Below are 144,179 nucleotides of genomic sequence, written 5' to 3' on the forward strand. Positions count from 1 at the left end.
ACCTTCCACATTCAGATGTACATCTGAAAACAGAGAGCTGTTTTATGCCCACAGTTTGCAATCCCAGTAAGTAATGTATCATATGTTCAGGCTAGATGCAAATCTCCTTCATGGGATCAGGGTAACTAAGTTCAATGGGACATTTTACTAAGAAAGTATGCACTGGATTGTAACCATACTGACGCAACTGATCACACGTGCATTACTTGACGTCTCATCACTTGATTTGACAATATACTCAGTCTTGCATATGGATTATCTCCATGGAAAACTATTGTGTTTGAGGTGACATCAGGTCATATGAAAGTTCTACTTGTGAGGATTCATCTATGATGGTTTGCATCCATGTAAAAATCATGGTGTTGTGAAAAACCAGAGGGCTTCAAAACCTTTCCAGATCATAAAAATTACCTGGGTTGAAAATACAAGATACTCTTAAATCAGAAGCCATACGGTAGGTAAAAGTGTTGTTGCTCCCCGAATTAAAGTCAGTGACAAGAACCGGCTTGACTGCATGTATGAACCAACATGAATGAAAACGATCGGCGCATCATCTCCTATGACGTCTATTTTCCTGAAATCCTCAAGTCTTCACATTGTGTTGGTTACTGCCAAGAACCCCATTTTTAACTGCTAAAAAACACTGTAAAAGAAGTCCATTAAGTAGAATGCAAGCATTAATGGGACTTATTATATATGCTATAAGTCAAATTATTTTAAAGTGACTGATTTGGAAGTTAGGCAGAATTATTGGTCCTCAGTTATTTCTGGCGTTAGGCAGAATTATTGGTCCTCAGTTGTTAATTTCTTATTATAATAATAATAAAGAAGAGGCAGGTCGGAGGCTATGAGAACAGTCCCTTGAACATCTCAGTTGCTCTTTTCTGCACTTTCCCCAAATTCTACAATATCCTTTTTTTTAGGGATGGAAACCAGAACCGTACACAGTATTATATGCAGAACTTGGTCGTATACATTTTCTCCCGTGTTGAGGAGGGTGTGAGATATTAGACATTAGACATCGTCAGACCAGGAAACATTAAACCCGCCTCTCTTATCTTATTACTCTCCCAATTTCTCCTGGGTCACAGCAGACTTCAGGAGAGCCCAGCTATTTCCTCTTCCAGAAAGCCACGTGGAGTTCCTGTTATCCGGAAGGAGAGCGACAAAGGTGGGGAGAGAGCGTCACGCGACACAGGTGGGTGCGTGGGTGGGTGGCGGCCTGTCTCACTCTCCCCCCGCCCTGGCCGTACGAGCCCAGCTTTCTTCTCCCTAACGAAGGAATCTTTCAAACTTGCTTGCTCCGACGCACTGGCAGAGCGAGCGACGAGGTGCCCAATCAGAGGTAGCTCTGGAACGGGGGCGGGACGTCTCTAGGTCTTCGGTGGCGTGGCGGAAAGAAGAGCGCGAGACCGGAGAGCGGGGTTGGTTGAGCGGTCAGGAAGGAGGAAGCGGCTATGGCGGTAGGGAAGCGCCGCCTCGGATCCCCCCGCCGCCGCCGCTCCTTTTCCTGCTAGCGAAAGAAGCCGGTTGAGTTCGGGGCCGGGAATGGCGGCCCACACGCGGCTGCGGCCGCTTCCCTTTCTGCTCCTGGTCTTCTTGGCCGCGCCCTTCGCCGCCCCCGAGCAGGAGGCCGGCCAGGACCGAGAGCCGCTGCCACAACAGGAGCAACAGAAGCCGCCGCCGCCACAGCAGCCTGCGGTGCAGGGGCCGGAGCTTGCCCGGGCCGAGGTGAGGGACGCGGAGGCCGTGCGTTGCCCTTGAACGCCACTGAAATAGGCTGAAGGTGGGGGACACGCTCCACTGTGGACGGCACCAGCCCCTCCCAGCCTGGTGCTCGTTAGTTGTTGGACTACAACTCCCATCATGATCGGAGCCAATGGTTAGGGACCATCACACCTGGCGGGCACCAGGTTGGGGAGGCTGTACCCAGTCTTTCCCAACCTGGTGCCCTCCAGAACTCCTGCCCCAGTTATCCCTTACCATTCGCCACGCTGGCTAGGGCTGATGGGAGTTGTAGTAGAGAACATCTCGAGGGTACCAGGTTGGAAAAGGCTACTATTCCATCTTCCACAAACTTCCCCAGTCCACATTTACAAGACATTCGTCGCCCGCATGCAGTTCTGCAAAATAACTTCCCTAGGGCATATGGTCTAAGGTGATTGCAATAGTGATGCAGTTGCAGCAAACACACCTACCCGAATGTTCTCCTGAATTAAAGACCCCTCTGGTCGCCCTCTGACTAAACAAGTTCCTCATTCAATCTGTGCTGAGGCTCCTGAGGACAATACAGGGAAAGATATTCAGCATTTGTTATATGAACGAACCTTGACGATATAGCTCCTGATGAAGGACCTAAGGGCCTGAAACGTCGAGCTAATGTAGGCGTCAATTTGTCTTTTTTAAATCTACGCATTATTCTATAATTTTTACTGAGGAGATTACTATTAAATATTTCAATTTTCATTCAACACCAGAGTATACATCTCTCCTTTTTTTCAACTATACAAAACTGTGGCTGCCTTCCAGTTCACACTTGCTCATCTATTCCAGTATAAGAAAGGTGCAAATGGGTTGCCCCATCATGTACTTTACTTTCTTAGTCCATCACTATGTCTTCATTGAAAGAAAGTACAGGCCTCCTGTATCTTTAGCAGCTGTGTGTCTGTTACTCAGACAATGTAACTTCTTCACTTGCAGAATTTCTGCTTGTCATTCAGTTGTGAAAAACACAGGAATAAAATCTGGCCACCTTGATAGAAGGCTTGCCTGCTGCACTCTGAAGAAACTAGTTCTCTTTTTCTCTCTCCCCCACTCCTTTGATTGCTTCATCTTGACATAGGGGGAGGGAAGACATAATTTTGAATTTTGCTTTCCGCTGATGAGAATCTTTTCCATAGGTTGGAGAGGGTGTGGTTCATTTTGTCTTTCTCCTTCAGTGCTCACTCAACCAGTTATGCCGCCCAGTTCTTAACTCCTTTTAGTTAAGAACATGGGTATATAAGGGTAAGTGGGTGTTTAAAAGTTTTTCACACTTTGTGTGTGGTGCAAAACCACCACTGTAGCCACAGCAAACAATTGCTGCCTAAAATGTGATGTGGCTTTTAAAATATAATTGGCAGAGCTCCACTTGTATGATTGAATTAGATATATAGCACAACTTGGCATTCCGGAGACTAATGTTCTAAAATGATGATGATGAGCCAGTCAAGATGTCCCAGGCCATAAAACATCCCTTTCATTGTTCATCAGCTCATTGGTCAGTTGATGGATAGTCTGATAAACACCTATAAAAGTTTTCCTAAATGCAGCTACTGTAACCTTACCTTGAAATTTTAATTTTTTGTGTCATTCAGTTTTAGTGAATTGATAACCTTGCCATAATTCCTCTATCATGCTATAGCTGTTCAGGAGGTCTTGTGATGCAATTCAGACTTATTGTAACACTGAAAATATCATTAATTGTAGTCGCACATTCCATTAATCAAAGGTTTCATTCATGCTTCTAACACAGAAAGGATATGAGAAAGCAAGGCCTCAAGCCTTGATATACATGCTCTGTATGTAGGCCTCTGTATGTAGTTTGGCTCTTGCAAGTGAATTGCATGATGGGATTAGAAAGATGTATGTGCATGAATGTGTGGTAATGCTGAAACTGCTTAATTGGAAGGAAATGCTCTGTTGGAATTTCTAACTGTCAAGTCCTTTGGATATAGTACAAGACAAATAAGCTAGCTTGATAAGGAGGACTGACCATCCAGGTCAATCTGACATTGCTAGAAGTGTTATGTGCCATCTATTGATAAGTTATAATGAAGATTTATTTTATTGTTCTTTGTTTTGCTTTAGAATTTTGCCAACTGCTGATTGGTTATGATGCTACTGTGTATAAATATACCTGCTTTTCACACTGCCAGGGGAGAAGTTCTTTGTTTGGACTTTCTCCATACAGCTGTGTTACGCTCAATAAAACAGTTGCTTTACAACCAAAGTGGATTTTTATCCTTGACATATAACTTCCCTCAAACTAAAAATAACCCTGTTTTATTCTTCAGGTGAAGATAGTGTGCTTAAGAGAAACCAATAATGTAAAAGTTAAAATTGCTAAGGCAATGTAAGAATGACCAACATTAAATTTAATACTGATTTTCAAATAACAGAAGATGTCATAAAAAGAAACTGAGATCCTATGGCCCCAAATCTGTTTCCCCTTAAAACAAAGGTGATTTAAACATGCAAACATGAAATAATTAATCAGTTTGGGAAATACAGAAATTGGTATAAGAATTATCTATCAACAAAAACTAGTTTTTCATGTTGCTCTTGATTCTCCCTCTTTACTGATGGTTGAGAAATCAGTTACAAAAGGGCTGGCAAGGTGAAACATGTTCTACATACTACCTGAATGCAAACTTGAAGTTTTAAAATGGAAAGACTTATGACTTATTGTAAGTTTTACTGCATATATTAAGAGTAAAAATCTTAACTGTCTTAATTTATCAAGAGCTCTCTTGATCTTTTCTCCTACTGAGTTAGAATTTACTTTTCAATGTGTATTTCTCTTCAGGTAACCCGAAATGAGTGGAAACACTCATTCCACAAACAAGCATTTCTGGTTTGGGGGGGGGGGGGGGGCTTCCTCTAGGAAGCGCTAAATTTCCATTGCATAAGCAGCGGGTCCGGCTGGCACAACAGAATCGACAGGGTGGAAAAGAATTGGTGGGGATGTAACCATCCCATTGGGTATTACTCTATGTTTCAGCAATATGATAAAGCTCAGTAACACGACTGTTGGATTCAGAGGATCAGAGTGGATGATGGATGGTACTTGCCCTGCTCTTAGTTTTAGTGGAATTGGACACTTCTGTTTGTGGCATCCCAGATCACTAAACGAATGACTGGCTTAAGACCTAGGTATCTCCCACATCAACCTGCCCATTCATAGAGGTCATCTGCCATTGCTCTCCTCTGAGTGCCACTTCAGCCAGAGGTGAAGTGGGTGACAATCACAGAGGGGATTTTTTTTATTATTATAGTGTCCCTCTGTGAAACTCCCTCTGCAAGGAGGCTTGCCTGGCACCTACGCAGCTACCTTTTCCGCAAAGGGTTTCTTATTCTCCAGGCTTCTAAAATGTTTTTAATTTAAAACTTTTAATCTATTGATCCAGATTTTTTGCTGCCTTCAAATACTACTTTCAGTATTTTTTTATTGACTGTCACTGATTTTGCTGTATACCTCTCTAGAATTTTATAATTAAGTCTGCTTTTGAAATTCTTAAAATAGAGTGACAAATCTGGGATTGCCAAGGTGATCCAAAGCTTACATATGAAAATAATGTGATGTAGAGGTATGGAGAAATCTATCCAGGGTAATAGAAACTTGGCTTTGTAATGGGACAGGTGGCAGCTAAAGGATAACCTCTCCTGGAGAAAAAGGCTATTAGTGGCTAGTAGTCCTGATGGTATATGCTACCTCCAGCATCAGTATCTGAGGCAGTATGCTTATGTTCACCTGTTGCTAGGGAACATGGGTGGAAGAGTGCTGTTGCACTCATGTCCTTGTGGGTTTCTTATGGGCAGCTGGTTGGCCACTCTGTGAACAGAGTTCTGGTCTAGATAGACCCTTGGTCTAATCCAGCTTGACTCTCTTGGTATCCTTATGTAAAATGCTACCCAAATGTAATGTGAAAATCAGCAGAGTGCAGGTGATCAAAGTCTGAAGAGCAAAATACCTTCATATTTGCTGGGTTGCCTTCAAAGATAAATCATGACTGTGTATAAAGCATTAAATATTAACTATTATGCCAGGACAGGGGAAAATATGCTGAAGTGATCAGAGGTCTTGAGGTCAGATTTGAAGTAACATTTGTGTAGCAGAATACAAAAAGTATTGTGAGAAGTGCCCCTGTACTGCTCATCTAAAATTAGCCAATGTCTCGATAGGTGAACAGAGTTGTGCTGTAGCCTAACACACTATCCACTGAATCACATTGTTCTTTTCTTATTTGTTGGTGCTTATCTGGGATTTAGAGATGTTATTCCCCCTTTCCCATTTACAAGTTGGAAAATCTGGAAATTAGTCCCACTTCAATCATTTGAATGCCATCATTTAAAACTCTTGTTTAGCTTCTAAACAACCCAGTGGTCCAGGTTCAGATGTCACATTTCATAGCCTATGAAGGAGACTATCATAGCTTGTAGAGTAAATGTGGAAGAGGCAAAGCAGACAGCACACCCGCTCTTTCCCACTTATACATGACAACTCATTGGTTTTTAAACTGATGGGTTGTTACACATGATCCAAGTCAGTGTATTGTTAAGATGAATATTTTACTTGGAGAGCTGGACAAGTTTCGACTTAGCCCCGAGGACCACCAAGTGACTTTAACCATTCAGTGGCTGCCTAACCTACCTGACACACAGTCATTGTGAAGCTAAAATGGGATGAGCCCATGTCTGCTATCCTGAGCAATTTGGAAAAGGGTTGGGATACATACAAATGCATTGAAAAGACTAATTCTTCAACTTAGCCTTTTAAAAATACACAGGTTAATAATAAATAAATGTGACTTAACACTTAAACTAGCAAGGAGAGATGTGAAACAATAGAGTATTCTGATGTAAGGAAAAGCGAACTTACAAAGCTTCTGTCTGTTCCATCTCTTATAGATTGCATCTGCAATGAAGAAAGTACAATGCTTCCTTGCCAGAAAACATAAATTTAGAGAAAAGCATTTCATAGTCCTTAACTGCTTGAATTGGTACATCGTTGAGACAGAGAATACTAGAGCCTATTAAATACTAACACACGTAGGCAGAGCAATCCTGACTCTGTGTTTGGAGAACTCTGATGTCAGAGCCTTTGAGGCATCCAAGGCTCTGTTAGTGTGAGAGACTCTCCTCGGAGTCTTTTTACTTCCTTATCAGCCTTTCTGTTTTTTAAAACTACTTTCCTCCCGTTGCTAATAATAAGAGGGAAATTATTTACCCCTGGAATGGTGTGACTTTTTACCCATACGGGGGGCATGCCTCTCCCCCAGTGGCAGGGATCTGAAAAATCCTATCCCCCCCCCCCCTGTATGCTTTCCGAGGGTCCGTAGGATTGCAGTATTGCGGCATGAAGAATGTTAGCCTTCAGGTTGACACAGAGACTGACCTGGTTTGCATCTAACAGCAATTCATGGGTTGTTTTAACTCAGGACACACCTGGCCGAGTGAGTACACTGCCTCTCATATGCTCGCTGTTTCTGCTCTGCTTCCTGTTTATCAAACAATCCAGGAATACCCTGTTTCTAGGTTGTTGATGCAATGTCCAAATCCAGTACCTTAGGTCGTTGAGGGACAAAAAGCCCAGAATTTGAGTCCATGGTTTGTTGTTGGGTTAAAACTCAGGATTGTTTCTTCCTCAACAATGCAGAGTTCTGGGTTCAGACGTTGCATCAGGATGCAAAGCAGAAGAGGCGAGTGCATGGGTGGCAGCTGCTTGCTCCAGCTCAGCCCTGGCGATTCATGGATTAAACAACTCATGAATTACTATTTTGTGTGGACTGGTCTTCTGTTGCTGATGCAACAAACATGGCTGTTCTTCTGATTCATAATTGTAGTTCTGTAACACATCTCTCAGCTAAAGAAGTTGACTGACATCAGCCTCTTAGCATGAAACATTTTTTTCAAAAATTAAAGTTTCTCTTTGTTGCATTATCGAGTGGCTTTACCCTAGGGAAGGGACAAACAATTGGCTTTTTAAAAATCTTCCACTTGTAAAGAAGCTGACATTTTAAATGAAGCTTCATTCTGAATCAGCATAATGAAGGCCTAGAATGTCTTATATTTGTATCCAGATATCTCAAGCAAACAGGCTAATGAACTATATTTGAGTAGCAAAATTGAAAAACTTGTCAGAATTCTGGGAAGCATGGACAGCTGGGATCTGATATTTCTTTACACTGGGAATCTGAAAACTATTTGTTTAATATAATATGTGCAGAAAAGTTCCATAATCAAGTAGCTGGATATAATATGTTAATATCCATGGAAATTTGATAATGAAATGTATAGACTTATGGATAGATTGAGTTGAAGGAGAGGAGAAGTTAAAATCTTTCTGTTTTTGTTTTTTCCAGAAAGGGCCTACTCCAGTTGTCCCGGTCCGTTCTGTCAGTGAAGAGTCTCCAGATAAGACTAACCTGGGATTTATCCATGCATTTGTGGCTGCCATATCAGTCATCATTGTCTCTGAACTTGGCGACAAGACTTTCTTCATTGCAGCCATCATGGCAATGCGTTACAACCGGTTAACAGTGCTGGCTGGTGCAATGCTTGCCTTGGGGCTGATGACCTGTTTATCAGGTTAGTGCTGTGGCTTCAGGGTCCTGAAATGACCTGCACTAAAGCTGCATTCCAAAAAGTGATACTTGCATGCGGAGAGAGCTGGACATAGCCAGAGCTTGCTCTTGGGGTTTCACCACTGCAAGACTCTGTGCTACTGAAGAATGACTTGTTCTTTCAGCAGCACTTCCTCCTCTTGATGCACATCAAAGTTGTGTAATTCTCTTACGTATATGCATAGGCTGCAATCCAAAGAAATGATAAATATTAACATAGGGCGGTATTCGTTGCTGCCTATTGACCAATGAGACTCAATGTTAGCACAGTGGGAGGTTAGTGCTACCTAAAGCCAAGTAGAAACAAACTGAAACAGAGCAGGTTGGTGCAGGTAGCAGAAGGAAGTTCCGCTGACCTGTTCCATTCAGGAAATGAACATTTCAGCTCATTTCTGGGGCTGCTCTAGACAGGGCTGTGGAGTCAACACATAAAACCTCCGACTCCTTTATTCATGGCACCTCCAACTCCTTTAATTATATATCGATATAGGAAATAAATTTCCTATATATTTCCTACATCGACTTTTTAGAACCCTAACCTGTTAAAGCCCGAGGCTATAGCTAAGACATTCTGGGGTTTTTTATTATTATTTATTAAAGAAGCCCAAAAATGAAAACAATGAGGTTATATTTGCACACGTTCTAATGAGACTCCCACACACACACTTGTAAGGAATCTTTAGACATTGGTCATAGAGCGTCTTTGGCTAAGTAAGGTGAGTCTTATCTAAATGAATTGCTTGACCTAGCCTTGTGATTGCTCTCAGCCTCATTCCTGTGTTTTTTCCCTCATCTCTGTTGGAGATGGAGGGGTGAAGACACCTTGACTGTTGGCTGCCTCAAAATGGAGTCTGTACTGCTCACTCACAAGAGAGCTACTTCGTAACAACTGTATTTTATTCAGTTAAAAGTGAAAGTTCATTTTTGTGCTTCCTTTCCTTCCTCTCCCCACTCCCTCCCTCATACACCCCAAACAACTCTTTCTTCCCCCACAAACAACCCAGCGGGGCCCAGCGCTTACTGCAACCAGCCAAGATTACCACTCCTTCTTGTGCTTGGAACTCACATGCTTGGAGCACCTGAGTCATGGTGACTCATCTGAGCCTGCCTGTGAAGGAGCAGCGGCACTCTGGAAAAGGCGGTACATTAATCCCTCTTTTTCTCTGCTGCTGCCGATCCGCTGAGTAGGCCTGAATTTCTCTGGCCAGCTGGACTGCGAATCTGGGATTTTTGTCCAACCAGCCAGAATATTTTGGAATTGGCTGGAATCCAGGACAATATTGGTTTTCAGGGACATATCGCAACTCTATATACAATTTAAATTTAGTCGAAGTCGGTACATTTTTACCAACTCCGACTCCAGTAATCCAAGAATTGCTTCCGACTCCACAACTCCGACTCCACAGCCCTGGCTCTAGAAAGGCTCACTTCCTGTTACACTAGCAGTGGCTCCTGTTAGTGCAATGCAAACAGCAAAGGCTCAGCTTATGCATTTAGTTTAACAAAACTCGACCAGTGTTCCTTAGTTACATGAATAAGGTCGGTTTTTAAGGGGTAGTTTCAACAGTAATGTTTAATAACCCATTTAATGTTTAATAAACAGTTTGGGCTTCAAAATAAGGTAGTCTATACATTGATAATTGTGAAAATAACCAACCTTTGTAATCTGACATACAAAATTTAGCTTGTTTTGAGTGTTAACATTGGTGTTCTATAATAAGCATGATATGCTGAAAGATTGCATCAAGTGCGTTTGGCTGTGTAACACAATGTAAGAATACAGAATATTTCATGAGGGATTGCTTGTACTATACCCGTTGATCAACTTAATTCTTCTCAAATATCCAAGGTAAAATTTTTCAATTGAACAAGAATGTGCAAACAAACCTAAACCTGGTGGGGGTGGGATCTGAAAATGTAAATAAAACAAAGTACTTCTTTAAAAAACCATTATATTCAATTAGGTATTGAGGAAAACTTTTCACCTCATCTAATGCTAAACCATGTTTTAGTTTATGTCCAAACAACTGAAATGGAAACTAAACTACAATATGAATCAGGAAGTCCCCAGTTCAAATCTTGTCTCTGCCATGAATTTATTAGGTGTCTTTAGACAAGCAACGCTCCCAGCCTCCCATTTACAAGATGTGGATAATATTGACCTACTTTACAGGGTTGTTGTAGAAGTACTACAAGATAATGTAGATGAAATGCTTTGAACATCCGGAAGAGCTATATAAATGACACATATTGTTACTATGAACTGACTCCTATATCAGTGAAATTTACTTTCTAAAAATCTCTGGCGTATGTGCACTAAATATCATGCTAACACAACCACAGCATGTTCATATATGTTTTTTGTGGGTGTGCTATACAGTCTAAAAGACACCATGGGTTAGTGATAGGTTAGCTCTTGTGTAACCAGAGATAAGAGGAAAATGTACAGCCACAATTCTACCCATTCAGTTTATATGAAATTAGCCTGCTCCCACCTTTCAATACTTTTAGATAATGGATGACGACATAGTAATGGATAACACAGACCTTAACCTGGGTGTCTTGACCTTTCTGGGTGTGTTAAGCTTGATGATATTCTTAAGATAGCTGTACTGTATTTGTGCATTTGGGGTTTATTTTCCTCTTGTTCCTCATTCCAAATAAAGTTTGGTTGGAGTTCATGGTGCTGCAAGACTTTTCTGCATTAGTACTGTTTAATTCTCAGGGTTTTCTACCATTCTGTGTAGGCTTCTAAATGCGATGAAATGTGATGCTAAGCAACAAAGGGCACACAGAAGGAAGTCCACAGGTGTGTTGTAGTGGCACCCCTCACCCCTTAGCATGCAAATTACAGTCACAAACTGCTGTGCACCGCAGTTTTGCACACACGCACCCTAGAAAAATTCCTGCAGGCACCCATGGCTTCAGGTTCATTCCCTGTCCTCTCTAGTTAAAGGGTCTCGGGTAGCAAGTTTGGGAAATACCTGTGCCTGAGGCCTTGGAGAGCCACTGCCACTCAGATAAGACCCTTACCGTGATACAATTTGGCAAGTGCCTGGGTTGAAAAAGTACATCGTGAGCACGAATAACGAAAGGTACAGTTGTTACCTTGCTAGATGGTGGGTCTGTTACAAACTTGATGTATTGCATCAAATCCAACAGAGAAAGGGCAAGTTAAGAGATCTAAAAGAAGGTATGTTATGGAAGTTGCCCATGCTGGGACAAGTTTGAGAGAGTTCCTAAATTCACAGCAAATCTTAATTCTTTGTTGTCCACCCTGCAAACTGAATTCCTTTAGGCAGAGGAAATAAGCAACATAACCTGAGGTGTTTGCTTTTCCATCCTTAGTTCTGTTTGGCTATGCTACCACAGTGATCCCCAGAGTGTACACCTACTATGTGTCGACGGCACTGTTTGCCATTTTTGGCATCCGAATGCTTCGGGAAGGCTTGAAGATGAGTGCAGATGAGGGTCAGGAAGAGCTAGAGGAGGTTCAAGCGGAACTCAAGAAGAAAGATGAAGAAGTAAGTTGAAATATGTAGAGAAAGTGAATATGCTGTAGAATACCTTAATGAAATTGGGAAGACAACAGAAAGCGACCGAGGTGCTTCGCTGCATTTGTACCTAGTTAAGAATTCATCAAGCGGTACTCAGTTGATAAGAACATGCTTCCACAGCTCTCATAGTAAAATATATCGTCTGCTGCTCCCCTATAGTTTTAACAATTCTCAGAATTGCTTCTGTTCTTCACTAACATGATTCCTTCTGAATTCACGAGTACAGATTAGAATCAGCATTCCACTTTAGCTCCCTTGTTAAAATCAGATTACTCATACTGTATATGCTTTACATACATTCTGTTTCCATGTCAAGGTGGGAGAAGAATTTTTTTAAGTCTTGGATAAGCAGGAACTGCCAATTGGTAATATGGTTAAGTCACTATGCTGTTCCAAGTGATTTTGGAAAAGTGGAAAAGCTGAACTAAATTTTTAGCCTTTGTGATAAATGCTGCCGACTGAGTGGTGTATAAAAAAATTAACTGTAATAGCTGTGTATATGAGGTATTTACTCCTGGGAGATATCAGAAAACAATGAAAACTAACATCTGCCTTTTGTTTCTAGCTCCAGAGAACAAAACTGTTAAATGGGCCCGGAGACGTGGAAATGGGAACAGGCCCCACAGTACCTCAGAGAAAATGGCTGCATTTTATTTCTCCCATTTTTGTGCAAGCTTTCACTTTAACTTTCCTAGCAGAATGGGGTGACCGCTCTCAGTTAACCACAATAGTTCTGGCAGCAAGAGAGGTGAGTGAAAGGTGTAAGAAATGTACATTATGAAAGAACAAAGAGAACACAATTCTCAAGATCTAATTAGATATAGAGGGCAGTATCCAGTGCGACACTATCGCCAGCGTAAACTACATTGTGCTGGTGGAAACAACCTCTAATACATTGCCAGTGGTGTTTGACATGACAAACCCGTCACAACACGTAGCAAATGCTATTGTTTGCGCTAGCAGAACATAATTTACGTTAGCAGTAATGTTGCATTGGATACTGCCGCGACTCTTCAATGTCATGATCTCATTGGGATACGACTATTAAACAACATAGTGTTTCTCTTCTCTTGGGTTCTTGTTTGCAGTGTCATTAAAAGTGGACTAAAACCATTTGGTCTTAGTCCATTTTTAAAGGTACACTTACAGTGCAAACTGACAGAGTTAGCACATGAGGCTAACCCATGTTTTATCTGATCCATGGTTAACCCATTGTTTGTTGCAGATGATCATACAAACCATGGTTTGTTTTCTCAATCTCTGTGTTGTTTGTTTCCCTCTTCGCCTGCATCCTCCCTGCATTTCAAAAGTCTTTGTGGTGGTATAGTACTGGCATATACAGGAGCTGTGGGTTTTTTTACTGCCCTTACCTGCCATCTCTGTAGCGTGGCAAAACAACACATGAACAACCCACAATTCTGAGTTCCCATGAAATGACAACCTATGGTTGTCATGTCATGGGAAATGACAACCATAGGTTGTCATTTCAACCTATGGTTTCAAACAAACCAGAGTTCACAACTCAACAATAAACCATATGTTCTCTTTCTGGGTTGTTTGTGGTTAACAAAACATGGTTTGTTAGTGCAACTAGGTTCATACATCATGGCAACCCAGAATTCAGCAACCCGTGTGTTAAATAAACCTTGAGTTATCATTATGTGTGAACGAGGTCACTCTTGTATGTAATGAAATTGCTCTGGGAAATTCCTTTTCTTGCTCTTTTCAGTTCTGTTGAGGAATAGTAGGAACTATAGTTGACGAATTGAATTGAGAGCTGCAGACTAAATAGGTTTCATATTGGTGCATTTCATATTTTCATTGTACTATTTTGTATGTTATCTTGTTAGATGTAATTCTGCTACAGTTTAAATACCCCATCTAAATCTCATTCATCTACTCCACCGTTGGTAATCCAGGTTCTGCTGCTACTTATTTCCAGTTCTACTCTTCCAATCTGGCTTTCTTACAGAACCCTTCGTAGCTTTAGATTCTGGTGCCAATGTATTTGGCAGCAGAGTGGAAAGAAATTATGTGATGGCAGAATCTTTCTGGTCCTTGTAGCCAGCAGCCAGGGAATGTCTTGTTTGTTGGCCATTGTTACACCTATGAAGAAAGAACAAGTAAATAGCTGGCGCAACAAGAGAGAAAGGGTCCGTGTTACGTAGAGCCATTTGGAAAGTATACAGTGACCCAAGTTTGCATGATCATGGAAAGAAAATAAGCCACCGTGGCTTGTTCTAGGTTTCAGAACGGTTTGTAAACCACCCCAGCCATCCACCCTCGCTAGGCTTAGACGGCACAACAACCTGTAGTTATGCTAATTTTGAGGCATGCATGAGGAGGGAAAATAAGCAACCATGGTTTATTTTCCTTCCGTGATTGTGCAGACCCGCCCATTGATGTTGGTTTAGTTTGTGGGTTTTATAGCTTGCTTTGTTGCAAATTGCTTTGAAAACTATTTTTTGTGAAAAAGCCCCTAACCTTACTAAGCAAAAGAAAATCAGTAGGGCAGTGGTTAGCTGAATTTGATTTATGACTGAAGGCAAGAATGCCTCACTGCTGTTCTTTGAATGAAGTGATGTTGCTGTGTGGATTTATTCAAGAGGCGGCACAATAATGTATCTTTTTGAATAAGTGCACTGACACTCCTACTGCTGATTACATTCATTGAAGCAGTTGCACCCAAGTCTGAATCACAGAAAGTCTCTTCCCAGGAGGCAAAGGAATACCACGGTGAAAGTATTCCCCTGGGATTTGCACTGTACCTTCACTTCATTAAACCAAAGAAATCATTGAACTAGATGTGGCTTCCAGACAGGTCAAGATCAAGGCACTGATAGGTCTGGGGCTAGTAGGCTGTTGTAAGTTCCCAAGGTCACCCCCAGCACTGCACTCTCAAACAAATCCTGTGTATTTGCACATGCACAGAGAAAACGATGTCCAGAGGTTTTCCTAAGGATAATTTGCAACTGCGCAGTGGGATGTGATCTTTCTGCTTCAACACAGCTGTGCATTTTCCTTGTGTACATGTACAGTCTGTTGCTTAGCACTTCATGCCATTTGGAAACCTATGCAGAGTTGGAGTAATTCAGAAAAGAAAGTATCTTAAGCCTGTGGAGAGTTTTGCTCATTGCTGATCTGACTTGTCTTTTCCTGCTTCTGGTTAGGCCTAGGGGTAAATCCAAAGGGGTAGCAAGGTTTAGTAAGCGCTCCCCCAGGATATTTCCCACTACCCAAGCTTTCTGGTCACAGATCCTATATAGCATGAATTAATTTTTAGCATGCCTACAGGTGCTTAAAGAAGCCTCTTTCACTTGTTCTCGGGAGCTGGGATGAGCCTGTGTAGGAGGCACAGGGCAGACAACTTCTGCAGTATTCTAAAGCACTGCTTACCAACCCTTAGGCTCAAATGTCTCATTTGCCCTGTGATAAAACCCATATTCATCACAGTAGAGCGCAACAAGGAATTTGCAATCATTTCCATGTTCCTCACTGCTTTCTTAGAATAAGCCAGATGTGTGCATTATATGGCCATGGTGGGGAAAGTGTGGCCTTCTGGAAAGTGTGGCCAACTTCCACCTGCCTTAGGCAATGGCAAGGGATGATGAGAATCGCAGTCCAACAACTGAAGTGCCACAGGTTGGCCACCACTGGTTTACGATGCTTCCATTCCTTCAACAAAGCTGAATATTTAAAATGTGTTGGAAAAGCACTCATTGTTTCTAGTTGTCTCTTTGCCATATCATTCATCTCTCCTGAAATGATCGTGCTGTTTTGCTTCATCCCAGGAAACAGCTGTTCAGTGGGATCACCCTGGTCTTTAACCCCAACTTTTGATGTGGCTGACAGTATTCTCTGCATGTAGTTTCATCTGTTCATCTCCTTTGAAAGCATTAATACCCCTTCCTTGAGAAACTGCTGTTAAGACCTATAGGTTTCAAACTGTACTGGAAGTTGACCTCGTGTATTTACACAGGATCCCTATGGTGTGGCAGTAGGTGGAACAGTTGGACATAGCTTGTGTACCGGTCTAGCAGTGATTGGAGGAAGAATGATAGCACAAAAAATCTCTGTTCGAACTGGTAAGTAAGCGCTTTGTGAGGATAGTGGCTTGTTTAATCCTTACAAACTGAGGTGGAAGGTGGGTTCAGTCTTGGAGGCTAGTTTGCAACTAAAAGCAACGTGTGTGTGTCTTGGGTAGATATAAAGTATGTAAGTGAGGTACTACGGTTAACTTCATGTGAGCTAGAAGTCAAAAACTACTGTTCACCTGTATGAACACTCAAAAAATGCACCAGCCACGTGCACGCTTGTACTCAAAGTCACCAAAAAGGACTGCATACTGCTAATAGTATAATTTTAATGTCTGTTTTTTTCCCCACCACCACCATAAAATGTTATTGTGAACTGAATTACTGGTACCTGAAGAAGGATTTCACACTAATAGTATATAGTTGCTTGAAATCAGATTCATGTGGCCACTTTCCTGTTTAACAGTTCCTCACACATTTGCAACAACTTCAGTTATGAAAGTTCAAGCACAGCCTCATGAAATAGAACCACATAAGCATTATCATGGTGCTAATGTTAATGTAGTAATTGGGCATTAGTTTAGTGCTAGGCTGTAAAATCAAAATGAGGTAGAGGCCCAAATTACTCATCTACCAGATCTACTTGAGGTCTGTACCTTAGTAATAGAATACATGCTTTGCTTGCAAAAGGTCCTTGGTCTAATCTTTGACATCTCTAGTGTAGTGCTGGGGAAAGAATCCTGTTTGAAATCCCAGAGAACTGCTGCAGCTTACTATGTTTCTGAACCTTTCACCAAAAATGCCAAATCCACGATCACCGAACGTCGGTTCCTAGTGTTGACTGCCCACTGCAATCATTGTATTTTCTAGGATATATTCCAGGAAGGGGGGGGGGGGAAAGTTGGCATGAAAGAGCTCCACTGTTAAATGTCGATTCCCCACCCCCCGCATGTCTGCCTGCCTCACCTCCGTAGCATAAGCCACGTTGAGTTGTCGAAAGCTCATGAAGTCAGTTCATGCAGTACTTGGGAGAGCAGGCATGCTAGCCCATTATCTGTGACATCTTGGCTCTGTTGAGTTGTGTGTACAAGGGCTGCGTTGGAGTCCCTTAGTTGAAGACAATTAAATGGAGAAGATCTTGTCAGGAAGCTGCAAGGGTTGGAAGCTGCTTAATGTGCTGCTTGATGCTTGAAGAAGGAATAGGGGCATAGAAGTTGTTCATAGGGGAAAATAGAGCCCTAAGATGCATTGTGAAATTTGTCCTTTACTTAGAATCTAAGCACCCTTTCTTTCTTTCCTCTTGCAGTGACAATCATAGGAGGCATCGTTTTCTTAGCATTTGCATTCTCTGCACTATTTATAAGCCCAGATGCTGGTTTTTAACGAGATGTCTTCCGCTTTCCTTGAAGCTGATAGGAGCAAGAGACCCACCCTTGTATTTCTGTATATAATGTACAGCTACTTGGTAAAACAAACACTGAAGATGGGATGCTGTAACTTTTATAGTAACATTTGGTTGGTATACTTTGTGGATGCAACCTGTGCTGGAGACTTCCATACTCTATATATTTGGGACATGAATAATGTACATTTTCTTACTGTAGCCGGTTCAGGTAAGCTGAGATCCACCTTCTGAAACTTCACAGGGTTTGCTACTTCGATCGCCACTAGCCATCACTTTAAAATCCCTTTTCTGGATGAATTACTGCTACCTGTGGCTAGCAGTTATGCCTTATTAAGTGTCTAGTACAAAGTATTGAGGAAAAACATTTGCCTCCAATCTTGTAGCCCAAGCACACTGTTCCACAATCAAAAATGACAACTGGGGAAATGGAGCTCTGCTCTTGTGGTGAACACACCTACTCAAGGATTTGTGAATACTTCGTTTGCAACTAACTGGTGGAGAAAATCAGGATACTTGGAATGAAATGTGCTTATTTGGAATCTCAATGTCTTCAGATACGCAATCCATCTAGATATCAACCAGATCAAATCCTTTTTTTTCTTTTCCTTTTTTGGTATTTATACTAAATATTTGCTGCATTTCCGGATTAAAATACTTACTAAAGTGTTCATTGTTTTCCTTTTAGTAACTAAAATGTAATATGGAAGAACATGAATAAACTAGGTGTCTCCTGTTATAGAAATGTAATTGCTTTGGCTGGTAGCTTAATTCAGAGGAAAATGTGTACTAAACTATACTGCTCAATATTTTTTTAGTGGATGCAATTGTTACTTTTGCGTTTCATCAGTGTCTCTCTTGGGTAAATATTTCTGTGGTTTCCTAAGGTTGCTACTACACCTATTTAAGTCATGAATTCAATACTGTAGTGAGCTAAACATGATGATGGTTCAGGAGTTCTATTCTATGCTTGAGACACCAGACTCCGCTATAGGAGGTATGTCTAAGTAGTGAGTAACTGCACTGGATTGAATGTTGGAACTGGTGCTTATATATAAGATATGGAAACTACAGCAACATTAGGAATCATACCACCTTTCCAAAAGTAGTCTTCACAGCCGTCAATGGAGGTTTAAGCACACACTTAACAACAGCTGGTTGAGTAAGCATACTAAGTAGCCAAAGAGGAAGAATTACTGTAAGTAATAATTCATCAGGATGGAAAGTTTACTTGAAAAATAAAGTCCTTTGTAAAGATGACTTGATTATTCTTGTTTCTCGGAACAAGTATAGGAATTCTAGGCTGGCAGCTGAAAGCTGCTAGATTTCAAATAATACAAGTTTTTGCTACCTTTATGACAGTCCCTCCTGAAAGTGATGCTGGTGTCATAGAGTCTATGTCTAATGTTATGCACTGGGGTTGCTTAGGGGTCAGTCCTGAGGCTGGGGGTGCATTCTATAGGGAGCCATCTCTGCACTCTAGAAGTACAGGCGTTGTTCCTGAATAAAGCTCTATTTTGAGATTAACAATTTTCTACATCATTATCTTTTTACTTGGAAAGGAAGATTAGGAAATAATCTTTCTCCAATGGCATTGTAAGACAGTTCTGGCATCTAGATGTGGTGGCTGATGAAGATGGATAGGGTCATGTCTCTTGAGGGCAGTAGCACATACTCTGTTACAGAACTGTGTATGATGTGTCAGACTAGGTTTGGACAATACGTTAGTCAATGATTAATTAGTCAGCCGTTGACTATTGTGTCATCTGGAGAGCCTTTTCCACACCATAGTTGGTTATTTACCAGAACTAACCAATGGTGTGCAGAGTTGACTATTTGCACAACCGTCGATTATTGTGTTGTGCTGCACTGGCAATTCACATGCCTACAGAACCGCAAGGCAAGCGGCAGAAACGCCTGCTTCTCTTGCCCAGCGGGGCTCCATAGTTGGGTGCCCCACGTGCTTCCTGGGATGCCACAATCAGCGGCTTCCTTCCCCAAGCCATCCTCCCGTTCCCATGCAAAGGATTTCTCCCCTAAAGCGATGTGGGAGATGCTTGCAGCTGCCTCACTATGCGCTTGCTTTAACCTCTGAAATCCTTGAGGATTAAAGCGATGCGAGAGATTCTTCCACCCCACCCTACCCCCGATATCCATTTGTGGCTATCAGGGTGGCGGGGTAGAAAGATCTCTTCTGCCCTGATATCCATTTGTGGCTAGTGGGGCAAGGTGGGCATGGATCTCTGCTGCAGCTTTGAAACCACAGAAAAGATTCTTGCCCTGCCACCCCCTGCCCCTTCTCCATAACTTTGTAGAGAACAGAATGGGTGGGTTTGGTGGGGGGGGGGAAGGATCTCCCCTGCATCTATCAAGAAAAATGATCAGTTTTTCAAGGCCAGCACCAGAGCACTTAAATACACTTTGGGCCAGGCTGATCTTTCCTTGCTGGTGTTCTTGCTTGAATAGCAATTCAGACAATCGGCTCTGGCCAATGGATGCATCTGGGGTTTTCCATCTGCAGTCAAATGCCAGTTGGAGCCCTGCAACTTTTCCTTCTTTGGCTGATGGCTGGACTAGGTTGGTCACCCCCCCTGGCTTGTTCTTATTCCTGGGAAGCAGGGGGTGCAGCCTCCAAGTGGACCTAGGCCCTTGGCTGCCAACAGAAGCCAAGCTGTGCTTCCCCTTTGCTCTTCAGTTCCAACAGCTCTCTGCCTCCTTTGTCAAGCCTGTTCTTCGTGGGCAGGCTGACTCTTTTGTCAATGAAATAAACATCAAGTCCCATGGAAGAAGTAAAAGTAAGAATGAATGAATTTTTCCTTTAGTTGTATCAGTGCAGCTTGAAATATATATAGTACCTTTTTAGATTACTTAAAAATGGATAGTAGCATATAACAAGTGGGGTCTGCAACAAAGTATTGCAGTGTGGAATACTCGTGTTGACTGTTCCTGACAGTGAGCCATGTCCTTCACTGCAGTACTCCATTCCATTTCCTCCTGCTGCTCATTTTCCCCCAATGGGCAATATTCCACAGCAATAGTCCTCAATGGGCTGAGGGTGGGGGCACTCCAAGCCAGCTGATACCTCCCTCTTAGGCATGCATAGCGCCTCTGGTTGCAGAAGTACCTGCACTCTCCTCTGAACACCAGACACAGAAGGGATTATTCCTATCAGGCAATAGGATTAATTTTGGTGACTTAATAAATTTTGGGAACAACATATGCAAATAGTTATTATAATTTTCCCAGTTTGCAGATGAGCAACTGAATGGTGTAATGTTCACTTAAGAGAAAGGCTCAGCTGTGATTTTAGCTGCTGCATAATAGTACACTAACTTTCACTATCTATTAGAGGATAGAATTTTGTTTAGTGGTTTAATCTAGAATTCTATTGAAGTTTATTGGGGGGGGGGGAATGAGAAGGTAAGGCACCGCAGGCAAGCTTTTCTGAAAGACTGTTTCCCTTACTCTACTGATTTTCACCCTGCAGTGTGGAATCACAGGCAAATTGGGTGTTTCGTAAGGTACATCCTTAATTTTCACAGAGAGACAATGAGATGCAATAGATCTGTGAGAGCTAAATGTATGCCTAAAACATCTAGCACCAGAGGGGGTAGAGATCCTAGAGATATGTGCAAAGGTTCCCTTGCATGATTCAGTGCAGAAAAATATAGGAGTGGAACAGTTTAAAAGCCGCTTACTAAGCAACGGCCCTGTTCAGAAGACACTTTAAACCACGGTGAATAAGGCACAAAGCCTTATTCACCATGGTTAAAGCCATGGTTTAACGTGTCTTATGAACAGGACCTGTATCATCCAATATATAACTCCTGTTGCAGAAGATCAAAAAATTAAGTTTGGTTCCTTCGCTATGGCTCTTAAAAACAAAACATGAGAATCAAAAAGAATGATTTTTGAGCAGCAAATAAATCAAGGGGAGTGTAAAATGCAATTTTAAAATGTCACGAACACCTCATGAACTTATTTGAACCTAGGAAAAGATTTATGTAAGGGCATTTCTAGTCAGGGTTTTGTGAACAATAGATACAGTGAATAGGAGACTGTGTTCTAATGTACTACTCCAAGCCCACTTGCATTAAGTGCTCCCCCCACCCAGCAAAATATCAGACCAAAAACCCAGTTCCTGTCTGCTACTGTTGCTGAGGGAAAGTAGCACCACACAGACCAATAAAAGGTCAAGATGTAAAAAGGTATTCGAGCCAGAAACATTACTAAGACCTTAATGCTAGAAGAAGCAGAAATTTCAAATGTTATATTTATTCAGTTAAAAACTGACACTTGGTAATGGTCACATGAATACTAGGGAACCATATCTACAGTTTCCTGATGTCAGATCATGAAATTCGCACAGGTTTTCTACATATACAAATCTAATGCCAAATTTTAAAAATGCAAAACCAAGACAATGTGAAATCAACACTGAAAAGTATCCAGTTAGACAATTTTAAAAATAAATACTTTTACCTTTAAGAATAAAAAAACACTTTCAAAGCAGCTGTATCTTTTAAGAATATACCCCTCCCCCCCCCCCCCCGCCAAAGTCTTCCATAAATTTTGATTGTCTACTAGTGCAGCACCTCTCGGTCAGAGCTGGGATCTGTATATCAGGCAACACAGTATTTTGTTCATACACAGTGTTTCATTTTGCATCTTTGTGTTACTGGTAGGTACAATATCTTGGAGTAATATAGCCTCTCATGCTGCTGGCAACACCCATGCGGATGAAAAAGCATGAAGCATAGCAACACAAACTGTAAAGTACTTGTTTATTAAAAGACAGGAATGTAGTGTTAAAAAAATATATATTGACAAACTACCCAGTTTCATAAACAACCAAATTAAATCTTTACGTTTCTCTCAAAGCTTCTCATTCACTGTGAGCTGTTCAACATTCAACTTCAGACAATTGTATACACCTCAGTTCATTCAAAAATGTCTCCCATTTCTTTTCACTAGGGGACAGAGAAGGAAAAAAAAAACCCCTTTTCCTCCCTTTTAAATCAAATCTCACCTCCAGACGTCTCTTCCCATCACATACCATATTTCAGCAATAAATTTCCAGTGGAGACAATTTGAGTTTGACACACATGCTGACGCCAAATGACACATTAAAAACAAAAGCAAACAAAAACACCACACACACAACAAAATGGGTGTTTGCTAAATAATAATAATACAAACTATAGTCGTGACTGAAGCAGTCTACTAAAGGCCACATCTGTAAACCCTCTACACATTTTAATCCTAAGGACCACTTAGAATTATTTAAAAGGCTCTTAAGCCTCCTGTTGATATCTCTGACAATTGTGCAACATTTTTAAAAATCAGCTCTAACAAAAAAAAAGCATAGGTGTGTAGATTTATCGATTTCCTACAAAGCCAAACAATATTAGGTGCCTGCTTAACATTGCGTTTAGGGTCACAAAGGATCACCATATTGAGAAACATTTTCCAGCAATGCCTCTTTTTGACTATAGTCTACATTCCAAATCCTTTGCTCCCTCCCATCCTGCCCTTTGTGAACAGGTCCATTGCCTAAAAAAAGAAAGAAAATAGTAAAGTGTATTCCAAATGAGTCCCGTCCCCCCCCCGCAATAAAGTGCTTACATTTGCACACATCTTTTCTTCTAACCTAATTAGATACAACAGGAGGGTGACCGCCATGGAGGAACACAAGCATGGCACTTCAGAGACATAAACAGCTTTGACTTGCCAGTCTTTCAAGGTCCAATGACATATATTCTTTGGGGCTTCTCTCTTGGCCAGTGCAAAAGGCTAGTGCAAAGACTGGTGGGATAAAGCAGATTCCTTTTTCCATTGTACATTTAAAGTAGCATTTCCTATCCTGCCCAAAATAGGGTTACCCTACCTATTAGTAATTAGATCAGACACGTCCTTTAGGTATCTAGCTGAATTAGGACCAACAGCTTTGTACTTGGTGTATGGATGTTAGGTAATTGTTGTTGTCGGTTGGCAGCCGGCAAGCAGTCTACAGAAGGTTGTGACACACTGGAGCCATAGCACCAGCAAGTAAACTTCTAGATTAAAAATAATGGAAGGCATATGGAGAGCTCTGACTATAATCTTTTAATATGTGTACAAATATAGTATGTGTATATATAATATAATATATTAAATATAATATAAAAATATTTTTACAATTCCCTCTAACTTTCCCAGGGGTTCATCTCTGAATCTTCTTCCCTTCCCCCAGATTTAAGCAAATCTAAACCATGTTCCTCAGCAGCACTTTCTCATACCTCCTGCTGGTTTTGTTGTTGCTTTAGCACTAGTGCATTACCATAACATTCACTCATAAATCAACCAAGCCCACCCTTCTTCCCCACGTAGGGACATTTGGCCACATTAAATTCCAGATGGCAGCGCATTCACTCCTATAACAACTACTAGAATAAGACTACAGCCTTGCAGAAATAGCTGAATTATCTTTAGAAACTACCATAATTCTGATATCCAACAGAAGCAGTAGGTCCTCTTAAGTGTACCACTGTACCATTTCTTAGTAATCAGCAACACTAGAGAGTGGGGAAAGAGAAAAGCAATGCCAATGTAACTTCTACCATCAAGGGTTTTGCTTCTGGCCTCTTTCAATTAAGGTTGCCTGAGATGTGACTGAAATGTTTTTTCTAAAGCTTGGCAATTATTTTTCACTTTCTCACTTCTCCATTATCTACCTTTCATAGCAAGCTCCTTGAAGTGACATTATAAAATATCACAGCAACCATTAGTTGTATTTTTACTCAAGGAATAGCCAAAAGGAGGTTGATACCAAATCAAAGTCAGCTGTCCGCTAACTCTGCTCTGCATTCCCCGTTTCGAATACCTTACCATTTAATGAGTACTATTAAAGCTCTCCCAATTCTCTTTAGTGCTATATGTTAGCTTAAAGCTCAAGAGGATATCTATTCTCTAAAATAATGTAATTAAAGTACTGACCTTTGTTTGACACAGACTAATTTGGGATTACAAGCAGAATGGTATAGCATGACAAAGTTACCTGCAATTAAATTAATGCAGCAATTTCCTCAAAATATGTGCTTCTTCCACATTTAGACTAATTTAGGGGATACCACAAACTCCCTTTAAAGAATGCAGCTACGAGGTTCCCTAGATACGTCACCTACGGGTTTTCCAGTCCTTGCCAAGAAGGAGCAGAAACCAGCCCAACACTTTGGTTCTTTATTTCTTGACAGTGTATCTCTTTTCATTATGGTTCTGCTATTAGACTATTGGCTGTGGTGTGTGTGTGTGTGTTGGAGGGGTGGGGGACAGAAATCATGCAAGAATATGGCAATGAAGAGGACTAAAAGTTTTCCTCAAAAATTACTATCTTTTGCTACCATGGTGTTGTTATTATTGCAGGCTTTGTTCAACCAGCACTACATTCTTACCAGACTTTGGTTACATTAATAAAGCTCCACCTTCTTCGACTTGGACATTCCTTTCCTCACAATTAGATTCTTTTTTTTTAACTACCCAATCTATCTTTCTATTAAAACTTGTTTTCTCTACTGATGTAGTTTTAAAACTAGTACCATAAAATCTACTCCATGTTTATTTTCTAAAACTGTACAGAATTTCTGTTGGATCTTTTTATTATCTTTATGAAGTAAACTGACCATTTGAAGTCTCAGTGCAAAAGTATCCCTTTTAGAAGTTGCAGATTTGATTATCACATACTTATATTTTCCATTAAAATTTCAGTAAATTTGAATTTGAATGGCATTATTAAGTGATTATGTTAATTACTCACTTCTGTTTTCGTATCATGTAGAAGAACTGAATATCTTATTAGATGAATACTTAAGTCATTATGTTATGCATATCCACACAGTTAATGGTCAAGAAGGAAAGTGCCAAACTTTCAAAATACTTACAATTCTTAATTTGCATCATTCCCAAAATATGTATATACAAATAGAGATATAGCTAAGAAGCATATTTTGTTAACAATGTACTAAGACTTCATAAACGGTCAGAAATTCAATATAATGTGATTAGAGATGATTAATGCTATCACCTGAATCAAAATCAAGGCACTACGGGGTTTTTTGTTTTCTTTCAAATGACCCTGAATCATTTCTGATTAAATGAAGGTCAAAATTTTCAAAGGAGAATAAAAAGATTCCAACAAATTCCGAGGTTATGTTTCTCACCAGAGAGAAAGTTAAAAAGTGCCTACAATTATTAAATTGAAATATATTATTGTGCAAATTACTCCTATATTTGAGACATTCTTGAAAATTACTTCAATATTTTTAAACCTTATTTTTTTACATAAATATTTCCAACTATGTATTATATCAAAAGATAGCTTTGGGGAAGTAAAATTCCAAACCATCCTCAATAGAGCAGTGCAAATTCCTATTTTTTTCCAAAGAAAAAAATTTGAGTATTTATGAAATGACAAATGATATTTATGAAATTGAATGTCTTGAACTCCCACAGTTCAAAAAGTTTCATCAATAATTTAACCGCGATAACTCCACAAACCAGCACACCATATTACCTCATTGAACAAACCATGACATCACATATAAACCACAAACAGGAGACTTGTGCCCACATTACAGGTGATGAAGCATGTTGAAGAAGACAAACGGGTATAAACAGATGAAAACAACAATCTGAGCATTGTGTGAAAATTTAGGGGAAAACATATTCAAACCAACAGTTTCATGCATCATATAAAATATTCTGCTCTCTCGCCTTTTATCCAGACAATATACACAGTATTTTACAGAATCTGTACAATGAAGATTGATTCCACACAATATTCTGAAAATATTTACTGTCCCATAATATGAAAAAATTAACTTTCATTTGGAGCATAATTGCAGGCATACTTAAAAAAAAACCCTGCTGTAGCAACAGCATGTCCATTGTAACACTTAATCTGAGAGAACTGCTAAAAACATCAAGATATTTAAGTGCCCTATTTAGTCCACTGAACATTTTGAGACTTGATCTGGACAAGTTAACACATGGCAGTACATGCCTTTGAAGGAAAAGCAAAATACAAAACCAAAGCAACTAGGTCCCTGGCAAAGGGATCTACCCGTCCCCATCAGCCTTTTGTGCATTTATACCTATTGTACCTCCAACAGCATTTTGCACTCTATTCCTCAGCAGACACATTCCAAGCGGTTAGAAGGATATTCAAAACTGCACTCTGCAAAGTCTGTAGGCTTCTATCTCTGTCGCCAGTGCAATTATTAACGAAGCAGCCTCTCCCGCTGGTTTGCTCCTGGAAGCAGAGCCTCTACGCTACTGTTGCTGAACTTTGGAGGACTCTGTCATGCTGTCAGTTCTGTGTCGTGAAATCTGCTGCTGCTGCTGCTGTTGGGATTGATGCTGCTGCTGGTGTGACTGGGTAAAAGTGCTTTGTTGTAGTGGGAAAGCAGCAGAAAGAATAAGCTGAGTTGACTGATTTCCATGAAGCAACCTGGATGTCTAGAAAAAGACAAGTAAGAGAGTTAGGGCATGTCTGACCTGGGAATATACGGGAAAGTTATTTATCTGACAACTTAACTATGATCTTCAGTGTTCAGAGAATTAAATTCCTGTTCTCAGAGAAAGTAATGTATTACATCTAAGCAGTTTGGTCCAGTTTACTGGCTTTCAGTTTGTTGAGATTTTTACTTAGTGTAATCCTCTCTTTGATTGAATGGATGCAGCCCTCTTCTCTCATGTACCCACTTCAAGACCCATCCCAGAGTATTTGATCTTCTCATTTTATCTAGCCATTTCCCACTCCTTCCTTGCTTTATTTGATTTCCATCACTCAGTGATGTGTGCAGATTACCTGAAAAACACATGCGGACACTGAAAAACTTTGGCCAGAAACCTAAAAATAGTTTACGCTCACACAAGGGGCTTGCACTGGTCCTGTAAAAACCCTTGGTCAGCTGAGTTCTATGCCATGTCACAAACTGCTTTTAAAATCACCTGTTTCAAAAACAAGGCTACAGCTTTTGAAGAGAATGCTGGACTAGATGAACCCTTGGTTTGATCCAGCATGGCTCTTATGTTCTTTGTGCTTGTTACTAGTAGCTGCTACAGCTTTAACTAACACACACACACACCCCTCTTGCCTCTTACTCACAAAGGCTACCTGCTATGGAGAAATAAACAGGAGATTATATGAGGCACAAGCTAAGAAACAGCGGTAAATGATGCACAGAAAGTGATGATTTTCAAAGGAGGTGTTTCTGTATGTTTTCAGTTTGGGAAGCACAACGAAAGCAAGCTATGGGAAAGAATTCTTTGAATGCAATGCCTCTCTTCCCTGTTCTCCACTTCCCTTGCCTCAACTCCTTGAAGTGTGGGCTTAAAAAAACACATTTTCAAGGGCAGAACTCAGCATTTTTTCCTGCAATTAATATTTGTTCTGCATCACTGCTTAAAAACCAAAGTTGTATAGCATCCTCTGTCTATGAAAGAACATCTTTCGGCCTAGATTCTTTGAGGTTATGTACTCTTTGATTAAGTTGTAAACAAATTCAGCAAGTTGACCACATGGGATAAACATAAAGCATTACCTGCAAGAACTGTTGTGGGTGCTGAGTCAGCTGAGTCTGAGTTGGTTGCTGAACAGCAGCAAGCTGCTGCTGCTGCTGTTGTTGTTGTTGTTGTTGTTGTTGTTGTTGCTGCTGCTGCTGCTCTTGCTGGCTCTGCTGCTGCTGTGTTATTGACAATGTCTGTGGCTGCTGCTGTTGTGCAGCAAAAGTGGGATAGGCAGTCACCACCTGTCCCATGAACATAGTACTCGGTACCATTACTGCTCCACAAGCCACAGGGGCAGTAACTAATTTTGTTACAAGCTGCTGACCCTGAGGAAATCTGTGAAGGAAAGAAGTATCGGTTGCACCTCTTGAGTACGCTAAAACAAGCGTCACACAAATCATCCGTGCTTGCTATGCTGTCAGTCTCATTCAAGCCATAATAGCAGCCCTATTATGGACCGGACCAAGGGCCCAATTAGCTTAGCATCCTGTTTCCAACAGTGTGCAATCCTTCAATACAAGTATTTCTAGGGTAGCAAACAAAAGTAGGTGCCAGGCAAAGATCCTTGAGGAAAGCATTCCAAAGGTGGGGCAGTGCCACCAAAAAGGCCCTCTCCCCACTTCGGTGGGTAATTTTAGGAAATTCACAAATAGGCCATGAAGGCAATAGCCCACCACCACTGGTTGGCACCCAGCCACTGGTACCCAGGGGTATATCATCTGCCTCTAAGTCTGGGGGTTCCATTTAGCCATCATGGACACCAGTTCTATATGAAAGATTCCCATTATGCTGGTCCATTATCCTCCTCTTTTCCCATTTTGTTACACCAAATGCACTCTCACCTGAAATGAACTCATAATGAACCATCTTTTGCTATCTAAGTCCGATCTGATGCTGAAAAAGAAAGACCTCCAAACAAAGTTTCTCTAAAAGGTATCATCATATACACTAATAATGAACTTAGCTATGATGGTTGTGTAGCCAAAATGGAGCTCCTGAGAAACATGAGGGAGGTATCTGCATACTCAGGGTAACCCCCAAGGTGGCAGAAGCAGAAGAAAACATTAGGAAGGAAAAACCTAAAGCAGCTAAAAGCAAAACCAAAAAACACCCAAATTCAAATGGCTCAATGAGGACTGAGTATGCTCAGTAGCCATAGAATACAGATTGTCTGTTGAAGGAAAGTGAGATGGAATGGAGTAACTTGAAAGAAGGCAAGATACTTGCAATATTGTTGCAGGTTCCTCTTGTCTCTCTCTTAACACCTACCTGATTTGTCTATCCTGGGAAAATGTGGTAATGGCAGCATTCTGGTTGTTACTTTGTTGTAAAGTAGAAGGAATCTGAACCACATTTCCTGCAGCCGGCTGGGAAATCACCATAGTGTTATACAACGGGGCTGACAGTGTGTTCTGAGACTGAGTAGCAAGAGAAGTCTGTTGACTGTGCCCACCGATAATGCTTTGTTGACTATGCTGCAAAAAGAATATATTTTGTCAACAAGATTATTCAGCATGACTCAATAGATTTAAACCACTACCCTCCCAAATTGTAAGAAACCACAGACTGCTAAGTAGCCTGTGTTAAACAAAAATGATGGTTATTACTTAATTACGCTAATAGTGTAATATCAATTTTTGAGCTCACTAAAATTATAAACATGGTATTAAAGCTCTAGAAACTCATGTACTGTGATGGATGTTAACTAACCCTAAATGTGCTCCAGCATGTGAAATAGCAGGAATTTTAAAAATGCTTTCATTGAGGCAACTGAAAGTAATACTTATTAAGGAATTAAGTGTCACCATAAGGAATTACTTTGAGAAGGATGTTTGATGTTTGATCAAACAATTGGAAAAGAGAAATGAACTGTATTATGGAACATTTATCCATACATTTTTAAAATTTATTTTATTTTCTATGCATACATATTTCTTTTTTTAAATCAGAAAATGTCACATTTAAAGAGCCTTGGTAATTTGATATTTCACAACAAATGCTGCTTAGTATGTTTAGTTATTTAATTCTCTTGCTTTTTAACATAGTATGCATGGTATATTTTGAGTTTATTCCATTTTTCCAAGAATCAGAGCAGGCAAATAATTGTTTTCTTTTTAAAGGGATCTTAAATGTAATATGTGAAGGGAGAAAAAAGCTGCAAATCTACAATGCAGGAAGTGTGGCTCCTTTAAATGTCACCTTGAGGATCATTTGATTTAGAGGCTTTAAGTAGAGGCTTAAGGAGGACGTCCAGTTTTTTATATTTTAGGAATATAGAGAGCTAAATGATATTCAACCCAGATAAACACATGAATTCTGTCTTCCCTGGTCCTAATGAGTGGGAGAGCAATGTGGTAACCCCTATTTCTGGAGCTCTTCTTTAATTATACAACATATTCTCTTAAATTGGCCAGTTAGATGGTTTCCCTTTGTTTTGGCCTAATTACTACTTTGGGAAAGTGTAAACATTTCCCCCTGAAGCTTGTTGTTCACAATGGAACATACTTCACTCAAGGAATAGTTAAAATGAGCTCCCTAAGGAGGGTCACCTGGCATCTACACTATATTATTTCAGAGGCCAGGTGAAGACCTTTTTAGTCTCTCAGCATTTTAACAGTCTATAAATTTAATTTTAACTTTGCTGTCTTAAATTTGTATTTTAAATTTGTATTTCTGCGCTGCTGCTGATTTTATCCTGGTTGTGCTTTTATATTGTATTTTATATCATGTTTTATACTGTTTGTTTTATACTTTGAATGGTTTTAATTTTTGTGAACTGCCCAGGGAGCTTCGGCTATTGGGTGGTATAAAAATGCAATAAATAAATAAATAAAAATTCAAATTGTATTTAAAAGCTATGATTAATACAATGGATTAATTCTTAAGCAATTAATGCTTTATTCATTGGTAGCTGCCAATTTACTATGGGTCAGGTTTCAGTATTGACCTATAAACCCCTAAACCACTTGCAATCTGGAGACCTGAGAGAATACTTCTTCCCATATAGATTTGCCAACAACTGCAATCCTCATCAGAGGTCCTCTTGGTTGTGCCATATTCTGCAGATGTCCATCTGGCAATAACCAGAAAAGGGATCAAGCTCTAGAATACCCTCCTTGCAGAAATTTATTCGCCTTGGCATTTATTGATTAATGACATCTGTCTTGATTTCTAAATTATGTCTGCAGATGTTATACATGACAGGCAGTATAGAAACAATTTAAAATAAAATAAATAAAATTTCTGAAAAAATCAGAGCTGACAACAATACTTATTACTGAAACATCCTACAGTATTGCTTTTTACAGGAAGAGAAACACACACACCAAAAAATGCTAGAGTGGGGGGAAATGGAGTCTTCCACCTCTTGGTGAAACTTATTTTTAAATAGCTCAACAAAAATTAGAACCCCCCACTAGATGGCATCATATGCCACAAAAGGCGCAAGTAAACGACCCTATCTATTAACCCTTGGACTGTGGGAATAGCAGCTGCACCTGTACAAATTCAGTTTACCCTGAATGCTCACCCTCTTTCTGATAGTAGAAAGTTGCTCATTTTTCAGCTACCAATACTTTGCCCCAACTGTACTTTAGTTTCTCGAGCCTCCTGACTTGTATTTGCTCAATGACACATAGCTGATTCACATCTTCAGGATTTTCACCTGAGAGCGTTAGTTACCTGTGCTGTATTACTTTGTAGAGGCTGTTGTTGTATCATGTGCTGAGTACCAATATGCCCTGTGCTCATGCCACCTTGGATCTGATTAGTTTGAACAACTTGACCTTGCATATTTATTGGCGTAATCTGTTGAATATTTGATGGGTTTCCAGAGGTCAGCTGCACAGAACCAAAGTTTAAACCAGGAGTTGACTGCTGCAGGAACATCTTTCAGAGGAAAACAGAACACATGTCAATGCTTAAAATACTACTAAGCATCCAGAACACACAAATCATCAATCATCATCTTAAAAAGTCACTGAATCTTTAGTGTTAGAGGCAAAAAGTATACACACAATTATTTTGTCTAATAATACTGCTTGTCAGGAACAGCTCTTTTTAAGCTAATGGACTTCTGAGGCTTAAGGTGCAACCTTATGCACACTTACCTGGGAATAAGTGACACTGAATTTAATGGGATTTACTTCTGAATAGGCATGTATAGGACTGCACTGTTAATCTGATGAAGAAAAGAAGCCCCAAAATGTACATACTCTAAATTGTAATACATTGCATACCTTAAGACTTATTCAGTCAATAGCAGGACACACACACACACACACACACACAAAGAAATCCAAGTTTATTAAAAACTAATATGAATATCCAGCACTCCAGTGAAATAAGATTATTAATAGATTGGATTAAACACTATCACATAAAAGGTATATTTTCCTCCAGGAAATTTTATGCATTTTCTCTGTACCATGTATTCCAGCACAAAGACATTTTCTGTCAATACTTTATTTCCCCTGCTCTCTCTGGCCACATTCAGACGTCATAGTAAGCTAGAAGTATTATTTTTTACAGTTTGTTCTTGGCTTATAACATTTCCTGGTTCAGATATCATGCTAAACAAACCACGGATGGAAAATGACTGGCTTATTTTATGTTTCTGCTGGCAGGAAGAGCCAAGCAGGAGTGATTGAATAGTATGCACCAGCACTGCTTCCTTGTTCACAGTATGCTAGAATTGTTCACAATGGCGGCAAAGGCTATCAATGGCCACTAGCCCTGATGGTTGTGTGCTATCACCAGTATTCGAGGCAGTAAGCCTGGGTGCACCAATTGCTGGGGAACATGGATGGGAGGGTGCTGTTGCACCATGTCCTACTTGTTCATCCCTGGCCGATGGCTGGTTGGCCACTGTGTGAACAGAGTACTGGACTAGATGGACCCTTGGTCTGATCCAGCAGGGCGCTTCTTACGTTCTTAACATGCTAGAATTTTGAAAAATCAGGCTTACCTGAATGTAGCCCCTCCCCCCCCATCTCACTCTTACACACCCACAGAAATTAAGTATAGAAACACTAGCCATGTTAGCGTCTGATCAACTTTAGTGGGTGCAAGGCGGGGGAGCATCCAAGATGGGCACAGAAAGGGAGAGACGTCTCAGGATACCCTGTTTCCCCGAAAGTAAGACATCCCCCGAAAATAAGACCCTTTTTTTTGTTCAACAATAAATGTGTACCGTATTCTTCTTCATGGAAAAATAAGACATCCCCTGAAAATAAGACCTAGCGCATCTTTGGGAGCAAAAATTAATATAAGACACTGTCTTATTTTTGGGGAAACAGGGTACTATAGAAAGGTTTATTATAGAAAAGCCCAACACGTTTTGGCCTCTTGTTTTTTAGGCCTTCTTCAGGGGGTTGTTACAATATCTGCAGAAATTATTAACAATAAATTGTCTTGTGATGGCGGCTAGATCAAACTTTAACCAACCTGGAGCCCTTGTCCATGGACCATTTGGAGCTGTTCCTGAATCTTACGCAGCTCTTCTTGTTGGCGATGAATGTTTGCTTCTATCATTCGCGTTCTTTGCTCCAATTGGTCCTTTAAGTGCTGCATAGCTCCTAGCTGAGCTGAAAACTGTAGCATAGGCTGCAAAGCAACATTTAGTAAAACACAAGAAAGATCTGAATCAGTAACCAATACGCAGTTGGAAAAGTAATCAGTTACTACATACACATCCAGCCATCAATTTCCTGCACACAGAAATAATTACATTTAGATTAAAGCCATAAGTCGAGGTGCCTGAAAATGAACTCTCTTTAAAAAGCATCCAACATGGGAGGATACTGGCCATTTTGGAGAAACCTTAAGAGGTATAACTAAGTGAAAATTGAACCCACTGAACCAAGAGAAAAGAAGTCAGGTAAGGGAGCCATTATCAGAAGGGATTTTCTTTCCAGTTCCCAGTTGTACAAATCCAGGTGGTGTCCAAAAGAAGGGATAAATCTTGATTAACCAATTGAACCAATCCAATCTATAGTGAGAAATACATCTATCTGTTATTTATGGGATGTGGATCCAGCTAAGAGAATATCCTCATGGATCTGGCAGATGATTACAATACAGAAAACTATTATTTATTTATTTATTTATTTTATTACATTTATATACCGCCCCACAGCCAAAGCTCTCTGGGTGGTTTACTGATTCACCACTAAGATGCCCCAAACGTAATGAACTTCCTCAGTAATCAGCAAAGAGCAGTTTAAGTGTGATCTAGAATACATTTTTTATTTTTGCTCTTTGCACAATATGGTCTCTTAAATGGGTCTTGGGTCACAATTCAATGGCAAAACTGAATAGCAGAAATACCATTTTGTTTAATTTGACCAACTTTACATTTTACTGACTCATTAAATTTGTGTAGATGTCTACAAATGCACGCACGGACTGCTGAATTGGGCCAATTCAACATCTCTATTGAAAGCAATGTGACTTATTGAGCCATGTTCCAGATCCAGTCCCCAAAGCAACTCATGGGTCCCTGGTGGCCTAACACATTTTAAGAAGGGTGTGGTGAAATAAACAAAAGAAAAGAAAATAGTTCCTGGACTTACTTGTAAAGGGTAAGAAATAATGAGACCCAATGTCTAATTTCATATAAATACTATTGCCTTGTATTTCATGTGCATTCTGGAAAAGTGAAGCCAATCCTCACTTGACATTTTCAAAGAAATATTTATTCCTCAGGACACCTTCTCCACCCCAGCCCCAAATCAATACCTTCATTTCACCCATACAAATGTACTCCATTAGTGCTAATTGCAAGTTTATTATAGAGCCTGATTTCCCACGAGGATCAGGTTTTTCTAGCCCCACAAAATACTGGATGAAGAATAGAGGAGCACCTGGTAATTCAGAAATTGACCATTCCTGCTGTAAGCAATAGAATCAGAGTGAACAGAACAGATTACATCCAACTATTTGTACCCCCAAAAAATCATTTTTTAGAAGTCTCTATTCTAACCATGCAAGCAATCCATAAGGCCATGATCTTAATTTTTAAAATACCAATGTTTATTGAGACAAAAAGTATAATGAATCTTGCCCAACATGGCTTAAATTCTGCATCAAATAAAGATCTAATTATGTTTTTTGTTCCCTATATCAAAATGTGATAATTTGCTTCAATATGCATTCAAATTTGACTGGTACCTGAGACATGCCTTGCTGAATCTGTAAAGTTGCAGGCTGGGACATCATTGGTTGCGCTAATGGTTGTCCAATAGATGGAGAATTTAAAGACTAGGATTCAAAAATATGCATACATATCTTAATTATCATAACAAACTTCTTTCATGGGTAATTCCTTCTTTCTTTACAAAAAACAAATTTCTAAATTGTATTTGGAGGCAGTGAGGTTATAAAACCACAGACACAAATAAAATGTTCCTTTCTTTCCATAACTCCATGACTACAAACTCCATAAGTAGAAATGAATCCTGTCACGGACTGCTAGAAGGAATTTAAAGCATTTAATGCTTCTAATTTTTTGTCTTTCATTCTATTTTTGATTTGCCCACATGTATATATGGATATACAAAAAGTGAAATGCAAGAGTTGTATATCCCAAGGAGGTAGACAAAGAACAAGAGTCCAAAGCAGAAGCCTTAGAGAGGTCTCTTCTCCAATGTGTCTTCATAGTTGAAGCTACTATGAAAAGAACCTTACTTTTCATAGCATCTTCAACCCTACACACCCAAATAATGTTACATTATATAGAAAAGACACAAAACCCAACAGTGCATAAAAAGGATATGAACGCCACGAACACATAACACAATTAAACTAATATGACATCACCACCACCACCAAATTAAAGTTTATTTTAAATCAAATTTCCATTCAAATCTATGGCATTACTCTTGTAGATTTTTAAAAGGCCAATAATACTGGTGATATTAAAAAAATGACAGCAAAACTGTATACATGGAATAGCATACATATTCAGGCAGGCAAAATCTACAAGCAGGCATTTAAATGAAAGTTTTGAAAATGATCTTGTCAAACTGGGTGGTTAGGCGAACAGTCTGGCCTTTTGCTTTTAATCTTTTTAAAATGTGGAATCTAAAGTTCATATCCCTTAACACATGAAAAAGAGTTATCATTTCCCTAAGAATTACCTGACTACCAAGTGAAGCCCTCCTTTGTGCAGACTTTTCATGAGTGGATAAATTTTGCCTTGGAGGAGTGCTAGTATCCATTGTCATCTTTGTTGGTGTTGCTGAAATCACAGCCAATGTAAAAATGAAGACGGATAATTTCATTTATCCTTACCCTGAGAATACACATATACTCAGACAAATTATTAGTTTGTTGCAGTGGAATTGCAGATCTTTGCAAAACTGATAATACCATTGAGCTACTATTAATTATGTTTTGCTTTTATAGTCACGTGGTTTACTAATTAAAATATGATGAACAGAACACAGAGGCATAATTTAAGTCAATCTTATATATAACAGGTTTTTATTCTAAACACTCACATGAAGGGTCTGAGACTGCAGTATGAGAAGATTTCCTTGAACTCCTGGAGGAGGCAGAGGGTGTGGGGCTGTTTTCAAATCTCTCCAATGCTTCCTTGAGACTTACTGTATTTATATGATTGTCAGAACTAGAGTCCTGACTCTGAAACAATAAAAAATGTTTTGGCTAGCTTATCACCAAAAAAATAAATTAGCAAAAACTAATTATGCCTTTACAAATATTCATATATGGGATTAAATGATGAAAGTTAATTTCCAGTGACACTAATATTTGTATGATTCACCTTCTCTAACTTATTCCAGCCCCGCTTGACATCTCACAGGGCTGGCCCTCCCACAAGGCAGAGTGAATCCTTTGCTTAGGGCAGTGGATCTTCAAGGGTGGCAGATGATGCACGTTTCCCAATACTGGGAGGGTCACAAGCTCCACTGCTAGGAGGACCACTGCCACCGTCCTATGCCTCACTCTGAAGACTTCTAAGAGTGAGGCATAGGGTGAATAGCCACTCTGGGGAGCCCCACTAGCCACTCTTCTGCTATGGAAAATGCTTTAACAGGAAAGCAGCCAGCACAGCTCTTTGGAGCAGCTACTGCCACCTGTCGTCCAATGCTTCACTCTGAGGACCTCTCAGAGTAAGGCAAAAGGCAGGCAGGCATCCCACAGAGCCATGCTTGAGTAGCAAGCCCATGGCTTGCTCTGAGGGTTCCCCAGGAACAGCTCTATTTAAGCCAATAAACACATGAGGTTTGAGGTACAACCCTATATTCCCTGATTTGGGACTCAGTAATATTTAACTCAATGGGTGTTACTTGTGAATAGGCATGTACAAGATTTATTTATTTATTTATTTTATTTATAAAAGATTGCATTGTTAGCCTGGTAACATCACTTTTTCAAAATGCCAAGGGGCCCACAGACCTCAAAGGGTTAAGGGTCCTTGCTTGTACAAGATGTGGTGCAAATGGAAGCATGATAAAAAGAACGACACAGAAATGTGAACCATGTTTTTTTGTATATAGATACATAAATACATTCACACTTTTTTGAGATCCTAATCAGTTTTAAAAATGCTAACTAATGTTAAAGATATTGAGATTTATCAGTGACAAAATATAAAAGGATGGTGGAAAACTTACTTTATCTGCTGCTATCTCTGGCAGAGACTCTTCAATACCAAGTTCACGCCGTCTTTCTGCTCGAACTTCTGCGTAACTACAGATTAAAAAAATCAAAGTATCAGCGCATTGTGTCAGATTGGCTTGCTCGAAGAGTAGCAAATAAAAGTATAGATTTCTAAGTCAATGCACGAATATGCTTAAAGTTATGACTAGCTCAGAAATCATTGGGTGGTATCCTATTGTGCCCATGTGCCAACAGGACTAAGTGCTTATGAACAGGGAGTGAGCAGGTTCTGAAATAGAGTTCTGCTGAACTGACCCAATCCAGAAGTGAGTGGTTCTGTTCATATGCAGGGTCACTTTTAGGGCCGCTAACTCCCCATTTTGCAAGCAGTCAGTGCAACACAATCAGTGGGAGTGCAGCACCCTCCGTTGGATACTGATCTTTGATGTGTTCTTAGCCATTTTCCTAATCCTTGATTAAAAATCCCCAAAATATAGTTGGAAATTTGTTGCAAATATTTGAAATAAAAAATTATACAGACTTTTGTTACCTTACTACTGTATGCGTACATACGATGAACTCTGGTCTAGAATTCCACTGATGGTAAGTGATATAGTAATGAGTCTGCAACCAAATCCACTGTTGCCCCTTTGTGAGGAATCTGTAATAGCAGGACTTCCCTTTTCCATACTGCATTACTAAAGAAGGAAACAATAAGGTTTTACTTCAAAAGATGCCAACTCTGGGATGTGGATTCAAATAGTGGAACGAATTGGTTGAAGGGCAGTTAACAAACACATAAAATAAAGAAAACAATAGTTTGGATTTACATCCCACCTTTAAATCAAATGATCCTCAAGGTGACATTTAAAGTTACAATACAACAAACAAACCACACATACACACATGACCCAACAATGGACAGAACCATACTTTAGGTGTGCTCAAGCGCTCGAACATGCCCAGTGCAATTTTTTACTTTTTTTTTTTCTTGAACAATGGAACATTATGCATTTCCCAAACTGGTTTTGAAATTTCCCTCAATTTCAAGAGTGGTTTGTCATGTGACAAAATAGATGTTCTTAGAAAACCACAAGCCAGATAGTCAGGTTATTAGAGGGGAAGGAAACAAGGAACCCAAGCACCCCATATACTAAGCATAGTGGAGTGCTGGTCTTGCCTCTCAATGTCTTGGATAATTTGACCAGAAATTAAAGTTAAATTATTATTTCAAACATACTGAGCATCATATTGTGTCTTTAAAAAAACACAATCTGGTGATGGTGCTGCTTTACTGATCTTACAACACTATTGTATATGATGCAAGCATGATTTTCTTGAAATTATTTGATGTCCAATATTTATTTACCACTCCGACATTTTGAATGGGGAACGGTATATAAATACTGTAAATAAAAATAAAATTTTCCGTGCTTTCAGAATTGTTAGAGGGACAACAAAAATGGATCTTGGGAGCACTCAGGATTGTGAAAAGATTAATACTCCAACACTGGAAGGACAAATCCTTGCCATCAATCCTGCAATTGACAGAGGACCTTACCAACCTCTCCGTATTTGAACGTGCAGCTTAATGCCCCAAAACACATTTGGACAACTGGGCTGCATAAACTGATATATATGTCTAGCTGCCCTCTTTAACACAGTGGTCAACTTGACTGTACTTACATGCTTCTCCTCACATTAATTCTTTCCTCCGTGTGAACTGTAACCTGTTCTCTTTGTACCTTAATTCCTCACCTGCCCTTGTTATGTTTGCATTGTTTTAAACAAAACACTCAGTAAATGTATAGAAAGAAAGAAAATTACAAATCCAAAGCCCTCTTAGCTGTGCAAAAATAGTTGTGCAGTTCTTTGAATCACAGTTTAAAGATTTCACATTTCCACACACTTAAATATTTTTCACAAAAAATAGTTCCCCAGCATGCAACTTAATTGCTGTAGCCACATAATCAGAAAATACGTATGACAGAATTTTTTTAAAAAACTCTTAAAGTGTTTTATGGAAACAGCTTTCCAGCAAATTGTATAAAAATTACCATTATGGCAACCATAAAATGCAGTAGGACTTTGTTTACAATAAGAAGAGGTTTGGTGGATCCAAATATTTTCCCCTATTTAATACATCCAGATTTAATACAAGCTAATACACCTGACAGGTGCCATTCAAAAGTTATTATACCAGTAAATAAATACCTCTATCCTCTTACAATACTTCATATTATCATAAAGATTCACCATCCACTACACAAACTCTAAATTTGTGTGTTTTATATAAAATAACTATGACATTTACTTACAGTGTTCATGACATTTTGCCAGATTTTCTAGGTCATCCACGTGATAATAATCATAGCCTGATGTCCCCAACACTTCAAATGGTAAATAACCTATTATTGGCGGTGCCCTGAATAATGATACAGGAGTTGTTACTTTATTTCTTAGCATAGAAGAAATGAGTCATACTATTTATTATACTTGTACTTAAATCAAGTAAAATGTATTCAATAAAAAAGTAAAATTCATTTCTTGCTATATAAATAGTCAATGCCAATTAGTGGCCACTAACGGTAACAGAATGCTACCGTTTAGTACTACATTGTAAGAAATGGCACCTGTGATCCAAGAAAAGGAACTTCCATTCTAAGCTATGCCTAGAGGTGAACTCTTCATTGGGTTCTTCAACAGTGCTCATTTCCTAAAAAATAAAAAAATGTAAGTCTCTCAGAACTGCTCTACTCTAATTTAAAAACTCTTCTGAAATCTAAACTTCCAAACAATTAAATTAACTAACATGAATGTAACATGCAAAATATTTCTTATTTTGCTGTTTCATCGCTGCTTGGAAGAGGAATAAGTCAAGCAACATTCTACTACTGACCCAACATATGCTATGCCTATGTTATCAGGAGAGAAGAGCAAGGTCATCACCACGTGCCAGTAGACATGGAAGGGTGTTGTATTGTTTTCAGTAGCAATTAATATGCTATGTTCTTCTTAAAAGAGGAAATTCTTCATCATTAAACCTTCAGCCAATTTAACTTTGCACCATGAAGGACTACTTCATATAATTCAATATTCTTACATGGAAGGATAGAGCATCAACTCTGAGAAGTCATCCCTACATTGAGCCTTTCTACTCCTACAAACAGGTGGTTAGTGCTGTGAAAACCAACTGCACCAACCATCTGCTGGGGATGTCTGCTTGGACTTGATCTAGCAAAGTTCACCAAATAGGTAGGGTGGATGTGAATGTTAGACTGCACAGCAACCAATCTAGAGGGCAATTCATACAAATAAGACCTTACCCAGGATTGGAGTACGGCTACTTAAATTATTATTCATTCAACAAGAACAGTTTAGATTAAGTTAAATACAAAAAGCAAAGCAAATACAGATGTTGAAGATATGATAATTCTAACATACCTTGATAAACTGAGGTGTAGCTAGCCTAACTGTAGCTACAAAGCAAACTCTGTCTTCATAGGAAGGCCTATGAGACCGCTGGATGGTTTCTTCATAACCATTATGGGCAGAGTTAGGCACTAAGGGGAAGAGGAAGAGATGAAAATTATCATAGTTTCCAAACAGGGCCAATAGGCGAGGACATATAATTAATAACCCAACATGAAAAAGAACATCACTTGGGAGGAACTATAAAACAAGGATACATTTTAAAATGTGAATTAATAATGCAGTTCATGGCATTATAATTCAAAGCATTTGTTTACTAATGCCATACAGTTTATTAAATGCAATTAAATGCCTGATTCCATCAGAGACATACAGTCCAAGTTAAAACTAAAATATTCCACACTAAGTGAACATACACACTTTTGCACAGGTTGAAATAGCTCTTAGTTTGATACAGCAAAGCCCTGAAACAAACATACACAACTGGCAAAGAGTTGGACACATTGTGCCTGCTGCTGGTATCCTAGCCATAGCCCCTTCCATAGAGTACCATGTGGCACCCTGAGGAGGGATTTGTCCTCTCCATTCCCCAGAGGGGAGTCTGCATCACAACAGAGGGAAAGGGACAGCCATATAATTCTGAGGCCTGGTTCACACGTAAGAAGAAGCCACCATGGATGAATTCCCCTGCAGGTTTTTTTTTGTCACAGCAGCAATTTTGAATATTCAACCCACACTGGGTATATGCCATAGCGAGGGTGGATTGTTGAAGTGGTTAACAAGCCACCTGGAACCCTAAAACAGCTCATCATTCTGGATGGTTTGTCAACCATCCCAACAACCCAACTTCTCCATGTACATACGTAATGACAAGTTACAGTGTGAAAGTTGAACTCTGTACATGTGCTGGAATGTCTTAAGTATGTGATAAGGCCTGGGTATAGAAAGAGGTTTATGCAAGCAAGGGTCCCACTAGTGTGCATGCCAAATTCAGGTTTCACAGTCTTGGTGCTATGGCACTGACAGACACCTGCCAACCACAGCTGCTTGCCTTGCCTTAGAGATGGCATTTCTACTGTCTTTTTGTCATGGATTGGGCTGCTACCCACTCGTTGCCCCTACCACCTCCCATAGGTTGTTGCTGTAATTTATCCATCACTGCTGCTAGCATTGATCTGTCCACCCAACACCCACTGACCACCCACAAGTCCCTCACCCCCAGAGAAGAGAATAAGCCTGGGCTGGCATTGCAGCCCTCATGGAATGAAGGCACAAAGCAGCCACTTCAATACAAAATGGGGGGTGGGGAATCAGTTACTGGGCCAGCCCAGCTAGATTTCTGCTACAGCTGTTTGCCTCACAAGTTGCCTAAGAATGAGGCAGAAAAGGAGGAGAGGGAAGAGGGCGCAGGGAGACACGGAGCAAGCAACAGCCCCTCACACCTTGCTCCTTTCGGAAAAACCGGTCCTTTGCCCAGGCACTAGCACCAAGGTGTGGAAATAGTGGAGAGTGAGTATATTAAAGGTCAGCACAAAAATGGTGGGGAGAAATGCAATCAAAGTGAACTGTAAGTAAGATACGTGCTGTAGATGATCCCATAGAGACTGACAGCAGTAAGAAAAAGGGTTAATATTTTCTTCTCTTTAAATGCATACACAGCTAGTAACATTTATTAAATATAGTATGTGCTGCAATTAACTTACTGTTACTCAATGACTTGAAGTTTCCTATACATTTTACATATTCATATGTAGGTGGCTCTTTGGGGTCTATTGTCCCTCGGAGCATATGGCAGCAGAACTCTAGCTGATTTTTTGCTGCAACAACAAAACAATGACGTCATATATAATGAAATACTAAGATGAACATCAACACATTACAAGCTGATATACTTGAATAAAATGTGCAATGACATGAGAACCATAAAAGGAGCCATTAAACATAACATTACCAATATGTCCTCTTACCCAAGACTGTCCACCTTAACTGGCAGTAGCACTCCAAGGTCTCAGATCTTTTCCAGCCCTGCTACCACAATAACCCTTCAACTGTAGATGTCAGCAATTGAACCCGAGATGTTATGCATTTAGAGTGCAATCCTATACTTGCCTACTCAAAAGAAAATCCCACTAAGTTCAAGGGGGTTACTCCCAAGTAAGTGTGTATAGAATTACAAACAAAGTATATGATCTATCTTAAGTCTCCCCCCCCCCTCTTCACCAGTAGTATTGTGAGGACTATAAAATAAAATAAAATTGTGGATAATGGACATTCATTCCCTCATAGATTAAGAAATGGATAATGGCAAGCTTTTTGGAAAATCAAGTAGGTCTCTATCAATATCCCAATATCAATCTGGGTGTGTGTGTGTGTGTCAAGGAATGATACAGCATTATTCATAGTGCAAGAAACTAAAAGATGCACATTCCTGTCATTCCTATCTTAAGGGGAAATGGAAAATCAGATGTATGGAAGAAGGTATGGAATGGTGTATCGTGAAGGAGGGCATGGCTGACTGAACACTAAACAGAAGCAATTCAGATTGCAACATTTTGTTGCAGGTCCCACTTGTTCTGTATAACGTTTATACTTTTCATTTAATTGATTTGTGAAAATGTCTTCAGAGAAATTTTACCCCAACAGAATAAACCAATTATTATATTTTCACTAAAACCTAAAAAATCGCAGTCTTTAGGACTTGTCCCTGTATCTGAGAGATAATTTAATAATGCAACTTACATTTTAAATATTCTGGGGTCAATGAATCACTTTCCAACAGATGAGTGGATAGTATTTTATAAACCTCTGAATGTTCCCCCTCTGGGACAAAATTAAATATACTCTGATCCACAAGGTCAGACTAAAAGAGAGAAGAAATGAAATAAAAACTAAAATATAATCTTGTGAAATTCCACTTTTGAATGCAAAGTAACTAACAAACCTGTCAAGGAGATAACTTAAAAATGTATAGATCCTGTAATATGACATTCTGAATACCACATCATTCTGAAATATTTTAACAGTTAAAGTATTGATGACACCGATTTCAGATGCAGTAAACAAAGGTTGCTATAATCATAATGGAGTATTTGATTGAAAGTGACCACTTTTGATTTAAATTAACACTATATCTATGCTGTTTGATGGTATCCAGTATTTAAAAACTATTATCTCAAAAATACAGTGTCAAATATTGCCTGTCTAATTAGTTTAGATTGGATCCAAATAGCAGCTTTAGGTATTCCCAAGCACTTATGCACGCTCAGTAGGCTTTTTTACTTTGAATGGCAGATCCCCATGTCATAGTACAAATTAGTTTCAATGTCAAAAAGGCATTTTTGTAACATGGAACGGAGCAGAACTACTCAAGAATCACACAACCTTTCGGCAGATGGAACCAGTTATACAAGGCTGAAATCCAAAGGAGCACTTATCCTCCCACTGATTCCTTTCCAACCCACCAATTCCCTTCCACAAGCAGTGGGTTTATCAATTCCGTTGCACATTTGGGACCCATTGCCTACGTAAGGGAGATTTAGTGCTCCCTAGGAGAAGCCGGAAAAACTACCAGAACTGCTCGTTTCTGGAAGAAGGCAGATAAACAGAACTCCTTTATGAGAGTTCCACCAACCTGGATCCTTCCAGAAACTAGCATTTCTGCTTGTTTCGGATTGCCCGTGGAAGCACTAAATCACCATTGTGCAAGCGATGGTGGCTGCTTGTGCAATGCAACTGGAGGAGCAGAACAGAATTGGCAGGGGTATAAGTGCTTCATTGGATCCTGCCTAATACTTTGGATCCTGATCAATAAATGTGTGATATTACACACTGCATATTTCAACTCACACATGCTGAGTATTTCTAGTAAAAAAAGTAACATACTTCAGTATAATTTCCTCTAATAGCAGAAATAGAAACAAACAGGGCCACTGAGAAACAAGAGGGAGGGATCTGCATGCTCTGAGAAAACGTGTTGGCAGAAGAATAAAATTAACTTTAAAAAACCAAAAACACCCTTATGTAAACCCCAAACCCAAAGTACAGCCAAATGAGGATTAAACATGTTAGCAGCCACAGAATGTTGAGAATAAATCTGAGAAGACGGAAGATGGTTTCGGGTATGGGCAAATGAAATACCCTGCTTGAGGTCCTTATGTCTAGGAAGAGAGCAAGGTTAGCAGGGAGGAACCCTGAACAGAAGCACTCCTGCTAGGAGGTGTGGACACACTGCAACATGTTGTTGCATGTACCACTAGTTACTAATTAATTTATTTTTAATTAATAAATATTTTTTAAACAATTTAATAGTTATTTATTTAAAGAAATAAATGCATCTACAGTACAATATATGAAAAATATCGTGTTAGTGTTGACGAAATCTAAAAACAGAAGGTAGCTGCAGAACAGAAATTAATTTTTGGATTTTTACATTTAGACTCAGTTCATTTATGGTTTGGTTTTTCTTTTTCTCTGAAGAGTCAATATGAAAGAATGACTTCTTTATATAAGGTTGTAGCTAAACTCACATAAGCAGAATCCACTCTCACAATTGTTTCTTCCCCCAGCCGTCCCTCCTTACTACAGCCTCCTGTGTCTCCTAGAAAGGATTTGGGCACCCTCAGAAAAAATGTGAGATGTGGCATGGAGGGACTGCAGACAGAAGGCAACTGCAAAAGTTGGGTTGGAGGCTGTGTGTACATGAGCAGAGCTCCGCTTATGCAACCTTCTGCCACCCATTTTTTGCTGATTTTTCCATCCCATTGCAGCACCCCACTCCAAGACATTCCTGAGGATCCCCTGATGCTGAGGAGAAGCTTTTGGGGAGGCTGCAGTGGAACAAGGGGGCAAGAAAGTTGCAGTGTTCAAGAAGACACTTGTACATGCACCTTTGAATACAACCCACTTTTCCCCCTAGAGATACAAAGAAACTCTGTATGAAGTTTTTATTGTTATTTCAAAGTGCATATATTTCCCTTTGTCTTGAGAATGTTTACAGAACCAAGGACACCAAGTCAGATGCCTATTGGTGTTTACAGCCATGTGATGTATGTAGGGTCCCCTAAAAGGGCCTGGCTCCTAGTGGTCACTGGGTAAGTCATTCAGCTGGTCCACTGAATCCAAACTTCCCTGATATCCTCCAAAATAACCTGTTGCCACCACCTACTGATTTATAGAGAGCAGCAGAAGCCACCCAATTATATATACCCCCATGTGTATAACAAAGCCAGCATATGGGATGAAATATGCCAACTTTAGGAACAACCCAGACCAGAACGCAAGTATTTAAAGCATTAAACATATATTTACTTAAGGAACATAACATCCAGAATAAGTAGTTATAGGACAAAGAATAATAAATAACGGTTCTAGCTAATAAACACTGACTCCCAATTTCAACATTGTATCCCAGGGGCCTCAAACCGTTTTAGGCCATTGAGCACATCTGAAATTCTGGAAAAGTGCCATGGATCATCACAAACAGGAGGCATTCACAAAATGGTTGTTGTGATGGGCACAGCCAGTGACAAAACACCAAAGAAAAGCAAACCAGTGGGCCTAAAAAGACAAGTAACTAGCCAAACAGTCTGAAAACATTTTTAAAAAATCACAGGCCTCAGCAGGGCTCTTCGCAGGGCAAGCGGAGATATATGCAGGTACTACATTGCTTACTCCCAATCTATCCTTACCACCAGCCTGTGGTGACTGTGCATACATGAGAAGAGATAAATTTCTAAAGCTCCTGTTCAAGGCCTCTTGTAGTGGCATCAGCATCAAATGAGACACAGCATAAGATAGAAACTAAGACACCAGAAACTCCAATGTGGGGAAATACAAAGTTTCTTAACAACTATATATACTGTTTAAGCTCCAGAATCTTAAATAGCCAATTGTGCATAAAATGCTCAAATAAGTCTGATATTTTCATGAGAGTAGCACATACTTACTGGCAAATGTTCAAGTAATGGGGTTACACTTTCTGATACATATATTATACTTCCATCTGTCATGATTGCTAGAAAAAAACCATCAAGAGCCTAAAATTAAACAAAAAGGACAGTTAAAAACAGGACACTGTACAATTTAGTTTCAGATCTCTTGGATTCAAGCCATTTACAGTTTTAAAGGTCAAATGGCACTTTAGATTGTGTTTGGAAACAGATAAGGAGCTAACAGGATTGAAAAAAATAAAGGAGTACTATGTGCCACTAACTGGCCCCAGTAAACGCCTGTCAGCAGCATTCTGCACATTCAGTGTCTCCTTTGCATATGTTTTAGCATACTTCAGTGTAATTGTATTTTCATCACAATGCAAAGCTGAAATATACATTATAACCAACCAAATATACATTATAATCAACACATTTTAGAATGAAAATAAGTATTTACCTCTAACATTAACTGAGTGAATTCTTCATTACTAAGGAATGTGGGTTTCCAGTCCTGTCGGATTTCACTGGCATCTGACTGGGCAGTGATTTCTGTTAAGAAATACAAATTACCTGCACATGCATTTACTCTAATATATGTATCCAACTGTGGATGCGAAGTTGTAACAGAATGAGAGAAAGAGACACAGGTTGTTTCCCCCATAACACAGGAAAATGAAGTTCATTTTCTGCAGCAGACCAGTAATTTATTTGATTGATTGATTGCATTTGAATACCGCCCCATAACTGAAGCTCTCTGGGCAGTTCACATGGCTGTTTAAAAAAGAAACACAGAGAAAGTGAACTGTCCTCATGGCAGCATTCTTCTGAGAGGAGACATGGACAAAGTAAGAGGGGGTGTCAAAGACGGAGAGTAAAGAAGTATTATTTACTCCCCATTGCTGAAAGTCTGATCACTTTGGAATTTGCTTTACCATCTATAATTCAGAATCCTACAAGGCCAGGTGAGCCTTACCATTTTTGTTCTCAACCAGCAGCTACCCATTCTGCATAAACGGAATTTCAGAAGTAATTTGTGATATATCATTAATATTGTTTTTAAAAGTCCAAAATTCCACTGGGTTTCCATGAGCTTAACTTGCTCTTTGGATCCTGACCATTGCTACTAGCAGCCGAACGGTTATAGTGAGTGATGATTTCCTAGTTCTGGCTGCATCCAACAGCTGTTATTTTTTAACAAAACTGAACTATAACGCAGTGAAGGACACAGACACAAGGCATAAACATAAAACCTTTACTGAATAAAACTAGATAAAAGAGAAAGTTACCTGATTACATACAATATAGCAATTACATTACAAGAAGATACAAGATTCATTAAACTGAATGAAAATCCCTACAACACACACACTCTATGAATAAATCCCTCACATACACATCTTAAAAGGAGGGGCAGGAGGGAGAAACACAAAGAGAAGTAGAGATTTGTACTTATCCATATTACAAGACTGAAAAGGGAATTGAAAGGCCTATGACATGGAAAACCACTTAACTGTGGAGTGCAGAAAGAAAGGGGAGAGGTTGAGATGGATGACTAGATAGGATAGCAGTAGGAGTTGCTAAGCATTTGGAAACAATTACTTCATCATTAAATTCTAAGTAATTACATCAATTTTTCTTAAAATACACATAGCCTAAGGAAATGCAATAGAAGAGTTCATAGATCAATGCCTTAGAAATCCCCTAACTATTTTTACTGTCACAGCCTTGGTTTTCCTTATCTATATTAATGGGAATGCTGAACACCAGCCCAGAGCAACTGATGCATCTGGGTCATTTTGACCTAAGATTGAAAACTGTGCAGTTGAAAGCTATGTGCTTTGGGCTAAAAGCTGAAAATAGTTGTAAAAACAGAAGGAGAGACTACTATTACCTTAGCATGACTGGCTGGGGTGTGCTGGGAATTCCAGGACTTTTTCTGCCTAAACATGCATAGGATTACACCCTTAGGATTCAATCCTATCTACTGCACCCTCGATGATCGAAAAAACTCCTTGTGAAGTGGATTTTTCTGTTGCTGTTTCACCTGACTGCTGAAAGGTGACCTATTTATCTTCATAAACATGATGGATTTCAGAAAGGGTATGTGTTTATTTCACATATTTAAAATACTGTTCTTTCACTTTATTACTTTATATATGTCATTTTAAAAGTAATAATTTCTACTAGCTTCTTAGGAACTCAGGAACTAAAATGTTTTACGAATTTTGGACAAAACCCTGTACATATTATTTTATGCTGAGACAACATCAACTTCAGCGGAATTTATTCCCATAACTATAAACTAGGAACATAGGAAGCTGCCTTATACTGGGTCAGACAATTGCTCCACATAGTCCAGTACTGTCAACACTGACTGGCAGCAGCTTTCTAGTATTTCAGTTGAGATTCCTTCCTAACCCTATCTAGAGATGCCCAGAATCAAACCTGAGACCTTCTGCATACAATGCACTAAACTACAGTTCCTCCTCTAGATTGGGGCAGAAAGGTTAATGGCATAAAACAGGGGGGGAAATAGCTTGAATAATTTCACTGTTTTCATTTAACATCCCAGAATTACCTTTGTGTTTCCGCAAAAAGTCAATGCTCTTCTGCAGTACAGTGGATTTGTCCATCTTTCGAGCATTGCCCGGAAGCATGGATCCCAGCTCTTTGATGAGCACATTAAACTGATCTCTGCGCTTCTTTTCAGACTTGTTTCTTGATACTCTTAATTTTAAAAAAAGCAATTGTGTCAATTCATAAGAAAGGCTTTAAGCAGATTCTTTAGGGTTAAAGGGTAGGATCCAGACTTAAGTGATTGCACTCTTTAGTCCCACTGAAATCAATAGGATTTAAATTCATCATGACTAGCAGAACAAGCCAAAACCCTACCAAAGACTAGCTGGATATAGCAGTGCTATTGCTTCAAAGGGAAAAGAGCCCCACTGGTACTATGGTATTTCCACCCTGAAGTTGCTCAATACGCTACAGAAAGATCTACAGGTCTACAAGTACCACCACAGATGATCCTGCTGACCTTAGGTCCCAAAATGGGGCATTCTGGGGCATGTCAAGGGTGCCTTCGATAAACAGGATCCAAAGCCCTCCCCCCACCCCCAGTTCTCCCAACATCCTCATAGATTGGGCCCCTGAACTATGCCATCCCCAAGCTAACAGAGTTATTTCCCTCCCATTGATGTCAATGAGAGGGGGTAGGGGAATTTAAACTACCAGGGAAAAAAAGAAGAAGAGAGACACAGAGAAAAGTATCCCCACCCCTTGGCCTGGCCACAGTGACCCACACAAATTCCCCTTCCCAAACTTAGAATTACCCTGTAACTTGCCCCATTAATTCCTTTGGGACCAAAGCATGACTAATTTAGGCTCAACCCACCCAAGTGTTTTAAGTGTTAACTTTCAAATAAAATATATTCATTTAAAATAATACTTTGGCAAAAAAAAAATTTAAATATTAGAAGGAAGCATTTGATAAAACTAGCCATGGAGATACTTAATACTTCAGTTTGGAGAATGTATGTGGAACCTTCAGCAGTGTAGGTATACATATTTAAACTTTTTGCTGGAATACAAATGTTGAATGAAATTTTAGTCTTATTTCCTTTCAATGGTCAATAGTACAGTTTTAAAAGCACAAGCTCCCTGTGAGCTTGAAAAATAGCTATATTATTGTTTGAATCTTTATCTTTATCATTAAACATGTCCAGTAGCTTTTCAAGAGACGAATTGCCAATTAACATCAGACTTCATAAATACAGTATCTAACCCTTAAAATATTTTAAGCAATATGTACTCTATCTTTTAAGGGTGCTTCAGAAAAAGCAGAGGAGACAAAAAGTAACTGTAATTGGGATGCTTGGTGAATTTAAAACAAAATCAGATAATCTAAAATTAAATTGTGTTATGGTTTTACAACGTCTGCTTAGGTTAATCTTGTATTCCAATCTTTTAATACTGTCAGTAAACCAAATAAAGCAAAAACCCAAGGCCCCCATCCAGAGATCTTTGCACACAGCAGCAGACCAAACACAAGCATCTCTTCTTCTGAACAGAAGTCAACTGTCAGTTCAGTTGGCCATTGAAAGAAGGTGAAAAGAAATGTATTGAATCAGTCCTCCCTTCTCTTCTCCTCATACTCAACAGCACTGTTTGGCAATGTTTGCAAAGTGCACGAACATTATGCATACATATCAAACTGCTGGATATGGAACTTCCCACATATTCCAAGGGATTGTATCAAGAAATGATCTAGATATACAATTCCATTTCTGCCTGATCACAAACAAATATTTTTAGCACTAGCTATCTCACAAAGCATACCTCTTTGCTTTATCCTTGTCATCTTCTTCCACGAGACCATCAAAAATGCTACCATCATCTCTACAAGAGAAAAACAAGTTTCAGAAGACAGCCACATAGTATAGAATTGCCCTAATAAAAAATAAGGAGAGCATACTGATAAATACTTCCAGTTCCAAAGAGGAAGACAACACATCCTCATTATTATAATTGTCAAAAACCCTTGATCCACAAATTACTAATTCCCTAGATCTTGAAAGAAATGCCATTTCTGAGAATTGTCTTGAAATGAATTTTATGAACTCTACCTTTCCTATTGTACCCATAGATATAATTTAAGAGGAAACATTGACACATCCTAACTGAATCATTGCAATCCTCCATTGCCGTTAAAGGAAGTTTGTCATGGCAAACAACTAATAGCCTGTTATGTTATAAAATATAAAGAGATACTAGCTGTGTTGGAAAATCACGCTCAACCATAGTTTAGCAGGCTGACAACTAGCCACAGTGAGCAATGGGCTCACACACTCCTCCACTCCCCCTCTTGCTCTGGCATGGCCACAAGGAAGAGTTTGAACCAATAAACTATGGTTAATGTTAATTATAGAACTGGTTCATATGTGACGACAACCCATTGGTTTCAAAACCAATGTGTTGGTTTTTAAATCAATGGATTGTCATGCGTGAGCAGGAAAGAGTGGGTTGACTAAACAACAAACCATGGGTTAACCACTGAATAGTTTTGCCCCTAAATAACCCAGTAGTCTGGGTTTGATTGTTCAGCAGGAGCCAATAGTGGGTTGCTGAACAAAAGCAGAAGAAGTGGGTACACTGCAGGGAGCACAGTCTCTTTCTCCTATTCTCCCCAACAATGCATCAGTTTTTAAACAAATGGGTTGTCACTGGGCCTGTTCAGACAACACACTAAGCCATGGTTAGGCTAACCATTTTGCAGTGAATGATTAGTGAGCATTTTTAAACTGTGGTTATGTAGCCACCATGGTTAGGAATGCTTCACACAACATGCCAAGTCAGGATTCACACAACACGCTAAGCCATAATGTTTAGCTCAAAATGTTTAATCAGCTTATCATGTTGTCTGAACAGGGTCATTATGTGCGAACAGTCCCATAGTTTGTTTGAAATTAATTAACATGAACCAAGCTGTAGTTAAGCAAAAATAGAATCAGAAGTAGCAGAGGAGAAGAATGGGAAGGGGAGGCAGGAGAAGCCATAAGCTTGCTGCGGGTCATTCTCATCACACTTTGAACACACAGCCTAAATTTTAAATTCTGTTTTAAGTCATAAGTAACAATATTTAAATAAAAATACGCAAAATTGGAAAATGACTTACCTGTCTGCAATGGAGCTCATTTTATGGGTGCTTATGGTAAAGAACATAACACATCACACTTTAGTCTTGTGGTAGACATTTGTATTTCTGCTCTGTGAGAGAATGAAAACAGAAGGAAATAAAACTTTCAGATGTTTCTCTGTTCCCCAAATGAAATTCTCTATTGCCACCACAGGAAACAACGGGCAGAATCCAAAGAACGATGCAACTAGGTACAAATGCCCAAGAGATTTTTGCATTTTATCTCTGGAATAACTCCCCAACCACCCTCCCCGCAATTCTAGATGGCAAAATACATTGGAAATTGAGTGGAATGAACATTCAAAGACAGTTGATGATATGGTACAGGATTCTGCTGGTTAAACCGCCCCCACCCACCCCGCCCTGGCAGAATATGCTGAAGTCCTTAGCGTGCATAACAAACACTCTTTCAATGTCTGCAAACATGTTTCTAGTAGTTTCCCTTCTTTCTGGTACTGTATCCTAATTATCTGAGCATAACACTGTGGGGAATTTACCGTTAGACTTTTCTGGATGATAAATAGTGAGCTTCTAAGATGACTGATTCCAGAAGGTCGGACTTGTGAGGTAAGAGTGCCTTCCAAATGTATTCTCTAGAGAAGATCATTAAGCTCTATCTCAGTACTGTTAAAAAGAAAAGAAAAAAAGTTGAAGTTATTAGAATTCTGCATCTAATGAATGTCTTCACATAAAATAAAGGGTGACTAACAATGTTACTTATACACAAATCAGAACTTAAGAAGAGTTGTGCTGGATCACACAAAAGGCCTATCTAGTCCAGCATTTAGCTGTCAGTATGGCCATTCAAATGCCCACTGGAAGCCCACAAGCAGGCCAGAGGTGGAACAACACCCTCCAGCTCATGTTCTCCAGCAACTGGTATTGGAAGGCATGATGCCATCATGACAAGTAATCACTGATAACTTTATCATCCTTCAATTTGTCAAATCTTCTTTTAAAGCTGTCCAAATTAGTGGCCATCACATCTTGTGGGAGTGAATTCCACAGTTTTATTGAGGAAGAAATACTTTCTTTCATGTGTCCTAAATCTCCCACCATTCAACTTAAATGGGTGACCCTACATTTTAGCATTTTCTACACACCATGCATACTTTTATACATCTGTCATGCCCCTCCCTTACTCGCTTTTTTTAAAGCTAAAAAGCTCCTAATGTTCTAACCTTTCCTTATAAAGGAGTTGCTTCAGCCCCTTGATCATTTTGGCTGCCCCTTCGGCTGAATGTAATAAAACAGAAATGCATGTCTGACAAAAGAAAAGTTCTTGAACAGCTTCTACTTTGATTTTGTCTGACCAAGTCCCATCAGCCTCTGCCACCATGGCCAATGATCCAGAATGCTAGGAGTTCTAACCCAAAACATCTGGAGGACACCAGTTTGGAAAAGGCTGTCTTAAACTGCGTCTAAACAGCACAAGTTCTGCAGTTTACTATTGGATGCATGCTGATTTACTCTTGCAATCTGCCCAGTGCTTAACCAACATATGCGAACTTCACACTGTTAATGAGTGCATCTGTGGTGCTGATGTCTGCATTGTATCAGCCGTGCTAATTGTGTCAGCTTGCACAGGGTCATCCCATCCCATGTTCGGCCCACAGAATGCAGACATGCCATATGCTGTCAGTTCTAGAGCCCACCATTACCCCTAACACTTTCATTTATCATTATTGTCACTGTCTCACACATACACAAAGGCATAAAGGCATTACTACCAGAGTTGGAAGACATTGTCGCTATCCAAATGCAGAGTCCAAAATATTTGGGGCAAGGGAACTGCTACTACATTCCATTCTCCTGTCTTTACCCGCTGCCTATCCCAAGCAGGAGAACACAGAAACACTGCCCTGTTCTGTATCATTCCCTTCTCCCACTTCTACTAGCAGTGATGGTTTCTAAAAGGAAGGAGCTTATCCAGAACTACCTCTGTCCAAACATTGAACTGGTATTTTGAGTTCCCTTCCAAGAAAAATGTTTAATTTAATATATCCTTTCGCCAGCAGAATTACCCAACATTAGCAATTACATGTTTTAAAAAGGAACTTAAAAAGCAGAAACTAAATACAGAGGAAAAGCAATCTGCCAGGAGAAGAAGGGGAAAAATACCAACCAGAGCATGACTCAGAAAACCTGCTTGTGTCTTTCTGGCCTGATAGCCTACTGTCCTATTGACCTACTTTCCTTGTTATGGGAGTTAAGCCCTTATCTTCCAGTTGAATAGTTATTTCTTTTGGCAAACAAATGTATTCATTAATTTGCACAAAGATTACTTGTGAAATCTAGAATGTAGACACTGTAACATGAAGCATGTGGTTTTAAACTTTTAGAGTATGCGTTTTTTGTCAAAGATTACACAAGTTTAGAAAAAGTATGAATGAGGCAAGTATTACATTCAGCAATAAAGCATTTAGAGCTGGGTCAAACAGTGCTTCAAGAGGAGGCTTTTATTGTGTAATCACTCTGCCTCATTCATGGCAGGGGTGACCAGATAATGTAGTCTTCCATTTGTAGCTCTCCCAAGCAGTGAAACAATAACAATGTTGATGACAGGCTGGCTCCTCTGGGGAGATCATTCCATAATTGCCCACCATCAACATGGCCCTTCCCCTAGTTTCCACTTTCCAAGACTCCCTCAGAGGAGATACCTGGAGCAGGCCTTAAATGATGAGCGTAGTATATGGGTGGTTTCATGCTGAGAGAGGCTCTCCATCATGTATTGAGGGCCCTAGACGTGTAGTGCTTTATAGATCAAAACCAGATGTTTGAACTGGGCTCGGAAACATACAGGGGGGCAGTGCAAGTGGATAAGAATCAGTGTTATACATTTGGATCTTATGGTCCCTGTTACCAATCTGGGTGCAGCATTTTGCACAAGCTGGAGGTTCTGAAACATCTTCAAAGGCAGCCCCATGTAGACTGCATTGCACTAACTTGGAAGTTACCAGAGCACTGACTGAAGCTAGGCCATCCCGGTCCAGCTAGGGATTAGCTGGGCCACCAAATAAAGTTGGTACAAGGCACTACTTGAGGCTACCTTAGCCTCAAGTGATAAAGACAGCTCCAGCAGAACTGCTGAACTACAAATCTGCTGCTTCACGGCAGTACAATCCCACCTAGAACAAGTTCAGCGCTCTCCATCTGGTCAGAAGAACCACTCACTAACAACATCTCAGTCTTGTCTTGACTGAGCTTCAGTTTACTAGCCTACATCCTGTTGCAGCCAGGCACCAATCTAGCGCATCTACAACCTCACCTGGGGAAGTTGAAAAGGAGAAATAGAGGTGTGTGACATCAGCACACTGATAACACTACTCAAAAACTCTGGATGACCACACTCAGTGGTTTCATGTAAATGTTAAATAGCATGAGGGATGAAATGGACCCCTGTGGAATCTCATACTGGAGAATCTACAGTGCCGAACAATATCTCCCAAGCGTCACGTTCAGGAATTGGCCATCCAACTAGGAGTGAAACCACTGCAATGCAGTACCTAGCTCCCAGTCCTAACTCAGTTTCCCCAAAAGGATACCATGGTTTATAGTATCAAAAGTATTTTCAGGTGCGGTCTCACCACCACCTCTGCCAGGTGGCCTGGGAGGACTCCCTCTTGCAAGTAGGCTCTGATCACCTCCTTGACCAGGCCAGCTGTTCCCTCCTGGCCAGTTCTTATAAGCCAAGACGGCAAGGGTCCAATACAAAAGTTATTGCACAACCCTGTCCAAGCACCTTTTCAATGTCCTCAAGCTGTACTAACTGAAACTCATCCAATAAAACTGGACAAGGCTGTGCTCGGGATACCTTTAAGTCTTGGCGGATGCAAGAGATTGCATTTTGGAAGTGCCTAGCAAGTATACTACAACAAACCTAGATGGATCCAGAGCATTCTTACGGCCAGCATGTAATAAGCCCTGGATTAATCTGAAAAGCTCCATTGTGCAGCACATAGAGGATTCATGAGAGGTAATGTGATATTGTTTCTTTGCCCCCCTCACTGCTCCTGAATATACTTCACCATAGGCACACCAGTGATCAATTCCATTTATTTATTATAACATTTGTATCCTGCCCTATATCACTAGGATCTCAGGGCGGAGTACAGATAGTTTTTCTCTATCTGCAGTCAAGCTAACTCAGATTTTATTTCATCGTTCTCAGCTCTGGAGTACATCATGGAGTCATGCAAGATCTACTCCAGAGAAGATGCCCAGGAGCAATTGTGTCAGTTTTGGGGAATCCCCATGCCCCTGAACTGTAGCCCACCCCGTTCAGCAGGGTTCCCCAATCCTCTGTGTAGCATTTGGGAGGCTGGAGGGGCTGCTGTGGAGAAGCGATGAAGTTTGCTTCAGCCAGCCCAGTATATTTATTTATACCGCTTTATATAAAAAAAATTGCTAAGCAGTTTATATGCCAAAGTATTAAAAATCACTATTAAAATACTTTATTCATAAACAATAACAGCTAAAACAAAAATAAACAAAGTTACAGAAACAATTAAAAATACAATACAATAGAAGACAATCAAATGGAGCAGCATCATAATATCAATTACAAGCCAGGGAAAGCTTATGTAAACCGATATGTTATTAGGTGGCATTTAAAAACACAATATTTTCTGCCTTCTGAACCACACAGGGGAGGGAGTTCCAGAGGGTGGCTACCACTATTGAGAAGATCCACTTTCTAGATGTTACACAGCAACATTTATTTATTTATTTATTTATTTAACTTATATACCGCTCCCATAGCCAGGGCTCTCTGGGCGGTTTACAGAAATTCTGTAGGTTGTGGAATGATCAGCAAGGCCTCCTCTGAAGATTTTAAAAATTGGCTGGGTATATATAGGGGAAGGCAGTCTGCTACTAAGTACACTGGTCCTGGGTTGTTTAGGGCTTTATATGTTAATGATCATGAACATGGCTCAGTAGCGAATAGGCAATCAGGTGTTATTTGTATATGGTTGCTCTACTGAGCATCCTAGTTACTGCATACTGCAATAGATGCATAGACCTTTTTATTTTCCCAACATTTTAACAATCTATAAATACATTTTAACATGGTGTTTTAAATTTGTAATTTTGCATTGCTGCTGTTTTTATCTGGTTGAGCTTTTATATTGTATTTTATATTATGGTTTTATACTGTTGTTTTATACTTTGAATGGTTTTAATTTTTGTGAACCGCCCAGAGAGCTCCAGCTATTGGGCGGTATAGAAATGTAATAAATAAATAAATAAATATTCTGAATGAGGCACAATGAGTGCATTCCACTCTTACCACGAGGTTACTAGTGCATGAACCATAGTGGCTTGGCTATCCCTATCGAAGTATGCTTCTGAATAGTTGTTGTAGCAGGTGAAATTGATAGTAGGTGTTCCAATAGACTGAAGTCACCTGGGCCTCCAACAAAGATGGATCCAGGAGCATCCCCAAACTACAGTCCTGTTTCTTCAGAGGGCATGCAATTCTAACTAGAACAGATAAATTACCCAATTTCGAACCTGGGAAACACTGACCCTTATTTATTCATTTACTACATTTATATCCTACCTTTTTTCCTCCAAAGAACCCAAGGTGGTGTACATAATCCTCCTCCTCTCCATTTTATCCTCACAACAACCCTGTGAGGTAGGTTGGGCTGAGAGTCTGTGACTAGCCTAAAGTCACCTACTAGGTTTCCATGGCTGAGTGGGGACTAGAACCCGGATCACCCAATTCCCAGTCCAACAATTTAGCCACTACACCATACTGTTTTATCAGGATTCAGCTTCAATCATTCAGCCCATGACCATATCCAGACACCAGTTCAGAATATTCAGAGCTTCTCTTGAATGAGATATTACAGAGAAATACACCGTGTCCCAAATTTCCTAATGACCACTCCCAACAACTTCATATAGATGTTAAACAACACTGGGGACAAAACAGTGCTCTGTGGAACCCCACAGTTCAACTGCTTTGGGGGGGGGGGCATCACCCAATATTGTTCTCTAGAATCAACCCTGTAAGAAAGTGCTGGACCAACACACAACAGTGCCTTAAACTCCCAAATCAGAGACTTACAGGGACCTTCCCAAAGGAGACCATGGTCAGTAGAATCAACAGCTGCTGAGAAAATGCAGGTTGCTTACCTGTAACTGTAGTTCTTCGAGTGGTCATCTATGCATTCACACATATGGGCTCTGCGCCCGCGCGGAGACTTGAACCGGAACCTCAAATAGCTAAAAACAACATTTTAGGCGGGAACCATCCCCAGCGCACTGCGCATGTACACGCGGTTCCCGCCTATACCTCAGTTTACAGGAGTCCGACATTGTGGCCCCATAAACTTTGTATAAAACATTAGTGTAATTCAATCCACAAAAAGTATCAAAATATACCACCAAGAGGGGATGGTGGGTGGGTTGTGTGAATGCATAGATGACCACTCGAAGAACTACAGTTACAGGTAAGCAACCTGCATTTCTTCTTCGTGGTCTCTATGCATCACACATATGGGCGATTAGCAAGCTGACATAGCTGGAGGTGGGTTGGTGTGTCATCTTAAAATCTCAGACAGGACCGCTCTTCCAAACGAACAATCCTGTCGCGCCCTTACATCAAGGTTGTAATGTTTGATGAATGTGGATGGAGCTGACCACGTTGCTGCCCTTCACACTTCTTGTAGAGGGACACCCCTCCGAAAAGCCACTGAAGTTGCCACCAATCTAGTGGAGTGGGCTGTTACAGTGTCAGATAGCTGCAGGTTAGACAAGGCGTAAGCCATCTCAATTGTCTGTGTTATCCAGTGGGAAAGACGTTGGCAAGATATGGGGAGACCCTTACAAGGTTCCCCATAACACACAAATAGCAGTTTTGTCTTTCTGAAACCTTCTGTCCTTGCTTTATAGAAGGCAAGAGCTCTTCTGACATCTAAAAGATGTAGAGTACGGTCCACTGGTGTTGACGGATTAGGGAAAAAAGCAGGCAGTACAATGTCTTGTGTTGTGTGAAAAAACGACACTTCCTTTGGTAGAAAGGCTATATCGGTACGGAGTATCACCTTATCCTTGTGAAAGGTTAAATAAGGTGGGTCGACTCTTAACGCCCTAATCTCGCTTGCCCGACGAGCAGAAGTCACTGCTACGAGGAATGCTACTTTAAAGGATAATAGCCTTAAGTCAACCGTAGCCAGGGGTTCAAATGGCTTCTTTGTCAAAGCATGTAGCACTACCAACAGACTTCAAGTTGGTATTATGTGTCTATTTGTCGGTACCGTATTTTTCAGCCCCCGTAAAAACTTTTTCGCTACCGGGTGCGTGAAAGGTGAGTAGTTGTCGATGCCATTATGTGATGCCGCAATGGCTGCCAAGTGGACTCTTATTGATGACATCTTTAAACCCTGTTGGTGCAAAGAGAGTAGGTACTCAAAAATGTGCCTGATAGAGCACGAGTTAGGTCAAGTGTTCCTACTTCTGGAAAAAATAGAAAATCTTTTCCATTTGCTAGCATATGATTTTCTAGTCGATGGTTTGCGGGACGCTAGCAATACGTCATCGATAGTTAAGGCATTGGGCTGCAGAGTGATATTCTCCACGCCGTCATTTTCAGTGTCAACAACTCCGGATGTCGTATCATGCCTCGATCCCGAGTCAGCAGCATCGGTATCGATGGGAGCCGTATGTAATTGTGGTTCAACAGTCTCAGCGCGTGGGAAAACCACGGTTGTCGAGGCCACCACGGGGCTATTAAGATGCAGTCCGATTTGTCCGTTTGAATCTTGGCTAGGACGCGTGTTAGCAGTGGAAAGGGTGGAAACATGTAAAGTAGAGTTCCCTTCCATGTCCTTGTGAACGCGCCCCCTAAGGAACGTCTGCCCTTGCCTGCTCTGCTGCAGAATTTTGGGCATGCCACATTGCTTTCTGAGGCAAAGACGTCTATCATGGGGAACCCCAGTATTGAAAGAGGTCCTGCCTCGTCCCGACATCGAGCTCCCACTCGTGGTCGGTATGGAACGATCTGCTCAGAAAGTCCGCTACTGTGTTCGTCTTTCCCGCAACGTGGATGGCGGTTAGAAAGATGTCTCTCCTTATGCACCAGTTCCATATACGGAGTGCTGACCTTGTCAGGGGATGAGACCTTGTGCCCCCCTGTCTGTTGATATAGCAGACAACAGTAGTGTTGTCGGTGGCTACAAGTACACTGCGACCCTGTAAAGTTGGTACAAAGGCTTTCAAGGCTTTCTCTACTGCAAGCAATTCTAGGTGGTTGATATGCTCGGTTTTCTGTGGGGCAGACCACCTGCCCTGGACTTGGAGCGATCCTCAATGAGCGCCCCATCCTAGCAACGAAGCGTCGGTAACGATCGTCTTCGATGGGCTTGGGGCTTGAAAGGGAACCCCTTGAAGGAGATTCTTGTGTACTGTCCACCATAGAAGAGATGACAGTCGAGCCCGATGAGGGTTGGTACAGAGATCGAATGTTCTGAGAAACCAGTTCTGCAGGATTCTCATCCATAACCTCGTGAACCTGATGACTGCGGTGGTCGCAGACATTAGCCCCAGTAGTCTCTGTATCGACCATGCGGTGGTAAGTTGTCGAGCTCTGATATTGAGCACTTGGTCGCGTAGGGTTATTGCCCTCGATGCTGGGAGGTAGGCTCTTCCCTCTACCGACGACAGGGTAACACCTATGAAATCTATCTTTGTTCGGGGAGTTAGGATAGATTTTTCTAGGTTCACCCAGAGCCCCAGGCTGTCGAGGAGTTGCAGGGTCTTGCTATTTACTGTGTAAGTTAGTATAAATCTCTAGATCCGCTGGTGGGGGGGGGGGAGTTCAGGAGAGATCACACCAGCTCTTCCTTCAAGGTCACATGGACCACTACATCAACACAATGATGTTTGGTGGACAGGGACTAACATCAAGGGACTTGGCATTTCCACCTGCCTCACCCAATTCACTACCTTGGAGCCTTGATAAAATCTGCTGCCTGAAGACTACTGCTGGAAGGGGTACTTGGTGGAAAGAGGCTGAGTAATGTCAAAACTTTGTGGGTATATATGGTTTGAAGAAGGACTGGGAATCTTTACCTCCCCAGGTGAGAGAGAGATAGGGTGGGGGGAAGCTGGAAAAAGAAAGGCTGGCACAAGTGAGAGGTATAACTGCCAACCTGTCCATTTGGCTAATTAAGGAGAATCCTTATACGGAATGGTGATTTATTTATATTTGTTAAATACTTCTGGATTGTGCTTTATTCTCTTTCCTGTTTAGTGCTCAGTTGTTGGATTAGTTTATTTTATTTGTACTGCTTTATTGGATATTACATGTATTGATATTTCTATTATGTATTTATCTGCCAGCATTATAGTTATATTTAATTGTTTTGAGTGTTGTTAATTTTTATTGCTGTTTGATATCTTGTAAATTATATTTATTTTTGATCATCTGCTATGTTGTGAGCCACTTGGAGCACAATTTGTGGGAAAGCAGTATACAAATAAATAGATGGTGACAATGATTCACCACTCCCTCAAACCATCCAGCCATCTAAATGCAGACACCTAAATCTGGATACAACTAATTGTTAATAAAACAGGCATGGGAATCCCTCAGCCCTTGCAACTATGCCATATTAATATTGATTGTTAAATCAAGTCTGAGACATAAGGGAAGCCATCACTATCCACTAATCCTTGAACAAGCCAGACGTGAACCAGGGGCCACAAGCTGCCATGTCACCATGAACCTTATCAAGGGATCTAGACATCTGTAGGTCTACAATCAAGCCATAGGAAGCTCCATCTATCTATAAAAGAATTATTTCTAACTTAAATCCTGCCCACATATTTCCCCCATTATATTTTTTGAAAAAATGCATCAGCAGTGACAATGTATCAATATTTTATATATTAATACCAATAACAGAACCTAATAAATGAATGATAAGTAAAAAGATTCTATTGATCACAGCAACGAAAAACCACAAAACACCACAAGTTACATGATTTTCTTTTATTGGCCCACAAGTAAGCTTACAGTAACCAGATGGCAATATATGACAAACAATGACAAAAGTCTGTTTTTGCCTAACCTTTATCTTATGAGCCAACATCCAAATATTTACCCTTGTTTCTCCATAGCCTTTCAACCTGTTTCAAATCCATTTAAAGTGAATCCAATTAAAAGCAGTGGAACCTAATGTTAGTCATGATTAGCTTTTCAATTTCCAATGGGATTGAGCCATAACTAATGCTAAATGGACTGCAGGCTCTACTTTCCATACTTACAGTTCAACCCTATGCAAATTTAATAAAAAGCCAGACCTCACTGGGAATTATGTTCAGGTATGTGTGCATAAGATTGCAGCTTCAATGGGCCAAACACCCCTGCCCGCATTTCTATATCTCAGTTATCCCTCCTTGGCATATCTTAAATTCTATGTCTATTTGCCCTTTCCTATCAGAAGATTAAAATAAGTGTCATGTTTTATAACTGGTCCTACTTACTGGAGGAGTTCACTCCATGAAACTCAATTAACTACATCTTGCCACCACCACCACCCCCAAAAAATCTCTGATTGCCAGGATGGCTAAGCAGAATTCTGGCCATAGAACCATTTGCTTTTAAAAAAATAAGTATAGCTTTTTATACAACTGGTAATTCTAAAGCCATTGACTCCAAAAAGTGCTACCAAAGTCAACAGGCATAGTCTAGAGAAAGCAGTGTGAAGACTGGCCCATTTTTCCACACCTATCAAGGGAGAATCAGAGTCACACCACAGTGGAACTTCTGAACTGAATATGTAAACTATTTCCCAAACATAAATTATAATTATGTTTGAGCTGCAAAATTAAATATATTTCCTAAAATTTATATAGATATTATTTTATATGATATAATAATGCAATGTAATTATTTAACTAATATCCATTAGATGTAACTGACTCCATGCAAAAAAAAAATACAAATAAAGAAGTATTCTAATTTTCCAGAATTGGGAATTATGGGAACTTTTTACATTTTAATATTTTATTTCAAATTAAATTTCTAACTGAATCCATCAGCACTTTTGATTTGCCGTATTATTCATCAATTGTCTAGCTAAACAAATGCAGAATCTGTCAAACCAATAAGTAGAATGCTATAAAAAAACTACAATGATACTCAAAAAAAATTCTACTCTCCTCTATTTTAAAGTAATTAAGGATGCAATGCTGTGCATGTCCTACAATTCCCAGCATGCACCAGCCACATTTAGAGAGAGAAAAGCCCACAATTCTGAGCATGTTGTTATGTGTAGCTCAGACCAATATTTCTCATTGGCAATAAATCTAGTAGACTTAAACCATTTTCTTCTCCTCTTGCTTAAAACACAGCTACTAACAATAGTTTGTTTGCACTACAAAACAACAATTAGTGTCAAAACAATTCAACAGAGTATGATCCAAGTCTGACTGTACAGGGTGAAGTATTGCCAGTTCCTTGACTGACTTACACCTAGGAACTGCAATACAGATTCAACCTATGAAACTTCAGCAGTTTCAGTGAGTCAGGCTCTCAGCTTCCATGTTTTTTAAGTACAAAGAATTCCAGCCTTTCCAATGATAACAAACCTTCAGGAGCTGAAGGTCTCCTTTTTATATAGTTATTAATGGTACAACACTCCTACTTAGATCCAAGTCCACTAAGATGGTTAAAGCAAAAGCTGACAATGGATGAACTAAATACCACTATTTTCAATGTTTGAAATCATCGGGGTTCCTCAAATCAGAAAATTTACTTAATCATCATGCATGTGTAAAATCTGGCTTGGGGCCTTGGTAAATATTGTAATATTTTTCCCCAAGAATATTCCACAGTCAGTTAAGTTCCAGTGTTAATAACTTGTCCTCTCAAGCTTCAACATAACACAGCCCAGCTCTCAAGCAGTTAGATCTACCATTGTGTGAGTGAAAAGCTGTTCTCTGCTAACCAGCATTCAAGCATGGAAGCCCACAGAGTTCAGCAACATTCCTGTCTCATCCGCAGGTAATGATGCAAAACACTTTCATCTAGAGACAAGAGATGTCTATGTCACCTCAGCAGGAAATCTGATGGCTAACAAGTCACCTAAGCAGGGTGTCTAAGCAGAGAAACTGCTCAATATTGGATATAATGCCTAGCAAGTTTCTAGTAGATTCTTTGATTCAAAAAGGATGTCATGCTGGAATAATTCTTCTCATGCATGCAGCATTCTGCCTTCCAACCAGGGTGGATTTGATTTAAATCAATCATGATTTAAATCACTACTCAGAAAAACTCGATTTAATCATGTGGCTCCCCAACCCCCAAAGTGCAATCTTCCTTGCTATATTTTACACAACTCAGAGTTACCAAAGACTCATTCTTGCTGGTATAATCTTAATATTTACAAGCAGATGAAGGTTTCATTTTTAAAATGGCAACTTTTCAGATTAGTTTTATAGTTATATATATAAAAAATACTGATTTAGTTATACTATTAGAAACACATCATAGATAATTATGAAATTATTGCGAGGTGAACTATCTCCAGTTTAATAGGTTAATCATTCATATTTGGACAACTTTTCTGCTGTACTTTATTGAAAGGAGAAAAATAATCTTACAGAAACCTCTGGAAGAGCATGACATTGTGAATGGAATAATGGAATTCATTTACCAAAAAATTTAAACAGCCTCATGCTACATAATTAAAAACTAATCCTTATTTCATGATGCCTTTGGACTATAATGTATCTTAAACAGAAAACTATCCTTAGACAGATTTTTCCTCAAAAAGCATTTTATTAAAAAAAAATCCAACTTAAATTTTTAAAAATCCAATTAAAATAAAAAAATCCGATTTAAATTTTTAAAAATCCAATTTTTTAAATTTATTTTTTAAAAATCATTGATTTTTATCCACCCTGCTTCCAATAATAAATAGCTATATGACACAGGAAAGTTCACTAGCAAAATTAAATGACAATAGCTATTCTATTTGCCCATTATCTGACATGTATCAATCTTTGTACAATATCCTATAGCACTGACTAATGTAATTTAATTATGCATTCTGTGAAGCAATGCTTCATTTTGTTTTGTTTGTTTGATGTTCGTTAATAATAATAATAATAATAAATTGATTTCTTACCCACCTCTCCATTTTGATCGAGGCGGGGAACAACAATAAACGATAAAATACATAAAACTGGATTAAAACATAATATACATGGTTAAAAACATCCTAAAAAACATTCTAAAAACATCTTAAAATTCCACTGGATAGGCCTGCCGGAAGAGATCAGTTTTTAAAGCTTCCTTGAAGGCTAGTAGACTGTTAAGTTGACAAGTCTCCTCCGGCAGGCCATTCCACAGTCTGCGAGCAGCAGAAGAGAAGGTCCTCTGGGTAACAGTTGTTAATCTAATTTTTGCTAGCTGAAGTAGATTTTTCCCAGAGGACCTGAGTGTGAGGGGCGGATTGTACGAGAGAAGGCAATCCCGCAGGTAGCCTGGACCCAAACTATGTATGGCTTTAAAGGTGATAACCAACACTTTATACTTTGCTCGGAAACTAATTGGCAGCCAGTGAAGAGATTTTAAAACTGGTGTGATGTGGTCACCCCTAGGTGTACTGGTGACCAACCTGGCTGCCATATTTTGAACTACTTGATGTTTCCAGACTACGCACAAAGGTAGCCCTATGTAGAGCGCATTGCAGAAGTCAAGCCTTGAAGTTACCAGCGCATGCACTACCGTCTTTAGGTCTTCTAACTCTAGGAAGGGACGCAGCTGGCGTATCAGCCGAAGCTGATAGTAGGCACTCCTGGCCGTCACATTTATCTGGGCTGTCATTTGGAGCGACAGATCCAGAAGCACCCCCAAGCTGCGAATACAGTCTTTCAGGGAGAGTGTAACCCCATCCAGAACCAGTTGACACACCTCCAAACACAGGTTGTAGCCTTTAACAGCAAGCACCTTCGTCTTGTCTGGTTTCAGCTTCAGTTTGTTTTTCCTCATCCAGCCAATTACCAACTTTAAGCATTCATTCAGAGGAGACACAATATCGTTAGCTGACACTGTTGTCGAAAGCATAGAGAAATATATTTGGGTGTCATCAGCATACTGATAGCACCCCGCCCCATGCCTCCGGATGATCTCTTCCAGCGCTTTCATGTAAATATTAAATAGCATTGGGGAAAGGATGGAACCTTGTGGTATACCACACAGCAGCTCCTTCTTTGAGGAGCAGCTATCCCCAAGCATCACTATCTGGAACCTGCCCGAGAGGTAGGACCAGAACCACTGAAGCACAGTGCCCCTGATTCCCAATCTCCTCAGGCGATCCAGAAGGATACCATGGTCGATGGTATCGAAAGCTGCTGAGAGGTCCAAAAGTACCAGCAGGGACACACTCCCCCTGTCAATACTCAGGCGTAGATCATCCGCTAAGGCAACCATAGCTGTCTCAACTCCATATCCTGCTCTGAAGCCAGTTTGAAATGGGTCTAGATCATCTGTGTCATCCAAAACTGCTTGGAGTTGGTTTTCAACTGCCCTCTCGATCACCTTACCCCAAAATGGTAGATTTGATATTGGTCTATAGTTATTAAGATCCAGGAGATACAGGGAGGGCTTTTTTAGAAGTGGCCATACCACCACCTCTTTTATGCATGATGGACATGTTATTCATTGACAGAGTTGTCAGTTAATTTTCCTGCATTGGTGAGAGCAGTGCGCTTTGGCTATTAGGCAGTATAGAAATGCAATAAATAAAGTAGGTAGCTGATCATTCAGCTGATTATTTCAGTTTTCTTTATAATGGACAAACCAAAGACTTGTATTGTATTACTGCAACATTACTACAATCCTTGCAGTATTATTTTCAGTGCTTTTCTCAATAATTGTTAATAGATTTACTTTTTATCAAACCCACTGAAACGGCACATGACACAGAAGATCTGTGATTCAATCTTCTGACATCTTTTTTTAAAGTTCTAAAGTAATTGTGGGGCTTATGAACTGGCTCAGGGCAGCAGCACTGCGAGTGGGGATGTTAATAAAACTGAAGGGGAAATGGTTAAACATGCTTTTCCCAAGTGCTATTACCAGTGTCCCATGCCAATTCCCCCCACCCCCCTCCTTTTAAGTTGTAAGATCTGATTACAGAATTCCTGTGTCATGCACAGTTTGGTCCACAGTTGGCATTTTTAGTGAGGCTTCCTCCATTACCGCAAGACCTCTTATTCTTTACTCCTGGCTTCCGATCAAACACTCATGAATGAAGTACCTTTTGTGCTCATATCCGAGCCTTAAGGAGATTTAAAAATAAATAAATACCCACTATGCTATTTAAAGGAATTTTAACGTTAATATTATTGCAATTAGTTTTATCATTTTGACTATTTTCACTTTTGTAAAAGGAATGATAAATGAATTAGATTTTGAATACAATTTCCTATGCATTACAAAATGAACGTGCATGTTACAAATGTTTGTTGCTGTTGTTCACTTTACATATATTTTCTTAAAACAAATTATATTGTTTCTTAATTAATCATGGAATTTTACAATCCACTTTTTCCAAAATAATTTCACTGAGGAAGTCTACATGATCAGTGTGGAATATACAATTTATGAATACTGCACCTCACGTTTTTATTTGCATAATGTTTAATCTGTAAACTTGATTTCAACTCTTTGACAATCTCTTCCATCATTCTTAAGATCTTGCCTTTTTGTTTCCTAACTCAGAATTTCTCTGTACCATTAAGCTTGTTATTCTTTTCCTTCTCATCTGTTCTCAAAGAGGAGAACTATTTCTGTTCAGTTACTGCTTCCCTTCTTTCCTTTGAACCCAATTTTGTTCTATACTTAATGTGAAGAACCCAGGTTATTTTCAGGAATTTTAGCTGCTGGTATCAAGCTCCATTTCATTAGGAGGGGCTGGCATGCACTCACTAAAACCACCTGTGTGCGTTATCAGTTTCTAGTCTTCAGGCCTTCAAGGTCAGAGATAAAGCTCTGCCAAAATTAGACAAACAGATTCCAGCTGGGTTAGAGTGAGAGCCTTTCAGCACCCTCCTAGAAGTCGAGGTAGTTATCCAGCGTGACAGTGATTGGCTATGGAAGCTCACCTCACACATCTCAAGGGCCTGGGGGTGTATAAAGTTAGTGGAGCTACTATTGCCATTTGGTCTTCCCCCAGGTCTTTGTCTGTGAATCTGGTCTTGAAACTGGTCCTGGTTTGGATCTACAGTCTTTATCTGTCAGCTGGCTTTTGTACCTGGGAACTTTGGAGCTTGTCCTATTGGAAGACCCTTTACTTCAGTAAATGATAGGATAGGTAGTACTTTCTTGTTTTGCCTGCAGCATTGTTTCAATGGGTTTCTCTGTTGGTTTGGGTTTCTTAATTGTTTGTGAAGTGTACCTCTCTTTTACCCATTTAGCCCTTCCTTATTGTTAATAAACTTTGTTTATTTTGAAGCTGGTGTGTGCTTTAATCCATTGAAGCCTCAGAACTAAATCCAGAGCCTTCTGCTTGGTCCTGCTACTGTTTAGAACTCTAGGCTTGGGGTGCAGAACAGAGGCTGTTGCCTTGAGCCCTTATTCTTGTGCCCCAAGGGTGTCCTGAAAGGTCTGAGTATCCCCTGGCTCAGGCTGGGTTGGACATTAAGGAGTGGTGGCAGCCTACTGGTTAAGTTGTTTGCTCACTGTCCATACAGCAAGGGAGTTGGGTTTTGGGGTAACCCATCTTAACCCTCTTACTCTTCCTCCCTCTGGGGGTTTGTTTGTTCTTCCTTCACACTTACGACAAACATCAATTGCCTCCAATATTTTTCAACTGTCTTTATGTTTTGCTTTGGAAGAACATGTAGCCAAATTAAATAATACTAAGATCTTACCCATTACTTACTAGCCACTGAAAACATAACACTGATCTCTTGACTATGATTAAGATGGTTAAAGAGTGGGCCATGGGCTGAGGCTCCCTGATTCCTTCTTTGATTTCTTATTATTTATTCCAGTTACTTATTAATCACTTTTCAGAGCCAATCTCTCACAAAGCAATGCACATAAAAAAATAAAAACAAAAGAATATTAGGTAGAATACATCAGCATAAACTGGACATAGCTAAACATACACATGAGAAAAACTGCTTAAGATCACACTAATTCTTTAAGTAGTAAGGTACTTGCAATAGTAAAAGGCTAAATTTTAAGGCTTTATTTAATGCCAGAACTAAAGAGCCCAAGCAAATCTTATTGGAAGAGACTTCCAGAACTGCAGGGCCATGACGAAGAAGGCCCTACCTTATGTGCTCACCAATCTAACTGATTTCACCAGCAGGCACATGAGCAGAACCTCTGACACATATCTTAGGCTGCAGGCAGGGTCATATTTAAAGCACTTACATACTGGCCTCCATAGTATATATCCTAGAGTGGCTGCTATGACATCCTAGGACAGTTGTCATTTAGCATTACATCTGCACAAGCACTAGCCAGGATTAATGCTAAATACAATTCCATCTTGATTAGAATTAACCAGAGTTCCTGGTTAACAAGAAAAAATAGTTAACACTGGCATAGTAAACCAAGACTAATGCTTGGAAGAGAGAAGGTATTTTGCACAGCAGAGGAAGTGCCAAAGCCCAGTGTCTCTGATCACTCTAAAGAGATTAGCATATCATTTTAAGCATGATGGTTTATAAGTTTCTCATAGTAGCTTATTTTGAAAACCAGTTGGTTCCTCACGAACACAGTTCATGGAGAAAAATCATAGAATCATAGAATAGCAGAGTTGGAAGGGGCCTACAAGGCCATCGAGTCCAACCCCCTGCTCAATGCAGGAATCCACCCTAAAGCATCCCTGACAGATAGTTGTCCAGCTGCCTCTTGAAGGCCTCTAGTGAGAGCCTACAACCTCCCTAGGTAACTGATTCCATTGTCGTACTGCTCTAACAGTCAGGACGTTTTTCCTGATGTCCAGCTGGAATCTGGCTTCCTTTAACTTGAGCCCGTCAAATCTTAACGATAGGTTGAACTTCACTAAAAGTGTATAGAGACTTTAAAATGTTATTTTGTTACATTTAGCAGCTAGAGACTTCCTTTAGTTATTGCTCAGAAACTTTGACTAGGTTACTTTTAACTTTAGGTGTCTCTTAATCCCTTCAGTTTGTTTGCAGGCCGTATGTTACCGGCATATGATTGTACTTTAGCCTGCACCTGAATTTATAAAGGTGTACAGAGACTTTTTTGTGTTCATATTTCATTTTGCTCCAATTTGCAATTAATTATTTTTGTTTAATTATACTTGACTTTTTTGATATTAAAAATAAAATAGACTGTTACAGAAGATAGCCTAATTCTATAAATAAATAGTGTAAACCATTGTTATTCATGGAATCTGCATGTCAAGAGCTTTCGAATGAAGAATGTTTTGTGAGAATCACTCAACAGAAAGGCAGTCAAAAAGGGATGACCAACTAACTCCCGTCTTTGAATCATATGTATATAATATAGGCTACTGCTATCCCCCACATGATCAGACAAATAAGCTACTGTGTATAGCTTATTTTCCCCGCCCTCACTCCTCCTCCCTCTATAGTCCTTCTGCCCAGCCAGGATGATATCCCAGCTTCCTTTGCATTGGAATCAAATCCCAGCATCCCCTGCGCCATTGCTACATCACCTGCCCACTTCAAAAATCTGCTCAACTGCATTCCTGCCTCTCCTCGCACCGCCACAGTGGTCTGTAGCACAGCCATCTATAGAACATAAATTCTCTCTCACTGTCCAAGAATTCTGATCAGGGAGTTCATGCCATGTTGCCCTTTGAGCAGGTCAGGCTGTTTTTCTTTTAAGCAACTGGCAATCTGCACTTTCCCCCAGACTGCCCACACCAAAAGGTCTCATACAGTTTCCCCTAGTAGGGAGGCACCTGACGTACAATGAAAACCTTGTACAATTACAAAGACATGCGAGCAAAAGCAGCTTTTTGCCAAAATGGGGTGGCAGCTCTAAATCCTTGGAAGTTTGTAGGAGTGGGACAAAATTTCATACATCCCCTCATGTGGATGCACCCAATGCATAGTGAAAACCTTCCGCAGCTCCTGACTCGCAACCAAGAAGATATTTGACACTTGGGGAGTTTGCAGAGCACACTGCCCGGGAAGGATTAGGTTTGGACAGTAAGTGCATTCTGTTGCTAGGCAAATCTTGAAAACACAGATCTGCTGGCTGGGGCAGAGCGGCAGCAGTGGTTTTGACCACTCTTGCCAAGTGACTCTGTAGCCAATGTTTAAATCACTCTTTAAGTCACTGTGGAGCGCCAGACAACACAGTAAGCCACAATGATTTAAATTTACACCAATGCAGACTATAGCTTATCAGAATGACTTCTTTTGGCTAAATAAACCACCATGGCTAAAACTGCCTACAGACAACACAATAAACCATAACGGCTTAATCATAAAAATAAACCTTTGTGAGTTATCATGAAGTGCAAACCCAGTCTATGTCTACACTGGGCCCCAAAATTAACAGTATAAAAAGTATTGATACTTTATCTCTGCTAGATGAAACGTTAGATCATTATACTGAAAAGTCTGGTTCTTGAACATTTTTATTGAACTTTAAAATGTATTACTATTTGAGAAAACATTCAGCTAAAGAATACTGTCTGAAAAACACAGAGTCAGTATTGCAATGTTAACCACTGAGATGTCACCAACATGTCAACCCTTTGCATACATTTTTTTTTGATAACCCAAGACCACACCTAATTATTCAAGTTCTTATAATGAGACTGTTGAAACCAGAGGGAGTAGTTTTTAAATCTATTTAAATTCAAACAACTTTGATAGCCTCCCCTATGATTCATGTAATGACTTGTTCTGTATTGTGTATGTTAAAGTTTCACAAAGGATTTAATCTTAGATCATTAGACAATCTTTCTATTGCTCATGTTGGCTGCCACTTTGTGTGGGTAGCAAACAATACCGGCCACCAAAGCTGGCCACTAAGGCATGGCTGTATGGGTGGTCCAAAGTACCATCCTCAGTGTTCTTATGCCCAAATTTCATAAAATTGCCCATCTCTTCCATCCACCCAGCTTTCCAGTCACATTAAAAGAATTGTGACAGATAGCACCAGCCCCCACATCCCTTAAGCATACTGAAGCTGTAACATTATATTGTTTATGTCCTTATAGGTCTGTGATTGTAATAAATAATTCATTTATATTGTGTATGTTTCAACAGTTTTTTGTTTGTTTTTTAAGACAGCAATGAATGCCTAGCTGATAAATCAATGTTATTTTAGGGCACTGCACATATTCTTAATTAATTGCAATCCTGTTTGTCATACATATTCCACATTTCCACATGAAAGACAAAAACTTGAGATTGAGGCTACATGGGTGTAAGTACCACTGAATTCAATGGGGGTTATCTTTTAGTAGACATGGGGGGGGATCCAGGAAATTACAGGCCAGTTCCAGGTTAATTGGTTGATAGCATTATTTTAAAGACAAAATAAGCTTATAGAAGGGTGTGTCCTGCTGAAGAAGAATCAACACAGCTTCCGCAAAGGCAAGTCCTGTCTCACTAATCTTCTAGAATTCTTTGAGAGTGTCAACAAACATGTAGACAGGGGTGATCCGGTGGACATTGTTTACTTGGACTTCAAAAAGGCTTTTGATAAAGTCCCTCATCAAAAATTCCTGAACAAACTTAGCAGTCATGGAATAAAATGAGAGGTTCTCTTATGGATCAGTAACTTGTTAAAGAACAGAAAAGAGAGAGTAGGAATAAATGGTAAATTCTCCCAATGGAGGGAAGTAAATAGTGGGGTTCCACAGGGATTGGTATTGGGACCAATTCTTTTCAACTTGTTCGTAAATGATCTGGAATTAGGAGTGAGCAGTGAAACAGCCAAGTTTGCCGGTGACACCAAATTATTTAAGGTTGTTAAATAATTTTAACAACAAAGGGATTGTGAAGAGCTCCAAAGGGATCTCTCCAAGCTGGGAGAGTGAGCATCCAAATGGCAAATACGGTTCAATGTTAGCAAGTGTAAGGTGATGCACGTTGGGGGGGGGGGGGGACCAACTTCAAGTATAACCTGATAGGATCTGAGCTGGCAGTGACCAAACAAGGAAGAGATCTTGGGATTGTGATGGACAGCTCGATGAAAATGACAACCCAGTGTGCAGCCGCTGTAAAGAAGGCAAACTCTATGTTAGGCATTATAAAAAGAAATGAGAATAAAATGGCCAGTATCATACTGCCTTTATATAAAGCTATGGTGTGACCAAACTTAGAATATTGTGTACAGTTCTGGTCATCACACCTTAAAAAAAAAGATATTATGGAGCTCGAAAAAGTGCAGAAAAGGGCAACTAAAATGATTAAAGGGCTGGAGCATCTCCCCTATGAGGGAAAGTTGCAACAGCTGGGATTGTTTAGCTTGGGAAAAAGGATGCTAAGGGGAGACATGACAGAGGTGTACAAAACGATGCATGGTGTGGAGAATGTGGATAGGGAGACATTTTTCTCCCGCTCTCAAAATACTAGAACCCAGGGTCATCCCATGAAGCTGATTGGTGGAAGACTCAGGACAAATAAATGGAAGTACTTCGTCACCCAGCACATAGTTGAATTCACTACCACAAGATGTAGTGATGGCCACCAATTTGAATGGCTTTAAAAAGGGGCTGGATAAATTCCTGGAGAAGGCTATCAATGGCTACTAGTCCTGATGGTTATGTGCTACCTCTAGTATCTGAAGCAGTAAGCCTGTGCGTACCAGTTGCCGGGGAACATGGGTGGGAGGATGCTGTTGCACCATTTCCTGCTTTGTTGGTCGACAGCCAGTTGGCCACTGTGTGAACAGAGTGCTGGACTAGATGGACTAATCCAACATGGTACTTCTTATGTTCATGGATAGGACTGCATGGTTAAGAGTCTTATCCCTGTATATATTTACTCAGAAGTAGTCCCACTGTGTTTGGGCATATCCCCAAATAAGTGTCCATAGAATTACAAATTCATAATATATATATATATATATATATATATATATATATATGTGTGTGTGTGTGTGTGTGTGTGTGTGTGTGTGTGTGTGTGTGTGTTTGCATATACACACACCTGCTACTTAAGAATGGGGAATGTAAACTGTTATATTTAGTTGCTGCTTTCAACAACAGAACAGAGGAGACAGGATGTGGTAAATTTCCTATGTTTAGGTAGATTTCAATTAGAGGCTTAAAAGGCAATATGTAGCAGAGGAATGGGAAATTACATACATAGAGATAGGATACAAAATGAAGAACTGAAAGTCCCTCTGCTCCCATAGAAACAATATTCTGATGATGCATAAATTTGTATTTTCTCCCTTGTATTTCAAAACATGAAAAGAAAGGCCAAGGCACTACTCTTCATTTCGCCAGCATGCAACTGTACAATCACCATCTTTTGTAGTTGTGTTTACTAGTAGGTTTAGTTGTCCAATTACTATTACCCTATTTCTTTGATTCTAAGACGCACTTTTTTCCCCATATAAACATCTCTAAAAATGGGGTGCATCTTAGAATTGCGGGTGTGTCTTAGGGTTTTTTTTCCTGTTGGTTGTACTGAAATTAGTGTGCGTCTTACAATCAATGGCATCTTACAATCGAAGAAATATGGTAGCTAGGAATGGGAAGAATTTTAAAAATGGGGGTGTTGTTGTTGTTAGAAACTAACTTTCAGTTCAGAAATCTGAAAGCCATTACAACCCCAATCTTAACCCCACCCACCCACTCCCCAAATTTCACTTTTGCTCTTCTAGTTTTCTCTCACTCTCACACACTTCCACAAACTTGCAAGAAAGGAGATAGGAAAATCACAATCAAGGGTACCGCTGAAAGGCTTCTTGTAAACTGTTGGTACATTCTAAGCTGTTCCTACTGATGTGAATTCTTGGAAGTGTGGGTGTTATTTTTTTATTCCTCCTGACTCATTGACCAGGATTTTTTTTTTTAAAAAAAAAAAACTTAGTTCCTAGAGTTAAGCCAGAACTCAATTTTTAAGCAGCCTCAGTCTTCAATGGAGACTTCAGATCCTGCTTTGCTGTTTCTGGGAGGAATCATTTGTTTTCATTTGTTAAACATTTCTCACTCATGAGGAGGAATAAAAAGAACTACAATTCCCAAAAGCAACAGAGGGTTGAGCATGCTGGGAAAGTTCCAATAAAGAGAGCTGAAAATTTGGGGAATCTTCAACTTTTACAAGCCCTCGCAGCTGCTGTTTTCCCTCCTGCCCCTGTCCCACAACTTTTGTTGGGGAAAGAGGGTAGATTTGAAGGTCAGGTATAGAAGAGCTTCCACTGGGGCAGATCTTTCAAAGCTTTTTCAACGAATGCTCAAGGAAAACTTGAGCTTATTCTGAGATTGCAACAAAAAGGCTTAGAAAGACCCAGCTCATTCCAAATTGAGATGGGTGGTGTTCACCATCATTACAACTGGGTGACTATCAAGTACATCAGATTTCATTTTAATTCATTAAAATGTTTATTTACATTGTTAAAGATATATATTTTCTTATTTTACTTAAGTTGCATAGATTGCTTTTTGGACATCCAATGAAATAATTAGAAAACACAAAGAAGTCATTAGTGAAACATGTACATCCCTGAGTAAACCTTATTTACATATAAACCTATTACACGCAAGTGATACTGCATCACTGAATAAACAAATGCAAACTTCATTTTTAGCAGAATAAAAGATTGAATGTAAGCACTGGGAGAACTCAGAAACTTAAACAGAAGTTACAGCAGGTTTTTAACTCTGCAATTCTACACCCAATTACTTGGGAGTAACTCCCATTTAACTCAGTGAGATGTACTTTTGAGCACATATGTGCAAGTTTGCACTGTAAGTGTGCTTAATCCTACTGCGGTAGGAACTTTAGAATTCATCCTATATGGGCATAAACAAAAATTTCTCTCTACTTATTCCAAAAAAAAAAAAAAAATTAATAGCACAAGTGGGCTGGATCCAGATTTAGGTATGCATAATTGGGCTTGCAAAAGCAAACTTCCCACCCACTCCTCCCCATGGCACCCCTAGAGGTACAACATTTCCAGAAATGTTGAGGACATGAGAAAAAATATTTTCCCCATTTTGGGGGAAGGGGGGAAACAGAAATTTTGGGGAAATTAAAAAATAACCCATTCTTTTTTTAGTGCTCTTTACCGATCTAAAGTTCCCTTGATGCTTTAAGACAGCCTTCCCCAACACACCTCCAGATATTTTGGTCTTCAGCTCCCATCAGCCTCAGGGAGCATGACCAATGGCCAAGAATGCTCAGCACTGTAGGCCAAAACATCAGGAGGGCACCAGATTGGGGAAGGCTGCTTTAGGATATAAAACAGCCTTTCCGGTTCTAAAGTGATTTAACGTATAACTTAGAACTTCTAAAAGTAAACTCAGTAAATTTGTAATTATTATCTGAATAGATTAGAACTATACTGAATGACTGCTACAGCATCAGAAACACAGAACACTTTAGAACAAAACCTAAACTATCAAGAATGCACATTTACTGTCAAGAATGCAGAATGCTGACTCTACTCACATGTTGGGAAACTGATCATAAATTTCTATCAGTAAAATATACTTTAGATCAATAATTTTAATAAAGAATGAAAGAAATAACTATGCTGGGAATCTTACAGAGAAGATTAAAACAAACATTTTCCCCATGGTGTAATTATTTCCAGACATTTCATATCTCTAGTCTTTCTATAAAAGTGCTATTACATTGTTTTTAGAAATCATTTTAGGGGGAGTAAAAGCTGTGTAACAATATATGAATACTTTGTCTTAAATTCTAAAAAAACCCATAATCTAAAGCTGTTCAATTTGGGGGGGGAGGAATTTTCTTAACTTTTCAGGGGGGTTTCCAGGCCCTACATCCTTCCAAAAATACTACCAAGAAGACCAAAGCTCAGCTCACGGAAGGTGCCTCTATCTGATTTTGGGAGATTGCCCCTTCCCACCGATGCCGCACACCCTCCCCATTCAGCAGGGTCCCTGGCCCTCTCTCTGAGTAGCATTTTCAAGGGGATGGGGGAACTGCCATGGGGAAGAGAGGGAGGGTGATTTACTTCCTCCCTATTTCACACTCCTAAAGCTGAATCCAACCCAAACTGTTTAATTATACAAGAGAATGAGAATGCTATTATGGTAATCAATCTTTTCTGGAGACTTAGAAGAAAATGGACTGCTTATACTTGCTAATGAGGATTGCCAAGTATGTTCTGTACATTGAAAGCTCTCTAATGCATATAATAATTGCCGCAATCTGGCATGAGCCTGTGTGAATTCTGAAGGGAGTGATTTGAAGCAAATCTAGCGAGTTCCAGTGTGTATGTGTGGGGAGGGGGGAGAATATGGTTAGAAATTGAGCTGACAGCTGAAAAAATATGCAGTGTATTGAAGCTAGCTGCCACTCTTACTGTAGTTTAAAAACACCTGAAAGAACCCTATGTGGGTGAAAAGGGAGGTTCAACTTCATTGTGACAAGAAAAAGCACTCTATATTATCCATTGCCATGTGTTCAACATCTTGCTACAGGTGCAGAAAGGGGCAGGAGAGGGGATACAGGCAGCAAACAGAGGCAGCAGCAATGGGTGACACTAGACTAATTGATGTGACAAAGGAAGCAAGGAGCCCTAAAAAGAACTAAACACTTGAGGCTCCAGCACACAGAAGGGTGCATTGTACTAAGCATCAGATTGTGGCAACCTGCCTAATTATTTAATGGCGCAATCTATGCAAGTTAGGGCAGAAAAAAGTCCTACAACTCCTGCTGGGAGTTTAGAACTTTTTTCTCTCTAAACATACAGAGAATTGCACCCTAAATCACCGGTCCCCACCCTTTTTGGCACCAGGGACTGGTTTCGTGGAAGACAATTTTTCCACGGACCGGGGGGGGGGGGAGGTTGAGGGGATGGTTTTGGAAAGCCCCCCCGCCCCTCCAGCATCCTGGCTTCACTTCGGCTGGGTGGACGCCCAGCTGAAGCGAAGTCAGGATGCTGGGGCGGGCGGCTTCGGAAAGGCGCCCCCGGAAGTCGCTCTCCCAGAGCGGCTTCCAGCCCAGCACGCCATTCCAAAGCCACCCCACCCCAGCATCCTGGCTTCGCTTTGGCTGGGCAGGCGAGATGCCGCCCCACGCCCAGGTACGCTGGGGTGGGGGTGGGGTGTGTGAAAGCAGCTCACCTGCGTAGCACAGTTCCTAACAGGCTATGGACCGGTCCCGGTCCGTGGCCCGGGGTTGGGGACCCCTGCCCTAAATTATCTAAAATGTAGTTAGCCCCTCAGAGATGTAGAGGAGCCCTGCTATGAATCTATCAGGTACCACAAGGCAACTTTAAATTGTAAAGGCTAACAATAAGCTTGAAACCCAGGAAACTTTATGGATGTATGTGAAAGGCTGCCATGTGCACTCAAACTTTAACCACTGACATCTGTTAATTAGTTTTTTCCACTCTTCTCCAATCCTGTGTATGTTTTCTGCATTTCAATGTGTAAAGGTGCTGACAAAGATGCATGATGTCTCAAAATGTAGGTTTTAAACTTTCCATAAGTACAGATGCTTCCCCACTCCTCCCATTTGAAATAATCAACCTCAAAAAAGGACCTGAGAGTTGAAAAACGGGAAAACATGCCTTTCACTTCTGTTTCTCACGGCATCATCAGCAAGCATTTCATCGCACGCTCACTACTGCCCACTTACAGATGCTCATGCATCCTTTAGATAATGACATCCACCTCCTGCTCGTTTTTCCATCACAAAATAGATTTCCTTTAATCTGACTTTTAGAAAAAACAAAACAGAAATGTGCCACGATCTCCTGCTGTGTGCAGGAAAAGTGGCGTGATAAAAAAAAAGGGCCTGAATGGGCCACATGGTCTTTGTTTACTTCCTCTTTCTTCTCCGTTAGTAAAGAGGAAGTGATGAAGAAGAGACGAAGGGGTGGAAAAGTAACAGTAAGGAAACACAATTTTACCGTGTGTGATGAAGCTCTCAGAGTGATACAAAGTGGTATCTTATTGATATACATATGCAAGCTGCATTACAGATTGTGTCTTGTGCACAGCAAGATATTGCATCTAGTATATTTGAAGTGCTGTATTAAATATACCTTCAAAATTACCCTAGGAGTAAATGGACCAAGGGCTCATTGAGGCTATGTCATCTCTACTATTCTTCTGCCTACTTTGCCAACCTGCACTGTACTGAGATCTCATCCAGCACTGATGTAGGTATACACGAAGCAGGGAGGAACAGAGACCAGGCTGTGGTTCTTACCCTGGCCACTAGCCCAACCTGGCTTCCTTTGCTGAGAGTTAAGCTGACGGGGAAAGAGCTATTTCTAAAGATGTGAAGTCTTTTAATAAAAAGCTGGAAAAAACATTCCCCTCACACCAAAAAATGTGTGTCCCCCCCAAACAAAACCTGTAAAAAATGGGGAAAATTTTTTTTTTTTAAAAATCCACCATCCCCTTCCCCCCACCCACTCCCCGGATTTCCCCCAGGTCTCCATATTCCTGGGTATTCCTTCCAGATAGGCCTTTGGATTCTGATCTAGAAAGGGGAAAATATAATACCACAGTATTTAAGGCTAAAAAAAAGACAGCCAGGTGTGCAATCTTCATATACTGAGGACTGCATGTAGCATAAATAAAAAAGGGCCTCCATGTGAATGCAGGTCTATCCCCATTCACCTAGAAGTAATTCTAATTTGCATTCATCAATGCCTGTTTCAATTCTGCAGTTCTCAATGCAGATAGAATTTAGTTAGGGGGTGGGTGGGTGAGAAAACATTGTATAACTGACAAATATTTGAACTAGTAAACACTTGGCATACTACCTCAGAATAATATCACAAAGCAAGCCAATATTCTTGTATTTCAAGGGTATTCCATAACAACATTCTAGTGGGATATGTAAATTGACATTGCAACTTTTCATTTGTGTGAATCCTTTCTCACTGCTGTATTTATTACATTTACGAAATAAATATTGTAGTATTACAAAAATGTTATACATCAATTAAAACATAAAATTCCATGTTATACTATCACCAAGTTTGCAGATAAGATAAAAAACATTCTGGGTAGCAAAAATAAAAGCAAATGAATGAACCTTGTAGCACAACACAGCATGAACAAGCAGAGTGATGACATCAGATCCATTGAAGGGATATCCTAGCTCAGTGGTTCCCAAAGTGGGCGGTACTGCCCCCTTGGGGGCGGTGGGATTGCACAGGGGGGCGTTAAGAGGCAGGGCGGCGGCTAAGAAGCAAGGGGGCAGGGGGCGCTCAAGGTGGTCTTTTCCAAGAAGTGCCTCTCTGGAAGGTCTTAAAACCCAGGGACATTTTTATAGGAGAAAATAGTTTGGTCCCAAGCCATATAGGGGAAGAATCCACACATGTATTAATACCGTTTAAGAAGAGTCCTTTTAACGGTGAATTGAAATGTTTCAAAAGCACCAAAATGCTAATGAAGAGACATACTCGGCTTGGTGTGCCCCGCCACACCGGCTGCAAAACAGAGGCATTCGCTCTCTTTTCCCTCCCTCGGCAAGCCTGCAGTGGGTGCTTCAGATTTTGAATAAATATTCAATTAATTGTTACTGTTTTGAATTTTATTGTTATTATCTTCCTTAGTGGGTCGTTGAAAACCGCTATTCTGAATAATGATTTTTATATTGTAGGATAGGGAGCACTGGGCATGAGTTTGTGGAACCAAGGGAGCAGTTACCTGAAAAAGTTTGGGAACCACTGTCCTAGCTGGAAGGGTGTATCTGTGCTTCTATTCTGACTTACTCCCCTTGTAGGCTGCCTTGCAATTATCACAATTATGTGTCCTATAGCTCAAAGGGCTAGACACTAGAAGGCAAAGGTTTCCCTTGTCTTTGATGAAACAAGGTACAATGTTTTATTTTGAATGATAAGATATTGAAACATCCTTTGGAGTCCAGTGGTTGGTCATGGAGCACTTGATGCTTTACCACTGTTGAAAATGAGCTGCTGTGGACCTGATCGGTGCCAGATGGGAAACTACTGGAAGTACATGTAAGCTGATCTGAGCTTTCTGACATAAAAGTGGGACACAGGTATAATAAATATTAGTAGTATATTATGAAGAACAGCATTATTGGTGCATTTAAAAAAAATACACAGAAAGTGTTGCCAACACATATAACTTCGTATCAAAGAGAGGCAGTTTCACCTGCAAGTTTGACAAGCAACTATTACTTTTGATTGTCAACTTCAAAGTTTATATAACACCAACCTACTCTCCATAAATAGACACTTATAACCATACTGAAAGCTATAACTGAAGACCCAACACTATTATTATTATTATTTTTTAAAAAGCCGTTATGCAAACACTTGAAGCAAGTAGTATCACTTAAAAGACAATGTATGCACATTCCTACAATCTGATAATTTGTTGTCAGTTATGGAGGCATTAATTCAAAGGGTGTTTACACATGTTACCAACTGGAGCAAAAGCTAGCCTGCCCTTCCCCTACACTTCTTTCTTTCCAGTTTGAACCTAATCACGGTAAGAAGTCTCAACAGCCAGACCAAAAGCTCATATTTATATTATTGACTTCCTACAATGTAAAACTAGCGCCCTTGTAGGTGGCTTGACAGATTAATATTGCCTCCCTCGCGCTAAAAAGAGGGCGGGGAAGGGTCTTGGCCACGGTAAATAAATGAAGGAATGTGTGCGCTTCAAGTTGATCCAATGCCCTAGATTCGCTCATAAACAAGCGGCTCCCGAAAGGCGAGGAAACCCCTCCCCGCCTGCATCATCAGTATTCAAATAAGACTGAGGGCCGATGAAGAGCTCCCATGAAAGCGGGGGTGGGGGGAGAGCTGTCTTCGCAGGATCTGATTTGGAGGACGGGGAAGGAAAACCACACCATACCACACGGTTTACTTCTGACAGGAATAAAACAGCACCGGTTGTTGTTGTTTTAAAAAGTGGAGTATCCGGGATACACAACACAACACCTAGCACTCCAGGCGTGCTTGGGTAAACGGGGTCGCCACAACCGGAGAAGCGGAATGGGAACAGCAGCCAGCCAGCCACCAACCACGCCGGGAACGAGAAAGCCACTATCCCTTTGGTCTCCGTTATGAAACACCCGGCTGTCCCGCCTCGCAATGGTGTCTCAGCGGCGAGGGCGGGAGTGGCCGGCAGGGAGGAGAGGGAAGGGCTCCCCACAGAGGGCCTGATTGGCGCCCAGCGGCGGGTCACACGAGGCCTTCTACCTGGGGGGGGCACTGAGATCTGCGCCAACCCACCGTCACGGCCGCCTGTTAAAGTTTACCTCACCGGCAGGAACCCCCCCACCCCCCGAGACCCCGTTAGCCCCTCAGGGCGGCAGCAGCAGCGGCGGCGGCGGAAACCACCCCCCGGGCTCGCGCGGGTGCCCTTACTGTGCTTCGCGTGCCTCAGCTTGCCCTGTGCTCTTCCTCAGCCTCTAGCCGCCGCCCACTACCACCACACAGAGGATTCGCCCCCGCTCCTCAAGTAGCAGTCGCAGCGACAGCAGCCGCCACCAGGCCTAGGGACCCTTCAACTATCGCGCATGCGCCACCCTCGCGCTTACCGGCAAAACAGCAGCAGTCGCCGCCACCGCCAAGCCCGGAGAAGCCTCGCCGTACTGCGCGTGCGCTTATGGTAAGGAACAAGCTGCAGTGGTAGCGACTGCTGAGCCTGAGCCGGCAAGCCCCTGTGTTTCCCTGGTCGCTACTAAGCATGCGCAGTGGCCTCATACTACAACACACATATACACACACACACAAACACAGAGCTAATGGTGATTCCCCTTCTTCGTCAGGAGCCACCGGAGAGGAAGGGCTGTTCTGCCCGTGCGCAATAGGCCCCTTTCGGCGGGGAGTGTTGCGCATGCGTAATAAGAGGAAAAACTCTCGCTCTGGCTTCATGACCTCAGATTACCTCGTCTGAGGCGGCGAGGGAGGGGCTTTGAAAGATTGGCGGGAGAAAGGGCGGGGATTGTCCCGAGGTTGGTGTGAGCCCGGCTGGGCATTTCTTCCTTTATTGCTGACACTGAAGGGGCGGTTTGACATGTCGTGAGGGATTTCTCGACCCAGTAACAGGACCGGGGAATCACCTTTCTGAGGTGACCAGTTTAGCGCTTGGATATTAGTCAGAATTTCTGCCGCCACCGCAAAACAAGCATGGCTGCCTGGACGCAAGATGTGGAAAAAGGAGAAAAAGCACCACTAGGCAGTACGAGAGAAGAGACTAATTCTGGTGCTATGAAGGATAATAAATCTTCACTGGCATTGGCGGGGGGCGGAGGGAATATTTGTAATTAAAGATGCTCAACGTTTCGGATACCAGGACCCTTCGTCAAGGGCTACAGTCAAAGTACAAAACAAATACCATATAAGTATACAGAACAACACCCATACTTTAGAAAATATTAAACCGATTCTTTAGTAAAAGATTTTGTTATACTGTTCTAAACGTTGTTTCTATTACTCAGTCTTTTGCGTTATCAGTTTGACAGGATTTCTTCTTTGGACACATGCATGTTCTTAATTGCTTTAAGATGTTCTGTCTCATGAATTAACAGCTATAAATCCATCAGGAAATAAAAGGTTGTAATAACTAGTACAAAACACCAAATTAATAATCTTAAACAGCTATGTTAGTCACAATAACTAACCTGATATGGAGTATTCCCTGTTGGGGAAAATAATATTGTCATTAATGGCAAAGTTAAAACACTATCTGTGGAGTGTCCACACAGAGGTTTGTTTGCTTTCCAAAATGCTGCTTGTACTATCAGGCCAAGCCCAGATGTTATCTATGCTGGTTAATTGTATTAACAAGCTCAGAAAGGGAGCATAGAGTTCAGATGGAGTGATCCTGCCCAAACTTAGCCCTAATAGCTTGGGCAAGGCTTTGAAGGGACTGTATCATGTTTTTAATATATAGTTCTTTTTATGATGATTATCTATATAAGTTCCATTACAAGGAGTCATTAAGTCCTTGTGGCAACAAAGATTTTAGGGATAGGATCCAAAATAGTTCTCTCCTGCTCAGGAAAGGATCCCCTCCTGCAACTTTTTGGGCAGGATCACTCCATCTGAACTCCATGCTCCCTTTCAGAGCTTGCTAATACAATTAACCAGCATAGATAACATTTTTCATAGTGGCTGTAGCGGCAGAGATTTCTAGTATAGGATAAAGAGTTGGGACAAACAGTTAAAATGTTTGGCTCAGTTGGATGTCTAGCTAGTTAAATTGGACTCCTCATTACCTAGATAAGTCTCATTTATTACAGTTAATGAATCACCCAACAATCTAATCTTCATGTGGCATTTTATTTTGGGCTTTTTGCCAGGATACCTTGCCATAACATGTAGAGCTTAGTTCCCAGGGGAACATGCCATATTTAAACAACAACAGCAAAACAATAGCACGATCATGAATTCCTATTTCCTATGCTCTTTCATGATGTTTCTGATGATCTCACATCCAAGAGACCAATCGTAACCATACCTGCTTATCATAACTGAGGCAGCACACCTATCACACTTATCTGGGAGAAAGTTTCATTGAACTCAGTTTATATAAAACATTTAACATACAAAAGATAAAAATAATTTAAAACAGCTAAAAAGAGTTGCAGTAAGATACTTGGACCTGATAAAACAATTGACATAAATGTCCCATCATATACCATCAAATGCCTGAAAGTAAAGGAAAATCTTAACCTGGCACTGAAAGATGACAGTGTTGGCCTCGGCAAACCTCAATGGGGAAAGCATTCCCAAGTTGTGGGGAGAGGCTACCACCAAGAAGGCTGTTGGTGCCAATGCCATCCTATAAGCCTTGCTCAGAGGAGGGCCTCAGATGTTGATCGTAGTGTCCCAGTAGGTTCATATCAGGTGAGGTGCTCCATCAAGTATTGTGGTCCTGAGCCATGTAAAGCTTTATAGATTAAAAACAGTGCCTTGAATTGTGCATGGAAACATACAGGCAGCCAGTGCAAATGGCCAAAATTTATGTTATATGCTCAGACATTTTGGTTCCTATCCATCTGGTTGCTGCATTTTGCACAAGCTGCAGCTTTTGAACTGTCTTCAAGGGGCACATGTCAGTAATTGAATTTAGACTAGACCATAGACTACTCAAGTTAGATTTCTCCCAAGTAGCTTTAAAAACAGAGGACAAAGGAATGTGCTAATGCAGTTCCATGTACTTAGGTTGAATATGAGTTAAAGTGCATACCCAGTGACTCTGTCTAACAGAAACTATGACTTTTCATTGTAAAGCTTCATTCTTAGAATGAAGGAACTTAGGTAAACACTTCAAACTGCTAATGATGTGCTGCAGCTCACAAATGTTTCTTCATATTGATTTCTTTCACCAACACCCACACTATAAAACCTGTTTATTTAAAGGTGAATTGGATGCTCAGCTGTAACAAAACAACCTGACTCAAGGTGATTAAATCAAGTTCTCAATATGTGACAGAAATTCTTTCTCATGCAAAAAAAAAGTAGTGAAAGTGACCCTGTTCAGACGACATGCTAAGCCACTGTTAAGTATTTGAGCTAAACATTATAGTTTAGTGTGTCATGTGAACCATGACTTAGTGTGTTGAGTGAACCATTCCTAACCATGGTGACTACATAACCATGGTTTAAACATGCTTACTAACCATTTGCTTCAAAAGGGTTAGCGGCCCACCCACGACTTAGCATGTCATCTGAAAAGACACATTAAATAGAAAATATGTTTTTACAAGAATTCAAATTCAAACAAAACCACTCACTTAGTAGAGCCCTCTCCTCCCACATGTCTTTTGAAAAGCAGGTGGACTAAGTGTCCACCTATACATCTACAATGGAAAGATCAGCTGCAATCAGAATGAAGGAGCTGCTGCTGAAGGGACCAATGTTCACAGCAGTGGTACAGAGCTGATGCCCAGAAATAAAGCCTCTCTGCCAAATCATTCCCTAGAATCTAAGGCTCAGAAAAGGCACCACTCTTGATGGCCTAATATTTTAATTACTAATGATAAATCATCTGGGTAACAGGTTGAGTTGCCTGCGAGTATTTCTGAATACCTATACCAGTGATGGGTGTCATTGTGACACTGACTTCACCCTTCTTTGCAGATTTGGAAAATTAGCAAGGAAGGACAACACTAAAAATGCAGCAAAGATTTTATCAACATCTTGAGTTGGTTCCATTCGATAATATCTTTCAGGGTGAAGGACCCAATCTGTTGTTTTTCTTGAATATCCAGTAGTTAGTAAATAATGTTAAACTTGGTAGAGATGAGGGATCCTCTGGAACAGTATGTGAAGTGGGGGACTGCTGGGAGGGGAGAAATTGGTGGGAAACCAAGACCTCCCTTGCATGAATGGAAACACATTTGATACTCAGTCATTATGTAAACAATAGTCCTGTGAACTTCATTGTTGGGACAAAGCTATGTTAAGGAAAATTTGAGTTGAGTGACACTATTTTACACACACACACCAGCATAATTAATCATGCCTAGTACAAAAAAATAATGGGCAGAATCCACTAAGCACAGCTCCTGTGTAAACCCCATTTATCTCACAGCATATCACGGCATGTGAATTAATTGAATGAAGTTTTCATATATCAATACTAGACTATTTGATATTTTAAAAATCAAATTATGCTTTCAGGTGGATGTTGGAAGAAGTACAGTATCAAGGCTCTTTAAAAGGTTATTAATAGCTATTTTCTGTTACTTTGGAAGTATGCAATTGTGTTCACAAATTTAAAGGCTAGGCAGTAAATGGAGGGGAGATCTATGGAAATTTATTGGCTAGGAGCAGGGGGCTGAGGGCATTGACAGGGGATGAAGGAGAATGGCGGGGGCAGCTAGCAATAATTGCTCTGTGAAAAGGACCAGAGTATGTGTATGTGTGTGTGTGTGTGTGAGTGAGTGAGCGAACGTGAGTGAGTGGAGCCAATATTTCCATTTGTCAACTTCATCAGGACTTGGGGAAGTGTCACAATGGGGGAGGACACTGACAAAAGTCAGTTCAAGTCATAATAGTGAGAGGATGAGATTGTCAAGTGGGACTTATTGCCTTCCCCACTTTGGTGCTCCTTTTCAGAGCACTCACATTTTTTTTCTTTTTCTGTGTTTCTGAATTGCACAAATGGGGTGCAAACTTTTTCTTATATTCTTTTTTTCTTGTCTTTTTGCAAGTGTGTGTAATCTATGTGCAGTCTTGCCTTGTCAATTTCCTAGTATATTACCTATTCCACTTCACCATTCCCCTTGATGGCTGTAACTTACAAGGAAATCGACACTTGCACCCTTGCGAAGGACTGGGGAGGAAAAATAATTTTAAAAAATTATGGTCTCATTTGTATACTTCTGAAGCACCCCTCCACCAAAAAACAACCCCATGTCAAATGAAGTAAGTACTCCGAAAAGGGATAGGGAAGAAGATAAAGATGGGTTGCCATGCAAAGTACACGAGATACATGCAGGGAGCAGGCTGGAGGACTGAGGGGGAAAGAAGCCATGCACTGCATATCTGCTCATCTGTTCAGTATAATGTGGATTGCTCAGCAAGCAAACAACCCACGGTGGCTTATTCTCAGGATAGCTTGGCATGACATGCGAACTCTAACTTTGATCTGTTTGTTCTTTGTAAACGTGGGACTTCTTGGAAGGAGCACTTCTATGCAGGTGAGTGAGGCTGCAATAGTAAACACACTAATTAGGAGGAAGCCGCCTTGATGACAGTAAGACTAACTTCTGAGAAAACATGCATAGGATTGTGTTGCATGGAACTTTATTCTTGTAGGAGCTCTGTGTGTTCATTGTAGTACACACACACAGCTCTGGATTGGAGCAGAAAATATTTATATTCTGAGTATTGATGCAGAAAATGGGTTCAATGGCATTTTGGCAGACTTGTTCATTTATTATATTATTTCAACAGTAATTTGGCTAAATAGAAATGCAAAGCTGTCGAGTACTTCCTTCATGTATTCTTCCTGTGTAAGCAGCAGTTGTCTCTTCTCAAGCCCTGCTGGGGCTTCTCTAAACATTAACGGAGGCATTTCTAAGCGAAGATGTCATCACATCCACAACGTTCTTCTTGGGGTTTTCTTCTAAATCAGTAATTAGAGCACCAACCTCTGCCAGCTTCCATTCAAGTTCTGAAACAGCAAGAGTTGTTCAGACAAGCTGAAATAGCAATATCTTCAACAATTAAAAAAAATCCCATTATATCCTGCTATTATTCATTACATGCATGTTCCACATTCTTTTTTTTGGATGGAACTCAAGATGGTGTGCATAAGGTTTCCAGGTTAGAACTCAATGTTAGATAAAATGTTTAAGGTGGAAGCTATTATGTTTCACTGGGTGGTGACTCACTCTTATTTAAGTATCCTAGAAATCAGCCCTGCAGATAATTATTTATTTATTTATTTATTTATTTATTACATTTCTATACCGCCCAATAGCCGAAGCTCTCTGGGCGGTTCACAAAAATTAAAATCATACTAAGACAATCAACAGGTTAAAAGCACAAATACACAATACAATATAAAAAGCACAACCGGAATAAAAACCACGCAGCAAAATTGATATAAAATTAAAATACAGAGTTAAAACAGTAAGATTTAAATTTAAGTTAAAATTAAGTGTTAAAATACTGGGAGAATAAAAAGGTCTTCAGCTGGCGATGAAAGGAGTACAGTGTAGGCGCCAGGCGGACCTCTCTGGGGAGCTCATTCCACAACCGGGGTGCCACAGCGGAGAAAGCCCTCCTTCTAGTAGCCACCTGCCTCACTTCCTTTGGCAGGGGCTCACGGAGAAGGGCCCTGTAGATGATCTTAAGGTCTGGGTAGGTACATATGGGAGGAGGCATTCCTTCAAATAGCCTGACCCCAAACCGTTTAGGGCTTTAAATGTCAATACCAGCACTTTGAATCGGGCACGGACCTGGACTGGCAGCCAATAAAGTTGTAAAAGGACTGGCGTAATGTGATCTCGCCGGCTAGTCCCTGTTAGTAAGCGTGCTGCTCTGTTTTGTACCAGCTGAAGCTTCCGGACCATTTTCAAAGGCAGCCCCACGTATAACGCATTGCAGTAATCCAAGTGAGAGGTTGTCAGAGCATGGAAAACTGTAGCTAGGCTATCTCTGTCCAGATAAGGGCGCAGCTGGTATATCAACCTAAGCTGATAAAAGGTGCTCTTTGCCACTGAGTTCACCTGTGCCTCAAGTGACAGTTCTGGATCCAAGAGCACCCCCAAACTACGGACCCGATCCTTTAGGGAGAGCGCAACCCCGTCCAGGACAGGGCAAACATCACCTCGCTGGACAGATGAACCACCCGCTAACAGTACCTCCATCTTGTCTGGATTGAGTCTCAGTTTGTTAGCCCTCATCCAGTCCATTACCGTGCCCAGGCACTGGTTCAGAACAGCCACTGCCTCACCTGGATTTGATGAAAAGGAAAGGTAGAGCTGGGTATCATCCGCATATTGATGACACCTCAGTCCACATCTCCGGATAACCTCCCCCAATGGCTTCATGTATATGTTAAACAGCATAGGGGATAAGATAGAGCCCTGTGGAACCCCATGGCTTAGGAGCCACGGCACAGAGCAATAATCCCCCAGCACCACCTTCTGGAATCGGCCATCCAAGTAGGAGCGGAACCACTGCAGTGCAGTACCTCCAACTCCCAGCTCAGACAACCTATCCAGAAGGATACCATGGTCGATGGTATTGAAAGCCACTGAGAGGTCCAGGAGAACCAACAGGGTCGCACTCCCCCGTCTCTCTCCCGACAGAGGTCATCCCACAGGGCGACTAAGGCAATTTCCATTCCAAAACCAGGCCTGAAACCCGATTGAAATGGATCTAGATAATCCATTTCATTCAAGAGTGCCTGGAGTTGTCCTGCAACCACCCGCTCAAGCACCTTGCCCAGGAAAGGGATATTTGCCACTGGCCTGTAGTTGTTAACATCCTCCGGGTCCAGGTTAGGCTTCTTCAGGAGTGGTCTAATTACCGCCTCTTTTAAAGAGGCCGGCACCACTCCCTCTCTCAAGGAGGCATTTACAACCTCCTGGACCCAGCCGATGATCCCCTCCTTATTTGATGTAATGAGCCAAGAGGGGCAAGGGTCAAGCACACAGGTGGTCGACCGGACTTGGCCAAGCACCTTGTCCACATCCTCGGGCCTCAATAACTGAAACTCATCCAATAAAACTGAACCGGACGGCGCTCTGAACGCCTCTACTAGTGGAGCTGCATTAGGTGTGGTGTCCAATTCATGACGAATCTGAGCGACTTTATCTTCAAAGTGCCGTGCAAACTCGTCACAGCGTGCTACTGAGGGTTCCACCATCTCTCGCCCTGGCCCAGAGTGTAACAGGCCGCGAACCACCTGGAAAAGCTCCACCGGACGACACTGAGAAGACGCAATGCTGGTGGAAAAGAACTGTCTCTTTGCCACCCTCACCGCCACAGAGTAGGCTCGATAGTGAGCTCTAACCCGTGTTCGATCAGACCCAGCACAAGTTTTCCTCCACCTGCGTTCTAGTCGTCTCCCCTCTTGCTTCATCGCCCTCAGCTCAGGTGTATACCAAGGAGCTGGCCGGGCTCTGCTCAGAGGGAGAGGACGCTTGGGCGCAATCGTGTAAACCGCCCGAGTCATCTCTGCATTCCACAGAGCGACCTGGGCTTTGACAGGAGCACCAGCCATACCAGCAGGAAAATCCCCCAGAGCCCTCTGGAATCCATCGGAGTTCATTAGCCTCCAGGGGCGGACCATTTTAATAGGCCCACCACCCTTGCAGAGGGGAAAGGCCGCTGAGAGTCTAAACCTCAATAGGAAGTGATCCGACCATGACAAGGGAGTAGATGTTAGTTCCCCCACTTCCAGATCACCATCCTCCTGTCCAGTCAAGAAAACCAGATAAAGCGTGTGTCATTTTACATGCGTTGGGCCAGTAACATGTTGAGACAGCCCCATGGTTGTCATGGCAGCCATGAAGTCCTGAGCCGCTCCAGATACAGCAGCCTCGGCATGGAAGTTGAGATCCCCCAGAACCACCATCCTGGGGGTCCTCAACACCAGGTCCGAGACAACCTCCGTCAGTTCAGGCAGGGAGACTGTGGGGCAGCAGGGTGGATGGTACACCAGCAGAATCCCTAATCTGTCTCAAGTACCCAACACACAGTACAAACACTCAAGATCAGCACTTGAATGAACAGGAAGCCTAGAGAGGGAGATTGTATTCCTATAGACCACAGCAACCCCCCCTCCCCGGCCCTCGAGTCTGTGCTGGTGCTGCACCGAGTACCCAGGAGGGCAGAGCTGGGTGAGAGTAACCCCCCCCCCAGTTCACACACCCAGGTCTCAGTGATACATACCAGGTCAGCCCCCTCATCCACAATCAAATCATGGATGAGCGAGATTTTATTTTGGACTGACCTGGCATTCAGCAGCAGCACCACCAGACCCTGGAGCAAGCTGATAAGGCCGCCAGGAACTATCCGGTTGGGGTAGGAACCAGAAGAGGGGATAGCTGTAAGGAATCTATCCCCTCTTCTCCTCATCTGGCCTGTATATTATATAGTTGTTATTATCCCAAAATAATTTTTATTAATCCCAACTACACACACACACCAGCAGAAGGTACTTGTGGCATGCCAAGAACCTAAAAACAAAAATATTAACCATATCTCTACTTGGTTATCTGGAAGTGATTCTTACTTATCTCAGACACGTTGGCGTGGCTCATTATAAGCCAGACCGAAATCATTTGACATAGAACTTGTTCTAACTAGGTTAGCCACATGCCCCTTTTCACAAAGGACAGTCTTCTATTTGAAGTGTTGCCAGAGGAGTGTCCTCTATTTTGAAGTTGTGTTCTTTTTGAAGAGCTGTCTATTCCAAGTCTGGTATAAAGACAATCCTTGAAGTGATCCATCAACTCCACCTGGACAGCAGACTGAAGAGGCAGACACACAGTGTTCCACACTCTGGTGAGATACACTGCATTTCTATTTAAATTATATTAATTATTTATAAATTTGAATCGAAATACATCACACAGAATATGCAAATTTTATGCAAATAGACACTCTCTTTTGTTCTCTTTTTGGTGATGCGTGTCCTCTTTTTGTAGCCCCACTAAATACTGCCAGTGAATTTGATTCTCATCTTCCACCTCTCCTCCCTACATTGAGTTTGTTTGTTTGTTTGTTTGTTTATTACATTTATATCCCCCTTTTTTCCTCCAAGGAACTCAAGGCAGTGTACATAATCCTCTTCCTCCTCTCCATTTTATCCTCACAACAACCACCACCCTGTGAGGTGGGTTGGGCTGAGAGTCTGTGACTGGCCCAGAGTCACCCAGTGGGTTTCCATGGCCCAGTGGGGACTAGAACCTGGATCTCCCAACTCCCAGTCCAACACTTTAGCCATTACACCACACTGGCTCTTAGTTTAGACACAACTGCACTGAGGTAATCCCTTGCTCAGTCAATTGAAGGTAGATCTTCCAAAATAACTCTAAACGGTTGAACTAGGGACCACACCTTTCTACTGCAGCACAGCTTAGTTGCTCTTCTGTCTTACCTTTAGCAAAAGCAACCATTTATTTATTTTCTTCACATTATTATTATTATTATTATTATTATTATTATTATTTATTTATATAGCACCATCAATGTACATGGTGCTGTACAGAGTAAAACAGTAAAAAGCAAGACTCTGCCGCATAGGCTTACAATCTAATAAAATCATAGTAAAACAATAAGGAGGGGAAGAGAATGCCAACAGGTACAGGGAAGGGTAAGCAGGCACAGGGTAGGGAAAAACTAACAGTAGAAAGTAACAGTAGAAGTCTGCACAACATCAAGTTTTAAAAGCTTTAGGAAAAAGAAAAGTTTTTAGTTGAGCTTTAAAAGCTGTGGTTGAACTTGTAGTTCTCAAATGTTCTGGAAGAGCGTTCCAGGCGTAAGGGGCAGCAGACGAAAATGGACGAAGCCGAGCAAGGGAAGTAGAGGCCCTTGGGCAGGCGAGAAACATGGCATCAGAGGAGCGAAGAGCACGAGCGGGGCAATAGTGTGAGATGAGAGAGGAGAGATAGGAAGGAGCTAGACCGTGAAAAGCTTTGAAGGTTAACAGGAGAAGTTTATATTGGATTCTGAAGTGAATTGGAAGCCAATGAAGAGATTTCAGAAGCGGAGTAACATGGTCGGAGCGGCGTGCTAAGAAAATGATCTTTGCGGCAGAGTGGTGAACAGAAACCAACGGGCTGATGTGAGAAGAAGGAAGGCCAGAGAGAAGAAGGTTGCAGTAGTCCAACCGTGAAATAACCAGTGCATGAACAAGCGTCTTGGCAGAAGAGACAGACAAATAATCTTTGAAAACTAGCTTTTGTAGTGATCCTGTTAGTAAGTTGCCCATGAAGGATTTTGTTAACAGTCCCTTGGGGGGACACTAGTCCAGGGTTGGTATCCTATAGCCTCAAGCCTCAGTTTAGTTGAATGTGGTCCTCAAGATGATGTCAGTGTTAGGCCTAACTTCTCTGCAGAGACCTCTCGAGCGGCCATTGGAATGGACTCTTGAGTCAAATGAGGAACAGTACTAAGGGAAGGGGAGGGACTAGAGCCTCAGGGAGACTGACAGAGAAGAATCTGTCAAGGTGCAGGCTAATGCCTTAGATTGAAGCCCAACCATAACCTCCTCCTCTGGGGGAACACAGCAAGTCACGGGGAGGGGGGGAGGAGGTAGGCATGACAGATGCAAGGATCAGAAGTCAAAAGGGAATAGCAGTGTCAGGAAGTACACTGCTATTCTACTAAGGCATTCTACAAATTTGACCCATTACAAGAAGTCTCTAGAGGAAGACCCTCTTTGAGGATGGGACTGGGAGAGCCTTTCATGTTCTGTGTCGCATGCTGGCACCAGATTTGCAGCAACTTCTCTCCTAACAGTAATGCATCCTTCAAAGAGATATTCAGGTAGTCTATTTCATATTGTGCCAGTTTAGGATGACAAAGTCTGTAACTTGAACTGCTCTAGATTGATTTATTGATTTGCATAATAAATCTTATTTACTTGGAGATTGACTTCTTTGCTTGACTGCAAACATGCCAGAAGGGCTTGGCACTTGACACATAATGTCAGAAGCTCTCTGCATGTGATCAGTTCAGTTCTCTGGCAAGAGGCAAGTGTCCCTTCCTTGGCAGACCACTGTGTGGGAAAGAATAGGGCAAAAGTGGTGACCCACTCACTGTTGACTATGGTCTTGCCCACCAACATGGGATTTGACCTTGCTTACTACTGACATGCAGCCCCCAACAGATTATCTGCAAGGGAAAGCACCCCTCAACCCAAAATAAAGGGTTGCCCACCCCTGCAACTAGTTTCAGCTACTCTGACACGCAGCTACTCGTAGAGGTCTTGTCTGGTTAGGCAAAATTACAGAAAATAGTTGCCTTTGCTACAAACTGCAGTCTGTTCTGTACCTTCACTAGTAGGATACATTGAACATGTCTTGTCTTTACTTGTGAGTTTCTATCTTTTTGTTAATATAACAACTATGGATGAAGTGTCAATATTTCCTCACTCATTCCTTCTTGTTAGGGTGGTTAGTTATGAATCTCCAAAAAAGAGGACAAAGAGGACAGTGATTTGTATATGCTAGTTTACATTTATAGGTGCGTATTAGAAATAATGATTAGGATTTAAATAGAAATACAGAACATCCCACCATACTGTGAAAAACTGATCCGGTAACCTGTGTGCCTGCCTGTTCAGTCTGTTTAACATTAAACTGGAATTGGACAGGCCAGACCTTCATACAAAGGACACCTTCAAATAGAGGTCAGCCTGCTGGCATCCCTTCAAATAGAGGACTGTCTTCTGGAAAAGAGGACACATGGCCACTGTTCTTGTTCACTAGAATACACTACAATAAAAGCACGTTCTATTCTTCACTGATTCTCCTACAAATTGCCATTACATTTTGCTGTAAAATCAGTATTACAATGCACTAAACAGTCTGATGGCAGCATTGGTAATATTATTGGCTCAGCTACATGTCTGTCTCAAAGCCGCTAAATAGTCAGAAGAGATTCTAGTTGTCAATGGCTCAGCTGCTCCAATCTAAAGAATTGCTGGTTGCTATTGGTGTCTGGCCAAGTGGCATAGGTCTTAAAGAGGACTAGGGCAGGCATAGGACTAGAAATCAAGGGGAGGCAACTAAAGTCCAAATAACACCTGTAAGCCCCAGCCAGCATGGCCAACATTCAGCATTTATGGGAGTTGTACTCCAAGACATCTGGAGGACAGTATGCCTAACATACTGTAAAGAGGGTTGGGTTGGTTATAAAAATTAGATGTAATAATTATCTAAATCTATGCCTGACATAGATAAAGAGGGTTGGTTGGTTATAAGAATTAGAACAAGTAGCAGGTCACAAAAATAAGAGAAAGGGAAGAATTAGAGAGCATAAGGAAAACATAGAAAGAAAGGTCAAGAAGGAGAAATTAATATAGCCAGGAGCTGCAGAGGTCAGTAATACTGAAGTTCACATTGATTTGAATTAACCAACCAAGTCTTTGTCTTCAGGCCTGAGTTTGCTAAAACGTCTTGAATATTACCTTCTTCTTTAAGCTGTAATCCTCCACATTCTGTAATTCCCATGAACTTGCCTTTTATCTTTCCATTTTCATATACACACAATGTAGGTAAGCATCTGTCATGGTAATTTTCAATACAGCTGCTGGCTAAGGCTTTCACAAACTTTGTTTCAGGAAACTTGGCGGCCAGTAGGCTAAGGTGTCTATTGATTAATAAACACATTGGAATGCTAAAAAAAAAAAAAAAAAAATCCCAGAAAGGAAAATGTATTTCATCATTCTGACACAAGTAAAAAAAATACTAGAATATTAAAAACACTCCACCAGACATTCTCCATAAATAATCCTGTATATTGTCACATCAGAAACATGTTACATTGGATTCAACCCAGCTGTCTCCTTGATAGGGTCAGCATATTTCATTCAAGGCTCTGCATTCATCACTGATTTCACTGGCCCACCAGTCTATAGATACATCCATGACATGAGATGGTCCCATGGTGATCTATCCCACGCAACTTAAGTTGTTCTTGTTTCTGAACAAACCCAGGGCTGCTGATAAATATGTTGGAGAAATCACAACGGATTCAAAGGAGTTCCAATTTCTATGAATCTCACCTGCAAATTCCACAGTGGTGTGGCTTTTTCCAAGTCACCCATTTTTCACTTTTGGGTGGCAATTTGCACTCCAGATGTTTTGGACTACAACTCCCATGAACCTCAGCCAACATGGCTAGTAGTAAGAGTTGTAGACTAAAATATTGGGGAGTGGGGAGCCAGTTTGGGAAAACTGACTCAGAGTAACTTTTTTGTAGTTTGCATATTGTTTTTATTCTATCTAAATTTTAAAACACAATCCCCCTACTAAATCCTCATATTACCTTGAGCTGTATAGATGGATGACAACCGACAGATCTTTTTGTGCATTTGTAACTTCATTTATGTACTGCTCACCAGAAATTTCTCTGAGTTCTCCATATCTTTGTCTTTTTTGTAGAGATTTTAATTCTTCTAAACGTTGTTTCCTAATTAAAAAACAACAACTAACACCTTGGTGTAACCCTTATATTATCATAATAATTAATAAATTGGGGAGAGAGTCTGACAATGTTTGGACTGGCTAGGATATCACTCCCTTTCTTCACAGGTTTGCAGAAAGGAGTGTTGTTAGTCATGGGGAAAATGAGACTGTTCCAATATGCAGCCCTTCATGTGGGCAATCCTCTCATAGATGTGTGAAATGTGTATTAGGAGATCATTTATTTGAAAGTTCCCCCATATCAGAATCTCCAAGTGTTTACCACAAATAATTCCATTTCTACTATTTCAAACATAGTAAAAAGATAATTTATTCATTTTTATTTTTTAAATCTGAAATGCTAGCTTGGTTCATACAACCCAACAATATACCCTGAAAGCTAGTGTGGTGTAGTGGCTAGAGTGTTGGACTGGGAGTCGGGAGATCTGGGTTCTAGTCCTCACTTGGCCATGGAACCCCCTGGGTGACTTTGGGCCAGTCACAGACTCTCAGCCCAGCCTACCTCGCAGGGTTGTTGTTGTGAGGATAAAATAGAGAGGAGGAGGATTATGTATGCCACCTTGGGTTCCTTGGAAGTAAAAAGGTGGAATATAAATGCAATAATAAATAAATAAAATAAAAATAATGAAAACCCAGAGTATGGGTTAAGTGTGGGTTGTTGTTATGCGTGAATCCTGTACTATGGTTAATGATAAGCAATCCAGAGTTCACAACTCAACAACATACCCTGGGTTCTCTTCTTGGGTTGTTTGTGGATTGTTTGTGGTTGTCTGTGGTTAACAATCCATAATAAAAGTATAGTGCAGGGTTCACATGTAACCTACAATGCAACAACAACCCATACTCAACCCGTACTCTGGATTATCATTAAATTTGAATCAGGTCTTTGGCAGCAATCCTGTACCCAGTTTCTTGGGGAAAAGTCCCATTAAACTCAGTAGCACTTACCACTGAGTAGACATGTATAAGATTATTTTTTTCTGCACCCTGAGGTATGCATTGTGATACATAATTATTTGCTGCTGTATTTTCCACATGACTGATATACAGATACTGTTAATTAATTCATGTGAAATATTTGTATATCCTATGTCATTATCTGCATCTACGTAGTGTAATTGCTTGCATTTTGATAATGTGTGTACTGTGTGGAACTGAAGTATAATAAGGACATATTGACCCTGTTCAGATGATACGCTAAGCCATGGCGGTTAAGCATTTTGAGCTAAAAATGACTTAGTGTGCCATGTGAACCATGACTTAGCATGTCATGTGAACCATTCCTAACCATGGTGGCTATATAACCACAGTTTAAACAAGTTTACTAACCATTTGCTGCAAAAGAGTTAGTGACCCAACCATGGCTTAGCATGTTGTCTAAACAAGCCATTGTTTTTCATCAGAACTATTAGTTTTGTGAGATGTAAGCAAATTAAATCAATTTATTAATGCATTCATTCGTCCATTCATTCAAAACATTTATATACTGTTCCACATCTAGACAGATTCCAAATTTATCAACTTGGGCTTCAATCCTATAAAGACTTATCTGGGAATCATTCCAATTTAACTCAATGGAGAAGTGTAGTGTAAACCCATAAATCAATTATTATTATTATTATTATTATTATTATTATTATTTATTTATTTATATAGCACCATCAGTGTACATGGTGCTGTACAGAGTAAAACAGTAAATAGCAAGACCCTGCCGCATAGGCTTACAATCTAATAAAATCATAGTAAAACAATAAGGAGGGGAAGAGAATGCAAACAGGTACAGGGTAGGGTAAGCAGGCACAGGGTAGGGTAAAACTAACAGTAGAAAGTAACAGTAGAAGTCTGCACAACATCAAGTTTTAAAAGCTTTAGGAAAAAGAAAAGTTTTTAGTTGAGCTTTAAAAGCTGTGATTGAACTTGTAGTTCTCAAATGTTCTGGAAGAGTGTTCCAGGCGTAAGGGGCAGCAGAAGAGAATGGACCAAGCCGAGCAATAAGATTTCTTTAATGGAGTGACTGTCTTAAGAAATACAATTTTCCAATGCCATATCACAGTGGGCAGCATAAGTTTAGAAAATGCACGAAATGTGTGGCCCCAACTAGAAAATTACATACCTTAACGTACAAAAGATTAATTTGATGAATACTAAGTTCCTACACCATTTAGGAACAAACTAAAGAGGTGAAAACATTTTTGAATATAAAAGCACTAGGTGGCAGTATTCACCTATGGAAATCCTGTAAGTGTTTGAATGGAAATTGTTTTTCATCTATTAAATGGCCTCAAAGCAGTTAAATGACCTAGTAGTATTTAGTTTATTAATGGGGAGAGTCAGGTATGAATGAAGAGTGCTTTCTTTTTCCATATTTCATCTCCAGGTTAGGATCTTTTGTCCTTCTTACAGAATACTGGCTTTGAATATGTTCACTAGAATCGTAGCATACCTATACATTTCAACGGCTTTCATATCCTCCTCATCAAATACATCTTCAGCTTCTTTGAGTTGTTTCAGATCCATTCGTTCATATGGCTTCACTGAAAACAAAAACAAAACAAATACAGGATTCGGTGAAAGCCTTCAAGAGGCAGCTGGACAGCCATCTGTCAGGAATGCTTTAGAGTGGATTCCTGCATTGAGCAGGGGGTTGGACTCGATGGCCTTATAGGCCCCTTCCAACTTCACTATTCTATGATTCTATGATAATTTGTGCATAACTGTCATGCCCAGCCCGGGTCCAACCCAGGATAGATCCTCCTCAGACAAGGATATAGCTGTGAATGAGGCTAGGATTTAGTCAAAACTGATCAGAACTCTACAATTCTGACTGGTTCTGACTAAAAACCAGAGTAGATTCACCACCCCACTGACATCAGATCCACCAGCCTTCACTGCTGAAGATGCTATGGGACAAAAAGGACCTCTTGATTCCACCAATACAGGAAAGGCCCCACAAAGCTCATCTGCAAAGGAAGACAACAAAAGACCTGCAGAAGGGCTCCCCATGGTACCTGTGGTGGATGCCTCACTCTGCAGAGTCAGAGGGGGCAGTTAAACTGCGTCTCAGCCCCCAAGAGCACCAACGCCAGAGAGTGCAGGCACAAGTGGTCACTGGATAAAGTTTGCACCCCAAGTCCCAAAGAAACTGGGCTGCTCAGGAGTAATGAGCTCCTTGGAAGTAAGGACCTCTCCAGGAGGAAAGAGGCTTTGAAGCCTGGAGTAACCAGTTCCAGCCGGCCCTGGGCAGGGTGTGGGTGACCAGGCTATATCAGCTCTCAGTTAAGGGTTGCTGGAACCACACAGGTCTTCAGCTCAGCCTGGCTTTTTGACCTTGCTTCCCACACTTATTAACCTCCTGGGTGACTGACACCCAGACTCCTTCTGGACCCTTTGTTTCTGGAGTTACACCTGCCCTTGGACATCTCCCCTGTGCCTGATTCTAGCTTCTCCCCAAGTCCCTGCTCTTCTAGACTACCCTGATACTTAACTAGTACTGTTATACTCCTGTCATGACTCACCTTGACCTCTGGTCAGGGGCCAAGCTAGGATTCAGTCTAGCCAGGACAAAAACCAAAGAATAGAAGAAAATGCCTCAACCATATATTTATGAGAAAGCAGTGACCCATGAACATTCATTTCCTATGAGAGTCCAAAGAAAAACTTGACAACAATTGGGAGCGATAAGCCAGGAAACCGCAATTCAAATCTTACCTCAGCCAAGAACTTAATAGGAGTCCTTATCAGGCCAAGTCCTGTTCTCTCTCAGGTTGCTTCCAGGTGAGTCTTTTAATGTATAATGGCCCAGCCTCATTCACAGAATTTTATGGATGGAGTGGGAGGGGGGTCGACTACGCATTGCCTTCGTCCATTTGTAACCCACCCATGATTTCCCACCACTTCTTCCATATTTCTTATTACCAAAGAAAATCCACTGAGAAAAAGACATAAGACTGCACAAAGTCTTCTGACTGGTAGCACTAGGTGCTCTCCACCTGGAACCATCTCTGCCAGTCTTTCCATGTGCAATATGGAGATGATACTGACCAATTTTATAGGGATGTTGCAGGTATTACTGGGACAATGAATGCAACAAAGTATGCACAGTCAAGATAACCAGCAGAGCATAGTAGATAGAGCGTCAGGCTAGAAGCTGGAAAATCCAGGTTCAAATGTCCATAGCTACAAAACTTGCTGGGCAACCTTGGGCCAGTCACACTCTTTGACCCTGTTCAGATGACACACTAAGCCATGGTTAAGCCGCTAACCCTTTTGCAACAAATGGCTAGCGAGTTATGGTTATGCATCCACCATGGTTAGGAATGGTTCACATGACACGTTAACTCAAATGTTTAGTTAAATAGCTTAACCACCATGGCTTAGCATTTTATCTGAACAGGGTCTTTAAGCTTAACCTCCTTCACAGGGTTTTTGTGAGGATCAAATAATGGGAGAGGCCTTTGTTTGCCACTCAGCTCCTTAGAGGAAGGGTAGAATAGCAATGTAGGGTGACCATATGGAAAGGAGGACAGGGCTCCTGAATCTTTAACAGTTGCATAGAAAAGGGAATTTCAGCAGGTCTCATCTGTATGCACGCAACACCTGGTGAAATTCCCTCTTCGTCACAACAGTTAAAGCTGCAGGAGCCCTGCCCTCTTTTGTATCTGGTCATTCTAGTATAGCTCCTGCAGCTTTAACTGTTGTGACGAAGAGGGAATTTCACCAGGTGTTGCGTGCATACAGATGAGACCTGCTGAAATTCCCTTTTCTGTACAACTGTTAAAGACACAGGAGCCCTGTCCTCCTTTTCATATGGTCACCCTAAGAAATTGAACAAATAAATACCTAAATGAAATGCACTGTTTCTTATTTATAATTAATTTTAAAACAATCATGATGAACTAGCTGTACCCGGCGTAACATATGCTGTTGTAGCATATCTTAAAATGTATTAATTAAATATCATCGCGGGGGTGCGGGCTGCTTGGAGGCTGCCGATACAGCGCCGTCTGGCAGACCTGGGGGGCAGGGAGGTCGGGGGAGGGGGAGCAGTTGTCCCCCTCTCCCCGGGGTTCCTGTCAGCCTTAGGCCGCCCGCCCAGCTCGCATGAGATTAGGCCGAGGCCTCAGCTCGCAGCAGGCGAGCGGCCTCCCACCCAGCCACCAAGGGCCCCAGCCGTGCCTCACTCATGCTCTGGACCGTGGCACTGCCCGCTTCAAGGGGTGGGAGCGAAAAGGCAGAAAGGGGGGTAGGATTACCTTGGAAAGCCCGGAGGAGTCGGGCGAGGGGCTTAGCAACCTGTGTCAGCTGATGTTACATGTTGTTACTGTTGCTTAACAACCTGTATCAGCTGAATCCTGTACGGAAACATACCTAAGCGTTTTATATATATAGATGTCTGAACTAAACCAAGCAGGATATAAGACTTTTAAAACGGTATGAAAACTGTATATGTAATGTGTCCTGGGCCTGAACAGTTGTCATAACCATTATAAACCATTATAAGCAGTAGTGTAGATCCTGCCCAGGGGAGTTTAAAGTACTGGAAGAGGAAGCTTGTGTGTGCCTGTAAACAAAAGCATCCAACCATATGTATGTAATTGGCAAAACTCCACAGTAAGGTCTAGGTTACTTATTATGTTTGCATATGGATTTGTTTGTAAGTCATCATGAGGGCCCGTGTTGAAAGGCAGGATATAAAAATCGTAAGCTAAACAAATACAATTAAAATTAAAAAATGCATTTCCCCTAGGAGTGTCTGAAAAGGAAGGATAATAGAAGCTTACAGAACAGCAATTCATGGTTATTAAGTGCAATAAACTCTTGGCAGAAGTTATTTCCAGGTCTGTGTTAACGATGGCAGTTTTAGAGCAGATCTACTCATTCAGAAAAAGCTAGGCCCCCAGCCTTCTGTGGCTGAATTCCTTTAAAATGCAGTATCAGGATCTGTTGTTTGAATATTTTCCCATACTAAAAACTCCCTACTTGCAGAAAACGACAAGCTTTCCATGGGCAGTGTTTAATGTGTGGATGAATTCAAACAGTTGATTCTTCCATCTACACTCTGAAGTAGTACAGTCCCAAAAAGACTACACTGGCTGAGTTCGGACGACACGCTAATCAATGGTTGATTTCCATTTTGCTCCTATTACACACCCACACACCCCTGTTGATTAGCATGTCATCTGACCTCAGCCACTGACTTAGTCTGGATGATCAAACAACCTATGGTTAACAAACCATGTGCTGTTTGTAAGTGCACAAGAGTATGCAAGCATGCTGGCTCCTACACACTTGCCTGCTTCTGTTTTGCTCCCACCCCTGGATTGTTCACTATGACATCTGAACCCAGAGCTCTGGATCGTTGAGAGAGAGAGAACACAGAGTTTTAACCCATGGTTTGTTGTTGCTTAAAACTCTGGGTTGTTTCTCCCTCAACAGCCCAGATTCCCAACTTAGGATACAGATGTGTGAATCCCCCAACATCTGCACTGTGGCCCATTGTGGCCCTCTTGGGGCTCAGTGGATTTTCCAGAACCTCTGGCACATCCTCTGGATTTTTCTCCAGCTCCCCTAGATTTGGATGTCATGGCAAACAAGGAATGTGGCATTGCTGGGTTGTTTAGCAAAACAGAAACGTCTGAGCAGGTGTGAACCACCACACTTACTTGCTCCCTACTGCTTGCAAACAACCCACAGTTAACAAATGGTGAGTTATTTAATCATCTGAACCAGGTCACTGTGTGGCTTTTCTGAACATGCAGAACAACATTTGTATTTGATCGAAAACCTATCAGGCAGGGATAATATCACCTGCTACTTTTGTACTACAGTGCTTAGTATGCTGCTGAAATAAAATGATGTTGATATTAACCCTCACCTTCCGCTTCTTTCTGTAAACGTAAAACCATTTCTTCAATTTCGTCCTTTACCTCTTCTTTTGGAGGCAGAATCCCAAAATCTCTTAATCTGTCATTCCATTCTGTATCTTCGTTTGGATCCTTTAGAAATGGGAGTCAAAAATATTGCTGATCTACCATACTTTGGTTTGCATACAGAGAAGTGTGATCAAGGCTCTGCTGGTGCCCACAATGCTTTGCTGCCCTTTCTTCCTCCTCAGAGTCCCTGAAAAGCCACTTCAGAGGGAACCCTCTAGAATGGTGTGGAATGTGAAGGAGGGGGAGCAGCAGGAGAGGGAAACCCACAGAAGCCAGGGGGGCATGTTGTGCAAGTGCCTTAAACTTGCACAAAACCAAGTATGGGCCCAAGCTTGTACTGAGTGACTAGAGCACATGCTTTGCATTCAGAAGGATCCCCGTTTCAGTTCCCAGAATCTTTGGTCTGAAACGTTTACTGATCCTACTGCTTTGGTAGTAGATGCGAAATAGCCTTCTCTATAATAGGCAAGCAGGAACAACTTTTCCTGGAAAAGACAGTGATGGGAAAGGTTTCACCTAAATTTATGCTACCCAAACTCTAGAAGGTAACTAGGTAAAAGTTACAGAGCCAGTGTGGCCTAGTGGCTAGAGTGCAGTACTGGGAGTTGGGAGATCCGGATTCTAGTCCCCACTTGGCCATGGAAGCTCACTGGATGACTTTGGGCCAGTCCAACCTACCTCTCAGGGTGGTTGTTGTGAGGATAAAATGGAGATTATGTATGTCACCTTGGGTTCCGTACAGAATTTAAGAAGGTGGGATATAAATGTAATAATAAAATAATAATAAATAAATAAATCTGGCTTGGTCAGGCTGCTTTTTCATTAGGCAGTTATCTGCTCCTATCCTACAGGGATCGTTTTGCTGTATTTATTTATTTATTTATTTATTTATTTATTTATTTATTTATTACATTTTTATACCGCCCAATAGCCGAAGCAAGATTATCCCCTCTTGCAACATCCAGGTTAGAATACTGCAATGTGTCCTGCATTTCCAGTGGTAAATAATAGTGCAGCCATGTGCTCTTTTAAGATACTTAGGATAGCTGTTTCCAAACGTCAAATCCTCTTCAGAAATTCCCAGTAAATTCAATTCCTAGCCTTACCTGCACTTTTTTTCAACAACATCCAGGGAAAATGTATAACATGGGAGAACTTGGATGAAAATTATTGACTGGAATAAAGAGCAGGGTTGGTTGAGATAGGAGTCCCTTACTCAAATACCTCAGCACATAGATGGACATGCAAACACTATGTGAGACTAATAAGAGAGAGCTTTCAAGGTGGTTAGGAAAAGGGTGAGCATGATGATTTTTAGGTACCTTGAATGCATGATTTTATTATAATGATTAATTACAGCATTATTGTTTGGGGTAGTTTACCTGAGCCGTCTTTCCCAATTTGGTGGTCTCCATATGTTTCTGACTACAACTCCTAGCATTCCTGACTGTTGACCATACTGACTAGGGCTGATGGGAACTGGAGTCAAAAACATCTCCAACTTGGAGAAGGTTGATCTAAAAAGTTAGCCTGACTTAGCAGTTTTACACCACGAGGGAGTACAAATAATATGTTAACTTCTGACAAAATAAACAGTTATCAGTGTAAAAGTTTCTTTTCCATAGTTTCACTAGAAATTATTTTGGACACTAGCTGTAATCCACAAGCCTCTCGTTCTGCAGTACTATCATTTCAGTCAAGCGTCTCCTTTGGAGAAATGTTATTTGTGGAGAAAGAGGTTGGAAGCCATTCGCAGGAGTGACTTCTATAGCATTTCCATCCTTATTCAGAATCTCTGACAAATCACAGAGATTATGCAGCTACTTAAAGCTCTAGATAGGAGAAAAATTAAATCAGAGGCAATAGCCTGTTTTTGTCTCTTCAAATCAGGATTCATGCATCGTCTCTTGAATGCTGCAATTGGATTACTTTGAGATAAATGTGGCTTCCCATAACTAAAGCTGAGTCAGGCTTTAAAGATAAAAGCATAACTGGGCATTTAAATTCCAGGATTTAAAAATTGTTAAAGAAGATTCAGACTGTAAACTATGCAGAAGAGCACCCAGGTAGGACAGTATCAGCACTCTCAAATGAAATGTGTGGTTGACTGAATATGTAGCTGAAAAAATAGTGTGGATTAAATAACTATAACTACATACTGGACCTACAACAAAATGTTGCCATGTGGAGTATTCCTGTTCAGAGTTCCAGCCAGCCATGCCTAGTTCCAGGCCGCTCCGTTCCCCTCCTGCATTCCCCCCAGAAATATCAAAATGCTCAGCCTTCATTGAGCTGCAGATCTTTTGTACTTTTACAAACCGTGGGGTTCCAAGCTTGCAGATATGTCCCACTTATGTGTGGGTGGTGCCATTGGGACTACATGAGCAGCATCCACATTCAGAGAATGAGTTCACTATTGGTATATACCTGGAGTGGGGAACCTCAAGCTCAGGGGCCGAACCTGGCTCTCCTGGGGTCCCAGTCTGGCCCTCCAGGATTCCCCAAAGGGCCATAACACTTCCCCCAACCACGTATCATTTGGTGGTTTCCCAGCTTTTGTGCAGTTTTGTCCCCTTTCTAAAAGGTTGACATGCCTCTCCTAAGGCTTAGTTACTGGCAGTGAGAGCTTTCAGCTACCTTAGGCTGGTATTCCTTGTATTGTTGGTCTCAGCCTTTTGCCTTTGACCCCACCCACCACTAGAGTGTGGCCACCAGGAGCTTCTCCAAAATTGAATTTGGCCTTCAGGTTGAAAGAGGTTTGTTCCCCTTCCATGGTATATAGGATACAAATATGTAAAGCCATATGATAACCTAGAGTCAAAGCAGAGTGGACAACATTCTGCATTTTAAGAAACTTTTAAGCATCCATCCAATCTAGTCAATGGTGCATGTCCTTTTGTAGGCAAGGGTACTTGCACATTAGCCTGGAGAAGAGAAGACTGAGGGAAGACGTGATAGCACTCTTCAAATACTTGAAAGGTTGTCACACAGAGGAGGGCCAGGATCGCTTCTCAATCATCCCAGAATGCAGGACACGGATTAATGGGCTCAAGTTACAGCAAGCCAGATTCTGGGTGGACATAAGGAAAAACTTCCTGACTGTTAGAGCAGTACGACAATGGAACCAATTACCCAGGGGACTCTCCCACACTAGAGGCATTCAAGTGGCAGCTGGACAGCCATCTGTCAGGGATGCATTAAGGTGGATTCCTGTGTTGAGCGGGGGGTTGGACTCGATGGCCTTATAGGCCCCTTCCAACTCTACTGTTCTATGATTCCAGTGAATGGAGCTAGTATGGAGCTTACAATTTTGGGGACTAAACAGCTATTGGAGCATATCTGCCTTACAGCTGTTTCAGATCTCTAATTGTCACTCACCCAGGAATCCTGAATCTGTAATTATTTTAATGATCGAGGGATCTCTGATAGAAAATTCTCAACATCCTGACCAAAGTACAATTCCCAGGATGAGGGGGTGGGGGAGCCATGATCATTAAACTAATATAAAAACATGGAACTTTGCAGTATAGATAATGTGCTCTGTATCTCTTTTAGGAATTTTAATTCTCACAAGGAATGTGTCACAAGAAATGTACTTGCAAAACAATCATATACCGTGATGTAGGATTTTTTTTTTTATTTTTTTTTTGCTTGTTAAGGACTTGTGGCTTGTACTGCTACTCAATTCTGGAACATTTTATCTATGCTGGGGTGAATGCAGAAGATGTGAAGCATTAATCAATGGAGCATGTTCAAAGTGTCTTTCCTTTTAATGGCAACATAGTCGGTAGGCAGCCTTCCCCAAACTACAACTCCCATCACCCCCAGCCTGCATGGCAAAGGGAGAGCACAAGGGAAGGCTGTGGTAGAGAGTTAAGGGGCAAGGCTTCCAGGCAAATGTCAGGCTGTGCATCTGTTTTCAGATATTAGTCATTGATTTAAATGTCTCTCTCTCACACATTCTCCTTCTATTGTATTCCCTACCTTCATAGAACTCTCTCTATCTCAGAACACCACCTGCCCTAACAGATCCTCCTCCTGCTACTCCTCAAGCTTTCTCTACCAGATATTGTTCCCACTGGCATTTTACTTCTGGAACTATTGCTGGACATGCTCCTTCCACTAATCTAGAAATAGTTCAGCTTTACATTACTAACGGGAAGATCCAACTGTTGTTCGATATGAGGTGGTGTGAACTGTTTGGGAGCGGAGTGTTACTACTTGTTTTCCTGGGCAGAAATACTTGAGCACAGCATCGACCATAATTCCTTACTCAATGCAAGGGAATTCAAGATTACCAATGGTACAACAACGGCTTGACCTTGGGGACAAAGGGCAGAGCCCCACAGCCTATGAACCTCCCAAATGACCACTCAGAGTGGCAGATGATTAGGGCAGTGGCAAATGAGCCTGGCATTAGCACCTGGATTGGCATGGACATGCTGGGGTCTATCAAGCTTGATATTACTCATTCTTCTTCTTCTTCTTCTTCTTCTTCTTCTTCTTCTTCTTCTTCTTCTTCTTCTTCTTCTTCTTCTTCTTCTTCTTCTTCTTCTTCTTCTCCTCATTTTATAGACAGGGAGTGGCTGGATACAGATGCCAATTTTATTACTTTTAAAATGTTATCTCTTTCTGCAACAAATGGTGCTTGTTCCTAAGTAAATGTGTTTCACATCATGATGGCAAAAACAAATAGCACTTTAGTCTTCTAGTCATGATGGTGCTGATTTAAAATGCTAAATTGCAGGCATGCTCAGAGTATTATTATTTTTAATCAGGGTTAGTAGTTTGTGTGTGAGGGGTTGCTCTAACATATTAGGAATATAGAAACAGTTGTAAAGCATGGAATGGTATTGGAGTATGAGGGAGAAGAAAAGTGTAAGTCATGTGCTTTACAACTCAAGTAATGCAACATGGCCATCTAAAGGGGGCATAAGACCATTAAGACCAGGGCCTAATATTACCTAGCAACACAACTATGGATAGCAAGCTACTTTTCTCTTAACCTCGGAGTAAACGAGAGAGGAACAACAGTATGTTCCTTCCTAGTAAGTGGCAGTGTAAAAAGTACTAAAGTGAAGTACTTTACAAATGAAATTAACATTGGAATAAGCTACTGCTATCTGAAAAGGCAGGTGTGAATGCACCCTAAATTTTCTCCATTTTATATATCCCATACAACCCCACCTCTCTGACCTGCATGATGGCTTGCTTGTGTTCAGCAAAGACAATCGCTTGTCATCTAGCTCTGCAGTATGCATGAAAGATAAGGCCAAGCGTACATCTACCTGGCCAGCCAACTAGGTAGAACAGCCAACCAACTGATTCAGAACATCGCTCTTCCAAAGAACATGTGGGAGGAGCTAATAGAATAACAAGATGCCAGTGGCTGACCAGAGAATTCCATCCTCTTTTTAAGTATCAAAGGTGGTTCTCAGTATGTGAAAGATGGTGAAAGTAAATGTAGTTCTATAAAAGCAATATAAAAATGAGCAAAAGTGAAATGGTATAAATTCTGCATGGTGGTATTGCAACCATGGTTAATGCAGCCTCTTCCCTATGTGTGATGGGTACTATCTGAACTGAGGTTGCATTTGTCCTTTAAACTGAGAGATGTCACAGGGCCAAATCTTGCCAAGAAGTCCTTCCCCCAGTATGAAAGCCTTTCCTAAATCCCTGAGATATGGTGGTATGTTGTGGTTACTTAGTGGTAATGGAAGGAGAGACAAAACACATGTACAAAGGCACTTTATTTAACTTTATGTATTCCACAGTTATGTCCTAGCATTGATACCAATCTTCTGGAGGTTCTTAGCACAAATTAACCCCCAAGTAATGACAAATGACTTAACAAATTTGTTAGTCTTTAAGATGCCACAGGACTCTTACTTTTTCTACAATAAACTAGCACAGATATCCATCTGGATGAGTAAATTTAGTTGGCTCCATAACAAAATGATTACTGTTAGGTATGTTATTTTGAAATGTGATCTATATTTATGGCAATCAGTACTCCTCCTTGTAAAGTTTTACACTTCTAAATTTCATTGACAATAGTTCCTTTGCTGTGTTGCTCCAACAACAGAAACATCACAATATGCAAGATAGTCCCATTTGATTCCAGGTTAGATATTAGCATACTAATATTACAAAAACACTTAAACCATAATTGCAAATTGTAAGACCAAGCCATGAAAAGTATGACACTAAAATCAGAAAAAAATCTCATTAAAATATTCTCATTAAAAACAATTCTCCACTGAGTGACTTTATTTACACCAATAGAGAGGGGTGGGGGGAGAACTATATGTAGTAATACTACCGTTTACAAGATATTTTGCATGCAACTATTTAACACCAACATTATTTTGTTTAGAGTTTTATTACACAGTGTTGCAAAATCATAACATGAGGGAACAGAATTATTTAAAGATGCTTCAAGAAAAAAACATTTTCACCTTGGGCTGCAATCCTGTGCTCACTTAGGTGGAGTAAGCCCCATTGAACTCAGCAGGACTAATGTGTGAGTAAACATGCATAGGATTGCATTGCAATGATAATTATAAGAAATTTACACTGTGGATGAAATAACTTTTTTAAAAAAAGTGTTTTACATATATTAAAGTCTGGGGTGCCCATCTTGTCTGTAATGTTATGATGTTTCTAGGTCCAAGGATGAACAATGCTGAAAAAAAGAGGGGGGGGGAAGTGTTTACATAATATGTAGCAAGTTACAATACATTATTTCAGATCTTCCCTTTTTAACTGAGAGCATCATCAGATGGGGGGAAATTGCGTTTCCCTACCATTGCTTTTCTGTCACACAGTAGGGATGAACAGCTTCCTCTTTCTTCATATGGGGAAGAAAGAGGAAGTAAACAACAACCACGTGGCCCACGTGGCCCATTCAGTGAGTGTTTTTATTCTGCTGCTTCTCCTGCATACAGCAGGAAATGGTGGCATGCTTCCCTACAGCCAAAAAAGCCAGATTTTCTGGGTCTTTTTTGCCACAGGAAAATGAGCAGAAGGAGTGGGAGATGCGCGGAAAGCAGATGGCATCGTGAAAAGGATCCACGAAAATCCGTGACTGCCCAGTAACAAGCATGCTATAAAACACTTGTCTGATGATGCTCTAAGTATCTTTAAAAATGTTACAAGTCTGCCAAAGGATATAAACATTTTCAGTATTGGGTAATGAAGAACATTTCAGAAGTCATCGTTTAGTTCTAATCCAGAGTCACAGAAGTCATCCTGTAACTTCCAGAAATTTCCTAAAAAAGCCCTTCTGCCATCACAGGTGCTACCCACCCAACAGCAGTGTCTTGACCAGAAGAGGCTTCAAGTGTGTCAATTATCTGATTAGCTATACTGTTTGTGCATATGGAGGATCTAGGCCTGCCAATGAATGGAGATGGCAAACTTCTCAATTTCTCCTACCTAAACTATACCATCAATGTCAAAGAAGCTGTGGGTGAAGCCTGATGAGCCTGGAAAAGCAAGAACTTTGGGACCATGTGATCTCAGTCCCCAAACTATGTAAAATTCACCCTTGCCTTCAGGGTACAATCTGACCTATAATTTAAAATGGGCAAGTTACTATGAAATTTGGTAGTCTGATTCTAAGAAATCATCATAGCAGTAGCACAGAGAGCATTACTGGCCCAATGTGATGCATGAGTTAAATTAAACCATGACATGGTGAATATCACTACTAAAAAAAATTCTAGCTGTTTATAGGAGCCACCGTCATGGCTCCTATGTTAAGGTTAGAACATAAATTGAACCAGAAAAAGGGGAGAAACGTCTCGTTTCAGCCTCTGGCTTTCTGTTAGGCCTTCTTCAGGGGGGGTGTAACAATACACATACAAACAAATGAATGGGACAATATTTTAACTCATGCTATATATCCCATATCTGATGGCACAACAGTGCATCTTGTCAATGGTGAAAATTTCCAGTGCAATATCACTTACTGACTCTGTTCTACCTGCATGTTATTGCAGGTTGCTTGTGACCCACTCAGTGCAATAGGGCATGATTTCAGATCAGGTAAGTAGTTGTCATGTTCCATTCTAAAGCACTTGGGCGTCAAGTATACTTTGTGTCTAAGGTTGTTGGTGTGTGTCTTATGGCAGTGAGTAGCTATCTTATTTGGTTTAGGACATTGAGTAACCCTTATCCATTTGCTTGTTGAAATTCTCATCCAATATAATACCTTGCTATAATTTTCCTTTTAAACGTTCATGTTGATTCCATGTTTAACCAAATCTTATTCATACCATTTACAATTTTTCCTGGCAGTACAGCTCTATAGCTTCCTTTTGTAAAGATGTGGAATTTGACATATTTGTGTAAATGTAAAACAGCCTTTGGATATATATTCTGAGTGAAAAATTAAGATAAATACCATTTTAACGAAAAGTAGCTGATCTTCTTCCATTGCGTGGCTGGAAAAGAAATGTCAGATATGTAGTGAATGTCTTTTTGAATGTTTCTAAAATAATTTTACAGGTTTGCCTCTTAAGGTATAAGAAAACTTGATGTCAATTCCAAAATGTTTAACCTTTTCTGTAAATTGGTTACATAAGGAATCTACTGTTAGACCTTGTTGGTCAGCTTTTTCACTTCTAGCATGAGCTGAAAGGAGAGTAGAAAAGGCTGAGCAGAATTTGTACTATGAATATTGTGACCTGTGTCTTAATTAGACTAGCATACAGACTGGAAGGCTGGCTAGACATATATAAAATAAATGAACTCTCTCTAGTTCATTGAGCTAAAACATGCAGCAGGATGTGTAGTGCTAGAGGCTGAAAAAGTAATGGCCCCCAGTAGGAGCAGGAATAAGATTAGTAGATGATCCACTCACAAGAAGTCAGGACAGCTGGAATTATCAGGTATATGGACTATGATACCTAGTCTCCTGGCTTATCACTGCTCTCTTCAGAAAATGTTAATGTAATGCTGGAAGAACAGCATTTCCTTACTGCACTCCTCTCTGAAGAAATCTTATTGGATCTGCTCTCCCACTGAAGGGTTTTATTTCCTCAAATCCTCTCCTCCTGCTCCAGCCCTGTAGGTTGTGGCTACTGTGTATATATAGGATTAGATCCAGGATCTGTCTTACCTTGGTGGAAAGGCTCTATTCATGGAATGTACCCAATTTTGGGGGATCCCCCTGCACTACAGCTGACCCATTCAACAGGTCCCCTGACACTGTGTATAGCATTTTACAGGGCTTGTCATGGGGAAAGAGGGGTGGGGAAGTCCACTTCCACCAGTCCAGCTGTTTGCATCTACATCTGGAACCAACCCATAGTAAATAAGAGTGTTTCTTGGTTCCATTTTTCACCAGCCAGATATTTCCATGAATGAAATGAAGTTATACACTTTAAGGAAAGACAACGTCAGATCGAATTGTCTTGCAGTTGGATATGAGAAAGTAAGAACATCCTAAATCTACTGCTTGAATTATAAATTCAAAGTTGGGTCATATAAATGATACATTTTGTTGCATTGTCTACCATCCCACTATTGGTGGCTGTAATTATAAACCAACACAAACACTATTATTGAAGTTACCATTTCCTGCAATTTATTTTGAAATATACCAGTGAGTTTGAAACAAAAATCCACATACCCTGAAGATAAAGTATCCTCTACTTTGAATTCCTCCAGGTATTTGAAGTTCTTCCTGAAAAGAGGATAATTTTCAAATAAAAACATGCTTAAGTGGGAACAGGTATACATTGCAACTCAAATTACTTAAATATACATTAAAATTACATCATATTTGGGAGAAATTTTTAACTCAATATTGTGGAGTATGAAATACTGGAAAACATGGATTCTTTTTAGTACTTGCACAACCATGGACTTTCTCAAATCTAGCTACAGTAACAAGTGTGGAATCAGACTGTAGAATGGGACTAATATATATGGGAGGTGGTGTGGTGTAGTGGCTAAAAGTATGAGTTGTGAAGTTCAAGGCTGTAGCTAGACCTAAGGTTTATCTCAGGATCATCCCGGGTTCGTCCCTGCCTGAGCGCTGGATGCCCTGTGTGGCACTTAGGTGAACAGGTTTGACCCCAGGACAATCCTGGGATAAACCTTAGGTCTAGCTATGGCCCAAATCTCAGTTTGGCCACAAACCCATTAAGTGGCTTTAGACAAGCTACATGTTACACCTAAACTAGTGTAATGAAACCCTGATGGCCTGTATGCTGGCTTATTTTCCTAGTTTGTAAAATGACATTAAAACAAGTTCCATAGTTTGGAACTCTGGCTTAATGAAACCAAGTTTTTTTGGGTGAAGCCAGTGTGCAATGGGCGGAGAGGAATGGTGAGGGTGGAGCACCCATCCACTGAGCTCATTCCCAGCTTCATAAACCATGATTTATGAAGCCTTGAACAATTGTCTGAATGCAGCCAATGTGTGAAGCACTTTAAAGAAAAACTACTATATGACTTCTAAGTTCTTCATATTCTCAACACATATTAATAATGTTGTTAATATGAACGATACTGATCTATATTAAGCATAGACCAGTGGAATCCATTTTTTAAAACTTGCTCAGCTGTCAGAGCTTTGGGCAAATGTCTCTCAGCTTAACCCTACCTACAATAATTCAAGCTGCTTTGAGATACTGTATGAAACAAATACTAGGACTTTGCACAGACACCCACCTGCTTCAGAGGCTAAGTCAGAGCTTCGGAATCAGCCCTGATCTGCCTTGGCCAGGAGCTGACCCATTCTAGGTCTGGTTCCTGAGCAAGATTTGGATGCCTGAATTATTTGGACCCCCAATACGCTGGCTGGTGCCTGGCTTTCCCAGGCACCTGCTCCTTACTTGGACTTGCCATGAGCGCCCAAAGCCATCCAGGCCTTTCCCTTGAAGAGGCCCGGGGAGCTGTGGGTGCTCACAATGGGTCCAGGTAAGGAGTAGGGGCTTGTGCAGCAGCAAGGGGGCAGCTGCTTAGCAGCAGGTCTGGATTGGTCCACAGCGCACAGAAGCACTTTGGATTCAATCCAACTCAGCCCAAATCAGTCCAAAGCCAACACGCTTCAGTTACAGACTGATTCAAGCTCATTCAGAATTTGGATCTGAAGCCAAAGCTGTACACAGCCCTAACAAATTCACAATTGAGGACAAATAAATACAGATGGCACTTCAATAAGTGTGCCACCAATGCCAAACATGAAGACGGGGAAAGATACCATTAGGAAAGAGCACAAAGGCTTTGACAGAATGGAATAAACCTCTTAACATGGAATCAAATGCATAAGAATTCAAGCCAAGCAACCAGAGACCTAATATAATTCTTAGTATTTCAATAATTTCTGCTGCATTCAAAGGCTAGGAAAAGTTCAAATAAGCACATCATTAGTATTATTTTGCCAAACAAGTTCAGACATTGATCCTTCTATCGTCCCTTGAACCACGTCACCTACATTTTCCACTTCCTTGTTGCTGGTGGTATCATTTGGATTCTCTAACTAAAACAAAGATATAAAACATCTGTGTAAATAAAAGTGATGTGAAACCCCTTCTGATAATTTTTTCTAGCCATATTGAAGTTTTTAGTTTCTCTCAAAATTTCCTTTGGATTTTGCTTTATGTAAACTCCAGTGACAATTTAGGACCAAATCAGATGCAGTGGCAAATGTTTGTCTTTCTTGTCACGTATGCTTTGTTGTATCGAAACTGTGCCCTCTAGCAGCTATTAGTTCTGTAGGGTGGATGGATAAGTAAAGAAAGAACCATATCTGTACCTTTCTATACTTCCTACCACCATCCCTATGAAGTTAATAGCAGTTTAGGGGTGGGATTTTCATCAGAATCATAGCTGGGGAAAGAATGGTTAAACCTCTGCTCCCTGCATTCTGTGGTCCTAATGAAAATCAGCCCCTCTGTGGCTGATAACTTAAAAAATCCTTACTAACCACACTATTAAAGTATGGAGTGAGCAACACAGCACTTCTGGGTACCACAACACTAACAAACAACTCTTTAGGTGCCTGGCAAAACCCTCCCCACTGCACCTATATTAAAAAAAAATCTTCCTTCTCCTTGAATGCGCCTGGCATTGTGGCAGCCATTTTGTGGCAGTGCATAGAAGAGTTTATCAGATTTCCAAATGTGCCCACAGGCCCAAATAGGTTAAAATACGCTCCTATATTTAATGTGACAATTGTCCTTACATGGATTTGAAAGCCCCTATCCAAATAGAAAACTAGTTAGCTTTAAGTATGGTTAATGCTGTTACCATTGTTTCTCTTAACTGAATTCTTTCCAAGAGGGAAGGTAGAAGGGAATGTGTGTTCCTGTAGGCCGAGGCTCCCAATTTCTTAAACATGGTTAACAGTGACCCAGTGTTTCACCAGCATCAGCCCTCTGCAATATCAGCCCCAAGATTTCCAGAAGTTAAGCAGTGAATATCTGCAGAAACTGAGGGGCTTTTAAAAAGTTAGGGATATGTTTCAAGCAGAATGTGAAATTCAAATATTCATTGAATGCATTATCTAAAGGACATAAGAATGGAATCTTTTTGTTTAAGTGCTGAAGATTATGCCATTAAAAAGTGCTGACATCTTGAATTAATAACAGAATTTCAAATACATCTGAAATCTCTTGCTATTTCCTAACAGTACACTGCAGGTTAATTCATAATAAATGTTAAAACATGTCAACCATTTTGTCCTGGTTCCATTTTATTCCTATTTAATCAGATAGAGTGTTCTCTTTACAGTTTCTATCTGCTATCTCCTTTTTACTTAACTGCATTCAAACAAATGTTCAATAATCTCAGATTGTGATAGTGTTAAATATGTAGGACGGCTTACAACTTTTTCCTTTCCAAAGCGGCAAAAGAAGTTCTGAAACATTTATTAGGAGGTTACATGTAAATTCTTTGTTCTGATCTTTCTTTTTTTGCCCTTAAAGGCAAGTGATGAGGTTCCAGATAGTTCATCTTTAATTATCTTTTCAATACCTCAGAGGGTAGACCTAAATGAATATACTTCAAATGCAAAGGAAGAAGGAAAAAAGTTATACATAGAAAACACATTTGAAGTTTAATCAGATGAGCAACATCTACCTGGGGTTTTTAATCCTCTTATACCTTGGGGAGACCAGCTGACTTTTGAGAAGAACTGCTGCAAAACCAAGCCTGATGAGTGGCCGATCCTGTTACTTCTGCCCACCCACCCCAACCTGGAAGCCTGTCACCAACAGTCTTCTGAGCATGCTCCAAGCTGGGTTACAAAACACAGCTACTGCCAGAAGTTATTTGCCATCCAACAGACACGGCTTGGTAGAGAAGCAAGGGTGAGCCCATTTCTCCTTTCTTCTGCCTCTGTTTTAACTTGTGGTGAGAAGGTAAGTTTGACATGGTGTGTGTGTGTTGAGTGCCACAGTGTCTCCCAGTCATGTGCTGTTATTGTATCATCATGTACTGGTATGGAACCATACATAGCATCAGTCCTTATTGGTTCTGCTCCTCTCACCATGCCTCCTGTTTTGCATTGGATGATCATAAGCCTCAGAGTTCAAAGACTTCTGATGATTGAAGGCATAAACAAAAAAATCGTGCCCTAAATGGCTTGAAAGCTAGATACCTGAGAGACTACCTTCTCTCCTATACACTGCCCCATGTTCCTCAGTCATCATCTGAGGCCTTGCTCTGGGTGCCTCTGCCTAGTTTTTATTGATTATAGTTTGCTCTGATATTGCTTCAAACAGGCTTTGTTTAGAAAGGGAAAGTGGGGTACAAATATTTAAATGAAACAAGTTTAAAAGCAAAATGCACTGTTATAGCAACTAATCGTTAAGTATTCTTGCTCAGAAATACATGTATTATGAAACAAGAAACTTGATATAAATCTATGATTTAAATCAGCTTCTTTTGGGAATGAGAATTAAAATCATGTTTTTCCCCTTCGTTTAAAATAATCCACTCCAGTTCCTTTACTTTTAAAAATGAAATGAATTCTACTTTTCAATTACTGGATTTTTCTGCACAAAATAAGAGTTGAATACTTTATCAATGAAGAGTGGTTTTATGCAGCTATTGACTTGGCAGAACAGCTAAGAATAGGTTTGTCAGTAATGTATGCTAAAGTGTTTTTCACAGTGAAACTAATGATATATTTTTTAAAAAAAATCTCTATCCAGGCCAATGCCCTATAGTATGCTATTGATTGTTCCCAGTGGAGCCTTTGAAATTGTACCAGAGTCTCTTTCAAGTTAACATTTTGCTTCAAGGAAATCTGGTACCTATTCAAAACTGTAGTAAATATGTCCAATTAGTGCAGGAATTTGAAAGGATACTAACAAAACAATTTATTATATAAAAAATTGACAAAGGCTGCAATGCTGTACCAACTGACCTGGGAGAAAGGCTCATTGCAGAGAGTAGGACTTACTTCTGAGTAAACATGTACAGGATCGCAGTATTAATTGATTTGATAGCTATTAATAATACACTATCATGTTTAGGATACCTAAGCCAATAAAAAGAAGGGGAAATGGCTCTCCTGCCAAAAAAAGATGGCCTAAGTCAGAAATAATGTCCTTGATAGTTGTAAAAATACAATAATAGACTAAATTAAAAAAATTACTCCTATTTAATGGTATTCTAAAATTTGCCAACTGAAACTAGCATTTCACCTTGCCAGAAAAGGACTGTTTGTTTTAATGGAATGCAATATAGTGAGGCCCATTATTTGTTTGTTTGTAGGGAATGGGTAACACTCAAGACTGGAGCAACCCAGCTAGGCTGCAAAATTAAGCACACCCTAGAGGAAGTAAGCCTAGTTACTGAACTCAGTAGAGTTTTCTCTGGATTAAGCTTGCTAAAGTTATTACAGAGATTCAAGATCAAAAGAGCTGAACCTTGACCCTGAAGATTTCCATAATGTTCTCTCCCTTATGAAATATGAAAAGAAAACCTGAAATAAAATGGAAAATTAGTACAACTCTTGTCTTTGTTTTCCAAGTGTCAGAGTGCTATGACAGAGTGTTGATTACCCACAAATCACACATTCAGGCAGAAGAAGGAGGTTAGCTCCCATTGTTATCACTGTTGGTTCACCACTGCTAGCTCCTGCCTCTCTTACTGCTCAAGGCAGTACGTATGGGCAGCATGCATTCGTACTTCCCATGGGCATTCAAACATACTGGCAGGGTTCAATCATGGGTGCAACAGGGATAATTGTGTCTTGTCCAGCATTGTAAGTCTCATCCTATAAGCTACTGTGCTGATAGAGTTACTGATAGGATTAAGGTTTTGGACAATATTGTTGATGTAATTAATTTCAACCAGGATACCACAACACCAAACTTCTTAACCATGCAAAAGGAAAGATAATACATTTATGCATATCAATTTATCAATGATTAGATTTATTTTCCCTTTCATATAACTTTTTTAAATGCCATATATCAACATACACAACTCTACTGAAAAAAAGAAGCATACAGCATGTCATACTTTCAAAAAACATTAGAAGTACAGTAATGTGATGATGTTGGGTTGGATCAGGCCGAGTCATGCTTCAGTCCCATTGAAAGGAATAGTTCAAGTTACTCACAGCTAACTTGAATCCCATTGATTTCAGTGGAGCTAAGGCTACAATCCTTAACACACTTACTAAGGAGTAAGCATCACTCAACACAATAGGACTTATTTCTTAGTAATCAAGCATAGAATTGCACTGCAAAGCATGATCCAACCCAGTAAAATGATCAAAGATAAATAAATATGGTGTGGGGGTTCTTTTAAAGGAAGAAGTAAGGCACTTGAACGGAATGCTAGTGTACATAATTAAAAAGTTACATACGTCCATTTTGTATCTCTTCAGTCTCCTCTCATGCAGTTGGGGAATAAGTTGCAGCAAAGGATGCAGGACAGACGACTGAGAGGACATGAATATAGACACACGAACAACAATGAAATCCTGGCCTCAGGATTTGAAATCAAAACAAAAACCCTTTACTACAGAACTGACTCATGAACAAAACATGCAAAGCAAAGGATGGAAGACATTTGATGGGACAATATTTTTAGATATTCTCTTAGTTGCTTCTGATGTTGCAGTTTCCTTCATAGATGCATACACCTTAAGTCTTACAGTGTCAAAAGGTGTCATATCTGTTTTTGTTTCCTATTTGACATGGGTACATGTGCAGAACTGCTTCCAAGGGGATGCACTAACTGCTCACTGCCATGGGACATCTCCCCTTTTGACCACATAGGTATGAGATAAAAGAACAATCTCAGGATTATGGAAAATCTTATGATTTCACAAACCTGGACCAGGAAGTATGAACAGCATAATCCCTGTTATTCAGGCATCACTCAGTCAAAAAGAAGAATGCCTCACCTTCCACTAATCAAGTAGCAGTGCCCCTTTGATCCCACTCAACACCTCATGATGTATAAAACCCCATGGAGAATATTTACATAGTACCACATACACACTACAAGAGCCTCAGAGGGATTCCAAAATGTTTGACTGGCAACAAAGGCCTTGATGCCTCAATATGCCACAACTGTTAGGAGATACACAGCCATGACAGTTTTTCAGCAGAAGTTGGTTTTTGATTACAATTGATACAATCCATTCCTGGGCTTCACAGTTCTTAGGTCCTATTCTTCTTTGTTCCTTTGTCTTTGCCTGCTTGCATTCTGCTCCATTGCTTTCCCCCCCCCCCGCCCCGCCCTCAGGTTACCTCAAGATAAAACCTCTCCTGCTAGTTAGAGCAGCCCCTTCACAGGTACTCTAATGCACAAGCAGAGTTCAAGACGGGCCTGTGAGCGGTCAGAGTGTATAATTGAATTAAACTATACATATAAAATAAATTTCTTGTTGTTTGTCATTCATAGTTTAATTTATATGTTTGTTAAAATGGTGTGAAACATATGCAGCAAATGTGCACAAGGTAAGATAAACATTATAGGCAAGATGTATTATTGCAGAATTGTCACTATTGTGCCAGTAGGACTCAAAGCAAAATTCCAAAACTTCAAACAAATCCCATTGTTCAATAGCCCTAATAATAAGGTAAGTGCAGTTTTGATATAAAACAATTTACATAGAATGATTTACTCAAATAGTATGAGAAATCAAAAAGCCCGGCTATTTAGTGTACCTTTTCCCATTTCCTTGCATTCCTACAGGTACATAAACATAATGGGGCTATAATAAGATGGGCATCAAAGAATATAACCTTGATTTCTTAAGTCACAAAGCAGCTATTAAGGTGCTTGGCAAATTCTCAGCAGTTACATTGCTTTTTGCTACATGGTAGTATTTCTTTCTAGTTTTATAATATTTTAATATATTCTTCCATTGTCCATGACAACTTAGACAACAGTGATAACAAATGTGAAAGACTGTATGTTATGAAATTAAACATAAGCCAATAAAAATAACACCAGAGTTAGATGCATGACAAATGACACAGATATATATGTATAACAAATAATGGTGTTTTGGTGTACTTTAAAAGTAGGGCCAGATTAAAATACTTGTTTTCCCTGTATGTTTATACAGAGGATATTGGATTTATTATTTCCTCATAATGAAATCCAAAACAGAAATAAGTATAACCCAGAAGAAAACTTTATTACATAATTTATCAACATTTGTAGCTTATATCTATAATAAATACAAATCAGTATATAGTATTTTAGAGGAACAGCACTAATTTAAATGGATATCATTCCTCAATTTTTGACTTTATTATCTCAACCTGGAGGGGTTAAATAAAGTCCAAATAATAATGATAATATGTTGCTTTTAAATACAAGTGTTTACTCACAAGGAAAGGGGCAGTTCAACTTACCAGAACGTTTGAGTTGCCTGTGTCATGGGTCTTAGAATAATGAAATAAGTACTGTGCAAAGAAATTAAAAGTGGATTTTACTTCAAGACAGATTAATGTGTTATGACTTTCTAGATAGGTATAAGACAATAAAAAAGACATTTTAAAAAACTTACTCTTTTGGTGTTATCTTTTTCATCTAACTCCTGTGAAAATAATTGGCACAGACATTTAACAACAGAGCATGGATCATTTGTGTGTGGAATCAAAACACTGTAGTACAGTACTTACCATTGCTTTTTTTATATGTTTGCAATTGTTGATTTGAGATTTCATTCCTATGCACATATTGTAATCCTTATTAAATTGAATGGAATTTACTTCTGAGTAAACATTTGCTACTGATGTTTTTTATTCATTTTGTCTCCAGTTGCTACATCATACTATGCTTATATCACTACAGTGTCATCTATTTGTTCACTACAGTTGGTTCAGAAGACTGAATTGACATGGAGTGTGGTAAGTCCTTTGTTTAGCCAAACAGTAGACTTAGATAAGCTGTTTTGCAAAAGATTTCTAGACTGTTGTGTCACAATTTCATTTTGAGGAAGCATTACTGAAACACAATACTCTACCTAATATGTTGCCAATATTTCAGTGTATCTTATACATTCCTTACTGGTGTGGTCTCTTAAGGCAATTTCATTTTCAGATTCTGACAGCATGTAATGGCTGGAACATGGCATGCTTTCCCAGCTACATGTAATGGCTGGAGGATGCTACTAAACATATATATGTTAGGTATTACCAATTTTGACTTTTGAATTATCACAGTTTTTGATCCAGAAGACTCTCCTGAGCAAGAGTGGTAGACGGCTTTACATCTGTACTATTTATCCAGTCTTGAGCAGTAATTTTGCGAGCCATGTAAACCTGGCACTCTGTGGATGGCCCTGTAGCAATCACTGTCAGGGTACCAAACAGCTGAGATAGGAATTATATGTAGTGCACTGCACTACCAAGGTATGCTGGCAATCAAGTTTCAGAAATACAGTGCAATGTCATTACCTGAGATTTCTGTAGAAGTTCCAGAACCATAAAGCAAAGATCTTCCAATGTTTTAGATGGCTAAAGGCAAGGAAACAGAGTCTCAGGCATGCGATTATTGAACTGGTAACACTTTCCTTGACAAATTTCAGTGTATCTATTATTATTTTAATGGACTGACCTGAGGTGGACTATCCCTGACCAGGTAAGTAGAACACACATCATCTATCTGTAAATATTGACAAGAAAGCACAATTAGCAAGGGTTTGTACTGAAATAATTAAAGGAAGTTGAGCTTTCATCGTTTCCAATGCTAAGATGACAGTCAATAAAGCTTAAGGGTCATCAAACTTGACACCCCTTCCTGGACAGGAGTTTATTTATTACATTTTTATACCGCCCAATAGCCGAAGCTCTCTGGGCGGTTCACAAAAATTAAAACCTTAATAAAACAACCAACAGGTTAAAAGCACAAATACAAAATACAGTATAAAAACCACAACCAGGATAAAACCATGCAGCAAAATTGATATAAGATTAAAATACAGAGTTAGAACAGTAAAATTTAAATTTAAGTTAAAATTAAGTGTTAAAATATTGAGAAAATAAAAAGGTCTTCAGTTGGCGACGAAAAGAGTATAGTGTAGGCACCAGGCGGACCTCTCCGGGGAGCTCATTCCACAACCGGGGTGCCACACCGGAGAAAGCCTTGAGTTCCCAGCCAGGTATGTGATGTACTTTCAGGAAACAACTCAGGGCTGGCTCAAGCATTTTGGCACCACAGTCCCAATCTGAAGTAAATAATGCAATGAAGAAAGTTTACTTCGCCCCTTACATTCAGAGCAGGATAGGAGGTTATTTGCCTGATGCTGATCCCTCCTGCCTTTCCTGTACTGAAAGTGATTTACGCAAACAAAAGTTTGTCCAATGGACTTTTCCTGCCATCTTTAGGGGAGAGTAAAACTGCATGAAACTGCTGAATTAACAATTATTAAGAAGTTATACCAATACTATTTTGTGAGCAGACGCTGTAGCTATTTTACATATATTCTTTAACACAGGGGTGCAGAACTTCTTTCAGCCCAAGAAGCTCAAATTCCATTTCAGAGAAGCTCTCAGAGGCTGTACTCCAAAATAACACATTTTAGCTTAAAACTCTTTTTGCCAGTAACTAACTATTAGGAGAGGCAATTCAACCTCTTACAATTGGGCAAAAACAGTACAAAAGCCAGAAAACCACCCAATGATTGGTGGTTGGAGAAAGGGAGCATGGCTATCTGGGGAATCTTGGAGGGCCCCAAGATGGCTAGATTTGACCCCTGGGCCTGAGGTTCTGCACCCTGCTTTAATGCAATTATCACTGCCTGCATTTCATTACCCTTTGATTTCACTGTCTCTGCCCCCATCTCTGTTAATTCAAGATTTCATTCAGTGCATCTGGTGAAGTAGGCTCTGAACCATGAAACGTTAATGCCACGATACACTTGTTAGTATTTAAGGTGTCACAAAGCTCTTCGTTATTCTTGAGAGGAGATAAATGACGCCTTCTTCTGTTGTGCTACCTTTTCCCAAACTCATATGTGCTCATCAGTCCCTGCGCTTGCTGCCACAAAGGCAGCCCACAGATTTGTTCCCCATAGATTTGTAGTAGGTCTAGCCCTTCTGCTTCCCCTAGCTCCTACCCACCCATGACCTTATTGCAGAATGCTAATAATCTTCCTCTCACAACATGCTGATGACGAATTGCTGAAATCTTTCTGCAGAAGTCTATCAACAGATATGTGCCTCCATGAGCACAACAGCATTCTCTGGTTTCTTCCGTGATACAGAAAAACAACTTATGTTGACTTCTTATGCTTGTTCCTTTACTTTTGATCATTTAATGAATATTGCCAACCTATTTTCAAAAATTCAATACATTGTAGGGGGCTAGAAATGTTCTTATATATAACTGAGAAATATACACAAATGCACACAAAAGCTGGAATTCTTGGGATGTTCGCAAAAGCTTATGGTCCTCATCAATGTTAATATGGAGTGTTACAAATAAATTGCTTTTTCATGTCTTTTAATTGTTAATCCTACCTTTTTATAAATATACAATAGAAATTCCACTGTCATACGATTGTCATAACTAAACAAAAATTTAACAATTTAAACAAGAAACATAGGGGACATTGCTCTCTACCTCATTCCACAACTGCAAATCTTGTTCTCCTTGTAGATGGGATGCCATTGGTGCACCTGGAAATAAAAAGGAACTCCCTGTTTTAAAATCCATAAAAGTTGCTATTTATAATATTATTCATGACACAGATCTCTGTATGCGACCATGTGAGTGAGAATAAATTAATACTGGAAATAAGAAAACAGTGTTATGATTTTACACATTAGGACCAAAAGCAACAGATGGTCAATATGCAATAGTCCTCTCATTGAACTCCATTGCAGACATCAGACACAATCCGCTAAAGAATTCAGCTGCACAGTGAAATGAAACAAGGGTACAAGATTGTAATGTTCTAAAAGTATAGGAATATTATTTCAAATTTTCACTAATTCCACTTAACTTTCAGTACCCTGAAAATTAACCCTGTTAAATTCCATATAAAGTGATAGGTAGACTTTGATGCAATGTATCCAAGAAGGGATATCCACAGCCTGTTTTGGGGTTATGCAAGGGTTGTTCAATCCATGCATAATCCACAGTCCCTGTGTTCCTTCAATATGACAAGCTGTGGCTTGAATATTCAAAATGGGCACCCACATATGCTGCAACCCACCGTAGCTTAAATAAGCCACAATGGGCTATTTGATTGTGCAAACCAGCCCATTGCCTCAGCAAATGCATGTTCCCAAACTACGTTTGCTGAAATAATGAAAATACAGCTGGATTTGGGGACACCTGCAAAACAGAATTATGGTATGAGAGGACAGCATAAGCCAGCCCTGCCCTCCAAATGCCCCCTCCCAAAGCAGTTTCTCCAACTGGGTTTTGGAACCCTATTAGTTATAACAGTTCACCGTTTCATGCAAGCATGCCTAAGGAATTCTTTAAAATTACTATTTATATAGTGCTATCAATATATTCTGATTATAAAATCTAGTGCAAATATTTATACATGAATACTTTTTCAAGCAATTATATTTTGGGTATAAATAGCCTGCAGAAATTATAATTCAAATAGCCTGCAGAAATTACATATTTTTGTTAAAAAGTATTTTAGAAGATAGCTAGATGCTTTTCCTCAAGGAGGGTTATGTTAGAGAAAATGGCAGCATATATGTAAATAGTTGAGATTACTTGATGGCTCTTACTGCTATGGTGAATATGCTAACTCATGTGATAAGGGATCTTCACTGGTTCTGAATCAGAATAAGAAAAAAAAATCTTCATGAAGTTATATCAGTTCTGGGATTTTTACAATATAATCTTATACATGTAAATCCCACCATGGCCAAGGGGGTGATTGCAGCCTTAGTTGCTTTCAACGTTGCAATGTAGATTCCTAAAACAAAGAACAGACCGGGGGGGGGGGGGGGGAAATCATTTACATTTTGTTGACAAGCAATTTATACTGTGCAGCGTAGTAGCTCTTACTGACTGGCTTTAGTTACAAAAATTATACTGCAATTATTATTTATTGCCTTCTCTATGCTTATCCAGACGTTAAAGTTGAAAGTATAGATATTTATTGACTTTTGGAATATGTAGCAAATATTAAAAGTTATTCTATGCTATATATGAAGTTTCATGTAATTTTGTTTTGTGTGTGTTGACTAGTACTATCATAGGCATATACAGACAGTTTAAATCTCATTCAAGTCAATAGGATATACAAGCAGCTGAGCTCAGAATTATAGTCATAACCGTTTGTCAATATAACCATATTTCTTTTATAAGCTCAATGAAATAGACAGGTTTTTTCCTAACAGTAATGTATGCAAATCCATCTGAACCTCAATAGTTGTAGCTGCAGCAGCTATTCTATTTGGTGTCAGAGTTAAGAGACATCAAATAGATATGGCCATCCTTTTTTCTCTGGGATGTTTTAATCTGTCCATTTAAATTAAAAGTTTTCATTTAAAACTTTAATAAGTTAGTACTAGTAAACAGCAGCAGTAGTAAATCTGTTTGATATAGACTATTTTCCTCACTTTTGTTACACCAAATTCTGTAGCTGTAGGAATAATACCACATAAAAGAAACTTTCCTACATTTACTTCAGATTAGTTAAATTGCATTAATATATTTGATTAATGTGGGCCCACTTTGGAAGACAAGTTTTATTTGAAAAGTAAGATAAAATATAATGCTTTAATGTGCTGGTTTTCTTTTCTTTTTTTTACAGTCTATTCTGTGTTTTAGAGACATTTAACCAACTCCAAGTGTCTTTTGGTATGGAGTAAATCCTTTGGATTTGAGGTGACATTTGGTGGCTGGAAATAAACTGGAAGGAGGCAGGATTTCGTAACCTGGTTACATTCTCCTTACAGTAAATTAGTAGATAGTATCTGCCAGATTTGAACCTAGCCTTTGGAACCATTACAAGTAACCAGACTTAGCCTCTTTTTAAGTCAAAAGGTAAGAAATAAATTTTAAAAGATAATAGGAAATGCAAAATAGATAAAATGTTCTCTTTTGCAAGACCACATTCGGTTGGTGTAAAATTATACAAACTTTTGAGTTTCACAGAACTCATTAGGCACAATTGTAAGAAAATGTCAGTTAAGAAATGTTGACATAAGGAAATGTCAGGTATGTATAAAGCAAACTGGATTCCAACCTGGATCATCCACCCCCTTTTTCCCCACTGTGCTTCTTAACAGCTGCCTGACAAGCATCTATTGCCCTGGTATGGAATAACCATACATGTGGATGTCTGTTAAAGGCAGTCTTGTTGGTCAAGTGAAGAAAGGTTGTTACCGCAAGTGAGTGAAAACATTTGCCTTGCTAATAGTACATGCAGTGGAGGGTGGTGGCGCCGATGTCAGTGGGGCGGTGAATCTGCTCCAGGTTTCAGTTTGAGCCGGGCAGAACTCTAAGGCAGCTATCCAAGATACATCCACACCTTGGATAGCTCCCTTACATTTCTGACTGTCTTTGACTGAAACCCGGAGCGGATGCAACTGCCCCACTTACATTGGAGCCACCAGCCTTCACTTGAGCGCGTGAAGTGTAGCCGTGGAAACACTGAAAATTGAATGCTTCCTTTTAAAACAAAACAACACCGAGAGTTAGAGAGGGAGGGTGTCGGAAGAAGGAGGCTAGAACGGTGAGAAATTCAGTAAATACAAACATTTTAAGTTTTCCAGACGCCCGAAGAGAGCGAGGCAAGCGGAGAAAGGGCATCTGCAGCCCCCACGAGAGAGCGGGCAGCCCTTTACAGAAGCGAGCGCTTGGGCGGGTAAAGCCCGCGTGGCGGGGAAGCCCGAGCCCCTTTCGGCCCTTACCTTTGCAGGAGCTCACCCAGAGGGTGAGAAGGAAGAGCAGCAAGCCCCGGGGGGCTCCCGAACCACGCTGCAGCTTCCTCGGGCTGGGGTAGCAGCTGCAGCGGCTGCGGCCGCCCTGGTCCAAAGCGGGAGGCTGCTGCGGCCGCGGCTGCGCTGGTCCCCGGCAGGCGCTGGCCCTTTGCATGGCCTCGTCGTGCGGCGGCGTCTCTTTCGCTCAGCTGTGGCGCGCGCGCTTTTCCCGCCGCTCCGCTCCGCTTTGAAATTTCCAGGCCGGGGAGCTCACGCGCTTTTAAATCTCCCGGACACGAGGAAGGCGGCGGCGGCGGCCGGACTCAGCGAGGCCACGTCACTCCCACAGGGCTCCCCGCCCGCAAGTCTCCCTCCCTCCTCCTTGCCCTCTTCGGCAGCCGCTCCGCCGCCACATGTGCCCTTTGCCGGTGACTCAGAGTGGAGTAATAGACCCCCTAAGGGAGAATAGCCGCTCAGCAGCTTGTCCAAGAAGAGGGTGGCCATTTTGCTAAGTAGTCCAAACTGAACCGCAGAGGCCATGGCCCCACGAAGTAGGAATAGAGCGGGGTGGGGGTGCGTGGGTGCTTTAAGGTTGTCGCAGAGCCCCTTCCCAAAGCAACTGCATCTCAGGGAAGGAGGGAATGCTGAAGCTCTTGCCAGGGCATTCCGGACACGGCTGAGGGGTGCGTGTGAATGTGGCAACAGCAACCACGTGAGAAGAGCTGGTTGCATCTGCATCTTTTCTGTCCTGGCAACTCTCCGGTCTCGTCTACACGCTCAGCAGAATGAGGTGGCAGAATAGGCTGTAGCCCTTCAGGTTACAGGTGGGCGATGTACATTCTTATGATGATCTTTGAGTTGGCCTAATAAAAGTAACTACATGGATTTTGGATTTATTTATTTATTCTTTTGGCCAATGTGACTGGCTTTCTTTTGTTTTCTTTTTCTTATTCGCTGAGGGCCCCGTGTAACAACTCTTTGCAAAAAAATATTTAAAAATCTAGCATGTTAAGTGTTCTATTCCAGTCTGCTCCATTCTGTGCTAGTTTTCTAATTGCACAGCGATTCCTTTCCCTTAAGGGAGTGTTCAGTCAATGTGATCTCTGTCCCCCCATCCCCATTAACCCAGTTCCATTGAAGGGCCTGCCTCCAAGGGCATCACACATCACCGACCCAATGTGTCAACACAAGCAGCATTCCTGGCATGTGCTCATGGAGAGATGGCAATGCTAGGCCCCAGGCTGACTCTTTAAGGCTTTTCCATGAAGGAGAGAGTCTAAGCAGTCAAGCTCAGAGAGCAGAAAATGCTGTTGTTGGTACAAGCCTTCTGCTTCCTGGGCTCTGTCCAGGGTCCTGAAAGAGCTACCATTTCATTTTCAGGAATCTTACACCTGACCAAGCTCCAAATGATACAGGTTTTCCCCTTCTGTTCTATGTTGGAAAGTAAACTCACTTTAATAGTTAATAATTTCTGGTACATTTATGTATTTTTATACAAAGCTGAAAAAGAACAGATCTGTCTTTCTTTCTTTGAGATTGGTGCACTTTTAACATAACATGTCTTAATTCTTTAGAAATCATTTTAGAATAACTGAAACAATACAGAAAGCAGTGCAACAGTACACAAGAAGAAAACTAGAAGAAAAAGACACACAAGAGAGAATTCAGACAGGAAGAAAAATGCTTTTAAAAAATGTTACTCGGCAAACAGGTAATTTAGTTTTCAAGGTCTGCTTCTTCTTTTTTTAGGGCTGATTCATTCAAGCATGTGTACCCCCAATTTGTCATTACTTGATTATTTGACACCAAGGGCTAATTCCCAACAAAGACATATGTAAATTTATGGGCAAAGCATGTACACCATCACATGTGAAATTCCTACAACTGTTTAATGCACTTATGCATGTGTGAAAAACACACCATCATTTGTGGTCAAAGTAAAGTTCATGTGACCTGACACTGTTGCTGAATTACTTGTTTCATTTGATCATCCCTCCTGACACCACATTGGAATCACATCAGCATCTGTACTTGTCTTCAGTACACAACCAACACTTCTTCCCAGTCAGTTCACCACCTGACTCTTTGAATTTCTGAAGGTTTGCTCTTTTATTTTTCTCCATCTGATGCTAGAAGGGCTTCCCCATGTTAGTCATTTTTCTTCTTTTTTCACTTTAGGCTGCAGTCCTAGGAGTAAGCTCCATTGAATTAAATGAGACCTATTTCTGCGTAGACATGCCCAGAATATTTCAGTTTCTTTTAAGTCAATTCAGAATATCTCTCCTCAGATTTGAGATCCAGTTTCCACCAGAAATTGCAAGTTCGTGGCTCATACTTTTAACTACAGTAACTCTCAAAGGCTGGAGTGGGGGTATGTGCTGTTGTATCTGACCTTATATAATTACTTCATGAAATTAATTTCCAGATCTTGCAGGGATAAAGCACATCCTTATTATAAAGAGTGTTTTCAGTTTTGAAATGACATTCATTCCTTTATATGCTGTAATGCTAAGTATTATTGTCTTTTGAATATTTATCTTCGGTCTGTTGTGGCTTGAATAGACATCAGTACTGGTGCTGACAGACATTAACCTTCTTCAAACACTTTGTTTTTAGGCATACACTTGAAAATTGTGAAGTGTGAAACATGTTTGAAAACGTGTATCAGACAGATACACTTACTGGAAATATAGGATTGGCTTCAGTCCCTATTGAATGTACAGTTACTGGCAAAAGTGGGTTTGTCATTGCATGATATGTAAAACTGTCATTCGTTCCAAGACCTACAGATAAAATGGCACCAAAAAGAAGAATTAATGTAAAATGTCTCTGAATACATCACTTTCTTACTATGATGATGCAAAGGACAGTTCTCTACTAGCAAGCTGTGGTGAAGGAAGGTATAGTGATGGTTGAATTCTAGACATTATTGCTTCTATTATTCTAGTACAACCTGAGATAGAAAATGTAAGAGGGCTGGAGCAGACCATGGCAGTGGCATGAAGTGGACACAGTTCAATTTCTGCATATAGAGATGCTTAAAACACCAATAGCTTTCATCACTACATTTCTGGAACTGAGAGAAACTGCTTTTCAAGTGATTTTGCAAAAACTCCCTGGGTGCCCCCAAAACAGCTCCTCTGCCTATATTGGGTGTATGCCTGCCACATGTAGAATGATGCTAGGCGTGTTTGTGATGTGAAGAGAGGGCATAGTGTTTGGCTCAATAACTTTTTGGTTGTGCTAAAATTGGACCCAGGTTTTGCAAGATTTATACCCGAACAGAGTTTTACCCATCCAGCTCAGCAATGTATACTTTGACTAGTAGCAGCTCTGCAGGATCTCCAGCAAAGATCTTTCACATTTCCTCCTACCTGACCCTTTGAACCAGAGATTCCAGGGACCGAAACCTGGAAAAGACCTTCATAATTCATGCACATAACCACAATGCTATACCAGCTCTTAAGAAAGAACTCAACATTTTCAAGGTTTTTCCTTTAAAATGAGGCTGTGTGTGTGTGATTTCCTTAAATCTGTTGGTTGTCTCTACCAAAACTGTACCCAAGTCCACTCCTCCATTTTTACTTTTTAACATGAAAATACACAAGAATTCAGGAGCTGACAGCCTGTCAGTCACAGATCATCAGCCTTTCTTGCCCCATTTATACCATGGGGCACTTTGGTTTTCCTCCCCATAGCATTCTTCATTAATTTTACACATAAACAGGTTGTGAATGAAAATGATTAATTGACATTGGGCATGTCTACACCAGACTTTATCGTGGAGATTGTCCCTGGATCGTCCCTCTGCATCCACATGATGCATAGGGGATCCCAGGAGCAGGGAGGGATAATCCCTCCATTTCCCAAGAATATCTGGGAACACTTTTAGCCTGATTCTTCCCAAGAATCATCCTGAGACTGCAGGAGGTGTGTGGGCGCCTGTCCTGGCTTAGTCCTGCCTCCTCGTGAGTAAATGCAAGGAGGCAGGAACCAGGCATGGAGTACAGAGTCTTCAGGTGCTCCATGCCCATTGGGGATGGGGGGGAACGGGAACGGGCGTTGTTGTTTTTTACTTACAGTTTTGTTGGAGCACAAGTGCACTCATCTCTGTTAAAAAAAAAGAAAATAGCAGGCACAACATCCCTCCTTCTGCTCAGAATGTCCCGTGCTCGTGTGGACAAAGGGGAGGATCTCGCAAGCAGAATATCATGAGATCCTCCCCCCTTCCTCCTGGAACACCGGGAGGTGTAGAAAGGCCCATTGAAAAACTGTAATGATCACAATCAAAGTTGCAGAGTTAAATTTAGTAGCTACAGAATAAGAAATGGTGATTCCCAAAACTGGCGATCCTACATGCAGCTCTGCAGTTCCCCTGGAGCGGCACTAGGAGAAAGAGGAGAACTCATAACAAATTATTCCTTTTTCCCATCTGAAAGGCATGAGAGAAGCCAAATATTACATTTCTCTGTCCAACTATTGCCCAACAGAACCTAGGTGCCATTTGAATGATACTATATTAGATTCAGCTAAACAGAGGCAGTTTCTGTCTCCCTCCATTGTGCCACCTACTGTTGTTGAGATTTTAACCAAGTAAATCCCAGCTTCTTAGAACTGTAAGTGCATAAAGCTTGCAATATTTTGATAAGCACCATTCTCAGCTACGCAACTACCCAAACCTACTTGCTTAACAAAAAAAAGGACTGCAAGGGACAGCTGCAAATTTTATTTGTGTCCTCTAATAAAGCACAATGTAGACACACCTTACTTTCCCAAGTCTGTTTCTCTATTTAGATAGTTTACCTAATCTCTTTTTGTGCCTACTGCAGACCTGCAAATGTCCCCCAAAGGTACTAGCCTATAAAAGTTTTAGTAGCCCCACATGTATCTATGTTAGTTATTTCTAGGATTAATAGACAGCCTGAAAGAAAATAATAATCTACCATCCAGTTTCCATAAGCCTAGTTATCAGGATGTGGTTTGTACTCATCACAGGTGACAAAATGAATGGGTATTTACAAGCCTGACCTATATTATCTCACCATATGCTTTGAACCTCATTCACAAACTGATTCCATTTCCTTATTGGAATCCCTCAGCATCCAACAGCATGTGAACATGCTGTCTCCAGATCAGAAAGCTGTAGGCACAAATTAAACTTGGTTCATGGTTTAATTTGTTTTTAACTGTGCATATTTATTGTTTTATACTGTATGCTTTTATCTGTATGCCACCCTGAGATCTTATTGATATAGGACAGGATACAAATGTTTTAAATAAATAAATCAAAATCAAAATGCACTATCTGTGGCATTTCCATCCATAGCTTTTTATTGCAGAGAAGGTTGAATGAGGGATTCACACCAGTGTGGCACATCTACATGGATTCCTACCTGCTGTCAATAAATCCTTATTAGGTGTGTCTTTCTGAACATGATCTTACACCAAATCATGTGCAGAAATAAAACCGTTACCTTTGCAAAAACAAAACAAAACACCAACCCCCAAAAAACGGTTGAAGTTGGCCTAAAACGTCTAAAGAACCAACACATGCAATAAACACACACACACACACACACACACACAGAGGTTTTAAAAATGACAAGAGCAGGTGGTTCATTGTGTTTTTCTGCCCTTTGCAAGATGCTTTGTAATAATGTTCAGAACTTCAGTAACCACAAAACTGTCACAGACAGTGGACAGATGCTTCTTGGTCTTGCTTTTGCCATCTTTGTTTCTATCTGTGGCAGAATTTCATTGACAGGACAAGCGCAAGTCATTACTTCAAGGATTCTCAGGTTTCATAAGAGTTCTTAAGGAAGTGAACACCTTGAAATGTCATGACCTTTTCTAGCAGAAGAAAAAATGCCACTAAAAAGGGTGGGGGGGCACAAGGGTGGGGGCATGAGGGGGAATGAGAAAGGAGAGAAACTTCAAGAGGATATGTGTGTTTTTTAAGACTGCAATTTTTCAGCCCAGCAACATATTTTCATGTGTTTTTTACTGAAGATATTAGGAAGGGAAAATGTTATCAGGAAAAAATGATTTAGAAATTGTTGGGCCTAGGGGAAAACAGTTAGCATTTCATATTTAACAGAACATTGCTAAGAATTTAGATAGCATTCCCTTCTGCATATTAAAAGGGGGGAAATTTGCAGTCGTAAAATTCTTACTGACTTTAATAGGGTCAGTGTTTGACCTGAATACATTTATAAAACATGGATAAAGTGAAAGAAGTGGTCCATGAACCTCAAACCACTTACTCCAGAGTACTATTATGGAAGACAGAAAATGAACCCTATGTGTGCTTACACAGAATAATGCTACTGAAGTCAATGGGACTACTCTGGAATAACAGGATTGCTTTTGCATTGTAGCCTGAATAGAGGAAATTTTAATAGGCGTGGATCAAGTACTAGCAGTCTTATCAAAGGGGGATGGGGGGAAATGAAATGTTTTACAAAGGATTTAAAAAAATATACATAATAGTAGAAACCCAAAACCCTAGTGACCACTGAAAAGGCCCAAGTCCTTTTTATCTTTTCCAGAAGGATTTTGAACCAAATGTGAAGGTGATTTCAAGTGGAAGCCCTGTGCTTCTTTCCAAATGGTCACCATAACTTGGCAGGATATGATTGTTTTATACTTTTCAAAAAACTCCGGATGTTCAGCAGAACTTTAAAGTGCAAGTATTAACAAGCCTGTGCACGCATGGTGAATCAATACAAATTATAAGAGTGTGTCAGCTTTTGTGTGCAAGATTCACGAGTGAGGCAGACTAACCTTGGTGCACAGGCTAATTTAAAAGTTGATTTTTAAAGTGCACTTCAACCCCAGAATCAGAATATAATAGAAGTACCCTTCCAAAAGATATAAATTGCAACCTAAAATAATCAGTCATCTTTGATAAGCAGGAAGAGAGTATTATCCACTTGATAGTCTCTGATAAAGTTTCTGTAAGTGGTCTTTGCCTCTAAATTCATGATGAAAGCAGATTAAGGGCATTGCAATCCACTGTGAAGTTCTCCCGTTCAAATTCCATTGAAATGAATGGGAGCTGCTCAAGAGCTCAGGTGGTAAAAATAATACACCACCACTTGCACTGAATTTGCCATTTTTATTCCATTCCCACTGTCTTGTGCATTAGGAAATCAATGAAGACTGTCCCCAGGCTAGGAATATATATATATATATATATATATATATATATATATATATATATACTAATTAAGTGTATTGTATCCCTCAAAAAGAAACGAAAATGTGAAGGTATACCCTGTGTGTGTTTAGATTGGGGCATAGGACAAATGCTGCTAATGGGCCTTCTGCTAAGGTCATTGTTCCTTTCTATAGACATGATGCATCCAGAGGAGCAGTGAACTGTGCTCTAAAGAGAAAAACAAATAATTATGTTCTGTCTGGTTATATCACAGACTGCACAGACCTAGTTCATTATTTGTAAGCTTGATGTACCATATTGTGCTCTTGCATTCTTCACTGACAGCAATGTAGTTTTGTAAATTGCTGCAGTGCAGCCCATTAAGAAATTGTAGTGGAATGTCCCCCAGTATTACTAGAAACAAAAATTGTTTATCCTTTACCCTTAATCAGAGGAAATCTAGGGGTGGGTGCATTTAAAGGAATTAGCAGGAAAGGAGTTTAATTTTAAATCCTAAGTCATAGTTACACAGAAGTAGGTCCTATTGATTTCAGTATACCTTGGTTTTCCCCCCTGGAAAAAAAAAAGTATTAGGAATCAAGGGATTAAATATAAGGTCAAATAGGATATTTTTAAGACTGATTTCAATGTTGGATTTTTCTTATTTCCAAAACTATGGGTGGGGTAATGGTGCAAAATCCAGAAGGTGGTATCTCTTATTAAAGCACCTTTTGTTGGTAAGGAAAGATGTCATCTTGCAACCTGCTTGAATAAGCCCAGTAAGTGAGGGTGAGGAAGGATGAAGGAAGAAAAGTGGGAGCATTTTGCACTACTTATGTTCGCACTTCTCCAGTTCCCATGTTATAAAAATGCATAAAAATGGCTTCTGCAATATAGCAGTAATATCCAGTTCCTAGTTCCTCTGCATGTGGAATATCTCTATGTCCGTGCAGACATATCAGTGCAGGGCAGGCCTTAATGTTGCTGTGGAGATGCATCATGTGATGGGGAAGTGGGAACTACAGATTAGTTCTACAAATTTTTGTGTTGGTAGTGGGAAGAGTACCTAAATGGAGACAATTTTCAAATGGTAATACAAGTATCATGTATACCGGATCTCCATCTTGAATGAAATGGAACTTCTGCATTTTTCCCAGTGGAGAAACAAGCATGTTGTCTCCTTATTGGGAGCTTCCACATCTCCCAATATGGGCAAGCTGCTAAAATTCTATTTTGGACAAAGCAAAGAAGCACACATAGAGGAAGCACAAGCAGCCTAAAGTGCTGGTCTTAGGAGTATCAGGGGTTTGCTAGACATACCTGTTAATCCAGTTGGGAGTAGGGGCGAGCCCACCATGCAGCTAGCGCGGGCCGTCACCCCAGTCTACATGTGACGCGCAACGGGGTAAGGGAAAGCCCTCTCGCATTGGCCATTTTATTTTTAGGTTAAAGGGGCCATGTGCGCAGGCGCACACCAACAATAAAGGTAGGTCTTTTTTTTTTAAAGGGTTCCCCGCTCCCCCGTGCCACCCATTCCCCCTCGTGATCTCCAATCCCCCCAGCCACCCGCCCGCCATGACCGATCCCCCCCTCGCCCCTGGGCCATGATTCCCCCCTGATGTCCCCTGGCTCCGCTCTCCCCCCATCTCTCCCGCCAGTCCACTCTTCCCCCGGCTCCTATCTCCCTCCCCCCTGTGATTGCCCCCCCCTGGCCTGATGGGCACAGCACAGCTTCTCCTGGCTACTCACGAGTAAGCCGCGTAGACAGGAAAAGCCGCGGAACCAGCTAGAACTTCCGCAGCCCCGGGCTCAGCCCGTGGCTGCGGAAATACCGGGCCACAACTGGTGCCGGTTATCCCAGGCCAACGGAGGGTTTAGCCCGGGCTGACCCTGGGATCCCCTGTGCATCATCTGGACCCTCGTCTAGCAACGGCCTATGTCACTTCTTTGTTACAGAAACTTGGTGTAGTAGGTAAGACAGGGAGTGATTTTCTCAGGGCCCTCCATAAAGATTTAGTTAGTTAGTTAGTTAGTCAGTCAATCCAATCACTTTATAGACTGCTTACCATCTTACCAGATCTAAAAATGTATCTGAGTGTTTTGACCCAGATCTAATACTGTTTCACTAAAAAAGCATTTAACTAGCAGTTAGTTGGGAGGATGACAAATGACAGATAATCAAGGAACTGAAGAGCTCAGTTCAATATATTATATTGTCTTTTGTATCCTGCAAAAATTAATTCTCAAATGTGTGTTGTTGTTTTTTAAAAATATTGTATATGTATCTTCCAAAGATGGGGGAAAGGGGTATTTTGTGTGATCATCTTGAATTTGCAGGATGTGGATTACTATTAAGGTGGCTTCTGAATTTTCAGTGAAATGGTTGTCAAGTATTGATCCTGCCAATAGCTGCATTCTTCACTACAGGTCTTGTGGCTGTTTGGGGCCTGTGGGCACTGAGTCTATGGTTCAGCAGAATCACATTTTGAAGCATTCTGTTCCTGTGGGCACAAAGAGTGATCTAATTATTCATGCATCACCTAAACTGCAAAAACAAAAGAAAGCTAAAAAAACATTGCCTTTCCAGATCTCAAAAGTCAAAGGTATGTTTGACATCTGCTTTCTTAGGCTTTCAGGATACTGAATTACACATTAAAAAACTTTAACCTCTGATGTTTAGCAGAAAGCAGTGGCATTGTATTGCATTGCATTGTATTGTATGACATACAATAGTCTAACTTGGCTGTACTGGGAAAGGGTGTGATAAAAATTGACATACAGGGAGCAGAAACATGCCTTACTGTGTTGTGAGCAGACTACTGAATATTAATTCAGATTAGTTACTAGAAACAATGGGGAGATGTTTGTACACCAATATTAATTTTAAATAGGGGCATATGCTTGTTTGATTTAGTATGGGTATATTCAAATGCCTGTCTCCTACATTCAACTAGAAAACACCCCCAAGGGGCAAATACCCTACACTAGGGAAGGGAAGGAACTTGGCACTGGAATGTCATTTTTAGTAGCAGCCCCTTTTTGAGTGTAATGTGTAGTTAGCACTTCTTAGGAATAAAAGCCTAGAAGTACTTCATTAAACATTACCCAGATTGTTCATATAACTGCTGAACTTTCCAACTAAGATTGTAGTGCCTGAATTTGCTTTCCTTTTCCCCCTCCTCCTCCTCCCTCCCAATCCCCTTTCCTTTTGTGTCATGTCTTTTAGATTGTAAGCCTGTGGGCAGGGACTGTCAAGAAATACTTTTGTAAGCCGCCATGAGAGCCTTTTTTGGCTGAATGGCGGCATAAAAATACTTAAATAAATAAATAAATAAATAAATATCATGTGAGAGAAACAACAACAAAACCTTGTGATCCAAGTCTATCATAACAATACTAACCAAGTTAACAGGAGAAAATATTAGTTATTCAAGCTACTTACTGACCATTTCTTATTCTCTACCTTCTCAAAACCCAAAAAGGTTGCCTGAAATGATGGTTTACAAATGTACACACAACCCATATAGCTTTTACACTTCTCATTTTGCTTAAGAAACGTTATCTGATGGTAATGGTTACACCATGGCCCTTCATAAGCTTTAAGGATCAATTCTAGAAAATTAAAAGAAGCAATAATGACTTTGTTGTATACTTTGGAATTGCTTTAGCAACTTTGCTAATGCTAAAGTACTTCCAGTTTTAGATATTATGTTGATATTAAAATCGTGATATGATCCTAAAAAGACCACTCAGGACTCTAGGTCGGCCTCTAGAGATCAGCAGTGTCTGCTTTTGTAATACTTGGATTGTTTGGCCAAAGTATTTTATGAAATGGCATACAAAGAGAATGACTAGCATATTGAACATTATTTATTTTCATCCTTTTTTTTTAACTCCCCCCTCCTGCTTTATGCAGCCAAAAGGTACAAAAACAATCAGCAACAGTGTGTCAAATACTTTGGTGACTATATAAAGAAATAAATCTGTAAATGGTCAATGCAGTTTTTTGTTAGAGGTCTCTGTTATGGTTCCATTGTATTTATTTATTTATTTTATTACATTTATATACCGCCCCACAGCCGAAGCTCTCTGGGCTACACAGCACATGTACAGCAGAATTAGAACAGTGAAAACAACAAAGTGATCCACTAATGCTTTGTTGACTAGGACCAGAGATTGTCAGGATCAAGAAAATATGGGGGACCAGAGATCATTAAGGTGCCCAATAATCTCTACATGCTGCAATGTTTCTCACTTCATGTGGGATGCTTGGGAAGGCCAGAGACAGCATGAGTGTCTCACACTATGTTCAACCTGGTTGTGTGTGTTTGGAAAGGTGGGATGCTACTTGGAAGACTGGAACAGTATGGTAGAACCTGTGAGAAGTGAGCATGGCTGGCCCATCCTTAGGCAGAGCGAGGTTGTCATCTCCATCAGCAGATGCTGGAGTGCAGGAAGCAGCATCCTAGGAAGCAGTGCTTGAAGGTTCCTGCCAGCTTCCTAGGACACCCTGGGAATGCTCTAGGAATAAGGCTTCTATGCCAGGAACCAATGAGCTCATTCCTAGAGAATTGTCCTTTTTTAGCAATTGGGTTGAGCTAGATGGGAGGGGGTTTCAATACCTTGATGCTGAGACATGGAACAAATGTGAACCGCCCAGAGAGCTTCAGCTATTGGGCAGTATAAAAATGTAATAAAGAAAGAAATAAAGCTAGCTTAGAAATGTTGAAGACAAAATCTAGAATCTAGCCATCATATCTAACCATTTAATGTTTGTATTACACCTATACTATATTCCTATTCAGTGCAGAACTCAAGAGACACATTTATTCACTACGATTCATGTAGAACAACATCTGACAAAGCCAGTCCTCATTTTTTCTTTTTTTTAAAATAAATTTTATACATACAGAAAACAAAACAAACTTGGACATAATATCCCTCCCCCTCCCTCCATCTCACAGGAAATCAATGACCATGTTATAACTATTATAAATATAACTATTACGAAGTATAGCATTCTTCAGATCTTGAGCATTTCCTTCCTTTCTTTATAGGTCAGAAAAAATAAATTTGTAGTAGGATCTAACCAGGGACCAAAGAAACCTTATGCTCTTCCTGCGAAGGAAGGTGGAGAGCTGCTGGGGGAAATGAGTGTCAATTTCACACATTTCTCTTGCATTTATGCCTTTCACATTTTTATTGAAATGCGAGACTGTTGTGATTTGACTGTAGCTAGATCTATACGAAGAGCAGTCGATTTGTCACTTCAGCAATAGAACAGGGAAGCAAGCTGCTTGGAATTAAGGAGAAATGAAATGAAGAAGACAGAGCAATAAACAGAGGGCACAACGGATGTTGTTAGGGAAATCAAGCACTGAAACAGATTGCTAAAGGCAACTGGAGAACACTTCACCCTCCACAGACCAGAGCTTACCAAAATTCACTGGCTAGGAGGTGATAATACAGCAACATATTATCCTTCTGCAGTAACCCTGATAAGTATATCCTGCATATGCATACTATAAATGTGTAAGGTGATAAATAAAATATTCTATCTATTACCTAATGGTTTCAGATTTTCCCCCTTTGGTAATTTTTTTATTATTGCGTTTTTATGCTACTTTCCCTCTGAGAAGGTTAGTGAGGTATACATCATTCTTGTCCCTCACCTCACTTTATCCTCACAACAACCTTGTGAAGTAGGTTAGGCTGAGAGAGAAAAAGTGTGTGTGTGTGTGTGTGTGTGTGTGTGTGTGTGTGTGTGTGTGTGTGAGAGAGAGAGAGAGAGAGAGAGAGAGAGAGAGAGAGAGAGAGAGAGAGAGAGACTTGGCCAATGCTCTCTCATGCTACACGTTGTGTGGAATTTGAATCTAGGTCTCCCCCCAGTAATAGTCCAAAATATCTGTGTATTTTATATTGGTTTATAGCTGCTTTAGATAATGGAACATGAGTTAGAAATATCTATATATGCATTACTTGTATGCCACACATTTAAAGTAGTGATACTGATGTGCAGTCTCAAGGGATGCCTTTTACTTCTGGAGGCACACAGTAAAAAGGAATTAAACTACTTAAGCTTGCTCTGCAAGAAGCAGTTTTGTGGGCTTAGTGGAAAATAATAATTTGGTTTTGTATAATTTTCTCTTCTTCAGAGGCATTTTTCTTTCTTGAGAGTAATATTATTGTAGCTTGAATGTGACTTTTCTTACTGCCCGAGCTCTCATAGAGCTTCAAATAAAAAGTGATTGTTTTTCACATCTAGGGTTGTATCCAATGCTAGTCCTGCTTAGGACAGATACATTTAAATGAATGGGGTTTAGGTTAGACATTTATTTATTTATTATAATAATAAATTTCTGTACTGCTCATTAGCTGAAGTTCTCTAGGTGATTTACAAGAACAAAGCTTAAAACCATAAAATACACCAACATAGTAAAATGTAAAACATAATATAAGAGCATAAATTTTTTAAAAAGAATATAACCAAAGTCATAACTAAGATAAAAGCCAGCAGCACTGCAAAGATCTAAAAATGCACTAACACAGTGCTTAAAATCAGAGCTAAAAGCCTGTGAAAATAAAAAGGTTTCACCGAAAAGACCACAATGACTAATGTGTTGTGTGTGGTTCATTTCTGACTTGCCACTCATCATCATACAAATTTCTATTATCCATTTCCAGAGGAGTCACCATAAATCTCTTGCAACAAAAACAGCAAGGAGTCTTGCGGCATCTTAAAGACTAACACACTTAGAGCATCATCACACCGGGGGTGGGTGGGTGGAATTGTGTTTCCTTACCGTTGCTTCTCTGCTCGTGCTTTTGTCCCTCATTACTTACTCTTTCAAAAGAGGAAGTAAACAATGTGCACGTGTCTCATTCAGTGGGGCATTTTGATCGCACTGCTTCTCCTGCACATAGCAGGAGATAGCGACAAGTTCCATCTCAAAAAGCAAGTCGGACTTACTGGGGTGTTTTTTGACGTGTGAAAAAGGCTAGAAGGGGTGGGAGGCATGCGGGACACAGACGACATTGTGAGAGGGTCCCGTGAAAATCTGTGAGTGCCCAGCAACAACTGTGTAATAAAATGCTTGTCTGATGCTTAGTATGGCATAAACATTTGTGGACTACAGTCCATGAAAGCTTATGCCATACTAAATGTGATAGTCTTTAAGGCAGGGGTCCTCAATGCCATTGTCATATAGAGTGCACTAGGGGGTGGTAACACTCAACTCCCAGAAGTTTTGAGTTGACTTAGAGAACTGCAATGTTAGATAGTTTTGCAATGACATCTATCCCTACATAAGACCTGTTTGGTAAAGCTTGTGCTACAGTGTGTCATTGGGCTTTTGATCCCATCTGTGCCTTTACAGGGAGGACAAGAGAAGGTGTGTGTACATAACAATTTACTATCCTTTAGTCCAGCCTTCTCCAATGGCCATGTTGGATGGGGATGATGGGAGTTGTAGGGCATCAGGTTGGAGAACACTGCTTTAATCATAGAACTGCATAGTTTGATATGCAAAAGCTATTTCTTGACATTCCTTTCCCCTTTAACAAGACCAAGAAACAAATCTTGGGGCTACACAGTCAAGAGCTCAGAACACCAGGGGCAGGGGACATCCTAGTGGTTTCCTTTCTACAGTGCATAACCTATGGGATTCACTACTACAAGTCGTAGTGATGGCCACTAATTTGGATGGCTTTCCAAGCGGAGTAGACAAACTCATGGAGAAGGGTATCAATCACTACTAGTCCTGATAGCTATTTGCTACCTCCCATCCCACTGACTTGTAGCTTGAGGTGGAGGAATGGTCCTTACCTTCTTTTGACGGTCTAGAAGCTGTGGTTGATTTGGGGTAAAAGGGATCTGGGCCAGACTTGGAAAGGCAGGCTTGGCCTGCCCCTTATTCTGCCCTTGGTAATGGACAGTTACAGACAGGCAGAGGTTAGCGGAAGAACAACTCTCCTACTGTCTCACCATCTGATCCATCACTGAGGCCATTGTCATTGCAACAGATAAAGCAAGGGAAGAATCAGGTGTTTGTGTACAAGTTGTGGTGAGGGCACAACTCGCCCTAAAGCCCAGCCCTGTCATCCCTCACCAATGGAGTTCCCCCGGATGAGTGTGATATACAAATCATCCCTTCCCCATGTTACCCACCGTGATGGCTTTATTTAATTATAATATGTCTATACTACTTAATATAATAAAAATCTCTACGTGGTTCACACTGGAATGTATGTCTAATACAATATAAAAACAAAATAAAATAATAATTTAAAAAACATTACAGCAAAGGCAACAATAAAGCAGAGCAGTGACACAGTCCATTACATAGTCCATTTTGCTAGTAAACTTAATCATGATCAAGTGCAGT

At 40.5% G+C, this 144,179-nt stretch overlaps 4 protein-coding genes across 5 annotated transcripts; 1 reads left to right on the plus strand and 3 right to left on the minus strand.

Moving 5' to 3' along the window:
- The first annotated feature begins 1,405 nt into the window (after window positions 1-1,405).
- TMEM165 (transmembrane protein 165) lies at window positions 1,406-18,186 on the plus strand. Its single transcript, XM_063135609.1, has 6 exons — window positions 1,406-1,731; window positions 8,124-8,349; window positions 11,733-11,908; window positions 12,507-12,689; window positions 15,921-16,026; window positions 17,282-18,186. The coding sequence occupies exons 1-6, from the start codon at window positions 1,549-1,551 to the stop codon at window positions 17,356-17,358; spliced, it is 951 nt and encodes a 316-aa protein (XP_062991679.1). The 5' UTR covers window positions 1,406-1,548; the 3' UTR covers window positions 17,359-18,186.
- Window positions 18,187-21,636: 3,450 nt separating this feature from the next.
- CLOCK (clock circadian regulator) lies at window positions 21,637-83,409 on the minus strand. 2 transcript variants are annotated; one of them, XM_063136160.1, is made up of 22 exons: window positions 83,282-83,409; window positions 53,101-53,227; window positions 52,583-52,674; window positions 51,247-51,306; window positions 49,487-49,635; window positions 47,366-47,457; window positions 46,924-47,013; window positions 43,718-43,838; window positions 42,682-42,795; window positions 40,991-41,109; window positions 40,180-40,262; window positions 39,865-39,971; window positions 38,097-38,244; window positions 37,561-37,636; window positions 36,424-36,565; window positions 36,061-36,161; window positions 35,093-35,182; window positions 33,368-33,526; window positions 31,604-31,810; window positions 29,192-29,397; window positions 27,958-28,258; window positions 21,637-26,869 (listed from the first exon to the last, which is right to left on the minus strand). In XM_063136160.1, exons 3-22 carry the CDS (start codon window positions 52,627-52,629, stop codon window positions 26,684-26,686), a joined length of 2,598 nt encoding a protein of 865 aa, XP_062992230.1. In that variant the 5' UTR covers window positions 52,630-52,674; window positions 53,101-53,227; window positions 83,282-83,409; the 3' UTR covers window positions 21,637-26,683. The 2 variants fall into 2 exon arrangements, with proteins under 2 accessions (XP_062992230.1, XP_062992229.1); XM_063136159.1 differs by lacking the exon at window positions 83,282-83,409 and adding an exon at window positions 83,109-83,190 and having other exon boundaries at window positions 47,366-47,478.
- Window positions 83,410-88,753: 5,344 nt separating this feature from the next.
- On the minus strand, window positions 88,754-105,716 carry PDCL2 (phosducin like 2). The gene is made up of 6 exons (XM_063135106.1): window positions 105,684-105,716; window positions 104,244-104,364; window positions 99,813-99,903; window positions 97,212-97,355; window positions 96,352-96,560; window positions 88,754-88,872 (listed from the first exon to the last, which is right to left on the minus strand). The coding sequence occupies exons 1-6, from the start codon at window positions 105,714-105,716 to the stop codon at window positions 88,754-88,756; spliced, it is 717 nt and encodes a 238-aa protein (XP_062991176.1).
- Window positions 105,717-112,712: 6,996 nt separating this feature from the next.
- On the minus strand, window positions 112,713-128,811 carry NMU (neuromedin U). The gene is made up of 9 exons (XM_063135107.1): window positions 128,628-128,811; window positions 125,362-125,417; window positions 123,355-123,402; window positions 123,195-123,254; window positions 122,303-122,332; window positions 122,148-122,198; window positions 120,140-120,214; window positions 113,939-113,992; window positions 112,713-112,748 (listed from the first exon to the last, which is right to left on the minus strand). The coding sequence occupies exons 1-9, from the start codon at window positions 128,809-128,811 to the stop codon at window positions 112,713-112,715; spliced, it is 594 nt and encodes a 197-aa protein (XP_062991177.1).
- Window positions 128,812-144,179: the final 15,368 nt, after the last annotated feature.

This window comes from Elgaria multicarinata, chromosome 10 (assembly GCF_023053635.1).
Source record: "Elgaria multicarinata webbii isolate HBS135686 ecotype San Diego chromosome 10, rElgMul1.1.pri, whole genome shotgun sequence".
Classification (NCBI taxonomy): Eukaryota; Metazoa; Chordata; class Lepidosauria; order Squamata; family Anguidae; genus Elgaria; species Elgaria multicarinata.

Coding starts and splice junctions, on each gene's coding strand:
- TMEM165 (XM_063135609.1), top strand. CDS start 1,549: ATGGCGGCCCACACGCGGCTGCGGCCGCTTCCCTTTCTGCTCCTGGTC. Junction 12,690..15,920: donor TAGTTCTGGCAGCAAGAGAG/GTGAGTGAAAGG, acceptor GTATTTACACAG/GATCCCTATGGTGTGGCAGT. Junction 16,027..17,281: donor AAAAATCTCTGTTCGAACTG/GTAAGTAAGCGC, acceptor TTCCTCTTGCAG/TGACAATCATAGGAGGCATC.
- CLOCK (XM_063136159.1), bottom strand. CDS start 52,629: ATGTTCTTTACCATAAGCACCCATAAAATGAGCTCCATTGCAGACAG. Junction 33,527..35,092: donor TTCAGCAAGGCATGTCTCAG/GTACCAGTCAAA, acceptor GTTGCTTTGCAG/CCTATGCTACAGTTTTCAGC. Junction 31,811..33,367: donor TCCATGGACAAGGGCTCCAG/GTTGGTTAAAGT, acceptor TTCCTCTGAAAG/ATGTTCCTGCAGCAGTCAAC.
- PDCL2 (XM_063135106.1), bottom strand. CDS start 105,716: ATGGAGACCACCAAATTGGGAAAGACGGCTCAG. Junction 104,365..105,683: donor AATTGGGAAAGACGGCTCAG/GTAAACTACCCC, acceptor CCATTTCTAAAG/GATCCAAACGAAGATACAGA. Junction 96,561..97,211: donor ATCCATCTATACAGCTCAAG/GTAATATGAGGA, acceptor TTTTTTTTTTAG/CATTCCAATGTGTTTATTAA.
- NMU (XM_063135107.1), bottom strand. CDS start 128,811: ATGCAAAGGGCCAGCGCCTGCCGGGGACCAGCGCAGCCGCGGCCGCAG. Junction 122,333..123,194: donor AACTTCTACAGAAATCTCAG/GTAATGACATTG, acceptor TTATTTTCACAG/GAGTTAGATGAAAAAGATAA. Junction 113,993..120,139: donor TGAAGAGATACAAAATGGAC/GTATGTAACTTT, acceptor TCCTCTTTTCAG/GAAGAACTTCAAATACCTGG.